The 144,179-nt window shown below is 38.7% G+C and overlaps 3 protein-coding genes and 1 pseudogene across 4 annotated transcripts in view; 2 read left to right on the top strand and 2 right to left on the bottom strand.

The window, feature by feature from the left end:
• pepd (peptidase D) overlaps positions 1-4,381 on the top strand; it is a 20,478-nt gene extending 16,097 nt beyond the window's left edge. The window contains exons 10-15 of the mRNA XM_085362423.1: positions 260-328; positions 1,011-1,088; positions 1,478-1,626; positions 2,003-2,187; positions 2,958-3,149; positions 3,917-4,381. Coding sequence (XP_085218549.1) covers positions 260-328; positions 1,011-1,088; positions 1,478-1,626; positions 2,003-2,187; positions 2,958-3,149; positions 3,917-4,045 — 802 coding nt within the window. The 3' untranslated portion in view covers positions 4,046-4,381. The remainder of the gene's footprint in view (positions 1-259; positions 329-1,010; positions 1,089-1,477; positions 1,627-2,002; positions 2,188-2,957; positions 3,150-3,916) is intronic.
• A 21,571-nt stretch (positions 4,382-25,952) lies between these two features.
• On the top strand, positions 25,953-52,703 carry LOC146639376 (xaa-Pro dipeptidase-like; annotated as a pseudogene).
• Positions 52,704-52,718: 15 nt separating this feature from the next.
• On the bottom strand, positions 52,719-97,813 carry thsd4 (thrombospondin type 1 domain containing 4). Of its 2 annotated transcripts, XM_085352148.1 has the most exons (17): positions 97,785-97,813; positions 97,473-97,542; positions 95,981-96,303; positions 94,333-94,765; positions 93,190-93,292; positions 89,371-89,507; positions 60,348-60,552; positions 57,655-57,830; positions 57,369-57,465; positions 57,004-57,195; positions 56,469-56,598; positions 55,840-56,044; positions 55,446-55,619; positions 54,576-54,749; positions 54,278-54,457; positions 53,032-53,176; positions 52,719-52,861 (listed from the first exon to the last, which is right to left on the bottom strand). In XM_085352148.1, exons 1-17 carry the CDS (start codon positions 97,811-97,813, stop codon positions 52,719-52,721), a joined length of 2,916 nt encoding a protein of 971 aa, XP_085208274.1. The 2 variants fall into 2 exon arrangements, with proteins under 2 accessions (XP_085208274.1, XP_085208281.1); XM_085352155.1 differs by lacking the exons at positions 89,371-89,507; positions 93,190-93,292; positions 94,333-94,765; ... (1 more) ...; positions 97,473-97,542; positions 97,785-97,813 and adding an exon at positions 73,698-73,769.
• Positions 97,814-103,181: 5,368 nt separating this feature from the next.
• Positions 103,182-141,120, bottom strand: lrrc49 (leucine rich repeat containing 49). The gene is made up of 18 exons (XM_085352136.1): positions 141,037-141,120; positions 140,846-140,911; positions 140,702-140,750; positions 140,047-140,247; positions 139,827-139,920; positions 139,088-139,291; positions 138,199-138,265; positions 135,092-135,235; positions 128,866-128,927; positions 125,009-125,156; positions 123,014-123,097; positions 121,542-121,717; positions 120,515-120,610; positions 110,697-110,931; positions 109,993-110,178; positions 109,298-109,407; positions 105,768-105,921; positions 103,182-103,397 (listed from the first exon to the last, which is right to left on the bottom strand). The coding sequence occupies exons 1-18, from the start codon at positions 141,118-141,120 to the stop codon at positions 103,182-103,184; spliced, it is 2,376 nt and encodes a 791-aa protein (XP_085208262.1).
• Between the last annotated feature and the right edge of the window lie 3,059 nt (positions 141,121-144,179).

Genomic DNA, 144,179 nt, shown 5'->3' with positions numbered 1-144,179 from the left:
TCATGTCTGAGTATTCACTACCCTTGGTGTCTTAGTAGCTTTCCATCATGCTCATTTGTGCTGGCCATTTAAGAGGAATAGTTTAACATCCTACACAGGTCTGCAGTGCTGTCGAGAGTCATAAAGCTGTTTGATGTGTTTGGCCATGTGATGATTAAAGAATGAGTGCTGAATGAATTCTTAAAAAGCATAGAGTCAGGAAAAGGGCAGAGGAAGCCTGTCAGGTAATTAGATTTTTTTTTTCCTTCTATCTTTGCAGTCTTTTCCAGCACTACTGCTATACTAAAGGAGGAATGCGCCACACCTCTTACACCTGTATTTGTGGAACGTGAGCATTGACAATTCATTACCTGTTTTATTTCTGGTATTAGAAATCAAATTGAGTCTGTTCTTCCTGGTGCCAAAAATGAATGAAAGAAAACCATTGCTGTAGTGCTTTTTTCCTTTAGAGTTTAATACCGGCAATCGTAGCATACTGATCATACAATCGAGCAGTTGACCCTGACACCATAGCCCTAGGCATTAGAGCACCAAATACTCTGTTCCTCTATTAAGTTGAGCGCTCCTAGGGGGAAAGAAAATACTTCAATTTTCGACAAAATTGCGATACATTGGAGGAAACTATGCTCCTGCAGTACCTTCAAGGGTATATGACACAGTTGAGCAGGCTCCATGCATCTCTTCTGTATCCCTGGTGATTTGTTGGCCAGAATAAACTATGCTCATTAAAAAAAACTGTATTAACATCCCCCCTTTAGCTGTGAGCGAGCAGCATCATTATGGATGAAAGATTTTGAAATGCTGTTAATCATGTTCTGGCCTTTTGGGTTAAAGGCCATGCATCATGAACATTGTAAAGATTAGTGGCCTGTAGATGAAAGCGTTTTTCCTGTTAAAACTAGGGGTTTAAAACAAGAGACTGGAATCCATTTGATGCTTTAAAGTATTCTCTGCTTTGAAGAATAATGTTATTTATGTTTTGTGACTGGTGCATTGTTTATTCCCACCAGTGGCAATAATTCCTCTGTTCTCCATTATGGTCATGCTGGCGCTCCTAATGACAAGACAATCGCAGATGGAGATATGTGGTGAGTACCGATGGGTTGTGTTTTTTTTTTTTTTTTTTAATGAGTGGGGGGGACTACAACCACCTCATTCTTCTGGATCTTAATTCAGAATGTAAGTAAGTAAGTAAAATTTTATTTATATAGCACATTTCTAGATAAAAGATCACAAAGTGCTTTACAAGGTATAAATGTGTACAGATTCTCCTAAATGAGCCATTTCCCAGCATGCAGTTTTTGTCAAATACCATCGCAAATGCCATCAAGGTTACTGTTCTTGTGACCTTTAGTGACTTTGCCATCTCTGTGCATCTCTTTTTATCGAAAAGCATGTGGGACACAAACATAAAACATGTTGGAAATAAATTCTTTAATAATTCTCTAATCATTTTTATTTGTTTTGTCTCCTGCAGTCTCTTTGATATGGGTGGAGAGTACTATTGCTACTCCTCGGACATCACCTGCTCCTTCCCAGCTAATGGCAAGTTCACTCCAGACCAAAGGGCCATCTACGAAGCCGTCCTGAAAGCCTCACGTGCGGTGATGGCTGCCCTCAGACCAGGTTATATTATTTTACCGAACTAAAATTAAAGTGAGCAAATGTCAAGAAAACTGAATCTGCTGTTCTTATTGAAACATAGCAGCATAGGGGTTAAAAACTAATTAATATGTTACAGATATAGAAATCTGTTTTTCTTAAGCACAAATCATAACTGATCACCATGAGGATACTTGTCTGTAAAGTCTTTTAACTGGTTACACGTGTAGTGTTTTAGGTAGTTACAAAAGTATTCTTTAGTATTCATTACAATTGGAGCTTTGAAAATAATATCCTTGTGAATTACAGTCCCTAAAAAATTAATAATCTTTTAAAATAACACGCATAGTTAAATTTTTAACTGCTTTGTTGTTCATTGACAAAAATGCTTGTTTTAAAGGTGTGAAGTGGACCGACATGCACCGTGTGGCTGACAGGGTTCACCTGGAAGAACTTGTAAAGATTGGCATCCTAATTGGCAGCGTGGAGGACATGATGAAGGTCCACCTGGGCTCTGTATTCATGCCCCATGGCCTTGGACATTTGCTGGGTATTGATGTGCACGATGTAGGAGGTTACCCTGAGGTGAGAACAGAACTCTTGTGTTCTGCAATTTCACACAACACAACAACTAGTCAGCAGTTATTTCTGTGACAGTAATAGTCTGAAGACAGTAGAGGACGAAAATATTTCTGTTACTGGAATATTGATGTGTCCTCAGTAATAAAGAGACCATTGGTGCAGAAGTGAGAGAGGAACTAAATTAGGCCAGGCTGCAAGGAACAAGTTCAGGATGAGGACAGGAGCGAGGGGAGGATGAAATGTCATCTGAACTTTGAGCACAGATAGTTTCACGCTGTGGTGGAGGAATTTGTAGTGATATTCAGTTTTGACATGTAAATAGAGAAGTTGGTTAACCCTCAGCATTTCCAGTAGAACTACTGAATGTTCCCCTGCTGACAGCAACAGTATGAGAATTAAACTTTGAGGGGGTGGGAATCACTGAATGCAGTGCTCAGTGTGTGGATACATGACAATGCTGTTAACTGACTTTGGTAAGTGTGACAGGAAAATATAAAAATGATGAATTAATAAACTTCCATGTTATATGGCTCTTATCTGTCTCTTCTTCTTGTTTGAGTAAAAAGCATTTTGATGATTTTTACATAAAGTCTTGCATGAAAAACCCTGAAATATTTTGACTTTGATGAGCAAACTGACAAAAAATATAATAGCATTTATTTATGGTATCAGATACAGTAGTTGGATAAACCTCAATTTAGTCAGTTTTGCACATATTTTAAAAGTACATTTATTTAAATAATTAAATAATACTACTGTCAACTGCTGTATAGGGTATCGAGCGAATTGACGAGCCTGGATTGAAGAGTCTTAGGATGGGCCGCCTGGTGCAGGAACGGATGGTTCTTACCGTGGAGCCTGGCATATACTTCATCAACCACCTGCTGAACCAGGCCCTGGCTAACCCTGCCCAGAGCTGCTTCATCAACAACCAAGTGCTGGCTCGCTTCCGTGGCTTCGGAGGGGTTAGTATGCTTGCACAGTTCTTTTTGTTGTTTATGTTAGACCAGGGTGGTAACAGAACAAAGGGCCAACTGATACTGAAATTAATTCAGCTTCTGCTTGGTTTACAGTCTGACAGGATTGGTATTCTTTCATGATTTGCTAAAGGCCAAATGTACAACTTTGAAGAAAAAAGCTATAAAGATTGAATAATGTCACTTTAAGCATGAAAATGTCAGCCAGTTTAAAATTTAAGGTGCTGCTATCTCTAAAATTGTGTCTGTAGAGTGTGCTTTTTCTTGTCCCACCATCTTTGACTTTTTATATGTAAATTAAACACTGCAAGATCTATTGAATGTTATGGTATTTTAGGTATTGTGTCATATTTTTGATCAGTTCAAAGTCACAATAGAACCTAGATTGTCATACAAGTATTTATAAAGTCTATTAACTGAAAAGTAATATCACAAATATGTTTAGGCTAATTAATGTTAGAGTAACAGATTTTCTGTCACGGCCATTTAATGACAAATCCTGAGAAATCAGCAAAATAAATGTGAGGATGTATTCCTCCAAAGAAAGTAGTATAGTAGCTCAGATCAACCTAAAATACATTTCAAATTGATAGTTTGAGTCTTAAACTAGGGTATTCCTACAAAATAATCAGCAAATGAAAATGTATATTTAAAAAACTTTCAGTAACTGGTCCAGCTCATTTCAAATCTTTGAATGCCTCCTGCTTTTGACTATTTTCATGTGTCACTAACCACTTTGTTCCTTCTTTCTGTAGGTTCGCATTGAAGATGACATCGCGGTCACAGCAGACGGCATAGAGCTGATGACTTGTGTACCTCGTACAGTTGAGGAGATTGAAGCTTTTATGGCTGACTCCACAAAACCTTTCAGTCCAGTTGTTTGAAGAAACTAAATTAACTTTCATTGAAGTTTTCTATATGATTACTGAGGAATATCAACATTAATCAGTAAAGCTCAACTTATTTCTTGACTCTCATATCTTAATCATGAAACAGATACGCAATCGAGATCAGCAGCATCACATAAAGCTTTTGTAAAGTTTAAAGTTCTGATGTACATTAGCCACTGTCAGTTTTACTTGACAAACTTTACAATAATACAGTATTACATTAAAATCTTTGTGCCTCCAAGGAAAATACATTTCTGATTTTAAAAAAATATTCTTATATGTTCCTCTTTCTAAACATTGCATTGAAATTGCCGTAAATAAATCTTTTAATTTCCAGCTGTGTAAAAGACTTGTTCATTTATTGGTCAGTTAAAAAAAATATTTGTAAATATACAAATTGTTACACTTGACAAAGAAATAGTGCAAAAAAGACTAATTAGTGTAAATTGAATGATGAGTACTTCAGTTACTCACCATTCGTAAAGTATTACTGCAAGTAGGACTGCACTGATTTATTTGCAAATAAGACGGCATTTCGAAATAGCACAGCAATAAACATTGTTTGTTTCATTAGTGCTGTATTGATGTAGCTGTGATGCAGTTCCTTGTAAAAATACATTTGTGCTCATAAATGGTGTGGTCTGTAAAACAGGTATTGTGAAATACATGTGTATATAAGGGTGCAACGATACACAAAATTCACGGTTCGATTCGATAGTTTGGTGTCACGGTTCGATATTTTCTCGATACAAAAAAAATTTCATGCCTTTTTAATTTGTCATTTGTTAAAATTATAAATATATATTTTAACTCAAAAGTACAGTTTTTAAATTTAATGTTGCTGAAACAAGAAAATAATAATTAAAAAATATATATATATCTGATCGAGAAATCACTCATCTTTGGAAAAGAGAGTTTATTACAGAGAAATGGTTCTTTCCAAAATAAAAGCTATACTATAGCTTCTTCTGGGCTATACTCTCAGCAGCATATTAAACATATCAGGTCCCCATAAGGAGAATCATGTGCTAACAGCTGTCTAAATGACTCGGGTAAAGTTTGTAACATGCATGCTTGTTGTTTTTGTCTGCTTCCACTTGTCTTTGCACTAGGATGATGTCGGCGTAAATGTGCAGTCATATTCGTTGTGTTCCCACTAGTGCTGTCAGCGTTAATCTCGTTAAAATGACATTAACGCCATAACGCGGCAAATCTCCCTTAACGAGTTACCGCGGATCGCCCTGTGCCTGGGGCTGGACGGGGTCAACACGTTGACGAGCTATTGCCGCTAACGCACTAGTTCCCACCAATGTAATTGAGCATTGCGTGGCACATTCGACATACTGTTTTACTTTTGTCCATGACGTGCTTACCATCAGGGTCATGCTTCACATAAAAACCAAAATAGTTCCAAACGCCAGATCTGAATGAGGGTGGGGGAGGCTCAATTTCAGGTAGTGTTGAGGCAATTGCCATGTTGCAAGTAGCTTAACTTCTGTCTCGCTAGCTTCCCCCCCCCCCACACACACACACACACACAAACGAGCACTCTGCGATCAGTGGATCTGCGCTCGACAGTGCAGCCTAGGCGGAGTAGTCGAACGCAGATCCACTGAGCTCTCAACACAGACAGCATCGTCAGAAGAAAAGTTGATAAAATAAATTAAAATTTTTGTATTGTTCATACATATGCGTACCGAACTGAAAGCACTGTATCAAACGGTTCAATACCGATACGATGAGTATTGTTGCACCCCCTATTTATATGTGTGTGTGTGTGTGTGTGTGTGTGTGTGTGTATGTATGTGTGTATGTGTATATATATATATATATATATATATATATATATAATAGCTTGAATTACTACAATAAATGTTGTTTTAATTGCATGATTTCTCACAAGCATAATACAACAGTGACACTGAACATGATGAAATCTGATCAATTAAAAGGGGTATACATCACTGTAGTATTTGGATACAGTGTTTAAGAGGATTATTGCACCAGAGTCAATTAAATGACAAACTACACTAAATGATCTCTAATGATCATTTTTAAGCTTTATTTATGTTTAGTGAATCCCTAAATTGTTAATTTCATAAAATTGTGAATGTCAGGAAGAGACCCCGGCGGATGGTGCTGACAAGGAGGGGGTCAAACTGCGGGCTGGCACTAGCTGGGGCTCACTACTGGAGCTACATGCGGAAGCAACATCAATGGAAACACTCTCCAGGGTGAGGAAGAGAGCATACCAACTTCTCCCGCTCCCAGAATGGCTATGCATGCTATCCTGTAATCTTCCTAGAGTTAGGGAAGGTAACTGTCTCTTGGAAGGGCCGCCCGTTCAGCAGCAGAAGCTCTATACAGGGGGCTTCTTCCCTTTGAGGGCATGAACCCTGCCAGCCCTCTGGCACCCCTCTGGGCCTTAGCAGTGGTGCTAGAGGGGCTTTGTGGCTCTCCATTTGAACCTCTGTAAGAGGCTGATTTGAGGCATCTGTCTTTAAAGACAGGATTGCTACTAGCTTTAACCAAGCAAAGGCTGCATATGCTATGTCCTCTTTGTATTTTGCATGCTTATTTGGACAGGACGAAGGATTTTTGGAAAAGTGACCAGCTTTTTATTACGTGGGCAGGCCTATCACTAAGCAGCAGCTCTCACACTGGTTTGTGGAGGCAATTGCTCTTGGGTATACGAGTTTGGGGCAGTAGACACCAGAGGGCCTGCGGGCTCACTTCAGCAGTGATCTGGGCCCTTTTTAGAGGGGTGTCAAGCCAGGACATCTGTATTGCAGTGAGCTGGTCTTCACCTCTCGCCTTAATGGGCTAGACATCTCCACTCCAAGTGTAGCCCAAGAAGTGCTGGGCACTGGGTCCTCACTTGGATACTGGCTATTGTTGTGACTGCATGAGATAAGCTTGTCTGGCAATACGGGAATTTCCATTTCCCATAGTGAGACATCAAAACAAATGCTAGGAATGAGAACTTTAGGTTACTTGTGTAGCCATGGTTCTCAAAGTAGCCTGAGTGAGATGTCTTACCAGACAGCCCTTCTTGTTGAGGCGAAGTGAGAAGAGGTGCTTATCTTGAATAACGGATACGTAATAGCGCAAGATATTTAAGCATGGGTGGTTTTGCCTGACATGATTGTTGCAATCCCCAGCCAATCTGGATTGGCAGAACAAGAGGAATGAGGAATATGCAAGGAGGCTCATCCCATAGTGAGATGTCTCACTCATGCTAATCTGAGAACCGGGATTATGCAAGTAACCTAAAGTTTGCATGTGGCGGACGACACCACTGTACTTTATGATTAATGCTATTAAATGCTGCAGTGCAGTGTTTGACAAATAGTATACAAGTCAACATTTCTAAAAATTAAAATACATTTCCACTGAAAATGTTAAAGACTTATTCAAATGAGACCTTGTGTTGTAAAGTGTCCCTAAAGCAGCTTCCATCTGTAGTTTTGCTAGTGGATAAAAAGCTGCTAAACATATACCTATTACTTTAATAGACTTCATTTCCAGAAAACATTCATCCACTTCCCCTTTGTTGTTTCGACTGTAAAACAACCAAAGTTATACTTATCTGACAAAATATGCACCACATACACCAATTACATCAAAAACACTTAAATGCAAGGCAAATGTCCTGCAGGACGATTTAAGCATTTGTTTAATCTAAGATCATTGGTTTAAATGTTCGGTAGAATTGATGCATTTCTGTGGAACGTTTACACAATTTTTTACAAGCAATTCAATCCTGAGCGTGTTGTGTGGCATGAATAAGCAATGTGTCACAGTGTGCATATTTTCCCTTTCGGTTACATTACTAATGTCAGATAAAAAAAAATACATACAGCTAACATTTAATTTCAGGCTTGATCCAGTGTTGTCAAAACATTGACTCATGACTTGTCAAACCTTGATTTTTCAAAATTAAATTGCACTTTTTTAGTTGCTGCTCAGTGAAGACAATTTGTCACAAAGTTAATGGAACTGATAATGTGGGTCACAGCATCACAACATAAATTATTTTGATAATAATGTGTGAACTTTTCACCCTCAGTGTAGTGTCAGAGGGAATATGGTGACAATGTGAATGTCCTTTTCTCATCAAGAACTGGAATAGCTGGACAGGGATAGCTCAGTAGGTAGAGTGGTCGCCCCATGATCGGAAGGTCGGGGGTTTGAATCCACTGAATGGGTACCCCCTGAGCAAGGTACTGTCCCTACACACTGCTCCCCGGGCGCCTGCTCAGTGGCTGCACACTGCTTCACTCAAATGCAGAGAAAAACAAGTAATTTCTCCACGGGGATCAATAAAGTATGCATTATTATTATGAATATTCAGAGACAGAAGTCAAGGGAAAATGTGCTGCAAAACCATTTGTAGCTGTGTCTCAGTTACTCTCAGCGACCAGAGTCTGAAAGAGAAGCAGCTTTCATGTTATATATTGTTATATACTGTGTGAAGTTTGCATATTTCCCTAATGCTTGGGTGGAGTTTTTGAAATGTGCAGAGTAAAGCTCTGTATTAATTCTGGTTAATGAATAGATAAAATGTGACTTGTAGTCTAAAGAGGTTGAAGTGGTCAGTAAGACAACAAGAAGGCTATAAATGTGTGTATGTTACATACACACTGCCCTGCCCAGGTTTAAACCATGATCTCTCTTACTGTGAGGCAACAGTACCAACCACTGAGCTACTGTGTTGCCATCTGTTTGACTACACCTTATTACGCCTACACTCCAGCATTAGTTTTTTGGGTTGTCCTAACTGTGACACAAATGTTCCCTTGGATGATGTAAATAAACACACATTTGATGAATACTTTTAGCTGTAATTCAAGAATACGTATATTACTACTGAGAAATTTCACAAAAATATCTAATAAGATAAAATTATACAATGACAATATTTTATATCTAAAAGTCAAAGGTAAAGTTTGAGCTTTATCTTTGAGCTTTCTTGGCATTTATCATGTTATGGAATAGAAACAGATTTAAACTATAACTTGACTGGTTGGTGAAGTCGTACAAAAGAAGGCTTAACTTTTTTTCCCCAAAACTATTTCATAACTGCCTCACTCTTAAAAACAAGAGTATGATCGTAGTGGCTTTTGCTCATAATTATGTGCTTTCCTTTACTTCAGGGAGAAATAGTTGATGGTAAGTCTGTGTCAGTGTTGGTCTTTACTGTCAGTTTGATATGAGTTTCCTGTGCAGTAAATGAGGATACGGCATGAACCGTGACATTTTACTACAACATTAGTGTATTCAGTTATTCGATAATGTTCTATTTATGTCATCATAACTAATATTAGATAAGCTCTCGAATCTTCTACAGTTGAGGGCACAAATTATTCCATCCATATTCTTGACTGCTTATCAAGTTCAGGGTCCCAGATGGGCTGGAATCTATCCAAGCTGTCACCGGGCGAAAGGCAAGGTACACCCGTGGACAAGTAACACCAACTGCAATACTAATGAAATCTCAGACCATAGTCATATCTGTACTCAGCCTTCATTCTGAAGTCAGCTACACCCCTCTTTGTGTAAAGCTTTGTGACTGTATCTTGCTTGTTTGGAACGCTACTGATAAAATCTCTCCACAGACAGATATATAAACACCTGTTTTAGTACTCAAAATTGTGTTTCCAAGTGCCTCTTGGCCTACTTTTTTTTTTAAACAGTGAGACGTATAGTCACACAATTTAACACACAAATATTTTATTTATTTGTGAAGTCTATTCTTTTTAATCCTTATAAGTCATTATCAGTGAAGACTCCAACCCCAGCATCTTTACAATCAAAAAATATGTTTAATGTATGTGTTTTTTAGGGGGCACAACAATCACATGTTCTGATAAATTAGGGTTAGGATTAGGGTTATCTCTAGGGGTGGGTTTCAATAATCAATTTTCCGATTCAAATCAATTTTAGCTTGAATAAAGCGATATTGATTCATTAAATCCTGAATCGATTTCTAAATATAAAGTATTTTGTCAGAAACGTCAGAATCTCAGGTTAAAGCTCACAAACAAACAAACTGTAAATGAGTTTAATTACACATGCTGCATTTGACTTTACAATGTTATATGTATCCAGGGTGTGGTAACATTTAAAGAAGTTCATGTGTTTTGAGGTGCCCAGGTGAATTATTCTGACTCTGGCACCATCTCATGGTAATGTTATGAATGGCATTGTGCTACAAATCAATGCTGAATGACTGGAGCAAAACACAAATAACAACAACAACAACATGAGGAAAACGAAATGTAATTTAGCTTCTTTAACAAATACTTTAATAAAAGTTTTGAAAACGGGACACTGTTTTTTTTTTTTAATAACATACCATTTATAAAGGGTTTACAGCTTTATTAAGGTTAATAAATCCATTACTAGTGCTTTGGAGAAGGAACATAATTTTGGAGTTGGGTCCTAATTAACATAATAGACCATCCTCATAGTCCTCATAGACCATCATTCACTGGTGAGGCATGCGCAAATAAGGAATTTTGTGTTTTTATTTGGTATACACAGCTGATTTCTGATTTTCTGATGAGCAATTAGGCATGACGAGCTTTAATTTTTAATAACTCGTAGGCTTGCAGCAATGTTAGCTCTCCATAATGCCAAGTCAAGATAATAACTGGATTTTTGTCCTGCAGCCTGTTTCCAGAGGGTAGAAAGGCAAAGCTCATCTTAATGTTTTAAAAAGATCGCTCCACCTAAAGTTGTTCTCATTGATAGCTTATAATGAATCAGATATGAAACAGTAAATTTATTATTTAGCAATAAATGCAAAATCACTATAAACTGTCTTTTATTTAGCCAAGTAGTCAGTGATTGTATTTTAAAACATTACATTTGTTTTTTTTTTATTGTAAGTTCTGAAGCATGTGAAACCTTGACAAGTATGTATGAAAATATGCAATAAGTGCTGTGTTTTACCAACAGAACCTACTGGGAAGGCACTGGCGCGCCATGAAGTGTGAGCTCATCATTATGCACAGCTTTGCGATCGTGTCAAGAGCCATAAAAGTGTTTGATGTGTTCAACCGTGTTTTGCTACAGGATTGACTGTTGATTTACATTTTTAAAAGAAGCAGGAATATATCCTTCAGGAGATTTATGTGTTCTCTGATCTCTGCTTTGCTAAATTCGTTTAATTTCCCCAAAACGCACAGCATTGTTATGGGTGGAGTGTTTTCAGATGTTGCTTCTAATAATGACTTAGCCTTTTGGAATAAAGGTCATGTGTAATGAATTCTTTCATTTTTTCTGGTCAGGGAGAGATTCAAAATGAGGAGCTGGTAAACACAGAGGGAAATTATCTAGGTTTTCCATCCGTCCGTCTATCCATCCACTTATCCAAATAAAGGTTGGGGGGCTAGTTTTTCTAGATAAAACTTTAAAAAGAAATGACACTAAAAAAAGCTGCAGTTCATTTGTTTTTGAACTGAAGTGCTTTATTTTATTCAAAATAGTTTGGCAAGCACTGAATTGCACCTCTTTCGAGAAGTCATGAAGCCATCCTGCTGATTCTCCAAGTGTGCAGTTGTTTTCGATATCAGACAACTTGGTCACACAAATTTTACACAGATAACAGCTATTAAAAACATGCTGCTATTCTTTAGTGCATCCAAATAGAAATTATATATAGATATAAACTCCCCAGAGTAACTTCATCTTTTGCTTTAAAAATGCTACAGTAACTACATGCAACTGATGCAAGTCTTCCATTTGTGAAATTACTTCAATTTCACAACCTGTTAATAAAATAAATAAATAAATAAAATAATAATACTTAACTGTATTTTATAACTGGAATGTGCACTAAATTACTTCCACATAAGCCACTTTGACCAGTTGCTTATCAGTAAGTTCCCTCTACTACAGCATATATGTTTGACTTTTCACACCTATAGAACATTACATATTACACCATCTCATTATGTATTAAAAAAAGCTATGCCAAAATGCAGAAGCATTGTGTGAAAAATTAATTACACTTCGTGATTCAGTTGCACTTCAGCATTTCAATCACATTGCGGTTTGGGCTTTGAATGAGCAACTGCAACACGCAGATTCTTTTCTTTTTTCAGCCATTCAGTTAGATTTGAGATGCTGTGAATGGAATCATTGTCCTATTGCATGACTAAGTTTGGGCCAGACTTTATCTATTACACAGACAGCCTCACATTTTATTAGATAATACAATTATTATATTATTATGACTGTGGAATCGATAGTATCAGATAGCATCTACACCAATCAGCCGTTGCATTAAAAGCTTAACCTCACAATCTATGGACCCAAAGGATCCCAAAGGATTAATGTCTTGGTGCAGCCACCACAAAACACCTTCAGAGGTTGCATGTACATGTCTTGATGGCTCAGACTTCTTTTGCTGACACAAGGTGGACATAAATACTATAATGCAGGGTTTTTAATGAGCTGGCTGATTGCTGCATTTTAGGTTTAACATTAACGCTTTCATGCATAGTGGTCACAACAGTGGACAGCTATTCAAAGGCTGTTTTCTTGTATTTGTGTCAGTGTTGATGGTATACTTGCACATAAACCATTACATTGGACACTGATGTGTCACTCCATACCCTGCAACCCACTGGTGGCAGTGTATGTTACTATAGATGTAGGATGTGTTTTATTGTAGTTGTTGTTATTTAACCCTTTCATGCGTGAATTTTACCAACCTTGATCAGATTTTTTTTCTTAAGTATTTTTGCTTTGATCTTTTTATGCCTAAAGATGAATAAAAATACTTAAGAAATCCTGATTGAGGTTGTCATAATTCATGCATAAAAGGGTTAATAATGGAATTATGGAAAGGTTTGGTTTCTTTGGGAAACCAAATTCTATTGTGAGAAAATCAGAAGACAACACTGAATCATATCTCGGGTGTTGCATTAGGAGGACCATCTTGCATAAAAGTCTGGCAAAGACAAATATGCAGAACTGCATGCTGTGGTGACCGCTCGCATTTAAGGGAGCAGCTAAAAGTAGTTTAATCTTTGTGTGATACAAATATCAGGATATCAGAGAATAAGTAAATGATGCAAGCAGCATGGTCAGTGTGGTGATTGTGTTTGCAGGCTTGTGCTCTTTGATACAGGACAGTTATAATTTAGACTTCAATTATGAATCCTTTTCTCTACTCCACCCTGAGCCACGTTGAGATATTTTGTCTTTCTGTCCTTTCAGACCTGTCTACTGGCTGGGCAATGACACCCTGAGGGTGTTCTCTGCCCTTTTTACCGAGAACTGATGGTGACTGTGCCAGGGGCTGAAAGCCAAAGATAGTGTGATGCCAAAGTCAGTAGTGGTGCTGCAGGGAGGAGAAAAGGCACAGAGGTACTGCAGATGTCCTCTTTAGACAGGTAGGTACTTTGTAATTTTGGTTTTATTCATTCTTTCTCGGGCCTTAAGCCAGCAGTGAGTTTGCTCTTGGTTGTGTCTGATCACCCAGAGTGCATTTGATTTGAGTGGATAAACACCTCACTTGGTGAAAGTCAAGTTGCAAGTTTCTCCAGTTCTCATAATCAACCATACTCTGTCACAAGTATGCAGACCAACCTGCACATTGTATAGGAATCACTTATCTGTATGATCAGAATCAGAATACTTTATTGATCCCTGGGGGAAATTATTTTTTGTTACAGTGCTCCATTATAAACCAACATTAAGACAAGACAGACAATACGCTAACTAAGAATAGTACAATATATACATATATATACATACATACATAAGTCACTCATAAATAAATAGCTGGAAAAGAAACATGTGTAGTTGTAGCAGTAAACAGTGTGTTAAGTGGATGCGATGATCTTGGGTTTTCCACCACGTGAATTTGAACAGACATCAGTTGCCATATTGAAGGTTATTTTTGATGTCACAAGTGGCCTGACAATGGGAAGCTCTTATATTTCTTTTGAACAAAGCTAGCTCATTAATCCTGTAACTGATTCTTGAATTGTACAGGAGTCTTTCTTCCACCGGGCTTTTGGAGTGACTGAGGCTCACTGCTTAGGAGCCATTGATGTGGACTCCATTCTTTTTGTTCCTAAACTGCCCGAGAGCTATGCTGCTTGGATTGGAAAGTGAGTCACACTGATCCTCAAAGAGCTGTGTACAAGGCCAACACCATCACCAGCTAGTCCATAGCAGTGAGCTGAACCTTCAATATTATTATTGCCAAATTTAATTTAATATTTGGTATCATTACCTAAATTGCCTCAGGGCTGTTTGACTACAGCACTGCTGCAGAATTGCAAGTTCACATAGAACAGTACATTTGTATTTATTTACTTAAATAACTACAAAATTATGTGAAATTGCAAATTTGATCGCTCCACTTTAAAAATTGTGAATGTGACACATTATGGATTAAATAAATGTTGCTCCACATCGATTGTTAACGTGTTTAAGATGATCAACATTATAATGTGATACTGACCATCTGACCATTTGCTTTTCCCTTATCTATAAACGTAAAAGAATCTTTTGTCATTTTATTATAAAAAAAAAATAATAATAACTATCACTCAAAAGTAATTTGGTAAGCACTTTATGTTCTGCACTATTTTTCTGCATTATTTTTTTCCTCCGAATTCTGTCCTCAAAACTGGACTTCAAAGTTATAACATAACCCATCAGTTTTGTTTTAAGAGAGCCTCTTAAAATCTCTTTGACTTCATGTGTGTCACAGTCTGGCGAGGGCAGACTGTATGAATTGAAAAAGGACCCAAAATGCAGACTCCAAGGAACAGGGAACAAAACTTGAATGTTAACAAAAAGCGAGCCGTTTAATATGGCTGGTAAAAAAGGTACAAACAAAGGGCAAGGCAAACTGAAGCAAAATTAACACAAACCTAAACTGGGAAATCTAAACAAACAATAAGAAAAACCTAGACAAGAAACTTGGAAGCATGGCATAGGAAACATGGCGTGGACAACAGACGACCTGACAATCACACACTGAAAACAGAGGACTTAAATACACAGGAGGTGATTAGGGGAAGTGGAGACACATGAGGAAACAGCTGGCACACATGAACATAATGACGTCACAGTGGGAGAGTAAAACTGAACATGATGAACACAGAACACCAGACCTCTTCACAATAAAACAGGAAACATAATGAGACATAGACATGACAACCCGAACTTGACAACGTAAGACACAGACATGAAACGCATGAAGAGCAGGGGAGATTTAACATGGTTGGAAACACGAGGGGAAAATAATAACTAGAAACACTTAGGCATAATAATACAAACTTGATAACATAAGACACGCAGCATGAAACACGAAGGGTGAGGGGAAGCTTAAATACAGGGGAAGAAAACACAAGGAGTCTAATAACCAAATGAACTTAGATAACCTAATGAACAAAATAAACTCAAACTTAAAACGCTGGGTCAAAAGACCCAGGACCATGACAATGTGTATAGTTTGCTAAGTGCACTTGTTTTTGTCGGTTTTATGTTTTTCATTTTTTGACACGATCTTTCCTAAAGAGCACTTGAGGGAGAAGTATGCTGTTGATGAGGTGTACTTCACCTGTAAGTCTGTCAGTGTTGGTTCTACAGTCCAGCCTCTCTGGTGTGGTCAAAGCATCTTACAACCTTAATTTGGGGCAAAGGTAAGAAACTCTTTGAACAACTTTTATCATATTTGACTTCTGCTTTTATACATCAGTTTTTATATCCATGTAACTATTTAAATTAAAGGTAATTTAGATAATGAATCAAAATTGGTGCCTAGAGCTGTTCAAGATGAATAGTGAGACTTGCTTTTAGAAGGACATTGATTAAACAGTCTAACCTTTCAGCTCCCCGGTACAAAGTCAGTATGATGTATAATTATACTGATGTGTGAAAAGTACAGTTAATGGTCGGGTGTATTCACAAATAGCAGGTGGCCTTGATGTGTTCTGCCTCCTGCATGCTCTACCCAGGCAGCATCTGAGCCTAAATTAAATGCACTATTTTCAGTTATGACAGCTCTGCTGATATATGCCATTTCTTGCTCTGTGCCACATGTGAGAAGTTATGCCTGGCTCATTTAAACTATAATAAAGAAGGGAGTTCCAAAGAGGAACAATATTCACCACATCAAAATGTATTAATCATAATCATAAAAAATGTGAAAGAGAATAGGAGTTAGCCTAAGGGCATGTGTGGCTTAAACTAGGGATAACTACAACACAATCAAACCAAAGCAAATGAAAGCAAACCAAAAAAAACAAAACAAAGCAAAACACATCTGGGTGCTTGAAAGGGATCAGTCAGAGAGAGGGAGAGTGTGAGAGAGACATCTTGGAAGGCCACGGGCTTGTATGGGCTCCCAAGCAGCTGAAATAATTTCCTCTATTAGAATGGAAGAGCTGTCAATTAAGACCTAAAAAATAAGGAGGTAACAGGCAGGCCCAAAAACCAAGACTGACACAAGGCCTGGGGCTGTCATAAAGGGCAACTTCAAAAAGTGTAATAATCTGATTCTCCTAACATTTTTCAGAAGTTTATGTGTTTAAAAATGCTGATGTTGTGTGGTGAGTGGTCTCAAACTAAATTTAGATTTTTGTACTGTGTACTTGGGCGATATCCCATCAGCAGCCTCCTTAAAGGACAAATTTTTGATAAACATCCTGTTGGGAGCTGGCAAAAAAGCGCTTACCAGGAGGTGGCTGGAGAAAGAGCCCCCAACAAAGAAAGATTGGATAGGAATAATGGAGGAAATATATAGAATGGAAAAACTTACTTTTTTTTTTAACCTCAAAATGGACCAATTTCATAAAAACTGGAGAAAGTGGGAGAGATTTGTTGAAGGTGGTAACGTGGGATGAGATATTCATGCAACTACTGGAAGATGGAAGGTCTACTAAGGACGTGGTCACGTTTTTTTTTTTTGTTTTTTTTTTTAAGGTAGTTTATAAAAGAGACTGGAAATACCCTTCCGAAAATGATCAGGGATGGACTGTAAAGTGCTGAGTGGACAGTAGTAAAAACCTAACGACATGGGACCTGATCTGCGGGTTTCACTGTGCCATTATGTTATTGTTAGTGCATAGTATCTTTATTTGTTTGGTTGTTTGTTTTTTTTGTTTTTTGTTTTTCTTTTGGGGGGGGGGGGGTGTTGTTTTTTTGTTTGTTTGTTTGTTTGTTTGTGTGTATTGCTAAATTAAAGTACCTTTTTATAAAAGAGCTTATGAGGTTCTCAGTGGCAGAATATAATCTGCAATAAGACGTTATTTTTTAGCAAAGCCAAAGGAAAATAAGAAGGTACAATCTGCACAGAAATGAAAATTTGTGAGATATATGATGAATTCTGATTTTACAAACTTTTCCCTTCCTATTTTTTTCTGTTTTCATATCAAATCTGAATGATACAGGGCTGGTGGTCCATAAAGATGACTGAGGCTCAAATTTTGTATCTCTATATGTAATCATGGGAAAAGAGGGATTTGTGTTTGGTCTAAACACACCATGAGGGTGAAGTGATGATCATGAGCTGTTTGTTTGGTTTTTTTACTGTTTTTGTTTTTTTCATGTGGATGACTGTCATAATTACAAAACTTTCAATAAAAAAAAAATGCTGATGTTGCTTTTGAAAAAGAATCCTCACTGTGCTACTTCTTCTACAGTAGGCATGAATGCATGCCTTGTTATGGCAGGTCCCGTTTCATTTATATCTTGTGAGAAAGTCATGTTATTGAAATTTTAAATGAACATGCATTTAAAAGTTTAAGATCACCTGTGATATTATAATAGGGACCTGTGCTGATATTTCTGTGGGATGATGTGAAATCCCAGAGGACAGTTCACAACCCAGTTTTTGGCTCCCCCAAATCACATGGAGCATCACAGCAACAATCCGTTTGGTGCAACAGTTCATTAGAATGCACAATGGTGAAAGATCTCAACCACCAATACTCTTAGGGGACTTTTATATTGAATTTTATTATTTAAATTTGTAACGTGGAATTTAATTTGCTTCATTTTGGCAGCCCAGTGGGAAAAATGCAATCAAGTTCAGGCTCTTTGTAATTGCATGTTTTGAGAGACTGGGAAAACGATTATGTCTATCAGTGTTGACAGCAGATTCCCAGGGGAGCTGTACTGGTGGATTGACAGCACCATAGCTATTCTGGAGGTGTTCATGTTGACAAATCATAAAATATATGCAGAGTACAATATAAGAGCATTGACGACCGAAAATTTGCCTATAAATTGGTAATAAATGATCACATAATTTTACAATTATTTCCATATTTAAACTTTGTCCTATTGATGATTTGTTCTTCAGATTATATTTCAGGTGATTTTACATCTTCGTACCTGCCTGGGTGTTAGATACCTTTATTAATCACAAGTTAAGACACAACTCATCTGCCAGTTTTTCCATGAAGTAATACCAGCTAAACACAGCAAGTAAAATTGGAAAAAGTAAACTGCATGACCCACAGCTGAGATCTAGAAAAGACAGAGTTGGTGGTGTTCAGCATTCATGTGACAGTGCTACATATAGACAAACCAAGAGGAGGACAATATTTCTTTCTTATCCAAAGCAGGTCATGAATATTTTAGGCAGTGCTCAGACTTGGGAGGTATTCATGCACACATACTTCAGGGCAATACCCTGCTTAAAATTCTGGCAATTTACCTTTAAATACTTGAATTTGTGATGTAAAAGTATTTGGTTTTCATCTTTATTATTTATTTTTGGGAGAGTGTTTTTAGTTTCCATATCTTTGGCTCTCTTAAATAATAGATGCAGTTCTACATCCATCAGGTTACATTTGCCTTCTTGGCTGCAAATAAGCTGTTGAAAGAATTCCGTGGACTTCAAAGTTCTTTCATCTTGCTTTAGTTGACTGATGTGTGTTTTACTCCTTAGATTTACAACTACTGCTAACATTAACGGTTTTTCATTCATAAACTATAACCCCAATGCCAGAAAAGTTGGAAAGCTGATCAGAATGTAAATAAAAACATACAACGAGTGAGACATTTTACTATTTCATTAAAAATACAAGTTCATCTTGAATTTGATTGCAGCAACATGTCTAAAAAAAGGTTGGGGTGGGGGGGGAAACAAAAGGCTGTAAAAGGCTGATACTTAAAAGAAACAGATGGAGTAAGATTTTGCTAACTAATTAGATTAATTGGCACCAGAAGAGTAACATAACGGAAGATAAAAAAGAGCATCTTGGGGATGGACTTGTTAGAGTTTCGCAGAGGTAAAGATGGGCAGAGGTTCATCGGTTTCCAAAATACTTCATCTCCAAATTGTGGAACAGTTTCAGAATTAAGTTCCTCAATGTAAAATTATGAAGACCATTGCACAGTACATCAACAGTACATTGCACAGGTCGGGTCTTAGACTCCACCTCTCTGGGAACTCCCAGGCCCTCCAAAGGGTGGAGGCCTATCTCCCCTCACCACACTCCCTGCCGGTGACCGATGCCCTCAGGGGTCGGTACATTGGTGGTTCTTGGTGTCCGGGGCTGGGCGCTCAGGTATGTACCAGCTCACTCCCGGTGGCTATTTGGCGGGGCCTGGTGCCTGTTGCTCGGTCAGGCCTCTTCCGGGGCGCGGGTGGCCCTCAGGCCTCCGGCCTCTGGGCCTGCGGCTTGGTTCACTCTGGCACAGCTGGCTGCCGGCAGAGCCGGCGGGCACGCCGGTGCAGCCCCCTCTAGCTTCTGCTCGGTGGCTACTGGGTGACCCCTCGTCTGGGGATCCTTAGCCCTTCCCATGAGGGTGGCACGGATGCCCCTCCGGTGGTCCTCCTTGGGCTCTCGCACTCTGGGGCCTCTGGATGTCTGGGGCCTGGATCTCCTCCATGCCTGCTTCATGCCCTGGGGGACAGGGCTATGGCTCTCTACATCCTCTTGCAGACCATTACATGTGGAAACCATTTGAATACAAGCGCGCTGATCCACACAGGTGTGCACACGGGTGTTCACTGTTCGTAGACTTAAATCACACCTTTCTTGGCTGCTACTTCAAAGCACATTGTGTGCTGTCTGTCCTGCGTGCTGCACAACAACATTGAATATTTAGTATTTACTGCTGTTTACACTTAGCTAGATTAATGCGATGGTGTTGTGTTTAGTATGTTGCTTTGGTTTTTTTTGCTTGTTTTCTATTCTTTCTCTCTCAACAGGTGTTTTTCTTTTCCTTCCTCTTTCTTTCTCCCTTTCCTATCCCTCACTCATGTCTGTCCCGTCTGTAACAACTGAAGATAAAATTAAATAAATAATAAAAACAAAGGTCGATCAAATGGACCAATACGGCAATGCCATGATGATCCATTTGGCAAAATAAATCCATTGGGTATCGTTGTTGGTCTTCAGACAACAATTCTGACGGCTAAAGAACCAAATGGGACAGGCAAAAAAAACCCCAAAAAAACCAGTACATTGCACAGTACTATTGCACAGTACATCAACAGTACATAATATCATCAACAGATTCAGCGAATCTGGAGAAATAACTGTGTGCAAGGGACAAGGCTGAAAATCAGAATCGAATGTCTTTGATCTTCAGTTCTTCAAGTGACAGACATGATTCTGTCATGGAAAACATCAAATCTCTTTCATTGCATTTATTATAAAAAATAATAATAATAAGCTGCTTAAAACGGCCTTTGATATGATTTCTCACACTATCTTTCTGAAAAGACTTGCATTCATTGGCATTAATCATACCCCCCTTGCCTGGTTCACCTCATATCATGCAGATCGCTCTCAGTTCATTAAACTCAAATCTTACTCTTCAGGTTCATTTTCTGTTTCTGCTGGTGTGCCCCAGGGTTCAGTATTGGGGCCTCTTTTATTCATTATTTACATGCTTCCACTTGGTCACATATTTTGGAAATACAACATTAACTTTCACTGTCACACAGATGACACTCACCTGTATATTTATTCCAAACCCAATTTCACCCTTCCACCCATCTCCCTTTCTGACTGTCTCATGGAGGTTAAATCATGGTTCTCCTCCAATTTTCTAAAACTCATTAGTAATAAAACTACTACTCATGAGCACAGCTTCCACACTAACCAAATCCCACAAGTTTTCCATTAATATTGACAACTCCTCCATCCTTCATTCCCCTCAGGTTAAGAGTCTGGGTGTCATCCTCGACAGTTTCGACATTTCAGTCTCATATTAATCACATCACCGATCCGCCTACTACCACTTAGATAACATCAATCGTCCCCAGCCTCCCAGCCCCATGCTGCTGCTATGCTTTTCCATAGCCTTGTCACTTCTCGGATTGATTATTGTAATTCTCTTCTCTTTGGTCTCCCTAACAGGTCCCTTCATGAACTGAAACTCCGGCAGAATTCTGCAGCCCAGATCATAATTTGCACACCCTCCAGAGAGCGCATCACCCCTGTTCTTCAACTGCTTCACTGGCTGCCTTTCAAAATATCACTGCTCACTTTCAAAAGTATCCGTGACCTGGCCCCTCCCTACTTATGTTATTTAGTCCACATTACTATTCCTTTTCATTCCTTTAGGTCTTTGTCCGCCACTTACCTTATTGTTCCCTCTGCCCAACTCACCACTGTGGGGCACAGAGCTTTCAGCCGTTCTGCCCCCTCAACTTTGAAATTCACTTCCTCCAGATTTCTGGAATATTGGCTCTCTTCCCTTATTTAAGTCAAAACTCAAAATCCATCTGCCTTCTTTAATACAACTGAAGTTAAGCTGCTAGAATGGATGAATGGATTTTAGATTTTGAGGATAAAGAGGGTTGGAATACAGTAAATACAAGAAATAATTTTAGCTTTATTAATAATAGTAACAGTACTAAAATATCACTTTATTATCTGTGTGCATTGAATTAGGAATCTATTAGGTGACATTTAGGCTGCTGGCAGAGGAGTAATAAAGTCTTTTGAGTTATATCATTCAGTGTGCTGCTGAGTGCTAGAGAGGCCACATAGGCACAATGGTTCCTTCTAAAATGACCTTTATTCTGCAGCCTGAAAGTAGCAGAAAATTTGTTCTTGTTAATTCTGCTGCACTGAACAGCAGATAGCTGATGTTGTGTCCTGAAACCAGCAGTTTTCCGCACACTGGTATGTACCAATCACTGAAAATAAGTGTGCAACTATTTGGTAATTTTTGCACTAATCACCCTCCTGCACGCTACTTTAAATTGGCTCCCAACTCATTTATATATATATATATATATATATATATATATATATATATATATATATATATATATATATATATATATATATATATATATAAAACCTTTGTTTAAGCCCTAATATCACATTTGTTTTTTTTAGTTTTCAAAAAAACAAATTAACCATACACACCAAAAACTTTTTTAATGCTGTATAAACTTTTGAGTGCATAACATGGCACTATAATACCTTATTTGTCTGTGTATTTTTTTTCTGCAGTGAGGACAGAATACAGATAGTGGGTGCATTTGCCTCACCATCTGCCTCCTTTGATGGAGTTAGTATGTTTAATTTCACCAACTAGCAAGATAACTATCAACATAATTATACTTTCGTAATGGATGTTTTTATTTTTATTTTTTAACTAATGTTGCAGAAAACTTGATATACTGATTCCTGCTGACTAATTAAATTTGAAATGTAATTCAGTTAACCAAGCTGTCTCGTGTTTGTTGATTATTACTTTAATTATTATTTTTATTATTTATACACTTTTTTAGCACCTTTCAAAAACAATGTTACAAAGTGCTTTGCAAGACAAGACATAATGAACAGCAGTAAAACATTTTCATTTTTATTTTTTTTAAATTAGCTTCCAAGTGGACAACAGTCTTTTAAACCCACTCATGAATGCAATGGTAGGTAATTAAAATGTATTACTGAAGAAGTCCACTTAAGATAAGAATAAAAAAGCTTTTGCCTAAGATTGTATTTAGTCAGACTCTCACGAACCTCTGCAGTTATAGCTGCACAGTTGGGTAATGGCGTGTTTGCTATCAAAAACAGTGACTTCTCTTATAGACGTCTCTTTTTTCCCCCTTCCTCTCAATTTATGAGTGGGTCGGTGTAGATGTAATGGACTTCGTGCTTGCCTGGTTGTCCTTGGCATTAAGGTTTGCACCCTCCAGATGAATTGACATTTTCTAAAATGAGGAGGAATGCTTTTCAGGCACACCTCCTGGGAAGCAGGGCTTGATTGAACCCTCTGCCCCCTCTTCTTACTCCAGCTTGCATGGCTATCTTTTCATGGGCTTTCTTTCCCTTTTACGTTAATTACTGCCTGTGTTTGGGGTGAGTGCCCTGTGTTATTTATGTTGTTCATTTGTGGGAAAAAAAAACTTTAATTCGCTTCATTAATAAGCTACAACATGCGCACACAAAAAAAAATATAATAGTATGAATCAGCAAGCACAGGAAAAATTTGATTTAGGTCTAAAACTTACATTAGTTGTGGACTGAAACATTTTCATCAGTTCTGCAGCAGTCGATTACAAAGTTTCCACTGGAATGACAAGATCTCATTTAAAAGCTGTGTGACACATGGTCCTTGCACCATTCCTCTTTTAGCAGTTTATATTAGGTTTATTTCAGTCTTTAGAGTACAAATATTGCACTAAGTGTTGGCATTTTTTTTTTTCAAACTATGTCTGTTGGGTGTGTGGAATCGGTGTCATTTTGAGCTTGAATACCACAATCAGCAGCTGCAAAATAGCTGCTGATTGTGTTATAATGTAATCCACAATGTGGTATATATGTAATCCTGCTGGGTAATTGACCGTGTCAAAGTATAAATGCTTGTTCTGTGCCATTTAATAACTCTGTTATATATCACTTAAAGTACACACAAAGATCAGCCACTTGGGACAGCTCTCTATTGAGGATACTTGAAGCAGAATAAACCACCAACATATTCTTATTTGTTATACATTACTTACATATTACATTTTTTTTGTGCATGTGAAAAGCTGTGCATAACTTCCCATTTGATGTGTCTGCTTACTAGAGAAGCTGTAAAAACTAATTGTGTCTGCAAGTTTCAAGATTGCATCTGAACCTGTCACAGACAAAAACAAGCACTTTTGCTTTGACACAAACTGTTGACTCCATAAATTATATCGCAACAATTTTTTCCTCAAAAGACAGGAATATGGGCCCCCTCTTAGAAAAAAGAAAGTTTTCTTTAAGTGTAAGAGTTGTTTTCTATTTATTGCATGGCTGTAGATTCACTGTAATGTGCATTGAGTTTACTGGTCAGAGAGACAGCTGGTTACTCCTCCTTCTGTTTGTAGCCGTCTCATATGGAGCTGGAGGTCCTGTGCTACACCAACAGGATTTCCAGCGAAGCCCACAAAATGGTTAGATCCTCCTGAGTTAAACAAACCATCCTTGAACATACCAAAATTTCAAAAAGAAAGGATTCAAGGTGTTAGGATCCTTGTGATAATATTTGACCAATAAACTTTAACACTAAAGCAATTCCTTACGTCTTTCTTTAATGTTCATTGGAAATCATTTTTAGGAAAAACAGAAACAAGTAATTTTCAAGCTTGATAACTGCATATAGTTCTGCCCCCCTAATTAAAAATAGGGGGGCAGAAAAATATGAAATAGAGAGGTAAATGGGAATATTACTATTATTTTTTACATTTTACATTAGAAAGATGTAAGGGCTGTGTTTAGTGACAAGACATGGAAGCACAAGCAAATGGATTTATTCCACATTAACCTATGTAGATGTTATGCAGACACTTTCACTGTATTGTTGTGTGTGTGTGTGTGTGTGTGTGTGTGTGTGTGTGTGTGTGTGTGTGTGTGTGTGTGTGTGTGTGTGTGTGTGTGTGTGTGTGTGTACGCACACAACAATACAGTGAATGTATATATGGAATTAGCTGCCTATGGCTTTTAGTCAAGCCAAGACATTAGAGCAAAACACAGAAAAGCAATTTAAAATGATATTTCGGTTTATTTGGCTCATGCTTATTTTTATTTTATTATAAAAGCTATTATTTTAGTTTGGCTGACTTTCAATACTCTGCCGTCAGAGTAGCTTTCCATGAGACTTGTTTTTGTTTACCATGTGAGAGGAACTATTACCTGTAATAATCTTCTTGAGGTAACAGGTAATGCAATTTCCAGAAGAAGGGAAGCATGTACAAGTAGAGTAATTTTTACAAAAGTGGAGTTGGTCTTATGCAGACAGCACAGTCTGAAAAAGATAGGTGACTCCAGGGTGGTGGAAATGATGCATGTAGCAAGGCAGCAGTGGATGGGGAGCAAGTGAAGGCAGAGGCAAGGATTAAATTGTAGATACTTAAAGATGAAGAATGATGCACAGAGTTCAGGGAGGAGCTGAGACAGGCTCTGGGTGGTAGGAAAGTGTCAACAGATGACATGGAAAGTATAGCTGAAGTGATGAGGGAAACATCCAAGAAGGTCTTTGGTGTATCATCTGGACAGAGGAAAGAGGGCAAGGAACTTGGTGGTGGAATGCAAAAGTACAGTAAAGCATTCATTGGAAGAGATTAGCAAAGAAAAAGTGGGATAGTCAGGGAGATGATGAAAGTAGACAGGAGCACTGGGAAGCTAAGCATACCAAAGGGGGAATGGAAAAGGAAGAGGCTATTAGTGAGTTGTATTTGAGCTGGACACTAAGTAAGGAGAAAAAGACTTGTATTGATTGGTTAGACAAAGAGATTTTGCTGGATGGTGCAGCCAGTCAGGGTGGTTAAGGACTGAGATGGAAATGTACTAATGAGTGAAAAGATGGAAGGAACACTTTAATAGCTGATTAATGAAGGAAACAGAGAGTAGGATGGATAAGAGAAAGCTGGTGAATCAGAAAGTGGACAGGGATTAGTAAGGCAGAAGTGAGGGCAACAATGAAGAGGATCAAGAGTGGAAAGACGGTTTGTCCTGTGGACATACTGTGCAGTGGAACAATGGTGATGAGAGGAGCTGTAGTAACTATGGATGAAGTGATGAGCCATACCATGAAGATATGAGGTATCAAGAGAATATCACAATGCCATTGTGCCTTTGTAAATACAGAGAAAGCACATGATCGGGTACCAGGAGAGGGACTGTAGTATTGTATTAGGAAGTCAGGAGTGGCAGAAAAGTATGTGAGGGTGGTGCAGGACATATGAGCACAGTGGTGAGGTGTGGAGTATTGCGACTGAGGTATTTCCTGTGCTTGACAATGTGGTGGTTAAAAAGTGAATGACTTCAACGAATTCTTAAAAAGCATGGAGTCAGGAAAAGGACAGCAAAAGTTCTTCTGCTAAAAATTATTTTTTCTTCTTTGCAGTCTCTTCCAACTCTACTGCTACACTAAAGGAGAAATGTGTCACAATTCGTATATGTGTGCTCTTCTTCCAGGAGAGGACAAGTGAACTTGAAACAAGGGAGCTCATATGACTCCTGTTTTAAAGTCACTACACTGGCTACCAATCAGATTTAGGTTCCATTTTAAAATTCTAGTTTTAACCTTTAGAGTACTACAGGGACAGGCCCCTCCCTGTATTGATGATTTGATTCGTACACATACCTCTTTTTATAACCTGAGGTCATCGAATCAAAACCTTTTAATGGTCCCCCACACTCGTTTTAGAATTCGAAAGGACCGATCTTTCCAAGCTGTTGCACTCAGACTGTGGAATGCACTATTTCTACGGTGTCTGGAGTCGGTGGAGACCTTCAAAAAGCAGCTAAAACCATTTTTATTTCAAAAAGCTTTTAATTAGACCAGGGTTTTTATGATGTATTTATAACTGTATTGTGTTTTCTTACCTTTCTTGTAAAGCACTTTGTGACACATGTCTGTGAAAGGTGCTATATAAATAAACTTTATTTACTTATTTACTTATGTGTATCTGTGCATCATGAGGATTTATTAATTGATCCATTACCTGATTTATTTCTAAGGACTTCATACAAACAAAGAAAGTACAGATGTACCTGCACTTAGATCAGTCAAATGCTTGCAATGATATAATTAATTATATCTGCTTTATGTCTGCACCAAATGTGGCACTCTAAGACAGACAAAAAGTTAGCCTTCAGTTTTTAGATGATGCCATGTTTGTTGAGATGCTTGAGCACAACTGGTGCAAAGTTTAGATTTCACTTTTGGACCATCTTTGTCAACAAAATACAGCCACACAAACGACTCCTCAAATATAAAATCTATTAATCTCGAGAAGATGTTTAGTAAATATAAATGTGAAATAAATTGGACCATTTTAGGTTAAGTTAGTTAAAAAGGTATTTTCAGTCTGATCCTCCTGGTGCAAAAATTAATGAACAAAGATCATTGATGTAGTGTTTTTGTCTTTGGGAGTCTAATGTCGGTGATTGTAGCATATTGATCAAACATTCGAGCAGCTAACCCTGAGACCATAGCCCTAGGCATTAGAGCACCACATACTTTGTTCCTTTGTTCTTTTAGAGCACAAAATGCTGAGTTTATGACATAGTTGAGCAGGCTCCATGCATCTCTTCTGTATCCCTGGTGACTTGTTGGCAAAACAAACCGTGCTCATTAAAAAAAATACATTAACATCCCCCCTTTAGCTGTGACCTAGCAGCATCATTATGGGTGAAAAATTGGGAGATGTTGTTAATCATGTTCTGGCCTTTTGTGTTAAAGGCCATGTATTGTGAACATTGTAAGGATTAGTTGCCCGTAGATGAAAGCATTTTTCCTGGTTAAACTAGGAGCTTAAAACAAGAGACTGGAATCTGTTTGATGCTTTAATGTATTCTCTTCTTTGAAGATTAATAGTTATTTATGTTTTATTACTAGTTGTCTTTTTAATGTATGCATTGTTTATTCCCACCAGTGTCATTAATCCGTCTGTCATCTATTAAGTCATCTTAGTGACTTCTGAAATCTATACACGTTTTTGCACTCAAGCATGTAAGATATGCAGTCTGTTTGACATGGGTGGAGAGTGCTATTGCTGTCCTCAGACATCACCTGCTCCTTCCTAGCTAACGGCAGGTTCAGAGGACCATCTATGAGGCCATCCTGAAATCTTCACATGCTGTAATGGCCGCGATCAGACCAGGCTATATTATTTTCTAATCAACTATGGAAATGGTCATGTAGAAAAACTTAAGGGTTACATGATAATATATTATAGAAATATGCTTTTGTTTTTAAGTACAAATCATAACTGTGATGTCTTTTTAAAATCTTTCAGTAGTTAGAAAAATATACAGTTGGAGTCTTGAAAATAATGTCCTTGTGAATTACACTGACAATTCAGTAAATTTTAAATAACATGCATAGTTACATTTTTAACACTTTTTCTGTTTATTGACAAAAATGTGTATTTCGAAGGTGTGAAGTGAACCGACATGCACGGCTTGGCTGACAGGGTTCACCTGGAAGAACTTGTAAAGATTGGCATCCTACATGGCAGCGTGAAGGACATGATGAAGGTCCACCTGGGCTCTGTAATCATGCCCCATGGCCTTGGACATTTGCTGGGTATTGATGTGGAGGATGTAGGAGGTTACCCTGAGGTTAGAACACAACTCATAAATTCTTAAGGTGGCCTACAATATAACAACTAGTCAGCAGTTATTTCCAGGACAGTCTTAGACTGGAGACAGTAGAGGATCAAAACGTTTCTGTTCCTGGAATATTGATGTGCCATCAATGATAAAGAGACCAATGGTGCAGACGTGAGAGAGGAGCAAAAAGAGGCAAAGCTGTGAAGAACAAGTTCAGGATGAGGGCAGCAGTGAGGGGAAGATAAAATGTTGTTTGAACTGTGAACATAAATAGTTTCATGCTGCAGTGGAGGGATTTGTACTGATATGCAGTAAATAAAGAAGACAGTTAACAGTATTTCCAGTAGAACTGCTAAATCTTCACAAGCTAAAATCAACAGTAAGAGAAACACACTTTTGGGGGGGGGGGGGGTCAGCTGAATGCAATCAGCATTCCTAATTATTTAAGACCATGTATGTGAGGAGCAGGGTTTTGAATTCAATTCTGGATGTAACAGGGAGCCAATGAAGGGAAGCCAATACAGGATAAATCTGCTCTCTCTTTCTAGTCCCTGTCAGTACTCTTGCTGCAGCATTTTGGATTAGCTGAAGGCTTTTCAGGGAGTTTTTAGGAATTCCTGATAATTACAGTAGTCCAGCCTAGAAGTAATAAATGCATGAACTAGTTTTTCATCATCACTCAGAGACAGGATATTTCTAATTTAAGAGATGTTGCGCAAATGGAAGAAAGCAGTCTTACATGTGTGTTTAATATGTGCATTGAAGGACATGTCTTGATCAAAAATGACTCCAAGGTTCCTCACAGGGTTACTGGAGGCCAAGGTAATGCCATCCAGAGTAAGAATCTGGTTATATACCATATTTCTAAGATTTTCAGGGCCGAGTAAAATACCAATAATTTACAATAATTTCCTTCTCTCACCCCAACTAGTTGCAGCATGGCCCCGCCCCTCCCTGAGCCTGATTCTACCTGTTAAAAAGGAGTTTTTCCTTTCCATTGTCGCCAAAGTGCTTGCTCATAGGAGGTCATATGATTGTTTTGGTTTTCTCTGTATCTATTATTGTAGGCTCTACTGTATAATAGAAAGCACCTTGAAGCGTCTGTTGTTGTGATTGGCGTTATATAAATAAAATTTAATTGAATTGGAAAAAAAAGAAACCGAGTGTGGAAATACCTTAAATCTGCGTTATTTCTGACAGCCGCCAGATCAATCCTTGAATGACAGATCATTCTTAAATGGTTTGACAAACAAACAAAAACCTTCTTCTGAAAATGAGCAAAACCACCCAGAGAAAAGCTTTGAATTCTTTCAGGAATCCTGGGGAACTGCTGCTAAAGACCAATATAAAAACTACAAGAAAGTCTGGTTTCTTTACTGTACTGTAGCTTAAAAAAGCCTCAATTTAGTCAGTGTACATTCACCACTACTGTTATTTACTGTTTAGGGCACTGAGTGAATTAACGAGCCTGGATCGAGGAATCTTCTGATGGGCCACCTGGTGCAAGAATGGATGGTTCTCATGGTGGAGGCTGGCACATACTTAATCAGCCACCTGCTGGACCAGGCTGGCTAACCCTGCCCAGAGCTCCTTCATCAACAATCAAGTGCTGGCTCACTTCTTTGGTTTTGGCGGGATTAGTATGCTTCTTTTTGTTTATGTTGGACCAATATGGTAACAGAACATAGGGCCAACTAATACAGAAATGAATTCAGCACAAAGTATGCACTTGATACTTGTACTGCAGTATGTCAGGATTGGTATTCTTTCATGATTTGCTAAAGGCCACATGTGCAACTTTGAAGAAAAAAGCTATAAAGACAGGATAATGTCACTTTAAGCATGAATACATCAGCGAGTTTAAAATTTAAAGCCCAACTATCTCTAAAATATGTCTATCAGGCCTGACTTTCCATGTCTTTTTACTTTGTCTTGTCTTTAAACACACACTTGCATATAATCACTTGCTTTGGGTGTGGACAAGTCAGACACTGTTGCATGTAGTGAATGAATTGAATAACTAACATTTTAACATATTTTTGATCAATTCAAAGTCATAACAGAACCTAGATTCTTATAGATTTTATAAACAACTTTATGAGCTGGAAATGATTATGGAGAATCACAAATTAGCTTTAACTAATGGTGTAAAACTAACTTATTTTTGTGTCAGAACCATGTTGGGAAATTTCAATTTCATATTGTGTTTTCATTGTCAATCTTGTGTGACTTTTTTGTGCGGTAAGTGGACTTGGTGATGTGAAGTGAAATGCCATGAGCCATGACATCACTATAAATAACATTAGGGCCTTCAGTTATTCTATTATTTGTAACTCATGTTAGTGAGAAGAATTAATATTAAACTAGTGCTCAGACCTTGCATAGTTGAGCTAGAAGTCAATCAACATATTTTTTTTTTACTTCATTCACCTATTAATTATATAAGTAAATAATGTAACCATTGTCAAGTTAGAATCAAAAATGCTATGCTCAAATTAAGCATCAATATTAACTAATAGGCGACCGTGACTCAGGGGGTTGGGAAGCGTATCTGTAACCGGATGGTCGCCGGTTCGATCCCCGGGCTCTCTGTCCTGGTCGTTGTGTCCTTGGGCAAGACACTTTACCCTCCCGCCTACTGGTGTGGGCCAGAGGGGCCGATGGCGCGATATGGCAGCCTCGCTTCTGTCAGTCTGCCCCAGGGCAGCTGTGGCTACAACCAAATTCAAATTTTATTTGTCACGTACACAGTCATACACAGTACGATATGTAGTGAAATGCTTGGACAACTGCTCGTGACCTAAAGAAAACAAAAAAGGAAAAGGCTATGAATAAGATAGGAAATAAATATGAAAAATTAAAAAGGGTAAATTTTACTAGGAAGGAATAAAATATAAATTAAGGTTAAAAATGAAATAACTGTACAACACAAATTAGAATGAAGGGTAAATTTAACTGGGAGAATAAGATAAAATATATAAATTAAAGTTGAAAATAAAATAACTGTACAACAAAATACACAATATAGAACTATATAAGAATGTATGAAGAAATATAAATAAATATATACACAATAACAGCAGCATATACACAATAACAGCAGCGTGATTTAAGTAATGAAGTGAAACAATGTCCAGAATGTCCAGTGTGTGTAAGAACTGTATGTGTGGGTCAGTACTGTGTGGTGGTGTGATTGAGAGACCGTATCGCCTGCGGGAAGAAGCTCCTCCTCAGTCTCTCTGTGTTGGTCTTCAGGGAGCGGAATCGCTTTCCTGACCTCAACAGAGAGAACAGTCTGTTGTTGGGATGGCTGAGGTCCTTCACGATCTTCCTGGCCTTGGTCCAGCACCGCCTGCTGTAGATTGAGTGCAGGTCAGGGAGCTCGGAGCGGATGGTGCGCTCAGCTGACCGCACAACCCTCTGTAGAGCTCGTCTGTCCTGCATGGTGCTGTTCCCGAACCAGGTTAAGATGTTTCCCGTCAGGATGCTCTCTATGGTGCACGAGTAAAAGTTCCTGAGCACCTTGGAGGGCAGTTGGAAGTCTCTCAAGCGTCTGAGGTGGTAGAGACGCTGTCGGGCCTTTTTCACCACGGTGTTGATGTGACAGGACCATGACAGGTCCTGCGTGATGTGAACTCCGAGGTATTTGAAGCTGTCCACTCTCTCCACTGGGCACTCGTTGATGACAGGGGTCTGGTAGTTCCTTTCCTGCTTAGTGCTGAAGTCCACTATCAGCTCCTTTGTCTTACTGACGTTTAGAAGGAGGTTGTTCCTCTGGCACCAGTTCTCCAGATTCCTAATCTCCTTCAGGTAGGCCGTCTCGTTGTTATCAGAGATCAGGCCCACCACGACGGTGTCGTCAGCAAACTTGATGATGGTGGTGGAGCTGGTAGTGGCCACACAGTCATATGTGTACAAAGAGTACAGCAGGGGGCTCAGAACACACCCCTGGGGGGCTCCAGTGCTGAGAGTGGTGGAGGCTGAGACATGTCCGCCCATCCTTACTGCCTGTGGTCTGCCAGTTAGGAAGTTGGAGATCCACAGACACATAGATGAGCTGAGTCCCAGATGCTCCAGCTTGGTGGTGAGTGTGGAGGGAATTATGGTGTTAAATGCAGAGCTGTAGTCTATGAAGAGCATTTTAACATAATTCCCCCTTCTAGTGTCCAAGTGAGTGAGTGATGTGTGGAGGAGATGAGAGATGGCATTGTCTGGGGAACGATTTGGACAGTAAGCAAACTGTAGTGGGTCCAGTGTGTCTGGTAGTGAAGAAATGATGAAGTCTCTGACCAGGCGTTCAAAGCACTTCATCACTACTGAGGTGAGGGCTACAGGGCGATAGTCATTGAGAGAGGCAGGGTGGGGTTTCTTCGGGACAGGAACAATGATGGACTCTTTGAAGCATGTGGGGATCACCGACTGAGATAGAGAGATGTTGAATATCTCAGTGAACACAGGAGCTAGCTGGTATGCGCAGTCTCTTAGGATACGACCTGGGATGCCGTCTGGTCCTGCTGCTTTCCTGGTGTTCACTCTCTTGAAGGCTCTCCTTACTTCATGCTCGGAGATGACGAGCACGTTTCCGGTGCTGGCAGTATCTTCCTGTCTGCAGCCGTTAGCGCCGCTAACACTAGCATTGTTGGAGACCTTAGCTGCAGCCTCGAAGCGAGCATAGAAAGTGTTCAGCTCGTCTGCCAGAGTCACGGCCGCGTTCGTCATACCGGTTGTTGGTGCTTTATAGTCCGTTATTGTCCTTAGTCCCCGCCACAGGCTCCTAGAGTCACTCTGTTGGAGTTGTGACTCTAGTTTCCTCCCGTAGCGCTGCTTCGCCTCTTTCACCGCCCTCCGCACGTTATATGACACGGCTTTGTACGGGTCCATGTCCCCCGTCATGAGTCCCGTGTTGTAGGCAGCGGTGCGGGATCTCAGAGCGTCGCGGATGGTTTTATCCACCCACGGCTTCTGGTTGGGAAACGTTGTGATAGTCTTTGTCTCCACGGTATCATCCGCTAGTTTCCCGATGAATCCCACAACCGCTTCCGTAAACACGTTGACATCATCATCGGAGCTGTTTCTGAACATGCCCCAGTCTGCGTCATCGAGTGCGTCCTGTAACGCGGCCACCGATTGATCCGTCCAGCGCGCGACCTTCCTCTGAACCGGAACTTCCTGTTTCAGCCTTTGTTTGTATTTTGGGATGAGGAAGATGGCGGCGTGATCAGATTTGCCAAAAGGAGGGCGGGATTGTGCCTTGTAGCCGTCCTTGACTGTAGTGTAGCAGTGGTCCAGTGTCCTTTCACCTCTGGTGGGGCAGGAGATGTGTTGATAAAAGTTCGGCGCTGCGCGTTTGAGGTTGGCGCTATTAAAGTCCCCCGTCACAATAAGCGCAGCGTCCCGGTGTTGTGTCTGGTGCTGTGTGAGTGCCTCATGCAGCTCGCATAAGGCGGTGACCGTGTCCGCTTGTGGTGGAATATAAACGGCACTTATAATGACCGATGTAAATTCCCGAGGTAGATAAAAAAACCGTAGCTTGCCTCCACCAGTGTATGAATGTGAGAGTGAATGAATAGTGGCATTGTAAAGCGCTTTGGGTGCCTTGAAAAGCGCTATATAAATCCAATCCATCATTATTATTATTATTATTAATAATAAATACAAATTCACTTTAAACTGCGGTGTGTTTTGGCCCAGTAGTCGATGACTGCAAAACACTTCATTTTTCTACTTTTTCCACTGTAAGTCATGAAGCATGTGAAACCTGTACTAAATGATTATGAAACGTGAATGAAGCAGTGGAGAATGGGAAAACAAACTATGTCTCTACATGGCTTTGCTATGGTGTCAACAGCCACAAAAGTGTTGGTGTGCTTGACCATGTGATGATAAAAGATTAAGTGTTGAATGAAAATTTTTAAAAGAAGCAGGAAGACTGATAGTTATCAATTTTCTCCGATTTGCTAAATTTGTTTAATCATTTTTTAGTACCTCTGTTGTATCCATGGAACATAAGGTTTTTAGCTGTCAGCGCACAGCATTGTTATGGATGGAGTGTTTTCAGATGTTGCTTCTAATTTCGATTTAACCTTTTGGTATAAAGGTCATGCGTAATGAATAGTTCCTGGGGGTTTTATTCCTGATCCAAACAAGCTTAAAAACAAGGACCTGAAAAGCACAGAAGAAATTATCTAGGTTTTATATCCATTCATTCATCCTTTCATCCATCGATTATCTTAGCCCCTTATCAAATTCAGGATGGGGGCTAGATTTTCTATTTTCTGCCATATTCACTTTTTACATGTTTTTATAGTTTTTTTTATTTATTGTTTTTGGTAAATAATAAACACTCAAACTATGCGTGAATATGGATAGAACATTTGTGGCCATAACTGTACAAATAGATAAATTACACAATTATTGAAACTATTATGTGTGTTAGATTATTAACTATCAAAGGTTTCAGTACAACTTAGTGAACAGTTCATACACAATGTACAATGTTTGTTAGTGTTTATGGCTGATCTGTTCCCTGACTGGCCCTTGTTCCAACAATAAGTTGCACCTTTGTCTTTTGTGTTTTTCTTTCGATACCCCTCTGCTCCACCTTTTCTTTTTTTTACATTTCTATAACACCAGGAGTCTATTCTTCAGGAAAAGTGGGTATCTTGCATACATAAAGGATAGGTGAGCAAAAGAGAGCAGGCAAATTGATAGTCACATATGATGCATGGATTCTGAGAGCTCCCTCAGCTCTCCTTTAGCTTTATTATAATATTGCTATTCAAGCCTTTTGCTTTCGAGACATGCTCTGGATTCTGAAATAGCTGGAATATTGATGTTATGTCAAATCAGGATACAGCCACATTCATCGGTTTAACAATTTATTTATTTTTTTGGACAAGTCTGCCTGTGTCTGGTAATTTAAACACGCAATTGTATTTTGCATTCTCTGATGTTCATGGATCAAAGCTGGTGCAGGTCTTTCTGACAACATTAATGAAAAGGTTGTTTTTACCTTTCTGGCTTTGCACCATTCCAAGAGACAAACTCTTGAGTTGAAAAATAAAGCCAACAGAAATGCCCCAAAGTGTTTTTCCTCTAGTGCCAACTTGAGTTAGATTTGTCTCTTTATTAATTTATTGTAATTTTGCCTCTACAGCAGATTTTAAATCAAACAACCAGGCTCCGATTAAAGTGTAGTGTTTCAGCCTTCCCTAATGGGTTCTAACAAATTACAAAGAATTACTGTTTATTAAAGTCTGAAATCAAGTGACAAAAGTATATATATTTTAAAAAACAAAACATTGTCACATTGTCCAGAAACTTATAGGCTTAACTGTAGATGCCAGTTATCTGTGAATTAAATGATGCCAGATAAATCTATCATCACTAAACATTCAGACCTTTCTAAACTATAGACACAATGTGTATTTTATTTATTGTCTATAAAAGTTAAATTTTCAGAGCAGGTCAAACTGGAAGCATGTGAAATATTAACTTTATTTTCTGAAACTAAGAATTGGAGAAGAGACACAAACTGCTGCATCAGATGGTGAATTTTCAAAAATCCAATAAAAAATGTATATGCAATGAGTGTGACCCCTCAAAACATTTTTTTTAAAAACATTTAAAAGTAAGGTTGAAGAGTTTATGGAATTTTAGCATTTCACAAAAAGGAAGCATGAAATTTCACATTGTCATTCTCTATCATTTTTGACACCTCACATCTATCTTTGGAACACTTCAGGGGTTCATAGAGAGTATAGGAGATGTAGCTACTGTAATAACTATCACTGGTTTTGGACTCTGCATTGTGAAGTGTCAGGACACCTGTCAATCAATGTGGCCCTGCCCCTAACTCAATTATCAAGGTGGATGAGTTATAAAATTGAAGACAAAAACTATCCATAGAGCACCAACTATTTCTAAACCAGGATTTAAATCTTTCTAATGCTGTAAAGTTGCATCTAGCTTCTAGTCCCACTCAGAGAAACTGCAGTTTTTAACACTCCCACATTGGCTTCAATTTTAAGATGCATTTTCCCCCTTGGGGTAATCCTAATTCGAAATCTATAAAGAACTTGAAAATACAGCAGTAAAATGCAGCCTTTTTGCAAATAACAGAAGAAATTAATGCTGCAGAAAATCGTTAGCTCAGCGGTGAAATAAACATTTTAATTTAAGTTTACTATTTTAACACTGAGTGTGCTCTCGCTGCTGTGTATTTCTAATTTGAGAACCGCAGAGCTCTGAAATGAGATTCATTTAAATATTAAAGGTTGCTGTCCCAGAGCCTAATAAAGAAAATGTGAAAATTGCTTTAGACTGTCAGCAAATCAAAGGGGAATTAATTTTATTGACTGAATCCTTGGTGATAAATAACCTGATCGATTTTCTATTGGTGTCTTTGCACATTGTTTTTTTTGTTGTTTTTTTTTGGGGGGGGGGGTCAGGAAAATAAAGTAACCTGTTTTTGGTAATTCAGTTATATAATGTATTTTCCTGATTTCTAGGCTATTACCATGAAGGGTGGTTGGGTTACTATTTACTACATTGTTGTGTCTACCTTGCTTATTAATGGAGGTGTCACTGTTCTCACAGACGTCCAAACTCATTCAACCCAGAATTACACCTAAACCTGCCAGCCATGAAATTCTATGAGAACATATATTATCCTTTTGAATCAGATATCAGGCAAGATCCAGTCAGACACCAAGATTTATATTTACAACCTCACCTACCTGCTTGTTGATGGGTCCATATCTTGTGTTTTCACTCTTCATGAAGGAAGGTCAGACTGAGTATCATCTTGCTCTACTGAACAAATCCTGTGGATTACCTCCAGCTACAACTAAAAACATGCTAGAGCTTCTATCTTTGCTGAGCAGAGTAATTACTCTGGATATAATAGTTATAATATTGATTGTGGAATGAAATAATAACATCACATAACATCTATACCAGTCAGCCAAAAGATTAATATCACTGCCAGGCGCAGTGAATAGCAGCGATCACTTCTTTACAGTGCAGTTTCTGCTGGGAAATCTTGAATTCTGGTATTCTTGTGGATGTTACCTTGACATAAACTAACCACTTAAAAAATGTTGTAGACTAACTCCAAGAACTCCCAAGTGGCATCTACATGCCCAGCAGTGCTTGAGGAAAACAATAAAGAGCCCGGGGCACTGATGATGCAAACTCCCTGGATCCCAATCCGATCAAGCATCCGTGTTATGCACCAAAACAAGCCCAATCCTTGGAGGCCCAGGCCCACAACTCAAAGGACCCAAAGGATCCACTGGCAACATCCTGGTGCCAGAGAGATATGTCACTCTCAGAGGTCCCCTGTCCATGCCTCAGTGGGTCAGAGCTGTTTAGTTGACCTCAAGGGAGATCTACACAAGATCAGGCAGGTGGTTTTAATCCATCTACTAGATTAGCAGATTGGATCATCAGGACATTTACCAGTGACCAGGTAAGTCAGACATTAGCTGAGAAGATAAGAATTAAAATCCATTCAGAAGTCAAGGAGGTTCACAAACAGTTCAATTCAGAACAAATTAATTCATTTCACTGAAATCTGACAAACTCTAGAAGGACTAGCAGTTCTTGTGAATTTTGGAGGGACAAACAGATGGATGACTGGCCGTTGCAGAACCTCATCAGTCCTTTGGCAGGATGACCAAAAAAACAAAACAACCAGAAAAAAATATTCTATTGACATCCAGAGATATAATTACAATGAATTCTTTTTGGACACAAGAGTCAGGTAAAGAGCATCAGATGTCTGTGTTTTCTCAGACTTATCTGCTGGCTGGTTATTGTCATGTCGATGATAACTGCGCCACTCAGAGGTTATTTTATTAGAGTGCACAACGATCTCACCTATTCAAAGTCATGGTTTGAAAATTTCCTTATGACTCATAATCACCATACTATACTCTGAAACAAAATTGTAGGCCAGCCTGCACACTTTGCATTTTGTTTTGACCAGAAATATTTTGGAATATTAAAGGTTCATTTTTATTTTCACTTGACATACAGTGTAAAGAAAAAAGCATTTTATATTTCTTATATTATGCAATAAATACAAGAAATGTCTGTCATGATCTTTAAAGCCCAGCTGTTCTAGTGTGACCTTCTTTTCTGTGCCATTACTGAACCTTAATGTTAATATCTTAATAACTTAAGACATATCTTAAAGGATATCAGTGCCTTAATAAGCCTTTTTAACACTTGCGCCGCATCCTTGAACTTTTCTAGACATTACCCTACATTCCACCAGAGACATTATAAGAGAAAGAAATGGCACTCAAAGAATCCAAAGTTGAATTCTGTTGTGGTAGACAGATAACTTCCAGCTGAAGAAAGCTTTCCCCAACAATTATTTTTCCCAAAACATTATTTTGGGGAAACTGAGACAATATTTTAAGCAGTTTTTGTCAGATTTTACTGGTGAATATATACATCAGTTTTTATATCCTGGTGACTACTAAAATTAAAGTTAAACTTAGATAACTATGGCCTTATTAGTAGGGCTGCCAAGTGACTAGATCTGCTTCTAGCACACTGACGACTATCAAAAAAAACAGGAAGCATGAGACAAAAGCAGACTTGACACAGAGACGTGGACATGACAGGTTTAACACCAAGCACATAACGTAAAACTGAACAGACTAAACCTTCTCTAGGGATAAGACACCAGGCATACGAGGGAGGCACAGAGACAAAGAAGACACTGAACAGAGGGAGCACAGAATCAAAACCTAAGAGCTAAACTCTTAATGGGAATAAAACAGAAACACCAGGTAACAAAAACAGCAATACTAGAGAATCAGAACAAAACCCATAATACAGAATAACACCAGAGCTTAAAACATTAGGTCTCCGACCCAGGACTATGAAGAGAATTTTGATTAAATTGTCTTTAACCTGCTAGCTCCGTACTACCTGTATGCTCTACCAGATTCTAAACTACATTTCCTTTGGTGAGAATGTGGTTGAAACAAGTCATCCTATCCTTTGATGGAGGACAACTTCAAAAATTCTCCCAATCTGATTGGCCCAACATTATCCAGAGTTCATGTTGGAAAACAGTAATAGTGTTTGTAAATATGAAAGTGGTCATTTCAATTGTACCTCTTTGTAACAAAAAAAATTATCTGTGGCACCAGATATAGTGTTTGTACTACAATCTTCTAGAAGTTGTGATTGTATGAATCATTAGTGTAAGTCCTGTTCCATGTGCATCTCTTCAATAAAACACGTTTTTTAAAATTTGAATGAACATTCATGAAAAGTCATAAACTTTGATTTATTGGTGAATATATTTTATGGAAGTATGTAAAACCTCAACAGGAGTACATAATGTAGAGATGACATGTGGACAGTGCTTTGGGGTTACCCAGCTAAGAAGCTAGTTTTTAAAAAGATGAAAGTATTTTACATTATAAAGTCCATATTTTCTGAACATAGGGAACAGATGCATTAACTCTACAAACACTTGACTGGTCAGAATTTGATAAGAAATAATGTTTGCTTGTAAAGCAGCCCTTCTTTGGGTATCTGGTTTCTCCAGTTCTCCCCCCGTCTCACTAAAGATTCCACCCTTTTGTAAGAATGTGTAATTATGGACTGATCTACACAGACTGTGTTAGTCATTACGCAAATATAAATTGCTGCATTGTTAGTAGATCGCTCTCAAACATTTTCACTCCCATTACCTCTTTTTTGTGATGTGGTGTGAGAACAAATGTAAACCACTGATTCCTGTAAACATTTGAACGCTCTTGATGGGGACACGATGACTTGTTTGCATGTTTGCATTCTTGTTCTGCAGTGACGTCAAAATACAAATAGAGGGAGCATCTGCCATGAGAACTCCTTTGATGGGATTAGTTAGTATGTTTAATTGGCATCAAATTGCATAAACATAATTATAATTTGTTTGCTGATTTTGTTTTTCTATTTATATTTAAGGATGCAGCAAACTCTTAGATGTACTGAGTATTGATGATTAACATAATTTCATATATAATTAAATTAAGCAAGCATTTTTACTTTTGTTTTATTTGTTGATTAATAATGATGTTACTGTTGTTTTCTTTGCACTAGTATTTGTTCTTTTGTTAACTGTATGTGCTAACAATTTTAAATCAACCCAATCTGACCCTAAACCCTTTTGGAAAAAAAGTCTGAGATGGTTGTTTTATTAAACGAAATGTAACCCTTTGTACCATATTGCATTTTTAAGTATAATGTGATCCTTTGTTGTTTTTCTGTTATTATTTTTTTGTACTAGCTTCTTAGTAAACAACACTCTTATACACCCAGTCATTGTGGAATGGTAAGTAATTAAAATGTATTACTAAGAAAGCCCATTTGCGATAAGAGCAAAATGGTTTTTGCCTAAGAGGTTGATCAGTCGGATTCTTGCAAACCTTGGCAATTACAGGAGCCCGGTCAGGTAATTATGTGTCTGCCATCATAATAAGAAATAGGAGCTTCTCTTTTGGTTGTTGTTGTCCTTTTTCCCCCCTCTTAGAATAAGAACTACATAATGGACTCTGTGCTCACCTGGTTGTCCTTGGCATTATTGGACTCTCCAGATGAATTGATGTTTCCTGCCTGTGATGAGGAGAAATGCTTTTCAGGCACAGCTCATGTGGAGCGAGGCTTGACTGAACCCTCTGATCCCTCTTCCTGCAGGGTTTTTTTTTGTTGTTGTTGTTGTTGGTAGGCTTTAATTAGTTAAATGTTTCTTATGAGTGCCTTGTACTAGTTGTGTGGTTTATTTGTGTAGAAATCTTGAATCACAAGTGAACACAGAAACAAATAAGAACAATATGGAATGATAGCAGTTGAAAAAAGCAAAGTTTTGATTTAAGCAAAAAATACTGGTACATTTTATAGTGGATTGAAATATTTCCAGCTCCCCACCAATCAATATGTATTTACTGGGATGCCAAGAACGACATGACAATATCTGTCTTTTCTGGCTATATCAGTGCATGCATGAATTAAAGCAGTCCTTATTTGACTTGACTTTCAACTAGTCCCGTTTTATACAACTTCAATGCAAATGAAGTTACCACACTTTCAATGAAGCATATTTTATGTAAATGCATCTACTGTATGTATGTATAGATAAGTTGATAGATAGATATATTACTAATACCATATTACTAATATTTTAACTACATTCAAATAAATAATAATTGCCGTGGTTATAGGTGTGGTACAGTATTATGTAATGTTTGGCCTGTAATGTCTGTGATAGATCAGGAACTGCCAAGAATACATGAAACAGAGAACTGGTCAGGGATTTGATCTAGATTCAGAAAATGGTTGTGGTCATGTTGGACTCATTAGCAGACATATAACAGACACAGGCTTATAACATTTAGTCAGAGGCTTGAAATAGAAAATAAAAAAAGGATGATAAGGTTAATTATTTCAGTTTGATTTGTTCATGTTTTTAATATTGCTATGTCAGAGCGGCTTTCCATCATGCTCACTTAATTGCATGATTACATGGAGGAACCATTAAACATCTTACACAGCTTGATCCACGAAGGTGTTTGATGGGCTTGACAGTGTGATGATTAAAGACTGTGTGCAGAATGAATTCTTAAAAAGCAGGGAGTCAGAAAAAGGGCAACAGAAGCTGATTAGTGTTTTCTCTTCTTTCTTTGCAATCTGTTACAGCACTACTGACACAACTCATAACCCTGCCTCTGTACAATGTAATGGTTTATCAGTTAGTTCATTGCCTGTTTTATTTCGGTTGACATCAGAAAGGTGTGCAATCAAATTAAAACTGACTGAAGTTATACTTACATTTTGCAGTGGAAGTATGTACATTATCTGTACATACCTGCTATCCCTATTTGTCTTACTGAATTATAAATAAAATGTCAGTATTTGCAGCATATTACATTTTAACTCCAAGTTGACGAGTTGTACCTTTTTAATTTACAAATTAATTCCAGCAATTGTAGCATATCAACTAGTCTCCAAGACTACAGCTCAATGTTAGAGCACCTTATACATACATTTTCTGTTTCACTGGGCACTCTTGTGGAAAAAAAAAAAATACTTTTTAGCATAATGCAGAATATATTACAAGTCTCTTTGTTACTCCTACCTTTAGAGAGCACTGTGTTGTTGTTTCCAGGTGAGTTGTGGTCAAAACTAAATCTTTATCACTACAACACTATATTAACATCCTCCCTTTAACAGGGTACCTGGATGAAAAAGCATCAAGATGAAAAATTGTGAGACGGTGCTAATCATGCTCTGCCATTACTATTTAAGTCCATGCATATGTACATTCTAGGGATTAGTGGTCAATATTTGTAAATGATTTCCCTGTTTAGAATAATAGCTTGAAACATGAGATTGGAATACATTTGCTGCTTTAGATTATTCTCTCATTTTGAAGAAAAATAGTTTTATATTGTTATTTCTCTTTTTAATTTATTTATTCCCACTAGGGGCAATAATTTTCTATCATATGGCCATCAAGGCTCTCCCCACTGACAAGACAATTACAGGTGGAGATATGGTAGTACTTTTCAATGATTTTCAGCACTCCAGGCTTCCTGCTTTAAACTTAAACATGATAAAGATTCTCCTAAATGAGGAACTATTTTATTACTGCCAGACATTCCAACCAGCAGTCTTTTTAAAATACCCTTCAGCAAATCCCTTCAAGCGCTATTGTTACTGTTCTTGTGCTGTTAAGTCCCTTTGCCATCTATTTACATTTCTTGCCCTTAAAATAAAGTCTGCTTAATGACCTGATGTTTTGTGCCCAGCAGTCTGTTTGAGATTGTGGAGAGTACTACTGCTACCCCTCTGTTATCATCTGCTCCTTCCCAACCAACAGCAAGTTCAACCCTGACCTGAGGACCATCTAAGACCCCATCCTGAAATCCTTAGACACTGTAATCACTGCTGTCAAGTCATATTCTTATCGGTTTTACTAAGGACACTTCATTTAACAACCAGATTTAAGGAAATGTCATTAAAAGTGAATCTTTTGTCCTTCCCTAGAGGGGCCAAAATTAGTCTTTATAGTTCCAGGATTATATTTTCAGGATTTAAGTACAGTTAAATATGTATTATTTTGTATTCACAAAAGTTGGAGTGATCTGAAAAGTAACGTCTTTGCAAATTACAGTCCTAAGTAACATGTAAAGCTGCCTGTAGCATGGAGGACATGATCAAGGTCACCATACTGGGTCTGTATTCGTGCCTTGTGCCGTCCGACACTTGCTGGGGATGTGTATGATGTATGAGGTTACATGTGAACAGAATTCTTAAATTCTGAGATTGCCCACATCACAACAAGTAGTCAGTAGTTGTTTCTGTAGCATTCTCGAGACAGTAGAGAATGAAAACGTTTCTGTTCCTGGAATATTGATGCGACATCAATAATAAAGAGCCCAATGGTGCAGAAGTGAGAGGGGAACAAAAAGAGGCCAAGCTGCAAGGAACAAGTTCAGGATGAGGGCAGGAGCGAGGGGAAGATGAAATGTTGTCTGAGCTATGAATCCAAAAGATTTCATGCTGTGTTGGAGGATTTGTACACAACACCTCCCATTTGACAAGTAAAGATAGAAAAACAGCTACTCCAGTGGAGCTGCATCAATGTTCACCAACATTTTATGAAAACTGTGAAACGAATAATATTATTTCACCTATTTTTAGGGGCATCAAGCATATTGAACTGGCACTGTTTTGATGGGCCACCTGGTGCAGGATCAGAGGGTTATCAGCATAGCAGAGCCTGGCATATACTTCAGACATCAACTACCTGCTGGATTAGGCCCCGCTAACCCTTCCCTGAACTGCTTCATCAGCAACCAAGTGCTGGCTCACTTCTGCAGCTTTGTAGGGGTTTGTGTACAGTTGTTCCTAAAACCCTTTATGAGCTATTCATACTTGTGTAATTCTCTGTCTGGCATGTTATCAAAGTGAAGGAGAGAAAAACACTTCAGACATTTCAGTCTGGGGGTCTGTCATTTTTCAATTAAATAAATTATCAAAACCCACAACCTGCATTTTCTTGTAAAGTATCCCTAAAGCAGCTTCCAAGCCGTTTTGCTGATGGCTAAACCGAAATGTCAGATATACAGAACTGTGTATAATTGAATCCATCACAGAAAGCACTGATCAATATCCTCTTTGTCATTCTGAAACTGAAATTAAATTTATTTGACAAAATGTCAGACACCATGCTAAGTAGGACACATCTGACATTAAATTGCAAGCTTGATTATTGAATTTCCAGGATGTCAGAGTCCAAGACAAGTTGATAGTTCAGAATTAATTTGCAACCATTACAACTGTAACTCAACCACTTCAAAGTTAAGTCAATATTAGCTTGGAAACAGTGAGTTCAAGTATTTTCTGTTGTTTAACAGCTTATATGACCTTCATTTTATATTTCTTTCATTTTAGAACAATCACACCAACAGTTGTTACCTTCTCGCCAGGTTCTTGCCCATTCCAGCTTTGTGCAGATCTGCAATGCCCTTTGACAGCTTTTTGGTGTTGCCCACAATGATGGAGAGGTTAGAATGTTAGAGGTTAGAACTAATTCAACAGAATCAGAAAACTTTATTAATCCTCTAGGAAATTATTGTCTATGTATTTACAGTTGTGTTTTATATACATAACGAGTTGGCAGGTCCACGGGAGCCAGACTTCTGGCTGGGTTGTAGGGCATCCCACAGTTATACATGTTATAATGTTTTGCTGATTTAAAAAACAATATTCTGAAATATCCTGAAATCCAGCTGTGTGTACTGTTTCAACATTGGATGTTTCAGGTTGGTGGAAAACACAAGTATTAATATTAATTAAAATCATCTTTCTTGGGATACAGTTTTTATGATTCAATCAATGGATTCACTTATCTACTCATTCCCTCCCTGTTAGCACAAACACTGCTAAACACTAAGCTATCCCCCCTCAACACATTATTTCCCAGCATCTTTATTTAGGTTTCTGTCTACACAGTGAAGTTAACATAAGATTTAACACAGAAACCCAGACAAGTGGACTAAACCATCTGCTGAGCCATTATAGGAAGAGGAAATAGGTTTCCTTATATTGAGACTGGCATTCTGTTTAGGCCATCTCTTTTATGGTCCACATATTTCTCATTTTCTTTCTCCTATTTTCTTTCTCACACACTTTTTGACAATTATGACTGCTTTACCACTAATCATGTTGGTTGGCCCCATCTAATATTGTAGGATATTTACTTTATACTTTAAAGCCATTTGGGACATTTGGATCTTTTACTTGCCTATTAATATCCTTCAAAATGTGAATCAGCAGTACTGCAGTGACTGAACATGACTGCTAAGGAGCCACTGACGGGGCCTCTTGCAAATCCATCCTTTTGGTTTAAAAAAAACTGCATGAGAGCTGTACAATATGGATGAAAGTAAGTCACACTAATCCCCCAAGAGCTGTGTGCACAGCCAGTAGTCATCATCAGCTAGTCCACAGATGTCAGCTGCGAACTAGCTCAAAGGCAAAGTCTTTATGTTATCACCCAAATAATCTCATGACACGTTTGACTACACATGCTGTAAATTTAGTTCATCTCCTCACACGGATCCTTTATCCCCCCATACTATCACATGACCTCTTTTAAAAACAAGAATATGAAACTAAGCTCTTTCTGTAGTTTATTGCACTTTTATCAGTTGTGTTTGCATCTGTTGACAGGATCGTTCCTGAAGACCACTTCAACATGAAAAAGGCCATTTATGAGGTGGAGCGTGATGCAAGTCTGTGTTGGTTTTGGTCTTTACTGCAGGTCTGATGTGACCTTTTTTTCTGTGCAGTAATTGAACCTTGATGATATGACATGAGCCATGACATTTCTACAAAGGACAACAAGGGTGGCTGTGGCAGGAAGTAGAGGAGGTCATCAACATTTGGACAGGCTTCTCTAGCGCACATATTGATGTACCTTACTTGAATCCTAAATTAACCCCAAACTATGTATAGGTGTGTGTGAGTATGCATGATATATAGATAGCAGCTACAGGAAAATAGTCACGAAGACTCACAAAATACAATATGAATTTCAACTAAATTCTAGGTGAGTAGCCAGACCTTCCATCCATTTTAATCCATTTACTTCATTTCAATTACAAAAGTGAAATTTAAAAATTAATTGCTTTTAGCCAAATATATTTAGCACAGCATTTCATTTAAATTATACACAAAGCTGCAGCCTTTCAGCACTCAGGTGGCATTGCTGCCTGGAAAAGACCTTAAAACCATTTTGCTCCAATCCCAGTGAAATCTCAGATCACACGCTGCAATTCAGCCCTCATTTTTTCTAGTCGTATAGCCATATCTTTGTGCAATTTTAGCAGAACTGAACTGACAAATTCATAAAATGCCAACTCAAAACACTAAGCTACCAGCGCCTCCAGGACAACTTTTGCCAGAATAACGTACACACTTCTGCAGACAAACTCACAAGTTGAAAATAGTACCAACTATGCTGTCAAAGCTGGCAATAATATATCTTTGTTGAAAATGTTTCATGATTTTTTTTTTAATAAAGCTGTCAGTGTACGCTGAGCATTGCCTCGATTAACTTGTAACTACTTTCTATTCTTGAATTCTGTCATTTTTAACAAGTAAGAATCCAAATATTTGGTTTCCCATCAGAAACCTTCCTAATAGCTACTAAAACACGGAATACCTTAAATGAATCAAGATACTAGGATCCCATAAGGCTGCAAATTGTTTAAGTGGTATTGATTTGAACTTGACACAAGTGCTCAGAGCAGAGCAGTTAACACAATTGCCTTTGACCAATAAGCTGTAACATTAGAGCAATATATTTGCAATACTGTCTCACGAAATTTCAGTTATGACCTCTTCTGGAGCTGTGCAATAATAAACAGTAAATCAGTTAGTGCCTGAGGGCTTACTCATTGACTTTCTCAACTTTTTGAAAACTCTGCTCAGGCTCCTCAGGGTTTGTACTTTTTGAGTTCCTTGAAATGTTTTATGTTTACTCTAAAAAATCTTAACCACACATGAGATAAGGACTTCACTTGGCAGGCCACAGTTCTCCCCGAGCCCCACATTGCATCTGAATGTTAAAGTCTCGTGTGGCAGGGGCTTCACTCCAGGAGCAGGGAATCCACTTTGAGGTAAGGCAAATCAGGCTGACACTGGCGCCATCACATGGTGATGTTAGGAATGACATCGTAAAAAGTCTGTTGAAGCAACATACACTATAGCCTTCATCAACAGGATGAGGATATTATGCTAAATATTTTTTAACAAAGCATTTGAGTCCAGGGCACAGCTTTCTGATAAGACATTTAAGGCCGTTCATACATACTATTAATAAGTAATAAATCATTTCCTAATGTTTTCAGAAGTGTAACTTTATTATCTTTATGAGAGTAAACGAATGGACTGTTTAATCACGTGTGTAATAAGACAAATCCTGAAAAAACAGAGACTAATATCACTTAAAATGGGGCACTTTATGCTCTATAATAGTACAGCTCAAAGACAAAATTATATTCAATGTAAAAAAATTCTTTGCAAACATTTATTGCTTTAGGTTTGGAAGATTTTTATTAATTTTATGTTGAAATTCACTTAATTCAGATGTAGTGTTTTGATAGAAACATGCCTTTTTGATTGTACTGAGTGATGATACTGCTATTAAATCCACTAATGAATGGGGTTGTGCTTCTAAGTTTCTAATAATCCCTTAGCAGTGAGAATTTTGTTGTTGTACTGAACATATTAAAAAGCTCACTACAAAAACAAGGAGGATTTTCCATTGTAATAATGTTGGCATCAATAGGTTACAACTGAACTATAATGTAACAGTAAATTGTTTAACAACTAATAGCAAATACACCACCTTATAAACTCATTATAGACTGTGATTTGTTCAAATCTAGTATTATGATTGCATTTTCCCCCAACAAAAGAAGAAGCATGTGAAGGCTAGACAAACAGAGTATTAAAATTGATAATAAGCGGTGTATTTTACCAATGGAAACTAATGAGAAGACAATAAAACACCACATGTTGCTGTCAAGAGCCATAAAAGTGTTTGATGTGCCTGACCGTGTGATGATAAAAGATTGAGTAGTGAATTAATTTTTAAAAAGAATGGAGGCGGAAGAGGACAGTATAAATCCTTTATAAAAAAAAGAAATGTATTCTCTGATCTCTCCTTTGATAAATTATTATTATTTATTTTTAGCTTTTTTTCTACCTTTCAGCTTGTCAGAAAGCTGGAACACTACTGGAGGGATTTGTCGTAATCAAATATCTGTGGGACATAAGGTTTTTAACTGTCAGCACACAGCATTGTCATGGAAGAAGTGTTTTCAGATGTTGCTTCTAGTCATAGTTTGGTCTTAGAATGAAGGCCACAAGTAATGAATATTTCTTGGAGTGTTTTTCTCGGTCATGGAGAGCTTAAAAAACAGAGGCATAGTTGTTGGATTCTTTTTTCTTTTCTTTTTTTTACTAAAATCTAAGAAAGACTTAAACACTTAAAGGACTGCAATCCATATGATTATGGACTGAAATACTTTATTTAATTGTTTTAATCCCAGAACACATTGTCACTTAGTGATGTGGAAAATTATTCAGATATTTATTCAGATTTCAGACAAATGCTGACTCGACCTCAGTAATGAAATGATCTGGGCAGGGCTACTGTGACCTTGCAGAACACATTTTTACTGGGAACTCAAGTATTAATACGCCAGTTATAGCAAAATTTCACACAGTTTCATGTGCCAGTTAAACTGTTCAAAAGAAAAGTTGTCTTGCATCAACGTGGCATATTTGTGTCCAAACAAACAAAACATCATTTTTTAACTGCTTATTAGCTAAAAATTGATTTGAAAGAGTCCTGCAAATCACATTTTCTTAATAAATGCCACTCTTTTTTAGAGGCATACAATTCTAAAAATGCAATATGCAACTTAATGGAAATCATAACTTTTGTTTAAAAAAATAATTTGGACAATATTTTGATTTACAACAAAACTGTAGTTAAATTAAATAGTTAATTATAACTACTACTGTGCCATTTACAGTTAATATCTGTGTGTATGTGTATTAAATATCTGTAAATTTATATGTTAATGGAGTTATACAACCAAATACATGTAACAAATTGTAAGAAAGGATTTATGATAGGGTGGGGCATGAACAAAAAGAAAAAGTGGGTATTATTTACTGAAGGAGCCGGGATTAAAAGAAAGTATAAATAAAAAATAAGTATTATATTTTCTATATATATTGTTGTATTATTTTAAAATGTTCAAAATAAAGTCATACACTATATTACAGTAATGTACAGTCTGGTAAAATTGTATTACGTATTTGTTTGTCTTATCAAATTTTTATACCTGAGGTCATTATTATCTTGTCAACTGTATTTGTCAGCAGCTCCCCTATGATACTATGCACTGGTTAAGCAAAGATTTAATCCCTGCATCATGGTCTATATATGAAATAATTGAATTTTAGTTTTTTTTTCCAAAGAAGTTAAATGGGTTTCTGCTCTTTATTTAAGAAGTTTGTAGTCTGACACGCAGCACTTGGTTAAGAATTCACCCGGAAGAGATTGTGGAGACCATTATTCTGTATGGCAGTTTGGAGGATATAATGAAGTTTCACCGTGGGCTCTGTATTCATGCCTCATAGTCTAAGACACCTACTGACCGCCAATGTGCAAGACGTAGGAGGTTACCCTGAGGTTAGAACAGAACACAGTTCTATGGTTGTCTGCATCACAACATGTAGTCAGTAAATATTCCTCTAATAGCCAATGTTTCAAGACAGTAGAGGATGAAAGCACTTTTCTGTTCCTGGAATTTTGATGTGTCATCAATAATAGAGAAAAGATTGGTGCAGAAGTGAGAGGGCAATAAAAAGGGGTCAAGCTGCAGGAAGAAGTTCATGATGAGGGCAGGAGTGAGGGGAAGATTAGATGTTGTTTGAGCTCTGAATACAGATGGTTTCATTCTGTGGTGATTTTTGCACACTTCCACAATTTCGACAGCTAAATACAGAAACGCTGTCGCTCCACTGGAGTTACTGAATGCGTACTAGCAGAAGAAAAATGCTGTGAACCAGGGCTAAGTCAGTGGATATATTAATGGCTCATATTGTGAGCAATAATTTGCTTCACTAATTTTATTTACAGTAATACAATAAATACAGATTAGATGGCAGAGTGAAATGTCATTAGTTTAAACCTGTTAATCTTTTCAATCGACCAGAAACAAAACAAAAACACTTTTGCAAGTTCAATGCTTATGCTTAAGCTCAATGTTTTAAAGTGTTAATATCTTCATAGGAAAGACTATAAGTAATTAGTGCATTGCTCCTTCTCCATCACTCCAGGGATCTACCACAATTTCTGTGCTGTGCTGATTATATTTGTTGGGAGTGCTGAGCTCAGGGTCTACATGCCAAACTCTAACTGCTGCAAAAAAAGAATGCACAATGTGATGTGAAACTGATTCACAAGGAAAAGCTGCTGAAAAGTCTACTGCCTATTAGAGAAAATTTCCTCAAGAAAATTAACATCGGAACAGCTGGGATCTAAAATAAAGCAAATACAGATGTTTTATTAGTTGCAGTCATATATTGAATACTTAATTCAGTTGTTTCATGATTGAATTAAGATTTAAAAGAAATCATGCCATCATGTTGACACTTCAAAATAGTTATTTCTCTGATAGAGGAAAATATCTGCAAAATATCTGGATACAGTACTTATGAATCAGAGGTAAGTTAATCTTTCTTGGAGGGAAACAATAATAGCATTTACAACAAGAGCCGAGCATTTCAGAGGTACTGTGTGCACTTTTGTACAAAACTGAAAATGGCTGTTTTATGGTAGAAAAAGATTGGTCACTAATAAGGATTTACTATAAATGCAAACCAGATGTATGTATCACCATATCAAGAACTGTAAAACATTGAAATGATTTCTCTTTAGAGTCAAATGTAAATAATATATTATAGATAATTCAGTATATTTTTTTCATAGGAATTACACAGTGTGGAATGATCATATCCCACTAGAAATAAAGAAATATGTACAGTTAGTTTCAACTCTCCAAAAATGCAAAAGTTTTCTGATTATCTGCTTCTGTCATCCAGCAGGCTGTGAAATGCCTACACCGAGTTCAAAGTTGTGACTAGTTTAAAGGCAACAAAAGTTTTATCACCACAGCTAAAAAGAGGCCACGGGTGGTTCATGTAACAACAGGGAACCACACAAATAAATAAAGAGGGAGATTTTTCTTTCTCTTCAGTTACTGGCAGAGTGTTGGGCTGTCCAAGAAGCCTGAAAACCATTTTTTTTTATCATTCACATTGTCATACATACATTTATACATACATATTACATAGGCTGCTTTTGGACCTCGTAGCTGTGTAGGGAGAAAAAGACATGGTTTGCCAGAAAACAGTCAAATATATGCAATTGGCAGCAGGGAAGGTGCACAGTATTTGTTTTTCAGGAAAAGGTGGTGATCTGCTACTGTCGGCAGTTTGGTGAGGTTATATATCTTTGGTCAGCAGTGGATGCGAAATAACTGACAACATGTGCGATTACATTAACTGCCATAAATCTGAGTTCTGCTGTGTAACCATATATGGTCCATGTTACACAGTCAGCTCGTGCTCTCCTCTTCATAAGTAATCCACAAGCGTCATTGTCGGTAAACAGTACCTGCAAACTGTTCCCACTGAAGCAAAGAAGAGGGATTCTTTGAATAAGACACAGATCAAATCCTTTAAGTGTTTTAGATTCTCCACTTTGATACTGATGCCTCTCACCACAGCTGACATCTGCAGTGAGTGGATTCTTGGCACACACCATTTTTCCCTCATAACAGCTGTCTTCAAATAAACCAACAAAAATGTCCCTTCTTCACTTTCCACAGTTGGCAAAAACAACAAGTGCCTATTTTAGGCAAGGTCCAGCCAGTCTATTCTTCCCAGCTGCCACAGGACCAGAGGGCCTCCAGGAGGTACTGACTCTGGACTACCATGGAGCGGAGTGACCCTGGTAGAGAGCGCTAGCTTTGTCGGCGATAGGTCGACTGTTTGTGGGCCACCCGGGAACATGAAGCACAGCATGTTGTCTTGTAGTAATCATACACGCAGAGGCGAGCCTGGACCACCACATTGCAGTTGAAGTATTTGTCTCTGCAGTTTTCATCTGAATACAAAATAAGAGTTGATAATATAATTCAATAAAGATATGGCAGTGGAGCCACAGAGTTTCAGGGAAACTGGGAGGACATTCCCTTTATTATGCTCACAATGTGTTGATGCTAAAAATCATCAATAAATATTCATTCAGGTCAATCGTATAAAACATTGACTGACCTATCAGAGGTATGCAGGGCTCTGGGTTGCAGTCCTCCTTCTCTTCTGGTTTCAACTGCACATCGCAGCCCTCTCTGGACAGCATGTCATCAGACAGACAGCGCACCTCTCTCACACGGAAACCTCCTTCACATGTTTTGGAGCACTTGAAGAGCAAGAGTCAGTGACAGTAATCATTCTCATATGCTTGCCCTAAAGTCAGTGAGAATATCACAGCGAATATTCTAAACATTACGATCAAAATTTGATCAACTATTTCAATTAAATTTCTAATAGGGAAAATGGGATAATCTGGTTTTGAGGTGTCAGATGTAAAAAGGTGATGCTAGGCACCAATCCGAGTTTAGTGGGCTGCTTGGGTACTGTCAGTTAAATCTGACCAGTCAGAATCCTGAAAAGAAAGGTTCAAGGGAAATTGTGCTATTGATGTCCTTTAATTAGTATTAATTAAACTTTACATTTATTTAATGTCAAAAACACCAGGACACATTTTAGAGGGTTTAAATAAAACTGTTACATATTAAACGGTAACAAAAATGGTACATAGCAAATAAAGATTTATAACCTACTTATTTATAAGTATTTATAAGTAGGTTATAAATCTTATTATAAAATAAGATACCTATAAATATAGGTTATAAATCTTATTTATAACCTATATTTATAACCTACTTATTACCTATTAATCAGGAGACTCATCAGCTAGCTCTCACAGATAGTTAGCTCTCGGAATGGGAAAGGGGCTAAAACCTGCAATCTTTTTAATGAACAGCAGGGAGCGACTCCTCTGCTTTAAAAAGACAGATAGTATAAAAGCCAAGAAAAAATAATTTATAATATATAATATATATAAACTCAAAATCCTGACGAGTTTGCAATCTCACGGGCAAGTTTCAAGAAATTTTAATAAGGCTTGACATTCATTACTATTTAGAGTAAAATAAATGACATAAATAGGATTGGCTTTAGAGCAGGGCTATGTGTGATTGGCAAGTCGCTGCTATTGGCTATGAAGTCTCCACAGAGACAGATCTACCAGTTGTGATATGCGGTTAAAAAAGTACCTAAGGGTTCAAAACAAAGTGCCCACAAACCAATGAGTGACATCACTGTGCCTACACCACTTTTATGTACAACTCAAACAACCATCTACGATAGATTTAAAGTGATTTCTTATCAGTCGTTTTAAGCACTGTGAGGATTCTAAGCATCTAAACTGTGATAGAGGGTTTTATATCTTACTCACAGCACTCCAGTCAGTGTGGTACCACTTTGCTCCACAGGCCTTGAGGCTACAGCTCTGCTGCCTGAGAGGTTTGTCCAGGGATGAGCACTCATATGGTGGCATGACAGTGAATCCTTCATTTGACTTCATCAAACACACCACTGACCTCTGCTGGGTGCCGGTGCCACACTCTGCAGAGCACTATGTTCAGTTAAACACAAAATCAGGAAAGAAAAACCCATGTGACATATTAATGTAAAGTCCTACATATCTGACAACTTCCCCGTACGTACAATGTAACCTCCAGTTGTGTTCATACCTGGCTCCAGGGTCCTGTGAACCACTCAATTCGATTCTCACACGGACCGTTGTTGCAGACCTGAGAGTCTGCGGGCCGTTCGCTGCCACATCCTTCCAGAGGGAGACTGCTGATTTGGTTGGTCAGGCAGAGAACTCCCCGTGTCCGTACACCCATACCACATTCAGCTGAGCACTGTGGAGCAAAACGTATTAGAGTTTAGGTCAAATTTTTGCACAAAGTAGAAACATAGGGTGAAAAATACATTAAAGAGAACGCACACAAGTCAAATGTGTGCAAAGGTGGTATGAGTTTGTGAGGAGGAAATAGAGAACCTAACTGTGCCCACTTTGAAACTTCATATCTTAGCTGGCTTTGTAGTTCGTATGTTTCAAATCAAGAGGAATCTAGGCAATCCTGCAAAATTAAAGTCATTCACTTTCTTCTTTTAGTCCTATTGTATTGCCGTAAAGTTAAATGGTATCATCACTGTAAAACAAAAAACACGTGCTTCTGTTGGATTCTCATGTCATCCACCGAGGTCTTCCTTTCCCTGCAAGAACTTAATATTTGTTCATGGCTAATCTGTTCTGCTGCTTACAAAAGTCATGCAATGTAACCTGAAAGCAGGAACAGCCTAAAGCACAGCCTATGATTGCGTGGCAACCACTGTCTTTATTGATTTTATTTTCTCATAGTTTTCCTCATAGGCATGAAACTTTCTACCTGACCTTAGTTGTATGTTTCCCTGCCAAAATCATCAAAAGGTATCTATATCAGCTGGCCATCAAGAATAGCTACTTGAGTGATGAAGACAGACCTTCTGTATACAAAGACTAGCTCTGTTATTAGAAATGAATGAAAGTTACTGTGTCTCCTGCTGACACTTACCCTGTTGCCCCACTCAGTGTAGAACCAGCTCTTGGCACAAGCTCCCATATCACAGTTCTCCACATCATTGGGCCGCAGATTCATGTTGCACTCCTCATCAGGAACAAAGTCGCCCACATTGCTGACACAGTGTACCTCTCGTGACCTCTGACCCAGCCCACATGGCACAGAGCACTATGAAGATACATACTACATGGATAGTGTTGTACTATGGAGGTATGTATAGCTAAGGAGACTGTACCATTTTCTTTTCATGAGTGTGCTTATTTGCTCAATTTAGATATAAGATATAAGAGTAGAGAACAGGAGTACAGATTCAAGATAACTTTCATAACTTCAGGGTCAGTTCAGAAAAGTCTTGTAAGTTAAATTAAGTCTGACTGCTGCCACTCACAGAAGTCCACTCTGAGCGAATCTGCCACTCACTGCAGATCTTTAGCTGGCAGGTACTGGCAGTTTCAGGCCGCTCCAGGTGTCGACAGCGGCTCGTGTGGACATTGAGGGTGCGGTTGGCGTAAACCTGGCGACACAAGACCTGCCGATGCTGCATGCCCAGACCGCAGGTTTTGCTGCACTCTGACCATTCTCCAATATCCCAGCTATTAAATAAAATGAAAAGCATTAGTGTCCAAAATGCGACATTCATTTGTTGTATTTTCTGTGATTTGTTCCTTTAGGGACAGAAACTGTACAAAATTAAGAGGATGTAAAAAACTTGGTTCACCTGAAAATCATCCATTTCTATATTTTAAAACAACAGTTTAAAAAAAATTGTATGAATATTTCCACATGGATGGTAAAATTTAAAATACATTCTTCCTCGTCATCTCTCAGTGTGATCTGAAATGCCTGGATAGAAAATTTGCTTAAAGGATCGAACCTTGGGGTGATATTTACAGCTTATATTAAGGCTTCATTGCGTACATGCATACTATTAAGTCAACTTGCATGTAGAATAAAAAACACTTTTTAAATTTAGACGTCTGCAATTTGCACTCTAGAAACAGAGGATAAATTTCTCACAATGCTGGGCAGGGCTGCAAGTTGCAGGCCTCTTCCTGTGGACTTGGTCGGCTGCTGCTGTCACACAAAGAGTCCGATACCTGGACCTGAGTCAGCCGGTTGACACAGTGAAAGATGGAATATCTGAAACCTAAAAAGTAGAAATTTAGGCACTAACTCCTGAAACTAATTTTGATTGTTGTATATACCGCATGGGAAAATCTTTTGTGCAATTAAAAGTTCAGTAAAGTCATATTTTACTCAATGTCATAAAGACCAAATGATTAATGTTTTAGCAATGCAACTTTTGAGTTTTGACTTTAGGTATAGTTTAACATGCACATGGAGACACATAATTTTTACATAATTGATAACTGGATGTAACATAATTTTAATGCCATATAAATGCAGACTTGCATCACAAACAGATATATATACACATCAAAAAAAAAACTGTAAAACCTCAAGCAAACTTTTTTCACCGTTTTGTTATTTTATTACTCTCTCTGTAACTAAAAAGAAAAAAAAAAGCTCAACATAAACTTCTTTAACTGACCTTTACCACAGGAAGCACTGCACTCTGTAGCACCAGTCAGTTTCCAGTTGTATTCTCTCTCATGTCTGGGTGGCTGTACGGAGGGTACCTGGTTTTCAGTGGGAGGAGGCAAATATCTTCCACTGCCAGCTGGATTAAAGTTTTCCTGATGATTCTGCTGGTCGTATCCATCCTGTCCATTCACAGCATTCCCTAAGATGTGAAGTGTCATCAATTTGATATACTCTATGGATAGATATAGCTAGCTATATATAGGCCTGCAACGAACACGCACTTATTAATTTATCTAAAAGTTATTTTCTCCACTGGTTGTTTGCTTGGTCGTTTGTACACAGTAGGAGGGGCCAAAAGTGGGTCTTATTTACCTTCCGGCCTGCGGCTTGGTTGCTGAGGGCTCACGAGCTTCTCAGATGGGAGAATGTACTCATAGTGAACACCAGGATTTGGCTGCTGGAAGATCATCTGAGTGAAAGTAGATGAGACTTAGACAACAATTTCAAAACAGAACTGTAAGCCTTTCAACATTTGCACTTTCAAAATTTTACGCCGTTTCTCAGGTCAGCAAAAACAAAACAAACAAACAAAAAAAAAAAAAACAAGGAGACCCACCACCGTAACTTTCTTGGGGTTCAAGCTGATTTTTTTACTCACATAAACGTCCAGAATCTCATTTGTGGGGCCTTCAGCGAGAAAGGATTCCCCAGCTGTGCTACTGATTTCATTGGGTCGGCGGTAGGTGAACATGGTCCCTGCACCCTCATACTTTCCTGGCCGGTCAATTGCCCAGTTTCCATTAATGATTGATCGCCCTGATCGGCTTCGCAAAGCTGGTAGACACAGAGAGACTGACAATCAAGACTGACAAACACATGAGAAAAACATGTAACCAAAAAGCTCTTCTATATAATTATTGTTTAATGTAAAACTATTTGGCATAATGGGATCTGTATTCTTTTTAAAAGTGGCTCAAACCCAAAAAGGTAATTACAGTAGCTAACTGAATAAAAGCTCTCACATGCACTTTCAGAGCAATGTCTTTTTCAAATGTGACAATCTGTTTGTGCTGGCAAATCTTTCATGCAAATCCTGTAACAAAATCTCCCAAGAGGTTTTTCCACTGATTTCATGGATTAAATACAAAAGGGCCATTAGAAAGACATTAGAAGTGTAACATTAGACAGGCTTGTAAAAGAGTGTTTGGACAACTAAAAGCACTATTAGAGATGCAGAGCGTAGAACAAAGGCCTATTGAAGGGAAAATCAGGGACGTGATGAGGATATAGTTGATGGCTCCTGCCTGATTCTAGTCTCGTTTGCATTTTAAAACATATGTTGCTCCCTGGAACTGTGTAATCTTTTTATAAATTCAATGCATAACACCTTCAGATCATTCCTCTTTATTTTACCTTTATAAATGTGCCACAGATTTTTAAACTGAAAACATATCCACTTAGAGAACACACGTTTTTTTTCTTGCTATGTGTGAATGAAGAATGAAGAGTTTGTAAATGCTGTATAAGGTGCAGCAAAGTTTTTCATATAAATACTAGTATTTTTTGTCTGTACATAACTCTGTGTACTTGTGTATATAAATGGTCAGTTCAAATTAAAGAAAGCTGAGCATACTTGGCATCTAAGCAGCTGGGGTTTGAAAGACAGCCACTGAATTCGTCGTCTTAATGTTTCCAGTTTTTTATTTTTTTTATTGGGTGGTGAAATTCCGCACTTTAATTAAAAAAGATTGTGAGTCCTGAAGGGTAAGATCCTCTGATGAAAGCATGTTTATGCACTTTCCTCAGGGAAAGCAGTTGCGGGTGGGTGGATGGGGGGTGGTGGGGTGGACTAGGACTGCTCTCCTCTTCCTCTAAACCCAATGCTGAGTCAGGGCAAGGTTCTCATTAAACAATGTCTGACATTCCAACAGCCATTTCTGAATAAATAAGCCTCTACTGTCCCACTGTTGCACCTCAGTAAAAAGTGTGGGTCACTCAAAGGCTCCACTAAACAACATTAAGACACAGTGGGTGGCGATATAGGCATAAGGCCAAAGAAATCCTAAAAAGCAAAATGCTGTTTAATAAAACAAATGTAACAAAACAGCTCCTACCTGCTCAGGCTTATTTAGTGCTAATGTAACAAACATTTCTCACATTCATCATTTAATGATTTCTTTTCATGACTTTCTTTTCACTGGTGTCATACATGTAACACTACGCATGGCAGATGGCGGTTTTCTGACGTATGTTCTGAGCTGCTGAAAGCAGAACTCTGCAGCAAACTGTGACTAATGAAACTGTAAACCAGGATGGAAACTAAAATGCTCTATTTGCTGCGAGACAGCTAAATTAGCAGTTACCAACGACAAGCACTCTTAGAGGCCTCTTATTTAAAGTATATGGCCAACATTCAAGCATTTCTATACTGTTCACACAGTTTTAGCAACTAATACCTAAAACCTCTTTTCTCAAGCAAACTAGCAGATGTCAAAATATTATTATAGTATGACTGATGTGCTGCTAAGAAACGATCTCTGTTATTTTTTTCCCAAACATAATTCATTTAGCTGTCACATATGCAATGAAATATAATGTGATGTGAACGGAAACATTTTTATATTTGGCATCTGCGTTTAAATAAAGAATATGCCCAGCACAGCATGGCAGAGAGTAAAGACTGAGTAGGAGTAAGCACTATGGAGGAAGGTGGGGCTTTTAGATTACAGGTCATTCAGGGCCACTGTAGTCAAAAGAACATTTAAATTACTGTAGAAAGAAATAACACTCTCTTTGGCTCTATTAGGAGAGCACACGTCTCCACAATTCCACAAAGCCACAGGAGGAGATACCAGCTGTAAGACTGTACAGAACATCAGGCTTCAGTGACAACAGGTATGGCCCCGAAAGAACATGAAAGGAAGATGGAGTCGAGGGGAGTTACAACGCGACTTCAGGCACAACTGTGGTCAGGCTAATGCAGCTTAAAACACAGAGTGTATTAGTTGATATAGAGCATAGCTGAGATCCACTGAAGATTATGACTGATCTTGACTGCCTGAACGAATGCTGAACTAATAAAGAGTAACAAAAAAGTGGGAAAAAGGGTGTAATTTTAATTTAGGTGCTTTAAATTACTTGTTAGTGCTCATAATCAAAACAGTGAAATGCTAAAGCAGTTCTGTTGGCTAAAATGCTAAACTTAACTTATACATTCACCCAGCCGCAATACAGCAGCTAGAATAAAATTAAGGAAACCAGCCATGAGCAAGAAGACAAAACTGCACTAACTGGCTATTCTTCGTCAGTACAGCCACAGCACAGTATCCTGTGAGTATGTTTACCACCCACCTAGGTAGTTTCTGCTCTTCACCATCTCAGTAACATTGATCTTGGTGGCTCCTTCTGGGATCTCCACTATCTTGTGATAGCCGATCTTGGATAAACTATGTTTGAACACTCCTGAAACCAGCCTACAGGTTGAGTTGTCACCTCCACACACGCCACACTTGTCCACCACCCTTCCTGATCCGAGATACTCATCGCATCCTAGACTCTGCGGGACAGAGAGAGAAGTAATGAGGTAATGAGATATAGTGATAATCTTTACTTAGTGAAAGAGAAGTAAAGTGTGCTAATCATAAAACATTTTTAGTGAAAAAAATAGGAATAACAGAGATTATGCAGAATAAACACAGATCATATAGATCAAAAAATCTGCTAAATAAACACAATGAAGTCATTTACTTAACTATAACATAAGAAAGGCTAATTAGCATGATCATCGTTACTTTCCAGAAGGCATCGTTTTGGAATGACAGCCTCTGAATTGATGGCAAATTTCCTCTCGACAGTATGAGGTTTCTTCATCACACTGGTGGCAATAAATTACAGGATACTTGGTCACAGTAAAAATAGAACAGTTAACATCAGCAATCCATAAATTGAGTCAAAGCAGCAGTAAAAGTCTGTCGCTGTTAAACAGGTGGCCCAGAAGTCAAAACTGGTTGCAGTGCGCTACCGTACAGTCAGACATGCTAAGCTTTAGCATGTCTGACAAGCTTAAGTCCAGTACAACCACATTTACCAACATAACGGTAGGGAAAGAAATTGTGACACGAAAGAGCCACCTTCAAAACTCTAAATCAGATTACAACTTTCACCAGGCGTTAATGTAAATTCACAGATGCAGCTGATGCATTCCACTTGGTGTAACCCCAGCATACTCCACTCAGCATAAAAAACTGTTAAATATAACCCTCAACGAAGAAGACCAATACTGGTCGATTTCACCATTTCACATATGTTCCTGTAGTGAAATGATCTAAACAAAAATAAAGGAAGTATATAAGAAAAAAATAGGATCATCCCCATGGATTTTGCAGAAATAGATCACCATAAATCAGTTGCAGAACAGTGAAAATACAGAAACACAGTGGAAAATGGAGAAACAGGTGGAGAAGGGTATAAGAAAGTGATGAAAAGAGAGAGAACGGAGAGGTGGAAGAAGAAATAGTGGCCATGGGTGGACTAAGGGGGTGAACTCAAAATGAAATTCTTGCTCTCTCCCACCCATAGCAGGCCAGTCAGCTCTTGGCCAAAGCATCAGCTGGGCCAAAGCAAACATGAAATGCCTTCTTCAACACAGGAAATAAGTGATGGGAGAAAAGAACAGCAAACTAAGAGTGATGAAATTTTTTTAAATAAAACTCCCAAAAGCTTTGGTGGTCAGCATGGAATTATGTTGGAAACTCTGTATGAAAATCACTAAACATAACAGAATAACATTCAGAGAAGCACCGTTGCACTTTATGATCTCACTTTACAGATCGACGAATACAGAGCAATTCAAAAGCTACAATCTGGCTGTAACGAAATGCATAATATATGGTAAAACGCATCTGAGGACATTTAAACTGGCTACAGCACAGCATATCTACCATGGAAAACAAATTAAAATGGAGTCAAGTAGGGCTGTCTGTTTAAATGACTACCAATGAATGAATATCTCCTCTGCATCTCCATTTTCATCGTAAATCCCTTCAAACTAAAACAACACCATTATAGAAGCGAGGCAGCATTTGCCTGAAAAAGGGAAAAAAGTTCCTCTCATAAAACAGATGCTGACATGGTGAGAGGTTATCTGTGGACGTTTGGATGGGAAAATGTTTAAACCAAAACACGTTAATGTAGGAGTGGAGAATTTATGTGACTGTGGATGTAAAAACAACCAGGATTTTCATTCTTCTGATATGAGGAAGGGCCAAGAGATTCTACACTCTGTACACATATTAGAAAGGTAAGGAATTTCTCGATATCGATATCTCGATTAAAATCAAGGTTTTTTTGGTCTTGTAAGTTGTACAAAGCACTAACATTGCTCTGCATACTTTTCTGACAAACATGAGTCCATCAAAATGATGTGAAGACGGTGACATTTTAATACATCTTTAACATCTATATATCACTAGCTGCTACAAGTTAAACTCAAACAGAAATCTCAGTGTGGCTGTTAAAAAAAAAGAGACAACTTTTAAACCTCACCCTAGTTTCTGAGAACACGTCAATGTTTTTTTCGCCTTCTCTCTGTGGGTGGTTTGTGCCATCTGTTGAGGAAAACCACCCTGTTTTTAGTGGAACTGTAACAGGATTTTGAAAATGTCGCTAAAGCCCACCTTCATCTGGAAATGGTTACATGTGTCAGGACAGTGGAGTCGACCTTAAGTTAACTCATGAACACTGAAAACAGCATCATCTTAAAGCAGATCCTGATGATATTTTCCCACGCAATGCAGCTGGGTTAAAGTCATCACATTGCAGAGTTTTCTGTAACAAACTGAATTCTACACAGTTTTGCCAAAGGCACTTGTCAGACATTTAGAATTAGACACAGATCCTGAGAAGTGAGCCTGAGAAGTTAGTCTCTTTCTTATTGAACAGCAAGTCTATCCTTAGTGGCCTATATTTCAATGTACTTCTCGCTGCAGCTTTAATATTTGAATACTGAAAAACAGTAGAGCAGAGACCTCAGGACCCACTGCTTAGTATTGTGGTCATGACTGAAAATCCTAAAATGATTTAATATAAATAAATAATAAAACACTAATGACGTCATGTAAATGCAGAGACATTAACCTCTTGAACCCAATAATCTATTGTACTCCTTTGCTTTAATGCTTTATTGCATAGCCAATACATGTCTTCTTCTTACGGCCACTCATATATGACACTGTTTGTTCATTAAAAGTAGTATTATTGTTCATATTCCAGCTTTATAACTTTGCTGTCATCAGATGATTATTTATGTTTTTAATAGGTCAAGACAATATATATAATTCTATTTTAGATTTGTTATTAAGTCGATTTTGTAGTAGAAGTATGTAAAATAGAAACGTTACAGTGTGTAAAATCTCACCACTAGATGTCAGTAGACTGCAGATTGCAGTCACCTAAGTTCTGTTTTCCCCTCTCAATTAAAGTGCATAATCCTAGCTATGGTGGCGTCTGTAGAGCTCTGTTTATCTGTATTGAGGGAAGGCTTTCGATCTGCTGTCAGCTGTCAATGTGTGTTCACGTCTATTTACTTTGGACAGACGGTTCAAATTCTTTAAGGAGTCCAATGCTCTTCAATTACACCTTTACCTTTACCTAGAACGTTTCTACCTATCTAGTCACATACATAAAGAGCCATTAGGCAGAACAATTCAATTAAATTCAGTTTTAATTATATAGTGCCAAATTACAACAACAACTGCCCTGAGGCACTGTATACTGTAAGGTTAACACTCTATTAACAGGGAAAGCTCAGTAGGTAGGGTGGAAGCCCCATGATCAGAAGGTCGGTGGTCCGAATCCACTGAATGGCTACCCTGAGATACCCCTGAGCAAGGTACCGTCCCTACACATTGCTGCCCACTGCTTCACTGAGTGAATGGGTTAAATGCAGAGAGGAAGTATACCTTCTTTCTTTCTATAATAATACAACAGTGATGCCCATCTCAGGCGCTGATGGTGGGCAACGTGGCACAAACCAGCACCCCTACCATTGTATTTTTAATGGATTCATTCCAAGTTAATGAGAATGGATCAATTAATGCATCATTTTGTTGGAAGCCATAATTAACAATGTACATTTATGAGTACAATATACTTTTTTATTAAACAAACCCAAAAATGGCTTCCTGTGACTTAAAGTATTTCTTAAACAATTTTTATATTAATTATCTTATAATTATTGACCTAAAAAATTATCAATTTTAAACATCAACCACGTGATAACAGTGACTGTAGACCACCATAATCAGCTGCTTTTTCTAATATTCCAGTTTATCTAAACTCCCGTCAGTATACAGTACTGTATAGAGAGTATACGAGGCCAACAAGGGAGTGTGTCCTGATCTATAGTTTAGAGCAGGACATTACTAGATATATATTATTTTTGGATCTTTTTTGTACACTGTTTTAATTAACCTAACAACCAGATGACTAAAAAACTGGTGACAGACTAGACTTAAAAAGGTATACATCTATGTCTGTAACTGACTAATCCATATATATTTGCAGAATTTGAGAACCAAAATGAACATTTTGTAAAAAAACAAAAAAACAACAAAAAAACAAAACAAAAAAACCCACAGCAGCCATTAGTGTAGATTAAAAATTCTCATTTTTGAACTACAGCAATAAAATTATTTTATGAAGTTAAATGTCAATTTAAAATAATTACAGATAGAACAAATGTCCTGCTATATCCGCCAGTAAGCTGCTAAACATTCTAGTCTACAATTTGGCACCACGGTGATAATTTGCAGTGGATTTATCACCACACAGTGCTGTATCTTTGTTTCAACAACAACTTCCTAGAAATTAGGATGATAACAAGAAAAGAAAACCAGTAAATGGATTTGAATTATCTACAGTTTTGGCACAGAAAACCAAAATACAAAGTGAGCAAATCTGTACACTGTACTGCAGAGACACGTTGTGCACTGTTAATGTAAAATAATGATTATTGAAGTTATAAAGTGTTTAAAAGAGTCAATATGCAAATCTGATGTCACATGTGCTCATATACACTACTCTTTATTGTTATTGTAACTAAAACCTTTATCAAAACATTGCAACTAAATTCTTATAAGTCTCTTAATGAGTTTAACATTATATTAAAAGGATATAAAGGGACAATACAGTAAATGATTAACACAGTGCCCATGATCAGTTTGTTGCAATTTTGCTCTTACAGAGGCCACGCAGCTGTAAGGGCAATACATGTTTAGAGGGAGCGAATGAATAAAATATCAGATTTGCGAAGAATGCAAAGAAATGATATTTTCTTCCTAATAGCAGCTGGCATAATTTTACAATTACCTTGCAATAATATCCATGCTGGAGGCCTGGTTTGTGGCTACACATTATGAATAAAAAGTTAATGCTCTGAATGATATCATCCTGAAATTAACAACAGTGCTAGATGTAGCTCATCTGTACTGTAGTAAATCAAGTTAGAAATGTCATGGGGGTGGGGGTGGGGGTGGGCACGTTTTACAGCATCCAGAGGATGGTCGGTGTACTCCAACCCACCTCTGGCGCTGGTGCCCTACTCTCAATTTTGTTTGTGTCCACGTGCGCCTGTTCGTCTGTGTCTATATGTCAGGTTGGGTCTTAGACTCAACCTCTCTGGGTACATCTCAGGCCCTCTAAAGTACGAAGGCCTATCTCCCCTCACCACACTCCCTGCCGGTGGCTGATGCCCTCAGACGTTGGTGTGTTGGTGGTCTTTGTCGTCTGGGGCTGTACCGGCTCACTCCTGGTGGCCGATTGGCGGGGCCGGGCGCCTGTGGCCCGGCTGGGCTCCTTCCGGGGGGTGGGGTGCCCTCAGGCCTCTGGCCTCTGGGCCTGAAGCTCGGTCCTCTCTGGCACAGCTGGCTGCCGGCAGAGCCCGCGGGCACGCCACTGCAACCCCCTCTGGTCTCTGCTCCATAGCTGCGGGATGACCTCTCCTTTGGGGCTCTACTCAGCTCTTCCCAGGAGGGTGGCACGGTTCCCCCCCCCCCTTTGGTGGTCCTCCTCGGGTCCTTGTACTCTGGGGCCTCTGGATATCTGGGGCCTGGATCTCCTCCATACCTGCTTCATACCCTGGTGGACGGGGCTATGGCTCCCCACACTCCCTAGCAGATCGTTACATGGAGAAACCTTTGGAATACAAGCATGCTGATCCACACAGATGTGCACACAGGTGTACACACGGGTGTTCACTGATGCGGACTACACCTTTCTTGGCTGCTGCCTCAAAGCACATTGTGCGCTGTCTATCGTGCGTGCTGCACAATATCGTTTATTATTTAGTATCTACTGTTATCTACTGCTAGCTAGTTTATTGTGATGGTGCTGTTTTTTTTATTATGTTGCTCTTTGTTTGCCTTCTCTTCTGTTTTTTTTCTCCACACAGGTGATCCAGGTGTTTTGTTTGTTTGTGGGTTTTTTTTGGTTTCTTTCTTCCCCCCTTCTCACCGTCTCTTCTCCCCTTTGGTTTTCTTTCTCTCCCTCTCTTTCTTTCATTCTTTCTCCCTGTCCTATCCCCCAGTCATGTCTGTCCCGTTTGTAGCAACCGAAATTAAAATAAATTCATAATTATAATAAAGGTCAATCAAATGGACCAATATGGCAAGGCCATGATGATCCACTTGGTAAAATAAATCCGCTTGGCATCTTTCTTGGCCTTAAGACATCAATTCTGATGGCTAAAGATCCAAACGGGACACAAAAAAAAAGAAAAAAGAAAAAAGAAAAGGAAAAGAAATGTCATGGAAAACAGGCACTCCTTGGCAGAGGAACCTCTCAAAGCAGAAAAACACTGTAACTGCTGCAGAAACTAAATCTTTTGTGAGGTTTCGCCAGGCAGGGTTATTTGTGTTTTTGCACTTTGAAAGTTTGCCACATATTAACAGGGATAACAGCTCTTTGTGACACATGTCTGGAGCCTGACAACACATTTAAAGCAATTTAATCCTTGGTTGAAATGATGCTTACTTCTCAACATCATGATTTACTCACATGAAATAAATTCTTGACATTAACAGGCTTATAGAAGGCAGTGGCCTACATCTTATTTCTTACAAACTACCCGAACTACAAAGCTCCAAGCTTGGGAAAACAAAGGCACCAGTTTCTGCACATTGTCAGATGGTGTTTAGGGTGCTGAGACAGAATCATCTGCAGCTGACAGACACATCCAGTCCTGGGGTGACAGACTGACTTACAGCAGCACATGCTTGCGGCTAGACCACCGAGCTACACTGCAACGTAGCATCCAGATGTGGGCAGCTGCACTATACCAACTAGGATCTAGGAGACTACATGAGGTCCATTGATGTGTTTTCAGTTTTAGGCTCAACATAACACAGTGATTTACATGTTATGCATTGCCAATATAAATTTGCATATTTCAGCTTCAAAGACTTGTTTATTTGTTATGTCCAGATATAAGTAAATTCTGTCCAACTGTCTTACACAGATAGCATGGACACAGCTACTGCAAGTATGATATTTATGTCATTCCTATAGCTTTCTTCTTTCTGTTTAATGATATGAATGCAGTAAAGCATTTTGACTTCAACAGTACATAAAAGGGTCGGCAGAAAGCACAGACAGCTGGCAGCAAGTTATAAGAAAAGAAAGCGAAAAAACCTTAAAGTGAGTAAAACTGCAGTTCCTTGAAATAGCAGTTGAGACTGGTTTCAAAAGCTAGCATTAAAATAATGATATGACAAATAATTTGTCACACTGTGTAGTCAGGCGGTACAAGACCCCTGTGCTCTGTTTTAGTGAGTAAAATTCTAGTGTTTTATTTGTTTTATTTGTACGATACACACGCCTGTAGGACACACCCACAGTCGATATATGTACTGTGTTATTGTTTTAAGCTATAGTGTTAGCTGATAACGGAGAACTCCACTTGAAAATATGCTTCCTCCAGGCTTGAAAAAAAACCCATAAAACAAATAAAAAGAAATCAGAGCATCAAACAATGACGGTCATAAGCCAGAGGGTGACATAGTGGCTGTATCACATTGTTCTGCGGTTGGTTTTTTTTTTATGGCAATTTGAGTTTAAAATGACAACTCTCAGGTCTGACTTTCTTACCCTGAATAACTCACATCTTGCTGGGCCAAACTCTGCAGAGAAAAAAAAATGTAATGGAGGCGGTTATGAATAAAAGGAAGTTTTCTCAGTCTGGAGAGGCTGCGGTGGTTAAGCCCCCCCAAGTCTTAATCCACATGAATCCACACTGGATCCCCACCATAACCTTTTAACCTGTGTTTTGGCAGTTTTTCCCTCAGAAAAGCAAAATAACAATACTGTGAGCCATGAACTGCTGTCTCCTTTTCTCTATTTTCATTATACCAAATATACCAAAGCAATATTACTAACACTTGTGTAAACAAAACTGACACAAAAGTGGAGGTTTTAACTCTTTAACTGACAATGAATTAGACATCGTGCTTTCCACCAAGACGCTTCTCACAATAAAACTACTCTTACATAAAACTGCATCCTGTGATGGAATTAGTCCAGTACTGTAAAACATATTTATGAGCATAAGGTTAAAGGAGCCTGTTTGGTGCACATGTTGGGCATTTCTACAGATTCACACATAGAAAGGTTGTAAAATTCTTTGGAAAATGGCCAATGAAGTGATCATGACTTGGTCAGCTGTGACGCTCAAGTTCATCTGGAAATTCAATACAGCCCCGACTTGGCTTCCAGGTTGAGAATACAGAGGCAGTATCATCCCAACGACAAAGAATTTACAGTGGAAGTAATTTCAAGACGTGATGTTGTGTCTGGAAATGACATTATGGATATTGTACAAACATTTCTAGGACCAAAAAACAAAAAATCTGTAAAGATTGATATCAAATATGGTTGGAGGTTTGGTTTGGATTTAAATAAAATACACAAAGCGCACATCAGACCATAGTAGCATCTGTCCCCCACATGTTAAGATGCTATGGAACTTTAATTGGCTTTAATGAGGAAAGGCCTGCGACACTGCTTTTATCTCAGTCAGCACTTCAAACACATCTGTATCTGTGGAGTTAACATTACTATTGAGCTCTCGCATGACAATCTTAAACATAAACTGACATGACCGAATGATTTAGTCTTTCCTGTGTAAACAATTTAGTTTAACAACAGAGAAAGAAAATCCTCCTTCACTGTTTTGCAGATCACATTAACCTTTATGCTAATTTCTATATTTAATAATAGACTTTTCTGGAAGTAAATCAACAATATGACCAAAACTTGCAGATTTATTTTAGTTTTGGAAATCTGGTTTATAAAAAAAGAGATGACTTTTCTCTAAGCCAGTCCTCTAAACAATGTTTGCCTTGTTTTTATTTTTGAGTTTGTCCACATGTCTGTGTCCTTGGGGTTGTAGTATTTCAGACAAGAATTTAAAGAGACTGAAGGATAGTCTTTTCTGTGTCCTTTAAAACCCCAAAACAAAAAGCTGTTATTGTTCAGCTTATTACCAGCAGAGCCTTAGTTAAGGAGGACAGGGGATTTTAATTGCATTAAAATATAAAGCAGCAAGTTACAGTTAAAAAAAAAGACCCACTCTGATACCTCATACACTGTTTACTATTTCTCCCTGCGGTGACAGCTAGTGCTGGATGATAGCATATTCATTAAAAACCAAAGTTACAAAAGGCTGAGTAAACAGACTTCCAGCAAACACTCTTTATCACACAGCTTTGCACAAAAACAAAAACCTGCAAAGGTCACCTTATAAGGGAAAGCTAGAGTCTTTTAACACAATATAATGTGTCCAGCTATCAAGCTTATGCAGTATTTAAGAGTTCGTTTACAAGTTTCTCCTTTAAAAAAACAAAAAACACTGAACAGCCCGTCTTTAAGCTTAATTAAACATTAAGTGTACATGGTAGAAAAGAAACAAACTGAGATTGTCCACTGACTCTAACCCTAATTATTTCAAGATAACAATCATATTCAGTTCTGTTTAATTCAATTACATTTATATAAGCACCAAAACACAACAGTTGCCTCAAGGTATTTTATATTGTAAGGTAAAGACCCTACAGAGAAAACTCCAACAATTAGCCCCTAAGAGCAAACACTTGGCAACAGTGGGAAGGAAAAACTCATTTTTAACAGGAAGAAACCAGGCTCAGGGAGAGGCAGCCATCTGCCATGACAAGTTGGGGTTGAGGACTCGTGCAATCAATGTGTTTTCATTATAGTTACACCAGTCACCTAGAAAGTGCATGTTCTTAGCAAGTGGTCAATTGCCACTAATAAATATATATATATATATATATATATATATATATATATATATATATATATATATATATATATCGCAAGTTCGATTCCTGCCTGGGGCGTCTGTATCCAGTAAGGGTCCTAAGGCTAGACCCCCTATGCTAAGCGAGCCTACCGCAGATATGAGTGAGACAGATAAATATGAAGGCATGCCGGCTCGGACGTCGCCCGGATCAACAAGGTCCGCGTCAGGTGTTGAGGAACCAGGGCACCCTGACGAAAAGTGGGCTACTGGAACAAGAAGGCATCGGTGGGCAATACATTGGGAAGATGGCCCCAACTGACCGAGTGCTCAGTGAATACCTCAGGCAGCAGAAACCCAAGAAAGAGGGAGACGAGGAACCATCATGGAAGGACAGGCCCCTGCACGGTATGTAGTGTACCACCGGCAGATAGAGGAGGTGGCTGATATCCAGAAATCCTACCAGTGGCTGGACAAAGCTGGACTGAAAGACAGCACAGAGGCACTAATCATGGCAGCACAAGAACAAGCTCTGAGTACAAGATCCATAGAGGCTGGGGTCTATCACACCAGGCAAGACCCCAGGTGCAGGCTGTGTAAAGATGCCCCAGAGACAATCCAGCACATAACAGCAGGGTGCAAGATGCTAGCAGGCAAGGCATACATGGAACGCCATAACCAAGTGGCCGGCATAGTGTACAGGAACATCTGTGCCGAGTATAACCTGGAAGTCCCGAGGTCAAAATGGGAGATGCCCCCAAGGGTGGTGGAGAATGACCGAGCTAAGATCCTGTGGGACTTCCAGATACAGACGGACAAAATGGTGGTGGCTAACCAACCGGACATAGTGGTGGTAGACAAACAGAAGAAGACGGCTGTAGTGATCGATGTAGCGGTTCCGAATGACAGCAATATCAGGAAGAAGGAACACGAGAAGCTGGAGAAATACCAAGGGCTCAGAGAAGAGCTCGAGAGGATGTGGAGGGTGAAGGTAATGGTGGTCCCCGTGGTAATCGGAGCACTAGGTGCGGTGACTCCCAAGCTAGGCGAGTGGCTCCAGCAGATCCCGGGAATAACATCGGAGATCTCTGTCCAGAAGAGCGCAGTCCTGGGAACAGCTAAGATACTGCGCAGGACCCTCAAGCTCCCAGGCCTCTGGTAGAGGACCCGAGATATATATCTCTCTATAGATAGCTATATATCTCTCTATAGATAGCTATATAGCTATCTATAGAGAGATATAGCTATCACTTCATCAATATCTCAATACTTGCAGATTTGATCAGTTTAGAACTTTTTCTCAGATTTTGCTTCTATCTCGAATATGCTGGTTTGAAGCCATAAATAGAAACCAAAGCTCTAGTGGGTTTTTTTTATGATAATCACTCAGCCTTCCACTCTCCAAAACACAGTATGTTTTGAAATCAATAACAAAAAAAGTTCAACCAAAATGGGCTGACAAGCTGGAATTAAAGTATTTACTGTAACATTGGATAAGCAGTAAGGACAAAACACCTGTGGTTTAAAAAAATACAAATTGCATTGCATTTCTGTTTCTGCTGATAAAATAAACAAATAAGCAACTTACCAAAATGTTATTTTTGAATTTACAAGGTTCCACACTTGATTTCAGGCTACTGCATGAAAGCACATCTGTAACCTTTTATGTACAGAGAGAGTGGCAAGATGTTTGATCCCAACAGTAAAAAAGAAGCCTCATCCAAACCACAAAATGCCCTCACAGACTATAGAGCAAAGGGCACAGTTACTTCACTAAAGGCATCCATGCTTGTAAAACACTCAGAAATAGAAGTGTGATCAATCTACAGCCATTAAAACGTATAGAGTTTCTCCTGACTTCACAGCCCTGATTTAGAAGAACTGCTTTGGAAAGAGAATCACAGACTCTGAACAGCTCCTGCTGAGAACATCCACAAAAAGACAGAGACTAATCACAGGGGCTGAACAAACTAAATACTGCCAGAATTTTGCAGTGTGTGCCAGTAAAACGTATGTGATATAAACCACAATACTGCTGTAACCATAATATTCTGTTTGGGGGCCTCTGAGACTTCAGGTGGCCTTTAAGAACTCAAAAACTGAATATGAGCTGATTGCTCTGTTGTCTCCATCTGTCAATTACTGTCCCAGTTTTAACAAAAATCAGCCTCAAAACATTCATTACGCATTATATATGCTTCACAGTGGGTGCTTAATGTAGCCAGTATATTTGGGGGTTTCCTCAGCAATACATTTATCAGCCAGTTTTATCAGGATGAAACTGACAATTGTTTTGCAATTATCTGTGAATGGCTTTGTGGCAAGTAAAATCATTGTATTCTACTGTTTTGTCAACATATCTGGTTTACAAAAAAGTCAAAATAAAACTATCTAAAGGAAAACTAAATATATGAATTGAGTTGATTTTAAATGTCGTGTTTGCAAGTAGAGCAGTGGGGTCAGTCTAATATCATATAGATATTCACAGAAAATACAGGCAAATAGTAGATATAACAGAGTTATTCCTGCACGAGGCAGTGTCAGCTGTCTTTATCCTGTAGTTATTGAGAATGTAAATTAACATCAAAGGGGTTTTCATCAATTCAGCCACGTCTTACCAACTGTTTATGTACTGATATATTATAATGTTTATTTAAGCTTGATAGGCATGTAGTTTAAAGTCATATAAAATTTGGAAAGACATCCTCATCAAGCCTGTTGGCACATCATGAGTTTACATTAACACCCGCAGGCATCTCACACTGGCCTCATTAATTCCAGGCAAATACAGGTGATGTAAAACCAGATGAGCTGATGCACAAGTGGTGACAGGCTAATGCAGGATGACAGTCTATCCTTAATAGAGCTTTAAGTACATCTTTATAGTCCCAAGACAGGCCTGACTCACTGAGTCTTCCACTAGGAGGGAAATCCAACTCCACAAGCAGCCAGTGAATGTGCTGTGGAAAAATAAACAGCCCAGAGAGCAAGCAGAGCCACAGTGAGAACAGCAATACTGTAAATACTTCCACTCAGTAGTTGGACCACAAGATCATGGGGCTATAATGACAGTTCAAGTTATGGAGTGACACTGCCCAGTACTAATTGCAACCACAGGACACTAGATGGAAAGAAGTACCAGGCTTACTTGCAACTAACTCTATAGATTTGGATGTTTTACTCAGACCTCTAATCAATAAAGTAAATAGCATTTCTCATGGTGACAGGCATGAAGCCACATATCAGCAACATATCAGCAACTGTAAAGAGTACAAAACAAACTGAAAAAGATGAAGAAATCCCCCTTCTGTCATGGCCAGAGTATTGGTATCAATGAAAATCGCCCCTCTCTACCAGGTTCCCCCAGGACTCAGAGGTGAGGCAGATCCTACCTGTGACCGCAGCTTCCCCTGCACACGCATGTGGAGGCAGACGAGCAGCAGAAGAGCCAGTCCTGACAGCATTCTCTCATGTGGGCACGGAAATGTTCAAGCGGTCACTGAGGCGTCCACACGGGTCCAGTGGCTGCTCCCGTCAGCCTCTTCTATACCGCTGTAGCTCAGAGAATGCCAAAAGAACCCTCTCACTATTGAACTGATCTCTATGAGCTCCCCTTGTAAACTGAGCTGGGGGAGGTGCAGCTGGGGGAGGTAAGGGGGACCAGGTTTTTTTTGTTTTTTTTTTAGAGGAGGGAGGGTGAGCGGTAGAGAATGAACTGGAGGGAGAGAGAAAAGAGATGAAAAGCAGGCAGAGTGTAAGAGTGTGGCAGCTACAACTACAGTAAATTGGAAGTTAGAGAGTAAGTTTTGAAGACTTTTTTTCAGTTTGGCAAAAAGAGAGGAAGGAAATTCTTGAGGGTCTAAAATGAAAGTGTAAGATAACCCGCAGGGTTATGTGCTACGACAGGTAGGCATGAAATCTTCAAAAGATGCCAAAAAAAGTCAATTACAGAATTACACACTTAAGTAGAAGTTCACCTTCATGCTTGTTGCTAATACTACAATGACACAATGCAGAAAAAACTTCACCTACAAGTGAAAAAGACCCCATATGAAAAACACATTTTGTTCGCGAACAACCATTCAAAAACAATAAGATTCTTGTGTCCTATTGGAGCCACATTGCAGCGCTGGAAGGATAACTGCTGCAGCCAAGAAGACCTGACTCATCATATGGTTTTCCTATATTGCACCACCATTGTTTCCACAACATTAAATCCTAATTCACCAGGACATTTTGAGGTAAGGAAGACACTCTTCATCATACTATGTGACAGTTGGTTTTCACATAATATAATATACACAGCACAAGCACATTGGGGCCGTTGTGGCTGGACCTATCGGAGCACAAAGAGACCCTTGCAAACACAGGCCAGAAATAAGCTTAAGATAATTGAAAACTTTTCTATTTTGAAAAGGCACATGGAAACCATGGAAACATGCTGCTGCAAATGGCTTATTGACTATAAGGTTATACCTCTGATGAGCAAACAAAGGTCAGACATTCTGTTTAATAACAGAAAGAAAAACTAAACTGATAAAGCCCTTAAATCTTGTGCCCAAAGTTCAGCAAGTTATTTCAAGACTATGTTTTAATATCTAACATATTTTTATTTATGTTGTATTGTGAAAGTGTGTGGAGACTGTAGGTATGAGTTGTAATTACTACAAACGACCAGTCACTCACTGATTCTTTGTTTTCAAAGATTTTGACAGTGATGTGTATTTGTGAGCCTTGTGATGAATACCATGTGACTACTTTGAAAACATGATATGTTTGCAAGAAACGGAATCAGACATTTATTCAAACAATCGTATCATTGTGTAACACAGCATTTTTTTCCTCAATAGAAAAAAAATTGAATTTAGTTCACAGTAAGGTATCACGCACATACCAACATTCAAAATTACATTATGACTGCTGCACATGACTTGTATTTTGTCCACTCACATCAAATGTTTAATTGCACAACAATTAAAACTACAGACTCTGCAATTTATGCCACTCCTTTTTGGGAAAAACCATGACACCTTAAGCTGAGGTGCGATTCTGCCTCACAACTGTTTAGTGTAAGGTGGTCATATTCAGATTCAGTCACAGCTGACTTAAGGCAGTTTCTGTCTCTTTTTTTGTTTCCGAAAATGGTTAGAATTACTTTAACGGGGGGGAGGGGGGGGGGGTGGCTATGTAAATAGTAAAACTCAGTGACGTGAACATTTTCAACAGCCATTAGGTGTGCGCTTTCCATTCTGTCAGCCAGTTTCTTGTCCACATTATGCCGTGTGTTCTTTTTCTTTTGGTTTTCAGAACAAAGCACTCCAACATGCAGCTGTAGCCAAAAGCCCCTTCTCCTTCTGCTCCACTGTACAACAGTTTTGCTTCCTGTAAATTTCCACCAGGGGCAAGAAGAGAAAGAGCATTGTAATATGTTTAGTTATTCTCTACACTGATCACTTGGACTAGTGACATGCTTTCCTCAGAAGTGAAAGTCTTTTAAAAGCCTTTCAGTGCTTGATAGGAAAGAAATTTAACCAAATACATATATGTAACTTGTTTTAAAAGACTACTACAATCTCAGGAAATAGGAACAGGATAAAAAAAACTACACAGGTTTACACAGAAGAACTGAAAATGTTTATTTAATAAACTGAATAACCGGACACCAAGACTCGCTTTGTCTTGATACAACTAACTGCAAATTTGAAATGCTTTCAACAGCAGCTCATGCCTAATCTGCTTCCAGTAAAACTATTAGCTACTATGAAGCTTGGAACCTAAAATTTATGTGTGCAGTCACATGTTTTAAGTGAGCTGAACAGCGTGCCAAATATTTGCTTGGTAATGATATGTATTTTGGCAGTATTCTTAATAAATCACACCCTTCCACCACCTTCTTTTTAATATGCTGTTAAACTGTTTCACAGAGCTAGGCACTGAGTGCAAGGAGGACCAAGAAACAAATATCTGCACACCTGCATCTGGCTTCGATTGTGTTGGAAGTATGTCAGCAAACACACACATGCACAAACACACACACACACACATACACGCACACAAAGTATTGTATTGAACCACTCTAACTGTAAACACAGCTACTACTTCCCTAACCTTCCCCTTTAGTTAAAACTTATCTTCTCCTTAAAACTGATCGATTTTCAGATTTGCTTTTTTTCACCATGGGCCACACACATACAGTACATACCATGAACCAGCATGTACATCTTGCACAGTAAGCAACCAAGTGACAATAATCTCTCCAGTCAAGCACAGCTGCAGACACATAGGATGGGAATGGCCCCTTTCAGCAGCACATCTGTCATGATGAACATACAGACATCATCTTCTTCTCCCTTGATGTTTCTCTTTCATTACGGAGGCATAGCCCAGAGGTTGGACAGAGCCAGACTGATTCTCCAGTATATCCCAGGATCCTTCCCTCTACAAGTGGGTCAGCTCTGAAGCAAGCTTGGCTTAAGGCGACTGATTCCTCCAGTTTCCAGCCCACACACGCCAGAGTCATGCTCTACTGCAGGTGGGCTCAACATTACTGTATACTGTCAGAGTCCAACAGACATATGCTCATATAACCCTGTATTCAGCTTCTGTTCTTATTCTCTGTCATGTTTTTAATTTCTTGCCATTTGCTGTTTGGGTGGTATTTAAATCTAAAGTTAAGTCGCCAAAACTTGACAGCAAACATTTTTAGCAAGTGTGTCGTCAGGGACTGTCTACCTGACAGCTGTAATATCTTTGTTACTACTCTTTTACACTTACATCATTCTTTCCTTGTGTTACTTTAGAGTAGAAAGAAGAATACCTGCAGAAATTCAACCCCTCCAATGATCTTTATAGACCTCTTGTAAACACTTTACACTGATTTTAATTTGGTCAGTAAAAGTCAAGAAAAGGCAGAAAGTAGGAAGGAGAGAAAACATCATCATTTTGGTGCATCTGGGATACATATTAGTCAGCAAGGCCAGACATGTAGGTCCCATGATTGTTCCCTTCAAGCAATGTGTTTGACTGAAGAAGGCAGGTTTGGAGTGGAGGAAGGCAAGTTAATGAATAAAGCAGGCTGAGAAGGGAGTTAGGATGGGAGGGGCAAGGTGTGGCTGAAGTAAGCTGCTGCTTCTATTTGTCCTTGGCCTGTGATGGACAGACTCTGCAGCTGAAGTTATATTCCTGCCACGAGCTGTGCAAAGCCAAGTGTAAAAGTCTTCACTAAACACTATAGCAGCCATTGTCAAACATTAGTCCCTCATCGTTGCCTGTGCTGTTTGAATTAGCATAATGGACTACGTGTCCTCCTACGTGGCTATCACTGTAGCTTGATGCTATACTGTACATCTACTGTAAATGTCAGAGGTAGTACCTGCATTCATGTTATAGGTTCATCTTCTTTTGACTTGCTCAACTCCACCCACTTTTATAGTTTATAGTTATAGTTTATTTATTTATATAGCACATTTTATTACAACAGGAGCGTTGACCAAAGTGCTGTACAAAAATACAACACACCTAATAAAATAACTGTACAAGAATACAACACACCTAATAAAATAACTTAGAGTATTGAGATAGCAAAACACCAAATATGAATTAACAAATAACTCTCATGCTGTAATAAAAGCCAGTAAGTACAAATGTGTTTTAAGATAAGATTTAAAAAGATTGACAGTAGGAGCCTGTCTGATGTGTAGGGGTAAATTATTCCACAGCTTAGGCGCTATGACTGCAAATGCTTTTGTGTAATGAAATAAGATTTGATGTGATAGAGTCAAAGTTTACTTTGATTCTTATAGGACTAACCTAATGACATGTTGCCATACTAGATGACAATATCAAATTGTAGTAAATAATATTTCTGCAGATATATAATAATTTGAATTCAGTGGGTCAGTAAAGTCAGTAGGGGGGTGGGGTGGGGGTTGGTTCCCTGTATTTTCTTATGGAGCAATGGGAAGCCTCTGCATGAGCAATCACATTCCAAACAAATACCTTTTTGCTTTGATAATATCAATACCTTTATCTGAGACAGATGAAGATAAAACAGAAGCTGCAGACGGAGGAATGTAATGTGGGAATGATGTATTTTCATAGTTCTTAATTAGACCCTCCCTGTTTACATCATTCAAATGCAACAGCCCAAAGTCTCTAACGAAGGATTCCGTAAACAAACTTCACAACGATATCATTTTTTAAACCAGACTTTAAAATACAAAGCCTGAGGAGATATTAAATCAAAGCTCTTCACAATATGTTCACATAAACTACCTTTCTAAGGGCTCCCACACACTGTGAGATTTCATGCAACATCGATGATTTAATGCATGCTTAGTGTACTATAATAATACCTAGTGAATCACACACTACAATAACAGTGACAGTTTGTCTTCCTGCTGTGTTCTCATCAGTACAGTCACGACAACAGCTGCTGTCAAACATAAAAACAAAGTTCTGCTGCCGCAACTACACTAGACTTCTTTACTTCTTTACTTTAATGGCAAACATGTTTTTTTTTCATATTTTGTTTGTTGTGGGTTTTTTGCTTTTCACAATTGAATTGATTGTTCAGTCTTTCACATGAGTATCTTCATTTTTTGGCTCTGTCATAATTTTTTCCCAGATAATCTTTGGTGTCAGTGTCTTTAAACAACTTTGAACCTCTCTCACTAACCTGGTGATTATGATGTACCATGTATGATGGACCACAGTTGTGAAACCACAGCCAAAGATATTACTATAATTCTTTTATTGTCTTGTCTTTTGTATGAGGCAGCTCAAAACTGCACAGTGTTTATCCTGCTTAAGTGATAAGTGAAGAAAGCGTATAAGAGTTTTTGATAGCTAATGTCAAAGTCAAATGAGTTTATACATCTGCTGGCGGTGTTTAATTAATAAAGCTGTTAGAATTAGACGTCATCAGATAAATCGTATTCACGGTGGAGTTTGACCCTGAACAGCAAGAACCTGGAAGAGAGCACAGAAAACCCATACATACCTATTCACACCTGCAGTTCTTAACTTATTTTAAAATAAGTCCTCCTGACCACATATTGAGTGCTTGAGATCACTGACATTCCAAACAAACCGATGAGGCATTAAATGTCCTCAACTGTCTCTTCATTTGACAGCCACCCAGACAGCAGCAAATTACTGTCAACAGCCGTCTCTCTGAAGAAGACCTCTGTGACTCTTGAGTGCTAAAAATACAGTTTTGTATCCATATAGTATAGCCTCATAAACCTGTATGGGAGACCGGGAGATATTAGGAGTCATTGCTCCATTTGTAGTTCAACAGGTTGTTTATCATCCATCTAATGTACCATACATTAGCTAAAGCCCACTCATTGCTGTTAATCTGTTGTATCAGCCAATTATCCCCCTACCTCCAACAGCCTTGTTTTCCAGCTATTCCATTCCTATACAGAAACTCCAAAACTATTCAAAGCTATTTAGAAACGTTAGTTTCTATCTGGTGTCCTCCTTAACCAAACATGTTGAGCCCACAGCTTAGTTAGTGGAAGGCAAAGTGCCAAACTGTGAAAAAAAAAAAGCATCACAGGCTGAAAAATGAGACCAATATTAAATCTACAGCTCAGTAGATACAGAGAAACAATGTGGTTCTATAAAACCAATTATGTAAGTATTTAGTATATAAATGATAATTTCCTCATAAAAGTCAACGTTTTCCTTAGTTTTTGGTTGCTTATCATGTAAAGTTATTTATCTACCAATATCTAGGGAAGGTATTTTAAGAGGAAAAGTGCTTGTACAAATAGTTTATTTCTGCTGACACCCATATTTAATGTGCCAGCCCAGATGTTGTTTAGCTGAGCTGTGAGAATATGATCAGGAAATGGAAGTTCAAACACTTTTGCTCTTCCTGTGGTCATATAGCCCCATGTGGAGGCTAAAGACTCAGACAACACAGCAACAAAAGTCTACAGCTAGTCCAGCAGCTCTTACAGTAACCTTATAGCACTGACACTGATGGTTACTATGTTCAGCTACTCAGTTTAATGTGTTAATATGCCAACTTCTCTTAATTTGAAGTAAACAAAAAGCCCTCGATTAGCATTCATTTACATTTGATCATGAACTAATGGACAAATTGAAATGTCCTGTAAAAGTTAAGGAAACCTATTATATAATAAAATTGCCCACAGTGGGCATTAATGAGTATACCAAATTTAATGCCAATCAAAGCAACAGTTGTCTGAATATGATGGCAAAACATAAAAGAATCACGAACCACAAAATTATTAGTCACTCTAGGTATCAGCCATGTAATTAATGTAATTCAATAACTGCCAAGACATTTTCTTATTTAAAAACCAAACAAACCTGACCCCACAAATGGAAAACCAAGCTAAGGTTATCAAGATTCTATCTGAAAATGTCATTGCAACTCCTCACTTAACCAAAAGTAAAATACAGGAAATACATCAAATGGAGATCCCATCAAATGCAGACACTTTTCTTTCTCACAGCTTGATTGAGGCCCAAGGTTAAATACCCCCAATCTCCTGAGGAAAGACTTTATGAGCTGTAGCAGAAACCAGCAGAGACCAGGAGAGACGTGATGGAGCAGAACAAGTGTCTGACCCCGAACCTGAAGTGCTGAAGCCTGCTGAAGCTCCACAGGTCACACAGAGGCAGTAACCAGGCCGATGTGGGCCAGTTAGAGTCGGTGGGGGGCAGCAGGGGCCCATTAAGATCCAGGAAGCTGAGGCCTGACTAAGACATTAATCTGTCATCTCCCTCACATCTTTATATTCATTTGTCTTAACTGTCATCCAACTGGAATTTCTATATCCAAGACCCCTGACAGCGACAAGTGCCATAACAAGTGTCTCAGTAACTCTGGTAGGTCCAGTGCTGTGGCTGTATACATGAACCTGACGTTCCATTCCCTGTATAATAGAGCAAGAACCTGTGTCTCAGGAATTTTGTAAGAAATTTGTGTCTTGTTTTCTGTACATTTTATGCTACATTTTGTTTAAAAAATTGAAAATGCAGAGTTAAAAATGGAATTACAAGCACATTTCAAGAGCTTTGTGTCTGTGTTAGGAGAGACACCTAATATAAAGCCTTGACAACAAAGGCAAGATGGACCACTATACACCATAACGAACTGAAATACACAAAGAAGTAAACGCAGGCCCAACCACACCAAAGAACCAAACAAAACAAAAAAAACATGGATACAAAAACTCAGAACTGGTTCAAAGTCCCAGGAACTTGACAGAAGCATCAAAAAGCAACACACCATGCCACAATCTAAAGAAACAGCTGACAAGCATAATTCACACCTATCAGTCTGCAAAGGGTTTGGGACTCCAGTGAACTACACTGAGAGCCATTATCTACACATGGTTAAAACTTCAACAATGGTGAATCTTCCCAGCAGTGGCCGACCTATCAGAATGATTCCAAGAGCACATCAGCGACTCATCTATGAGGTCACAATAGAACCCAGAACAACATCTAAACAACTGGAGGCCTCTCAGCTCTCAGTTAAGGTCATTAAGGTAATTCTGTTTTCTACCAGAAAATCCTGGATGATAGTGTCCAGCCATGGGTTCATGCCCTGAAGCTCAAGCAGTGATTATAAAGACACTAGGAAGTCCACTACTGAATGAAAGAAAATTCAGGGTCCAAGTGATTATCCATAATCATATCCAATTGTGATGCTTTGAAAAGACATTTAAAAACTTAATGTGCTTTTTTCAAGTTTTATATTAAACACTTTAACCTCCATGCCAGGTCATACACCATGCTGAAGTATCAGAAGAGCTAAAAGTAAGAATTTCATATCATATCTTTTGACGTATGTCTATTAGCTGAAGACAGGCTCTGTAACCATGCAGTGAGTGATGACGGGGAACACCCTATGAGTGTGCAGCTGGGGCTTGTACTGACAGAGATGGGATTGAGGTATCTCTGCCAGTCTGTGCCAGGTTGGCAGCATTGCAGAGCTCTCATCCCCTTTTTAACAAGTCTGTCTGTCCACTACAGTTGGGGATGCATAAAACAGATGCAGCTGTCAGAGTAAAGAAGTGAGGAGTGGCCTTGGCTGTTGTTTGATGAGTTTTGGCCTGAGCCATGCTCTGGGATCTGGATGCTGGGAAACATGCCAGTCAGGGAGGAAGGCCATTGCTAAGACCTCACCATTGCACCGGGTTGGATATCCCATAATTCTGTCATCTTCATTAGGAAAGAACAATTCATCAAAACCTGTACTGGAATCTGCCTGGTCAACCTTTCAGTTCTTATCAGCAAACATTAATCCTAAGAGAGACCAAATCAAAAATATTTTAAAGACCAATACGAGACATAATCAATTTATTGTCCACACAGATCAAGAAAATTTAAACTTCAGCTTTCAGAACTGGATTTCCTGATTTAGATGGTTCCTGCCTAACTGTGTTGAACGGCAGGGAGTAGTGCAAATCCACTACTGCCTCTGTAATAGTTTAGAAAAGATAGATTTTCTTTCCTCAGGTGGGCCCACCACCATCAGAAGAAAAGTGTGTGGTCAGTGATCGCCCTTTAAAAATATACACACCCTTCTCAAATGCACTTCCTCAGTATAAAAAGGAGAGAACTCACAGCTGCACTGAATTCTCAACATAAAGGGATCTTTCTTTCACTGTTCATCTGAAATGAGTAACTACATTCATAGGACCTGGACTTTCCCATGTGCACATGGCACATACAGCTCATTGGAAATATTAAATGTTTCGGCTTTTAAAAGATAAAGGTGATCGTACAAAAACTTATCAGTCAGGATATTAAATGTCCTTAACAAGTCAAAAATTCTGATCATAGAGACATAGTCTTATAATTTTACCAAAATTGTTAACCGGTTTCTTAAACTATTATATATGTCACATGTAAAGTGTTAAACAGTCTAACCTAATCCCTATGGAACCAAAAGAACCTTTTGATTACATGTCCATAGCCATTTATGTGTTAATGTCCTGAACAATGACTAACTGTTTAGCTTGACTTTTCTGTGTGGAGTTAGCATGTTCTCCTCATGCATGAGGACTCCTGGAGCCCAGCTTCCTCCCACAGTCTAAAGACACGCACGTTAGGTTCACTGGTGAACCTGAACTAGCTGTAGGAGTCAATGAGAGCATGAATGGTGGTCTGTGTTTCTCATTTATCTTCTCTTTCCCATCGTTTGTATTTTGTCCTTTTTCTTTAATGGTCTCATTTTTTTTCTCCTTCTCTTACCCCTCACCCCAGAGTGATCACAGTAGATAGCTGACGCATCATCCAATTTAAAAGAGGTTATTTCTCACTACTGTCACCTGATGCTCGATCATACGTTATCATCTGATTGTTGGGGTTTTCTTACTAATATTGTGGGGGGCTCTAGGAATGTTGACCTATCCAGGATGAATGAGACGAGAACTGGAACTTAGGCTAAGTAAATTGCTGGATGGATACTGTAAAAACAAATGGAAAGCAAGGGCAAGAACAAGAAAGTAATCCTGAAATCTGCCAAGCACTTTACCATACAGAACAAATGATCCATGTGAAGCCACCAACCAAAGGGTCCAATCTCTGGGGCATGTTACCCACAATAATAGACTGACCACTAAACCCACGAGCGGCATGCGTTAAGCCTGTAACCAAGCACATTTCCAAAATGTTATGCCATTTTAAGTGCACATGCAGCAAGAAATTTCAATATAGTCAGTGAATTGAGAATAAAATACCATAAATTTGTCCAATCAGAAGAAAATAAATCATAATCAATTAGGTGTTTGTCCATCAGGTTAAAAAATATGTGACCAAGTCCAAAGGTCAGAGGAAGAGAAAGAACAGAGGAGGGCAGTTATATGCATAATATCAAAGATGTCATGGACCACAGTAACTATGAACTGTGTGGTAAAAGGCCATGTTTTCTCTGTAATCAGTAACAGATCATCACCACAGCAAGCGCATAACTTTTATGGTTTGAATATGGAGAGATAAAATAACAAACTCATTGAGAGACATTTCCTCCTAACCCAAAAATATAGTCCAAATGTTATGAATTAATTTTTCATTATTATGATTAAGTGTCAAAAATTTGCTTGTGGTCACGGTTGCAAACCACAATGAGACCAATATGAATTCCACAGCTAAAATTACGTCCAGACACTAGTGCAAAGGTTTGTGGGGTTTGTTTTTAAAAAAAAGAAGAAGAAGAAAAAAAAGAAAAACAGCTCAAGATTTAAAGAGATATTAAAGAACTGTGAGGTAGTGGTTGTAACATGGGACTGTAACAATGATTTAAACTCATGACTTTGTTCCCTTGCTCTTCCTGACCGCTCATCTCTGTTGTTACATGTCAGGGGTGGGCAGCCTTTTCCTCCTGCCAGCCATGAGGACTTAGATAAAGCAAAAAAGCCATAAACTGGATGAATCAAAATGTAGGTAAAGGTTACACTGAAACTGTTATTAACGTTACAATAACCCAAATGCTATTTTGACAGTTAAATTGCCCTACATCTTGCCAACTATCTCATGCACTACTGAACAGGTCACATATAAAACACATTGCACTGGAATCAAACTACCAGCAGCAGAGTCGCTGCAGTAATCTCCCTAGAGATTGCTCAGTATAATGTTGCCTTGAGCATAATGCTAGGGGTTATTTTGATCCTTTTTCAGTATGTGTGAGATGGTCTAGTTCCAGCACAATGATGCACACATATTCACACACAGCTTAAAAAGAGAATTTCCAACAGAGGGAAGGTTCACTCAGTCAGAAAATAGACTATAAGCCTAATAATAATTAATTTTAAAAAAATCACCTGAGGCAATAATTTGCGCTCCTCATTCTACAAAACGAAGAGCTTGATGTATAAAACACCATGTATCATTTGAGAAATGTTATATTAATTTATCTTGTCAGGTGTAAGAGAACGTGTTGGGGTAGTCAATCAATACTGTAAAAAAAAAATAAAACTGCCCAAGTTATCCAGTAACAATCCATATACAACAACGTATGCAAGTACTTTTAATCAAGCATCATATTTAATTAAATGTGTTCTTCTTATCAAGCTTTATTCTATTAGAATTTAAAGGAAAATAATGTACTTAGTAGGGCATGACAATTATCTAACAGCTCCAGTTACAAGTACAATTATTTATACAATAAAAGTAAGAAAAATTCATAAAATGTAATGATTGGATATAAATTAAACAACTACATGAGTTAAACTAAAAATAATTAATCTATTAGTTATCTGAAAAAAATGGGATAACTGTTTGAGCCCTTGTTTAAAGGAAAACATAGTTTTAGATTTGTCACTTTTCATATTTAGTTTAATTTTTAAAAAAGTAAAAAAATTGATACATTATCTAAAAGATCCATAAAAATGATCCTACAGTCCTGTATGAAACATTTGCTCCAACTCAACTAAATACAACAACAATATTCGGCTTTCACTTTATCTCACGATTAACAATAATTTATTGATCTAATCATTGGTGTAATATGCATGAACCTTGGACTTTTAGTGATATTTACCGATGCCTCCCCCTTAATGAACCCATTTTTAATGCAGGACTTGAGAGTATTTATAGTGCTTCAGGAAACACTCTGAACCCCTCTCTCATCTGTGGTATCATTTGCTAAAATGATGAATGCTTTAAATATTTACTTTGGAAACATGATACACAAACACTAACTATAAACAGCAAACGTTACACATAACAATTTTTTCCTTCTCGAGAATAGCACACAGTTGGACAAATACCTTTTTTCTCTGGTAATGTGCTTTGGACGTGTTGAAAAATGTACAACAGTAGTATGTGCTATGTACAGACGGGCTCTGACCTGCTGGATCGACTAAGTTTGAATAACTGGTGAAAAATTATTGTATGATTTGGCTCTCATCCAAATACAGAAGCATCAGAGTCTCTGGCAGAGCTCTAGGAGTATATCCGTAACACTTCTCTGTGCCTTGGGGACAGTTTAACAGTTTGTGCAGTAGCTTTGTGTGAGATATCTTCTGATTAATTTGGTGTCAGAGTCTTTTTCTTCACAGAAATGTAACAAGTATTAAGTTTACTTTATATTAATTTAGTCTAGTCTAGCAAATAGCCAACGAAAACTGTTTGAGACAAAAGAAAGTACGCAGATTTTGATGAGACAAAGAGAACACGGAAAACTGCAATTAAAGAAACACAGAGCTTTAAGTGGTGCTATAACAACCATCCAAACACAGACCAAACTCAATTTGTTAGAGCCAACATTTCCCATATGAGCTAAAAAATAATAATAATATCCATCTTGGCCTGCCATTGTTGTTGTCTTTTTGGCCTTCCCATATGGAAAAGAAATAGAAATGACTTATGCCAAACATTTGGGGTTTTTTTATGTCTTATAACATTTACTTGTCTCTTTCAAAAATCTCTAATGTAATTATCAGAATTAAGTATTTAAAAAAAAGGTTTGTGTTTTTCTATTCCATGTGGATTACCATGGAGAAGCAACTGAAAACAGCAATGAATGTATGAAACATGTCGTAAAATACAATCTGGTATTTAACTCTAAAGCGCTCCTGTTGTAACTTTCAATCATGCAGCTTCAATCTCCAAAAAAACTCAGCAAAGTGGCAATAATGTTATGTATTTCAGAGGTAACACATTACCCACTATCACACCAGCACGATTGACATTTCCTCTCCAATAAAATGCCAGAAATAGTATACATTATAATGCGTTTTAACAGGAAACAATGCATGGATATCCAAAATAGATATAGAGTGAATGGCAATAAAAATATCATTATTATCATCACCAATCTGGGTTTTAGGCCAGTTACTGGTCAGGTATGGAAATGTTACTTCCATACTTGACCTGACCTTGCAGTACTCTCTGCTCATCTATAGAGCATAGTAGTTGGTTGGCTCCTGGGTCCAACTGGGCTTTTAAAAGCAGAGCAGCAGCAGAGCAAACTAAATCACTGAGTAATTTGGTATTTTGATCTGTTGCTCGCGTTAAAAAATAGATGAGTAGAAAGTTTTAAAATTTTATGTTGAGTGGGACTTAATATCCTGAGCAAACCACTGAATATCAATAGCTATGATACGTGACTCTAGAAGACAAGGATCAAGTTAGAGGATCACATTTATGTCAGCAGGACTAATCCTGTGGGGATCAATACAATCTCCATCAGAAAAAGTCTTATTATTGAAATACTTGACACCACTAATACATTTGACTTCACAAACATTGTGCTACTGATTTGATTTTTAATGTATTCTACTTAGGGCGACCGTGGCTCAGGGGGTTGGGAATCGCATCTGTAACCGGAAGGTCGCCGGTTCGATCCGTGGACTCTCTGTCCTGGTCATTGTGTCCTTGGGCAAGACACTTTACCCTACTTGCCTACTGGTGTTAGCCAGAGGGGCCAATGGCGCGATATGGCAGCCTCACTTCTGTCAGTCTGCCCCAGGGCAGCTGTGGCTACAACTGTAGCTGCCTCCACCAGTGTATGAATGTGAGAGTGAATGAATAGTGGTATTGTAAAGCGCTTTGGGTGCCTAGAAAAGCGCTATATAAATCCAATCCATTATTATTAAAGGTTTTTAGGTTAGTTTTTTTTTTTTATCAATTAGTTATTGCAGCATTTTGACAAGCTACAGGGTATCATGTGGGTCAAGCAGAGTGCATCAAACCAGCTGACTATCAGCTGATCCAAAGAGGTACCAATGATGACTGACACTTCAAACAGTCTGTTCAAGCAGCCAACTTCCCCGCGATTCCTTCCTGCTCCATGCTGTTGCTGTTGCTACTTATGATTGGATCTGCTGCTTTTCCCCTCTACCTGCCCTGCCTCTTTCTACTGTGGTCTTTTTTTATCAATATAGTTGCAATGATATCTCTTGTTTCAGAGATTATGTATATTCCATATGTCAGGTATATATCTTCAAGGTCCTGTAACCTCCAGGAGGGGAGGGAAAACCTTCAGCGTCAACTGCAAACATTTATAAATTCCCACAATAATATGAAATTCCAATCATGACTCTGATTAAATTAAATTATCCAGATGTTTTCACATTATATCTTGGCTTGTAGCTGGGGGGATGTCCTGTTCAGAAGCCTGGACCAGCTGAGAAAATCTCAGTGGAGAAAGAGATGCAGAACAAAATCTCCTTTTCCGAAAAAACTTCTTATGAGTTTCAGTTTTTAAATAATAAGCCAGAACATGAGAAACTGGAACATAAATGGGCATTTGCAGATTAATCATTTTTTGATTCAGACACGCAAAACAATTTATTTTTGATGATTCAACAGTACCCATGTGAAGGATAACAATGCCGATGAATAGTGTGCGTTAGCAGTGAAATGTGAGATCAGAAGGCTTTCTGTCTTGATTAAATCTTAATGTCGCAAAGACTGTTGCTGGATTACAGTTCATGGGAAAGACACTGGGTTAAAAGAGTAAGGTCAGCACAACCAATTGCAATTGAGCCGTGTTTTAAACACATTTCTTGGAGTTAAACCCTGATCAAACAACAGTCACAGTGAATCCAGCACAATGAATACATACCTAACTATAAGCCCACACAGCAACAGCGTCCTGTTTCCAGTAGGGTAATTTTTTTATTTTTGCTGCTTTGCGTCACAGATACTGTACAGTCATGATTCTTATGCTGTGCTGCCCTCTGGTGCTCAAAGCCATCTTTACACCAGTGCTACCGCCTAAGTGTGTAAAGGTTTACTTATATTATAAATGTTTTACACTCCATCTGTACATTTGAATCACTGCTGCTTTACCCAAAAAAGAGGTCATGAAGAGAAAGTGAAGCTCCACTCTAAGGTCATGAAGGATGCAGCAGAAATGCAGCATGAAAACATACAGAGCTTGATGATGACATATTATGTTTGATACAAGTGAGAACAGTTAGAACAAAATGTTGCCCATCTCAGCAAAGCCCTGCAGGATCTTGTAAATAGATGTAATCATGTAGCATGTAGCATTACAATAAATAATACAAAATCCTTCTCTTTTCTACAGTATGTCAGAAAAAGGGTCAGTGTGTGGCCTACCGTACACTTTCCTGCCACACAGAGAGAAGTTTCATTCTGTCCACATGGCGTCCCGTTGATCACCCTTTCTGACTGTCGCACGTAGAACCTGAACCCTATGGCCCGGCAGTTGAGTTCACACTGCTGCTCAATAGGAACTGTAAACAGATTTAGGTATCATGATATAAAGACATATTTCAAGATATGAAAATATGCTGGTTTCACAATACACACAAACAAAAGTAAATTTAAAAAAAACATCAACACATCACTGATGAATGTGCTGACATCCATCTTTAAATATGTGTAAAAAGTTTTGACACTCTCATTGTGTGAATGAAATAAACGTAGATTTTACCATTAAATTTATTATTTTGTAACTACATGAAATCCAGCTGGATTTAAAGACTGAATCCACATTGAAATAAATTGCATATGCATATATGATACATGGGGAGTAACTGTACTTTGATCATATATTTAAATTTGCTAATCTTTTCAAGCACATATCCTTTTGGACACTTTCCAGGCACCATCCTGACCAGGCATATTAAACTACTGTTTTTGCCTTTTATGGTCATATTCACCAAGTTTTTTAAATCATAAGAGTTGTTATGGTCATTACAATATAATGTTTAAGCGCATCATTTACCAAAACATTAGAGTTCTGTGAAAAAAACAAGTGTTACAGTTTTACCCTGTGGCTGTATTCTGAAAAGAACTAAAACAGCACTGGACTGGCCTTGGCTGCTGTTTTAAAACTAAAAGGACAAATTCTCTCTCTTTAAAATGTTAAACATGTTCTACAAAAAAAGATCTTTAATATTGACAAAGGATTATGTTTGATGCAATAAAAGCTGCAAAGTCTAACCTCTGCTTTCCTTTATTCGTGTGCTTTACCAATTAGATATGCTACAAGCCCAAAAGCCAGGCATTTCTTAAACAGATGTACAAGAGTATGTTTAAGCACTGCTCAAGATGGGTGTCAAATGACCCAGACTTAACCTCGTATGTGTACCTGAGGTTATTTAATCTTTATATCTGTCTTATCCATCAGTTAAGGCCACAGCACACAGACAAGATCTCACAATACACATCTGTTTGACAGGATATTAACTCTGGAGGCTGGTATTTCCATTAGCTCAGACAAATGACAGATAGTCAGTTGTTTTGACTGTTGCCTGGATACTTCAGGTGAGTACGTTAAATGAGTTCGTACGTATGAACATTCATCAGTAAGCCTACGGACAGGTGGCATACCGTAGTCCTTACATCAAGCTACACATCAGTTTAAATACGTCATGGGTCAGGCAGCTGAAGGTGTAACACAGTGTGAACATGCAGTTAACTGTGAAATGTGTGACCTCAGGGTTAGGTGAAGCTACTGACTTTGAGCGGCATTTATTACTTCTTCAACAACACTTTACAGGTATTTAGTCATCTCTGTGTTTTAAACTGAGGTTTAGGTTTGCTTTTTTTTCTTTTTTTTTGCCTGTCCCGTTTGGATCTTTAGCCATCAGAATTGTTGTCTGAAGGCCAAGAAAGATGCCAAGCGGCTTTACTTTACCATTTGGATCATCATGGCCTTGCCATATTGGTCCATATGATTGACCTTTATTGTAATTATGTATTTATTTGATTAGATTTTTGGTTGTTACAGACGGGACAGACATGACTGGCGGATAGGACAGGGAGAAAAAAATGAAAGAAAGAGAGGGAGAGAAAAAAAATAGAGGGGAGAAGAAATGGTGAGAAAGGGGGGGAAGAAAAGAAATGGCCAGCACCTCCTCCCAGCCCCTCAGCCCTGACGGTTCACAGAACAGGGGTGAGTGGAGACCCCAAACCTCCCTCCGCCCGCTCATATGTAGTGTTGCTGGGTGTTGTTCTAAAGTGCATTTAAAACACAGGAGGGCATGGTGCTTCCTGCCAGAGAGCAGCAGGCTCCTCCCGAAAACCCTCAGTGCATTTAAAATTGAGGGTAGGGCACCAGCACCAGAGGTGGGTTTGAATACACAGACCATCCTGTGGATGCTGTATAACGTGTCCACCCCCAAGGCCCTATATGTATGTGTTATGAGAGTATGAGTAATGCAGATGTCTAGGTTGTGGATGGTGTAACACAGTGTGAACATGCAGTTAACTGTGAAATGTATGACCTCAGGGGGTTAGGTGAAGCTACTGACTTTGAGCAGCATTTATTACTTCTTCAACAACACTTTACAGGTATTCAGTCATTTGTGTATGTGACATACATACACAAAAGAAGCAAAAAATAATCCTAATATTGACAGCGCTAAACCCCTGCTTTAGTTTTTACGGGGATTAATTGAGTACTGTCAGTCTCAAAGTCTGAAACGTTTGTCTCTGTCAAGAGATTTCATGGCTCAAGCCTTTTGACTTAATCATGTCGCCCTCAGGATGAACTGTTAGCAGCCTCTCAGCTTTTCATCAAGTGGCATCATTAACTCAAAATTTTTAATAGTAAAAAGTCAGACTTAGGATTAGAATATTTTTTATCTACCTGCAAATTAGGAGAGTGCAAGGGCAAGACCATTACAGTGACGGTAGCCCAAATCAATACTGACTGCAAAATTGACATATGTGAGGAAATTTTTCCCTTTTTGCTCAGTTAAAGACAGTAGAGACACAGTGTCCTTGTTATATGCTATCTGTTATTCTGGGGTAAATATGCATTTAATTCTAAAATAAAGTTAGTATTAATTAAATTTTTGTAGCTCTGGCTCTATATACCACTACAATAGATTTTAAAATCAAATCAGTTATATGACAATGAAGCCATGAGCTTTGAGCTTTATTTCAAGGGGTTTAACAAAAACTCTGCATTAACTGTTTAAGAATTTTATACACATTTTCAGAGGCTAAAAAACTAACTGGACAGGTGACTAACAAACAGTTTCGTGGCCAGGTGAGGCTTTTTTCATTTTATTTTATCGCAAATGTAGGAAACATAATGTCTGACATTGATCCAAAGTTTTCAATTAGTGTTTTATAGGATTCCACTGTAATTTTAAATATGAGGCCCACACAGATGCCAGTGCAAGTGAAGGTGCCATCATGAGATTGAAAGAGCAAAATAAGCCTCAGAGAGAGAACAAAAAACTGTAGGACTAGCCAGATCAAAAATCTGGTATATTGTTAAAAAGAAGGAGTGCTTTGGCCAACTCAGTACTAAAGAACACAATGACCATTATTTTCATGGTTAAGAAAAATTATTTTACAACTAGTCAATTAGTCGATACTGCAAGAGTTTCTCAAGGTAAATAAATGGGATCAGTCACCTGATCTCAATCCAACAGAGTATGCTTTTCAGTTATGAAATATAAAAAAGTAGCAACTGAGGGCAGCTGCAGAAAAGGCCTGGCAAAGAATCTCCAGAAGGGAAACACAGCATTTCATGATGTCCATGGGCTCTAGACCTCAGGTGGTCACTGACTAAAAAGGATTTTCATCCAAGTATTAAAAACAATATATACAATCCTTACAGACAGTCATCTCGTTCTCGTCTCTAACAAAAACTAATATGTCAGGATGTACAATCCTAACATATTAGTTTCCTGCTTATATGTTTTGCATTTTAAAGAGAAAAAAAGTCATACTGCTTGTATATACAATCCTTACAGGTAATACAAAGTTATGTGACAACTCTGAATTAAAGCAGAAACTCTACATTTTGATCATATATCGACTGTCTGATTGACTGTCAACTATGGTGGTGTACAGAGGCAAAACTACAAGAAATTTTGTCTTTGTCCCGCAGATTATGAACCTAACCATATATACAGTTTATGTATGCTCACACTGCTCATAAATGTAACCTACCCTCATTAAAAGGTTCCCACTCGTACAGTCTGCCCATGAAAGGCTGGTTGTTGTAAGATGAACACTGGACAGCCCGGATGTGCCTGCTGGATGGGGGACAGGCCTGTGGAAGGACCAGTGAAATACAAACATGCATTTATTTTCCATGAAAACACCAAGTCCGACAGGTAAATCCCTTTGTAACTACAACCGCGTCTCACTGTCACGCTCTGTAGCCACTGATTTACTGATTGCTACAGTGAGCCTTCACTGTTTTAACTGTTTCCACTCCTCCACTTGTAGCGCTGTCTTTTTAACAAAAGCACTTAGATTCCAAGCATATATGAAGGCTCCAGAGTGAAACCCAACCTCCTTTAAGTCTCCATACATTATATCATTTGTCTAAACAAGACTGGTCTGCTTTACTTTACTTGAATATCTGTCATCACACAACATAGAGATAATGTGCAGAACCAGAGGTTGTTTCAATTCATTTTAATGCACAGAATCAATTCAATAACCTAGAAGATTATCCACATACTCATGCATTTAAGCTGGTGTTAAACTCATGAAGGTGCTGTATGAGTTATTAAGATTATGGGTTTTTCCCTAGTAATTTAAATAAGGTTTAATGTTTGATTCAAACACACAGACAAGTGCAGCTCTCTGGTGAGCTCTGCTATAAAACATCCACTCATAAGTTCAGTATCTCAATCAAAAACTTTACAAAAATAGATTCTGAGATGGTTTTGAAGATTGGTTTCAAGTTTGAGCGGTGGCCATGTGGCTCTGGAAAAGTATAAACTATTCACACCCAAAGCTAATGAGTCCACTACAGTGCAATAAATAGCATAGGCTTTCTAGTTTCTAATTAATATTAGGTGTTCTTGTTCAATTCTTCAACTCAGTCATTGACAATTTGACTAATAAACTCTAAACACATTTGAACCAGGTCTAATTATCCAAATTAAACTGTTATGGTAGTAGAGGACACATCTACTACATGTCTAAACAGTATAGGGCTTCAAAGTTAAAACTAATGGTTTATAATTTGAATGCTAGCTTTTCCTTTGCACACACAAACAAAAGGAGCATTAAAAATAATGAAATCCAGATTACTAACAAACCAGTCTGAGAATACAAACAAAACGCAGACTTGCATACATTACTGTTGCAGATCCTGTAGCGAGCATGCTCCCCAGCACAGAAGGAAGAAGGCAGAGGGTTGTAAGGTCTCACTTGATGCTGCTTAGGATTGGACATGTGGCTGCCTGTATGGTGCTCCTGTTGGACCTCAGCCTTGTTGGCTGAACTAGGCTGGTAAAGGGGAGCCCAGACTTGGTTATTTCTGGGATGCTGTGTCCTGGCATTAATGTCGGGTCTGCTGTAGAGATGGAGATTGCTGGAAGCATTAGGGTTGTTTAACCTGTGGCTACCATGGCCTCTAGCTGTGGGGTGGTGGGAATTAGCTGCAGCAGAGCGTCTGTGTCTGTGTGGGCGAGGGATCTTAGAGCCCTGGCCTGTATCCGTCTGCAGTGAAGTAACATAGGGCGCCCTTCCATAGCCATACTTCCCTGGGATAATGTTTGTTACCCTCCTGAAAACACAAACATATTAACACTTAGTGTGCAAGTGTAGTTATCACTTCATCTCTAGGCTACACATGTCCCTATCGAATACCACAGAACTGAATCCAGTCTGCTACCGTATTTCTACCGACAATGTTTTAAACTTGAATCAATATCTTTTTTTATTGGAAAGGTTTAGGTTTAGCGAAATGCCATCCTTTATTGAAGAAAATGTCAAGGCCCGTCTTCTGAACTACAACTTTTGTGATGCACCAGGATCTCATGGGCAGAATTCTGGGAGCTTTTGTTGTTATTTGGCTCCTTCGATTCCAACTCAAACAACCCCCCATTACTCAGCTGTCAGTGCTATTTGTTTAAAGGCAACCACAACAGGAAGGAGGTCACAAAGCTGCCAAGCACAAGCCGGGCTTTTGATTCCAACCATAAAAGACTAGTTTCCACTGCAGGGCAGTCAGATGTGCCCACAATGATGGCTCCAAACAGTCACTTTTAGGCTGCGCTGCTCAGCATGCAGCACAGCCATACATGACTCACTGAAAAAGCACAGAAGCTGAAATACTTTTATTTAAAAAAGGCTCATTGTGCCTTATAACACATCAACATAGTCGCATAAAATGCATAGATATAGAAATATGAATTGCAATATTTGTTCAAATGTTAAACATTTTGTAATTTTCAGATAAAAAGTTTAGTAGTTTAAGTAGTCGCAGGGTCATGAATTCTGACAGTAACCTGGTCATAAGTCATAGCAGACTGCCCTTTTAACTAGTGTGTGGTTGTGGAAAAGGGGGTAGGGGAGGTTGTATACAGAAGACACAGAGGGGAAAGGATGATGTTCATTTCGTATAATGGTCTTGACCGATAACGTTGCCAAACAGTTATGAGTTGACTGAAATTAAGTAAAACATCCTCATTCACTCCAACATATTTACATAGTGTGTCTAACCATCAGTGTCACAGAGTATGTCACAGTCAAGCAAGATGAAATATGGAAAATAATTTTTGACATTGTACTTTTTGTCAGGATAGCTCAACCTGTGCCAGATGCTACATTAGTCATCTTCCACCATGACACGCTATATGGACTAAAAGCAGTAATTGCTGGGCCCAACTTCTTTTCATTTGCAATGCCCCTGTCTGTTGGGTCAGATTGCTATTGTGCTGGCAATCCTACAATTAATCCCATGTCTCTGTGCAGAATAATATCTGCTAAAAGTGTGTACCTGCGCCCACCAGGCCTGTTCTCCTTCTCTTTTCTCAGCTCTCCACGGCTGCTGCTGTTGTAGGGTCTGACTGTGCTGCGGTGCAGAGGAACTGTAGGCCGAAGAGCTGAAACTATATGGCCTGGTTGATGAGGCTGAACACCAGCCCCTCTGGAGGGGTACTGAGATGGAGCGTACACGGGTAGGCACGGCCTAGTCTGTTCTTGTACTCCTTTTCCACAGGTCCGGGAGCAAGCTGACCAGGGACCCCAGACACCCCAAGATCCCTGAATTTCTCCATGCTCTGCCCTAACTTCCTCGTGGTGCTCTGCCCTCTGAGGAACCTGCATGGAAATGAAACATCAATTAAGGGCATCACAAAGTGCAAAGAAGTGGAAAAGTGCTGCAAGATCTGAATGTCAAAGATTTGTGGAAAGCCTCAGCAAGACTTTAATCTTTAAAGATAATGGCTTTGAATAAAAGCTTACATTGGGGACCTCATCACATCACCACAACTATCCTGCCTCTCTGCCCCCCACCAGTGCTCATGAAATAGACCTCTGTTCATGGGAATAAAGGCCTGATTTGGCTGATTAGTGGGTGTCTGTTTGTGGTCTATCCCCTATTGGCTACCTGTGCTTCTCACTATTGACTGTGTCGCTGTGCCAGGGACATATTAGCAGCGATCACTCTCTGCTCTCTGTTTGAGGAATTTGCCAGCAGGAGTCCTTTTCCAAGCTGCCTTTATCCGCAAAGTTGCGTGGAAATCCTGTCTTTAAGGAGTGCTTTGTCGCCTTTCACAACAACCTCTCTGGGCAAACACATGGCTGTAGTAAAAGCTCAGCTGCCTTTGACTTTTAGTGGATGGAAAGAGAATACAAAAGCAGTAGGGAGAGTTGGCAGGGAGCTTCTTCTGCTGTCAGTCAGCCTGTGCAGCTATTCAGGGAAGCCCTGGACCACCCCTCCGCCTCTTCTGCAGCTTCGGCTTTTGTAACCCAAAGCCACTGTCATCTCTGGGTCACCCAAAGGTCACACAGCTGGACCCCCAGTAGAAACACACGGAGGCAATTCACACACACACCCTTCTTTCTGACAGTTCTGTTGGTCAGCCATCTTCCATTACTTGTGTCTCTGCGGGGGTCAAGAGGTGGATTGCTGACAACTAAAATCAGCCCTCTTTGTTTGGCTAAGGCCGACAGATGTTTTCACTTTCCGTCTCTACAAGTACAGATTATCACCGTGGTCAGGTTACCCCTGGGAATACTCTTATTCACTGTTTTGGGTGGCATTTGGCTGTGCTGGTGAGAAACAATCATGCATGCCATCTTTGGAGATGAGCATTCCTGTCTCTTTTTCCAACCAAGCAATTAGACTAAAAGATAAAACACCAAAAAGAAAAATTCCAGGAAACATTTGATGGAGGTCTACCATCATGAGAATTAGGACATCAAGAAAATCACACATGTTAGAACACTGACATATTTTTTCTAGTAGCTCCATCTCCCATGCTCACCTTTCTGTGGTCTGTTGTGTGCTGGCTGCCCAGGGGATCTGACCAAAGTAACAATAGCAGCATAGACAGTCTGTAGGAACCAGAGAGAAGTAATTACTGGTCATATTTACAGCTTTACTCCAACTGGTTTATTGGCTTACAATATAAATCATGATTTGCTGATACTACTATTGAAATATTGCTGAAATACTGACATACTGTTATTCAGCTTCTATTAAGGATAATCAGAGAATGAGTCAGTCTCACAAAAAATGGGAACACAGACATAAATCTGAGGTTAACCACAAATGAATGCACCCGATATTAACTTACCTGACAGTCCAGACACAGCCTCCTTTCATACTTCCTGGTTTCTTAAAGCTGTACACTTAAATGTAAAAAGAGAAGTTGACATTAGCATGCACCTGAGTGGTGGTGACATTTTCAGCTCTGATGTGAGGCTACAGTCCAGAAGCTTCAGAGAGTTGGATTCTGTCTAATCACGGTCCATCTACAGAACAGACTCAGTTTACCTTTTTAGCTTGGCATATATTCAAAGGAAACGTTGATTCTATCAAAACTGGTACCTTTTTTTCCTACCACTTCACTCTAGAATCCATTTGAAAAAGACTTTTACCCACCTGACCCTGTGATGACCTCTTAACTTCTGGAATCTAAAAACTGCATCACCGCTGACAGCAGGTTTGAGTTGCGGTCAGAGAAAAGCTTTCACCTGTCACCCCTTACCCTATAACCTAGGCCTTCTTTGCACATTTCCTACATGAATTTTATTGACACAAATGAAATGGTCAAAAAGACCTGAGAACTGCCACTTAGCAAACACCGGGAAAACACTGAAAGGTGAATGGGGGTGGTAGATAATTAGTTGTGCTGAATATCATAGAGTTTAACCTCAGAGCACACTTTTGGATAGAATAATGCTTTTTGAAGGTCGCCCAGCAGACAGTAACGTTTGATTAATTACTGCGATTCTTCCCTCAGAACGCAGGACGCCACTTCCCGTAATACACATTCACTTTACTTGCTGTGAGGATTCATTTATTATAGTTAAAGAAAAATAACAAGAAATGATAACAGTATGACAGAAAGGCCTATAGCATCATCTCCACCTACCTGTACTTTTAGTTACTGACGCGTGTATGGTGAAGTTATTTGCTGCCTCACTGTAAGCTCTAAGTAGTAGGTCCTATCAACGCGCAATCCTCATGGTCGAAACATTAATCCAGGTAGAAATGCAGGGCTTCCCTCTAGAAACCTGCTGCTGAGCCATGTAAATCAGTTAATCCGTACCAGAGTTGTGAAACAAATCCAGGCAGAGTGTAAACTCCAGACTCTAATCATCACGGTGACTCCGGTGGTTCTACTTTTACGCACAAAGCCACTGAATGACAGAAAGCTGGAAACTGACACAACCCACAGAATGCGCCCTCTGCTGCGCCCCCTGCCGCTATGACTACGTTGTCTGACTGTGTGTGTTTGTGTCTCGTGTAAATATTGAGGTGTGCGCCTCCTTTCCAATTCCGCGAAAGGTGGTGGTGAGCTTGGATGTATTTATGTGTAAAGTGAGAGGGAAGTGGGGGATTTATGTTCCTCTCCAAAGTCTTTTCGACACTCCTCTCGCCGTGAGCTGCAGGTCCTTAATCAAGTCAAAGCTACTCCCATGTCTCTGACAGAGGTCACAAAAAGGATCTAAGTGCTGAAAAACTGAAATGCTAGTGTATTAGCTGCATTTAGCTTTTGTTCTCTAACACTGCATACATACAACGCCGCAAGGACGCCAGTAACTCATATTTGTGAGGGTTATTTTGAAATACAACTTTCAAAATATTGCTCGAGTCTTTGTAAAACTTGCAATAGTTTTAATCAGCAGCAATTAAAAACAAACTCAATATATAAAATAACAAAACAGCAAAGTTAAAGGGCAGTTTTATCAAAATAATGTTTCCCCTTCTTGCCACAAATAAAATACAGCCAGGACTTATTAGATAATCTAGTTCATGCCTCTGTAACATGATCATTTTTTATCTAACTTCTACAAAATGACATAGAGTCATTGAAGAAACTGTTCTGAAAGAAATGCAATTTGCACAGTTTTGTTTGCATGGATTTATTGTTTGGTCATCCAATAAACCAACTCATAGTGCTATATGTACAGCTTCACCTATACTGTTTCAATACTGGGAAAATGCAGAAAACCACAAAACAGTGAATTTAAACTATAATTCACAAGAATTGTCTTGATTTTTTCCAGGATGTCTCAAAGGAGCAGACTTCATTAAGTGGGATTGGTACTCAGATGCAGCCAAAGCAAATATACAAAAACTGGATAAAAGACTTTTTAGCTAAATGAAAACTGGAGGCATTTTTATATGAGGTAGATCACATGTGGAGTAACATTTGGCTTCAGGCTTGAATCACAGACATTTGCTGTTTTATTTTTGCAGAGTAAAAAAGCTCAGTGTATTGTTCTTTTCAGTCTGTTTATTTAGTTTGAAAAACAGAGCTATGCATAGCAGAGTGGTTTATACCACAGCAGCTTATTATAGCCATCCTTCATAAACATGCAGCCTTTATTATAGAGTATAGCCAACATAATCTACAAATATTGTGAAATCAGTATACCAATATGTCTGTGCAGCCTAAGTCTGTGCATAGAGATCCATCACCAGTGGCACGACTAGTGGCACTAGGTACCACTGCACTGCAGTATGTCTCTTTGCAGTATGGGGAGTAAAGTAAAGGGAGCTTGCCCCCACTGACTTTTCTCACTAGTGCATAGATGCTGAGACTGCTCAGGCATTTAACCTTGAAGTTTTTAAACCTTTCTTAGACAAACAATACTGTTTCAGATGATTGGCTGACAGTCTGTCTAGACAAGATTTAAAGACAGTGGACACTACTGTCTCACACAAGGTGAACATGTACACTGTCTCTGGACAACACTCAAAAAAATTTCATGAATGTGTCTAAAGGGAGCAGTAGAATGACAAGCTATAGTAAAGCACCATCTCCCTTTATTTATTTACATTTTTTTTAAGGGTTAATGTAAGTTGATCTTCGGGGGAAATTTATTTTGCAATCTACATCTAACTCATAATTCTGAAATGCAATTGATTAACTAACAAGTCAAACCACTGTTTCAGATCATTATTTTTTGCAGCACATGGCTCACAATAAACAATACACTTGGTTCATTCCAGCAGAAACTAATAGTTGGTTCTGTGAGGTGGAACGAATTGGCAGCCGGCTCTCCAGACTGCAGAAAAATCTATCAGAGTTGAGCATATCAACACTGCAGCTTCTAAACCAGCTCTTAGGATTTTAGCTTGTCATTCACCCAAACAGAGATTATACAGATAATATTGCATGGGTTTAGTCAACTATTTTATAATAAGTACAATAATGAATTCACTCTCATTTTACTCCCCCTTTTGGGTTTACTGTGACCTTCTACGTGTGTCTACATTATAATTACACCATTACACTCATAAACAGACAACTGTAAGCTTTAAACCACAGCTGAATCAATCAAGCCTGTAGCGTGGAGGTTTAAAGTTGTCTGAGAAATCAGAGGTACACAAAGATGGAAAGAAAGTTAGTCCATTATTTGCATTCTGAAAATGAGATTGTCTTCACAGCCTTGCAGAAATCCTCACACTAGTTTGCCTCTCATTATCCAAGCTCTTCTTGGCTGATGGCCACTGTGCATTGGCAGCTGAGACGTACAGTGCTGCTGTTGTGACAGAAAAAAAGTGCATTGATTTACTGTGAGCAAGGATCCAAGTGCTCAGTTTTCAGGCGTAGATAAAAGCTATTTTGATGATCTACTGTAGCCAGTGCTAACTGAGATAAATTGAAAACCTTATGCTTTAGTCACCCACTTTAAGTATTACAGCTATAGATTACTATCATGTAACCAGACTAATCCTTGCTGCAAACTCAGCAACTCTAATTGAAAAAAGAACTATATATATTTTAATATTCAGACATAATAAAATTGCATTTAATACACATTGCACATTTAATACAAATGTCAGTGTAACGTCCTATGATAAACAAATATGTATTTAATTTGTGCCGCAGATTGATTGACAGTTATTTCTCACCAAGACATATGGAGCACATATTCATGTGTGTAGCTTTCTAGACTGGATGGAGCTCAGGAAATACTAAACTGTCTGGACTTCTCTCCAGCGATGAGACATTGCTCTCATTTTGTGGCTCTGCATCTGTTTGCTGTCACTAGTCACAAAGTTCTGTCAGTCCTTTGGGACTAGACTTTTCTTGCAGTGTTGACACCTGTAGTCTCACAAACTGACAAAATATAACAACAGTGCATTGCTGATAGGCAGCAATGTTGTGCATCAGACGTGTTCAAAGTAAACAAGTTGTCGCTTTCTGATAGCAGACATTTGCACTGAGAGCTTTCCTGTCAAAGCAGAACAATGAGCCTTCATATGAAATCATCATGGGACAGTTGCCCCAAAAACAACACATTATACCGTGTTTCTTTTTATACAACAACTGCGATGTTCTGGTTCTTAGATTTAACTGCTCTATCAGAACAGATGCTGAACTATACTCTGTAGCATGGGCAGAAGATTGTTGTGGGAGAAAAGTAAATATGAATGTCACTCACATTACTTTTTTTTACCAGGAAATAGCCACCGGGCACGGATGTTCTTGCCTTCTTCAAGTCAAATGCCCCAAGAAAGGCACTGATCTCCAGTGAGGTGGATGACATATGACAACACGACCCATCAGCTTGTGTGGGGCTGTTTGACACTCGTGGTGTTACTCCTCTGGCTTGGTGCCATTCCCTGCTGACTGTCAGATTAAATAAGGGTTAAGCATTTTTTGTAGGGTTAAAGAGCAGGTGGTGGGAAACAGGTGAAGCCTCTACACCTTCGGGGACATTCCAGTCTTAGTTCACACTACCTTCCTAGTTTTTGGACCTCCTAGCATGAATGTAGAGCCTCCGCCTTCTGAAATACCAATGGCTTGTGACTGACTTTCAAAGTGAGAATGGCATATTTTAAGAAATGATCTAACTGGATGACCTAGCCCCTTCACTGCAGTAGAAACATTTATCAGAAAAATAATTAGGCATACTATGCAGACAATCTCAGTGTTAATGCAGAATTGTTTAATACTAAGCACAATACAGAAAATCAGTGGTAAACAAAGAAAAGACCTTGTCCTTGTTTGTGCCCTTGCATTTATGCCCCGCAGGAAGAAATGAGAGAGCAATGGATGAGACAGGCTTTAAGACAGAAAAATCATTCTAGTCTCAAGAAAAGAGACACTGGTCATTTTCAGCTGATGATATTAATGGTGTAGAAGGGTCATTCAGATGGATTTTAAAGTGCAGACAATGCTCCCTAGGGGCAACAATGCACATTGAGTCACTAAGTCTCTTTAACATTCTTCAAGTATTATTTACCTTCAAGCTCTGAAGACTCAAACTGTGGGTTTTTAGTGAAAAATCTACATTCAGACAATTTCTTCAGACACCTATAAAATAGTCTACGTACATTTCAAGCAGAAGCTTCCAACAGACTAAGGAAATACACCCTTGTGTTTCCAAATGCATTAAAACTGATAAAGTGATTATGTGTTATCCATTTTGAAATTAAAGGACGAAGATGCCCAAGAAAGCTCTGTCCACGTGTGCATGTATGTTGCCTAACAGTGAACCTTTGGTCCTTTTCACTTGGTCTCAGAGAGCTTTGCCAGGCTGGCTTGGCGGAAGGTCGCTTGGTCCCTCATCTCCAAGACACAGTCTCTCACCATCTCTGCAAACATGGAAGGCCAGAGCTTGTGTAAAGCCTCGCCCTTCAGGTTGGTGTCTGATGCACTTTGGACCAACTCCTGTAGGTACTGCTCTACCATAGTAGCACGCTCTGACGACTCCACACTGCCCTCCTGTGAAAGGAAAGAGAGCTCATTGTTGTTGATTCTGTTTTTCTATGGCATGGGAACATGTGAAACCATTGAGATTGTCTATTTTCTCTATGAACTGCTCACAATGGGCTGAAAAATATAATAAGTACACAAACTTCAGATAATAACACACAGACAGTAATAATCCTACATGTCTTTATTAAACACACCCATAATACAATCATAGTGCAAAAGTGAAACCTTAGATTCTTAGTTCACAAGGAAAATTTGCACTATTCGGATCGGATCAATTCTAATGATCTCTGGTGCAAAAAGCTTTCTTGACACTTTCTACTGCTGCAACACCCAACATCTACTAAGCTTTGTTTCAAGGACAGCTAACGACATATTATCCTGTAAGACACGTTAATAAAAGATGGGAAGTCTAGAAAAACAAAGCAGCTTATAAATGACAAAAAGTTGTTTTGTTTTTTCCTTTAAAGTTATCAAAATTTACCTGGCCTTGTGCGAAAAAAGCTATTGCTCAAAAAACTGTTTGGCTCAAAAAACGAATTCAAAAACAAATTTAAGGTTTTGGAGTGCCTGAATCACAGTCCACACTTAAATCCTACTGACACACTTTGACATGAACTTAAACAGGCCACTCATGCTTGAAAACCCTTCAATGTGGTTGAATTGAAACAATTCTGCAAAGACGAGTTGGCAAAAATTCCTCCACAGTTTTTTTTTCACATGGAGGTAGGTAGGTTTGGATAACTTTTTTCCCCTCAATAAATGAAATCATCTCGTAAAAGTGCACTTTATATTTTCTGGAATCATCTTTGTCTAACATTAAAATGTGCATAATGATCTGAAACATGTAATTGTGACAAATTTTCAAAAAAGGAAAAAATCACTAAGAGGGCAAATTCTTTTTCACAGCACTGTGGTTGAGCAGACAACTAATATGCCGAAGGCTATGCTTCTCTCTGCTGTGCCCTGTGTTTGAGTCTACTTCAGAGTATTTCCTGCAAGCCACTCTCACTCTCTCTCTTCATTTTACGGTCTACCCTACACTGTGTGTAATAAAGATCTTTCTTCATTGAGCATGCCATGCTTCACTGTTGGAGATGTTAAGATGATAGTTTACTCCCATTCCTCTATTCCACTAAGCTGTTTCTTGAGTCAACATTCAAATGATTTCCATACTTATTTAAACATACGTATAGACTGTGAACAGAACAACATAATTTGCATGTTTGCGTTACAAATTCTAATACATTTGGTTTGTTCATTTTTCTATCTTATAAATACATTTGTTTTTCAAACAGAAATGATAGGAGTGTCTTAGATTAGTGGAAACAGAGGTCTTACATATCGCAGTACGCTTTTGTTAAACATACAACTAAATTATAAAGTCAATGCTGGCGTTGATGTTATAATGAAATTGGGTAAAAAGCCTTTATCTAACTTTAAAAGAGAGGTGAAAGAGGTGACCTGAACATGGGGCAGAAAAGCAAGAGTACTGTCATGCCAAAACAGGTACTGGTGCCTGATCTGCACAAACATGTCAGATGCTCCACTCTGTCCTCAGTAAAAGGAGGTTAAATTGCACCCAAATAAAGCAGGATGAAACTGCATTAGTGCAAGTGCCAGTTACTAAGAGGCTACAGTAGCTAGAGGCTTAGGCTTCTCCAATGTGCTGTTATCCCAAGTTCACTGTATTTATTGTTGCTGAATTTAAGAGAAAATAGAAATTTGAGTAATATTAAGTAATCCCAAGTGGAACCATGTTAACTATATCTGGTTGAGGAAAGTAATTTTAAGATTTCAGAAATTGCTGTTTTTTCTTCGGCTTATAATGTGTGTTTTATAAGCTATGCCATCCAATGCAAAGTTTCTGCAAAGCAACACTGGTGGTATTAGTTGCACTTGTTAGTGAAACCTTTAGCAATGATGATGATAAAACAGCATGCACAATATCTTTTATTGCTATAATAGTTGAAAACCAACTTTCAGTCCATCTCACCCATACTGCTCACTCCTGCTTTATCTGACTTAATCAATGCCATAACTGTTGCAACAGAGGCCTGCTTTGTTCTCTGAATATAAATGACTGCAGATCAAGAAACAAGTTTCACAGTACAGTAGTCCTGCATGAATTAGAAAGGACTGATTCTGTCAGTCCTTTGGGACTAGACTTTTCTTGCAGTGTTGACACCTGTAGTCTCACAAACTGACAAAATATAACAACAACTCAAATACTGATTCCTGTTCGATGGTGCATTAATGACCTGTGTGTTATTTGTATGAATGACACCAGAAGCTGACTCCTGTTCAAGTCATTGTTTGTATTTTCTCTTAACCTCTTTTGAAGATGAAGTACAGTCAGCACTATAAATAAGAACTAACCTCAGGGCTCTCTGCACTGCAGTCTCTGCTTGGATAGTTAAACAACGCTCTGCTCAGGCCTTCTCCCAGGAGTTTCCCATTATCACGCAGCTCCTCTGGACTGAGTCCTGCCCGCCGGCCACGCCCCTCCAACAGGAACTGCAACTGCCGCTTCCTTCAGGGTGAAGAAAGACAAGAAAGAAGAGTAAGTCAGATATAGACTGAAAAAACACAAAGACACCTGGGGAGAAACAGTGGCTGCAAGTGAGTGGCACCACTATAATAAAGGCATGTTTTTGTATCCATCAAATGGCACTATCTCAACTTAATACTGTGAAAACAGTTTCTTGAGAAATAAGGGAAAGGGCTCACTTAAGAAGTCGTCAGAAATGACAGCATTTAAACAAACACTGACAGTTCAGAAAGGTCAGTAACACTCAGATACTTTGAACAAAAAAACACCATAATGGATTAAATCCAAGAAAACAGGCAAACAATATGTAAAATGTTAATAGTCTTTTTGAACTATTTCCATGAATATTTTAATGTCTTTAACACAGAGAAGTACAATACACTTATTAAAGCAGTACAGCGCTCTAACATAAACTACATCAAATGTTGCTGTCTATCAAAAGTAAATGTCATGTGATACACTACTGCACCAACATGTACCACAGGTCAGTGCCAGGATGCTGAAACTGTCTTTTCAGAGGAAGCTGGAGGCAAACATTCCTTTTAAGATAAGACAGTTTGTAGAGTGTGTGAATGCATGTGTATGCCAAAACACATCAGTGTGTGTCATTCACACATTATAATGACTAACACAATAATACAGATACGTGGAAGTTAGATCTGATAAAAAATTTAAAAAAAAACTTGAAACAACACCTTGGGTTTGATATATGATCCCACAGTTTCAGCCTGAATTTTACAAACACAATGCAGATGGCATCTGTTTAATGCTGAGGAATTTAGTTGTATTTTGTCCATCAGAGACCTTAAGCAATATAGCAAGCATGCCCAGTTACAGCATTAGTTTCCCTTTGATGTCTTCACCACTCAGACTGAAGTTAAAGAACCCTGACAGGTGTGGGTGGGGGAGGTAACTTAACTTAACCTAACTGATTAAAGGTAGATAGATCAATAAATGGGCCATTCTCTCTCTCAGCTTGTTCACAGTGCATCAGTTCTTTATTACTATATTTTATACTTTATATTACTATACTCTATACTTTATTACGATATTCTATTATCTTTATTACTTATCCAGATAAATGACATTATAACTCTCTTTTTCAAGAAATGGCCACGAGGATATTACAACCATTATAAACGCATACAAACACAAATACAACTGTCACACACTACAAATGAGTGAAAATGAACAGTTGTTGAAAGCAGAGAATACACACTACTGAATCTTGCACATGTAACTTTATACTGAGAGGAAGTATGAAATATGCTTAATGCAGGTATAACACATGTTATATGAGAAGGAGAAGCAAGGGACAGAGAGAGGACATTAGCATTTTATAAATGATTTTATAAATGAAAAAAATATATATTATTGATTGGTGATAGCAATCTCTGTTCTGGTCCATTAAAGGACTATTCACATCTATTACAGGAAAGACAAGAAGCACAGATTTTGTATGAAATTAAGGCAATTAAATGATTAGATAAGTAAGCGATGACTATAGACTGACTCAATGCCAAATTTTAGAGGAGCTCGTGTGCACAGAAAAATCAGATAGCTAATATATGCAATATAAACAGCATCACATGTGTTTCCAGTGTCAGCTCCTTATGATGCAAAACAAAGTGTGATAAACTGAAAGTGTTTATTATAATGAGATCATAAATTCCATAGTGTAGGATGATGTGGGTTTTTTGGGTTTTTTTACTAGAACGCCTGTGGCGCACAGATAAACGCAGTCTGAATGCATACCTTTGCCACGGCTACAAATGCTGCATGAATTGAGTCCCTGGATCCAGAGGCATATCTGACTACATAAAAAAATTATGTACAATAATTTTTAGTATTTCTATTAGCTATTTATTTTTTGCAAAATGTGATGCACATGATTTTTTTGCCATATCTTGCAGGTCAAATCAGTCCATAACTTTTAAAATCATTTTGCAAAGAAACCCATCAAAACATCTTACTGATAAAGGCACTGATGCAGAGTTATGCAGCCATCCATAACTCTGCATCGAGGAGACGCTGCAGTGACAGAATCCCAGTGGGGACAAATCCTGAAATGCGCAGAATGCCTAAACTTACTGACCATGCAGGAACTTAATTCCTCACTAGTGTTTAAGGTAACTCTTCTAAACAAAATAGGCATAACAAGAGCTCAGCATTAATTTACCATCTTTTAATACTGTTTGCTCACTCATAATCCCTGTTTCCAGTAATTTCTTTTTTATTATTATTCATGCTGGGAAACTAAAACCACATTTTATGTGAGAAACAATCTACAGCAGTTTTCAGATTTTTTTAAAATAAGTGAGTCAGATGGATACAAATTATTCAAGATCCTGCATGCGGATAACAGTGAGTAAGATTTCTGCACTGATATGAAATTAATCTTTGGCCTTGGGCTGTTGTGTGTTATATATTCATAACAGACTCCATGAAGCAGAGGTGAGATACAAAGGATACAAAGGCAGTTGAAATTGAGTTCTAGGTTGTTTAAAATAAATTTGTTTACATTTTATTCAACGTGCATTAGTGTGCCCATCTCCTGATGGCTGTTTCCAGCAGGATAGTGTCACAAAGCTCAAATCGTGTCAAACTGGTTTCTTGAAGATGACAATGAGCTCACTGTACTCAAATAACTTACACAGTCACCAGATCTCAATCCAGTAGAACCAGATCCAGTAGAGATTTTCAATCTTTTTCAATCTTTTTTTTTTCAATCTTTTTCAATAAATGTTTCCTGTCAATATAACTAAAATCTATGAGGAATGTTTCCTTTGTGATCTGTGCAATCAAAAATTAAGGCAGTTCTGATGCCAACATGGGGTAAAACCTGTTACAGGCAAGAGGTATTCAATTATCTGGGAAGTATATAATCCTTAATTTATTTATTATCCAGGTAGATATCACTGAGTTCAAAAAATGTCTTTACAAGAAATCTGGCCAAAGTAGTCTTGTGCGTGACAAGCAGATTTATTTTCCTTGTTAGGATGTTTTTTAATTGACCCTGAGAGACAGACCTCAAGAGTTTTTTGGCTGGGGAGAGAAAGGAATGTTTGTGTCTAAATGCCAAGTACCCACCCTTATCCTGAGACACATAGTCTAATTCCCCTGGCTCCTCAGTGCCAGGCTCTGTCTCACTGTTACTCACACTCATATACCCACAAAACGCTATGCACAGGCATGTACACACATGTACAGAAGCCTACATCTGACACACATTTAAGGATCCACACATTTCTGACATACTTAAACAAACAATCTACATGGTCCAAGACACAGCACACACCTGCCATTAATCTGTAGTTAATGCTATGTTATGGTTAAACATCTGGAATCAAGTTCTCACCTGGACTCCTCAAGCAGCAGAAGGAGCCGGCAACGTGGAGTTTCGGTGGCTGCTATATGGCCCAGTGTTCCAAATACACGTTCTGCAGCGATAACGTCGTTCATGGTCACCTAAGGTGAATACACAAAGCACATACATACACACAGCACAATATATTTCAGTGACAAGCTTTTTCATGTATTTCCCAATACGAAATGAAGATTTACAACTTTATTCATGGCTTCGGCTTAGCAAAAAGGTTTGATACCATTTAACAGATGCAAGATAGGATAAGACATGAAAGTGGCAGCTAACACAGAGACAAGACCTTTGATAAAGGTCATTTATCAAATCAAGTCTAAAATGGGATCTAATGTAGAGGCAATATCCTCAGGTACAGCATTCCAGGAGACACAGACCTATAATTTATAATTGTATCTATGAAGCACCTTGAGGCGACTTTTGTTGTGATTTGGCGCTATATAAATAAAATTGAATTGAATTGAATTGAATTCATTTAGGGCTGGCAACAGTAAATTAATGGTTTGACATGTTTTAATTAATTAATTGCCCCTCTGTGAATCGCCACCTTATCATGGTGGAGGGATGCATGTGTCCGAGGGATTCCATGGACCATGTTGTCAGGGGGCTTTTGCCAAAATATCTCACTATCTATAAGCACCAGGAATGTGTTAACAGACCAAGCTAATCCTCACCTCCTGGCCATTTATCCTCTGCAGGTTGAAGTGGTGAAGACGATAGATGACAAAGGAGCGCCAAAGAGTCAAACTGACCACTGGGTTGCCGTCTGGGTGTATGGTCAGCTGGTCTAGGCGCCTCACCTGAGCCAGGGCTGCCAGCTGCGGCAGACGGCTGATGTTGGTTTCCAGGAATATCATATGCTACCGAAAAGAAACAAAAGTTGGTACGTGTTAAAGCAATAAGTAGTTGTTTATATCAATAACTCACTAAATTCAACTAGGACTTAAAAGATTGGCCTTTGGCAAAAAGGGTTTAAAAGATATATACAATATATTAAAATATTAAATGATGTGATTTTTTTATACTGCCTTAATTTACACTGCCTCAACAATATACCTGTGAGGCAGCTATAAGTATAAATTATGAGCCCTACCACTGACTATTAAATTTATTTGTCTATTGTATATTGGGTTAATGTGGCGCTCTACAAGATACATTACTAAAGGTTCAGGGACAATAACTATGTACTATGATCTGGCAAATAGCCACTAGCCAAGACCGTCTTTTGGTGTCATGTCATGGAACTTTGGTGAGTAAGGTAAATAAAAAATGCATTGAGCGTATTCCTTCCTTCCTTCCTTCCTTCCGTATTCCTTCCTGATTAATTAATTAATTAAGTCATCACAGCTGCACAGCTAATAATATAACATGGCCTCACCGACAGATTTGGGAACTTGACTCTTATTCGTGGCAGTGTTGGTACTATGGCATCAAAGTTGATGTAGCGGAAGGTTATTACAGTGACAGCACCAGCAGTCTGAACACCCCAGCCCCTCTCCAGGGCCTCCAGGGCTCCAAGTCCAAATAAACGCAGGGTGTCTCCATCCAGCTCTGCCAGGTGACTGTCAGACAAGGACAAGCTTTGAACACTGCCACTCCCTGCCTCCACAAGCCTGCAAATTACATACAAACACACACGAAAACACTCCTTAAGTTAATTTTCTGATACTAAATGCGCAAATTGTGGGGGGTTTTTTGTGAAACTTGAAGAATGTCTTCATGAAAAAAGTGTATGCTACATTTGCTTGAAAATTCAGGCATTGTTGCTAAGAGAAGTGGAACACAAGAGAACACTCACTGGTCTAGTCAATGTCCTGTTTGTGCTGCCCAATTACTTTCTATACTCCTAGACAACAGTTGAAGTGCCCTTCTCTGATAAGAGAGTCGTGAGAGTAGAGAATCTTGGCGAGTCTCAAGGAGACATAATCTCCGTCTGGGTCTGCTGACACTCAAGGGACTTTTCAGCATAGCAGGGCATCAGATGGCTACTGGCTCCACCCTTCAACAGTGATCATCCTGACTTCAGGCCGCCAATAGACAAATCACCCCTATTCATGTTTCATATCCTCTTGACAACATGCAACAGAAAGCCAAAGTACTTTTAAGATTAATCCCTTGATTACTGAAGTCTAATCCAAGATTACACAGAGACCAAACTTTAGAAAGTGTGAGTTTGAGTTGTGACCTTAGATAGGTTTTAAATAGATAGTCAGGGGCACAAAATATAATGTGAACAAAAAGAGTATATTTAGTTTTCCATAATGAGGCTGCAGAGGTGTGGACTCGAGTCACATGACTTGGACTCGAGTCAGACTCGAGTCATTAATTTTATGACTTTAGACTTGACTTGAAAAAATGTTCTAAGACTTGTGACTTGACTTGGACTTTTACACCAATGACTTGGGACTTGAATTGGACTTGAACCGGTTTACTTGAAAAGACTTGATATTTTACCCCAAATATAAAATTTAACATGCATATTATATAGAGATTGAAAATGTGACGTCATTCACGGGTAGAACCGCAAAGGATTCTGGGAACTCGTGGCAAGCGGTACTAGCGCACGCAGGCTTTCAATTAAAATCAGTTATACAGCGATAAAAAGAAACACAAAAATGTCAAGAAGCCGTTGTATTATTAACTGCAATAGCCGGTCGCATGACAGCCACGGGAAGCCGACGGGTAAAGAGATCGGTTGTTATCGGATTATGTCGTTGAAGAGAAATTGTTCAATCCATGTTTCCGAAGTAACAAGGACGCGAAGGATGGCCTGGATTGCAGCCATTCAAAGATCAAATATAACGTCCCAGAACACTCCAGCTCACAGGTTAGTCTGCTCCAAGCAGTGTTGGGGAGTAACGGAATACATGTACCGCCGTTACGTATTTAAAATACAAAATATGAGTAACTGTATTCCGTTACAGTTACCGTTTAAAAAGGTGGTATTCAGAATACAGTTACTTTGTTGAAATAAATGGATTACACTGCGGTACTTTCCTGTTTCATATTGTCGCGGGTCAGGACTGTTTGGGTTTTGTTTGACAGCTACGTTCTGTTGTTCCAGGCGGCAGCGTTACGGTTGCCATGGTTACAGGGCGACGCTCTCTCTCTCTGCGACTGTGTGTTTCCTGGGTGAGAGAGCGCCTTTTCGTTGTTGTTGTCGTTGTTGTTGTGCTAAGCTAACAGGCAGAATGCTACAAGCATAGCTCTAAAGAATGTAGCATCATGGGCAGTGTAGTCCGTGCTGCAGGGAGAATGGACTGCCATACACGTTATGGGTCTGTGAGCGCGAGGAGGGAGAAAAAGGGGAGTGGAAAGGTACGAGTTGTCATCGAGGAAAAACGGGAGCTGGAAGCATGTAAATATAATAATAACCACTTCAGCCAAGAAGAGTGCCTGACGAGCCCAGTTGTAAGTAAGCTATTAAGACTCGACTGTACACCGTGTTCGTGTTTTCCTCCGAAAACAATAAGTTCTGTTGGAGCAGTCTTTCAACGCCTCTCTCTGTCTCTCGCAAGAAAAGTTGACCCAGACAACAAAGTAAAGCTAGTTTTCGGCTACAAGCCGACAGGGACCCCGCCGCATTAGTCAGAGGTCCCTTTACTACAGCTCGGAGTCGCGGACCTTCAGTAATAATAATAAATCACACAGCAATAGTACATTCACGTTGTTGTAAAAAGCATGATAATATATTAAGTAATCCAAAGTATTCAGAATACGTTACTGTCATTGAGTAACGTAACGGAATACGTTACAGAATACATTTTGGGGCATGTATTCTGTATTCTGTAATGGAATACATTTTAAAAGTAACCTTCCCAACACTGGCTCCAAGCATTTACACGAAGGTCAGTGTTTTTTAGTAGTTAATACGTCATTTTTCTTAACATAATTAGTGATATAGGTTACAAGCAAGTCTGGCGCTGAACAGAAATTGTCGCGCTATGCTCCTTTATTTATTGTGCATAAATAGTGAATTGTCCTGACACGATATTGCGTTTCGCTTCTGTTATTATGGTACATTGACAAAAACATATACTTTTATTCACAGGATAAAACAGGTTTTTTGTATCACTAATTGCCCAGTACGATTACAGCATACAATATTATTGTCACTGCTACATTTCTGTGATGGGTACCAGAAATTATTTCCACTACTAATTAATTACCGTTGAGCTCAAAGGTCCTATTAATAAACGGTTAAGGAATGTGTATTTATGACGACAATTTGTGAGACTGGTAAACTTATGATACGTACGATGGTCTTTCGTTCTACACGGTGCATTTCAAGGTCCTGTACCCATCCGTCGGTAAACTGTACCTGGGCTTGTTGCAGTGACCTGAAGTTACTAAACTTCATGAGTGTATGCACTCACTCCAAGAACCGTATGATTATAAATATGCATATAAATATGCTACGATGAGATAGCTGACTTCATCTAACTAGCAAATGTTGTCCAGGCTACGTTGGTGATACAGTTTTTTTTAATGTGTATGATATTTTTGTCATGCGATTTTAAAACTGGTCCTACAACCGCATCCAAGAATAACATGCAGCTTATCTCAGAACTGTCGGTGAAAATTATTCTTGGAGCTAGGTTTAATTGAGCTGCATTTTAAAGAGGTGCAATTTCACAATTTGTGTATATTTTCTAAGTTCACTATTTTGTCATGTGTTGAGAAAAACACAGATTTAAAAATTACATGGTCTAATATTTACATTTAGCATAACTGCAACATTATTTTTTCGTTTTTTTTTTTTTTAAGACTCGAAAGGACTTGAAATTCAAAATTTCAGACTTGTGACTTGACTCGGACTTTTACACCAGTGACTTGAGACTCAACTCTGACTTGCCTGACATTACTTGAGACTTGACTTGAGACTTGCAAAACAATGACTTGGTCCCACCTCTGTGAGGCTGTCTCATATATACGGCTTGTTTAAAAAGTCACCATTTTTGGAGAGTGGCCCTCAAACAAAAGCTTTTTCTATAGCCCCGAGTAGGTGCAGTTTCCTCTCCTAGGTTGAAAAAAGGTTGCCATAGATTTTTAAAAACCAAACAAGTACTGTCAATGAATAATTGAACTAAATCAGTAACATGCCTTTTTAAAATGAGCAGTTTGCTACAGGAAGTGTTGTGTCTCAACTAGATTGACAAGCTTGACCAAGTAAAGGAAATGCAAACAAAAACAGGTTTGCACATTTTTGTGTGTATTAGTGTGTAATTTCATACTTTCAAAATCTGTAACGTGTTTACTCTTTGGACAGAAATATTGGTATTAGTATTTTATTTTTTTGTGAATCTGCAGTTTGTTGTCTCAATCTATTAACCACTGGTCTAAAAGCTGTTAAAACTAATAAACAGTAAGCAAATTGGAAGAAATTAAAATCATAAAGTCCATGTGTTGTCTACAAATTTCATACTTACAGAATTCATATGCTGATTAATTAACTGTGTAGCCACACAAATAAGATGAAAAAAATGAGACAGAACTACTACATGTTCCACTAATTATATTAAAAAGTGAAGACAGTGAGAATGATTATATAAGATTATCAGAGTGTCATAGTGAAACCTTATAGTTATCAATATAACATGTTCAGCCTGCTAGGGGAATAAGTGACACAACTGACTGACAATGTGCTTCTCATCAGGTGATGGATTGATCTTGGTGATGGATTTATTTTTGTGTTAATGTACAGTCGTAAATAAATACAGTAGTCTACATAAGACTTCTGTGAGTTAAACACAGTTTAATTAGTGTTAAAAATAAGCTCACTTGCTTCAAATTATGCTTTCCAGTAATCACAACAAATCAGGCACTGTGTCATTTCAGGCCGGAAATATATATATATATATATATATATATATATATATATATATATATATATATATATATATATATATATATATATATATAAAAAACACCCAGCACGCCCCTGCGGGCGGTTTATCCTTCAAGCTCGGGTCCTCTACCAGAGGCCTGGGAGCTTGAGGGTCCTGCGCAGTATCTTAGCTGTTCCCAGGACTGCGCTCTTCTGGACAGAGATCTCCGATGTTGTTCCCGGGATCTGCTGGAGCCACTCGCCTAGCTTGGGAGTCACCGCACCTAGTGCTCCGATTACCACGGGGACCACTGTTACCTTCACCCTCCACATCCTCTCGAGCTCTTCTCTGAGCCCTTGGTATTTCTCCAGCTTCTCGTGTTCCTTCTTCCTGATATTGCTGTCATTCGGAACCGCTACATCGATCACTACGGCCGTCTTCTTCTGTTTGTCTACCACCACTATGTCCGGTTGGTTAGCCACCACCATTTTGTCCGTCTGTATCTGGAAGTCCCACAGGATCTTAGCTCGGTCATTCTCCACCACCCTTGGGGGCATCTCCCATTTTGACCTCGGGACTTCTAGGTTATACTCGGCACAGATGTTCCTGTACACTATGCCGGCCACTTGGTTATGGCGTTCCATGTATGCCTTGCCTGCTAGCATCTTGCACCCTGCTGTTATGTGCTGGATTGTCTCTGGGGCATCTTTACACAGCCTGCACCTGGGGTCTTGCCTGGTGTGATAGACCCCAGCCTCTATGGATCTTGTACTCAGAGCTTGTTCTTGTGCTGCCATGATTAGTGCCTCTGTGCTGTCTTTCAGTCCAGCTTTGTCCAGCCACTGGTAGGATTTCTGGATATCAGCCACCTCCTCTATCTGCCGGTGGTACATACCGTGCAGGGGCCTGTCCTTCCATGATGGTTCCTCGTCTCCCTCCTCTTTCTTGGGTTTCTGCTGCCTGAGGTATTCACTGAGCACTCGGTCAGTTGGGGCCATCTTCCCAATGTATTCTTGGATGTTCCTTGTCTCATCCTGGACTGTGGTGCTGACACTCACCAGTCCCCGGCCCCCTTCCTTCCGCTTAGCGTACAGCCTCAGGGTGCTGGACTTGGGGTGAAACCCTCCATGCATGGTCAGGAGCTTTCTTGTCTTTATGTCAGTGGCTTCTATCTCCTCCTTTGGCCAGCCTATTACCCCAGCAGGGTACCTGATCACGGGCAGGGCGTATGTGTTGATGGCCCGGATCTTGTTCTTACCATTCAGCTGACTCCTCAGGACTTGCCTGACCCTCTGCAGGTACTTGGTGGTTGCAGCCTTTCTAGCGGCCTCTTCATGGTTCCCATTTGCCTGCGGGATCCCCAGGTACTTGTAACTGTCCTCTATGTCTGCAATGTTGCCTTCTGGTAGTTCAATCCCCTCAGTTCTGACTACCTTCCCTCTCTTTGTTACCATCCGACTACACTTCTCCAGTCCGAACGACATTCCAATGTCATTGCTGTATAGCCTGGTAGTGTGGATCAGTGAATCGATGTCTCGTTCACTCTTGGCATACAGCTTGATGTCATCCATGTACAGGAGGTGGCTGACAACTGCTCCGTTCCGTAGTCGGTATCCGTAGCCAGTCTTGTTAATGATCTCACTGAGGGGGTTCAGGCCTATGCAGAACAGCAGTGGGGACAGAGCATCTCCTTGGTAGATCCCATATATATATATATATATATATATATATATATATATAAATTCTTGCAGTTGGAAGTAACATTTTCAAGCTATACTGTTCCAGGCTGAACTAAATTAATCATGTAATACAACCTGAACCTCTCACAATGCACCACTCACTGATGAGGAGTGTCCCCCTCAATCATTATGTTTTTACCTAGACATATTACTCCAACATAGCGAATGTGATCCACCACTCACTCTGTGGCTTGTTAGTCAAATGTCAAGGGACGGTCATGGTGTGGGGGATTCCACAGATGTATTAAAGAAACTGATATGTGTAACAGTCAGCCTTTCTGTCATTTTTTCCCCAGTGGCCAAAAATTGAACTTACACTCAAAAGAAAAACCCTGAAAGTTTAAAAAGCATTTTCTTAAGTACAGCGATTACATCGTATTCAGTCATGTGAAAAACTAGGAACACCCCATCATGTAATAGCTTGCAGAACAACCTTCAAGCCTGGACATTGACTTGGCCATTCAAATACCTTGATTGTTTCCTTTTCAGCCATTCTGTTGTACATTTGATGCTGTGACATGGCCTCACATAAAATACACTGGCATACAGAGGAGTTCATAGTTGACTCAGTGGCTACATGGTACCCATGTTTTGCAGCTGTAAAAGGAACACAAATCTGCACTACTATGAATGACAGCTGGTCTGTGAATGTACTGATATTGTGTTTACTTTTTGCCAAATGTGGTGTTGTGCGGTATGGCAAAACAACGCCACTTTGTTCATGTTTGTCAAAAAGACACTGTTCCAGAATTCTTATGGCTGCTATGTTCTTTTCAGAGAAAATAGATTTTTGCTTGGTAACCTTTTCAAACAAGCCACAATTTTTCAGTCTTTTTATAATTGTACTGTCATGAACTTTAACATTTAACATTCATACTTGCTAGGAAGGCCACTACTAGGAAAACTGTGGAATTCCGTTAACATGCACTTGAATGCTACAAACCAGAAATCTGCCACAAACTCTACACTTATAAAGGTGGTCACACATGCTGATGATCAGTTAATTAGATGCATTTGATTAGTAGTATCTTCTTGCAACTTATCCTCCTAGTTCCTAAGAATGTTCTTAGTTTTGTACAAGACTGCACAGACTGCTGTGCAAATGTTTTTTTGTATTGTTTTTTTTTCCACAACTGTATAAAAACAGTACAAAAACAGTACAAAAGGTCAGAATTATGCTTTTTATATTAGTACATATACCAACCTTACAAACATGGATGCCAACATGTACAAAGGGTTCAAATAATTCTTGCAACAAGTGCAGTAGAAGGAGTGCATCCATTTTTTTACATTTTTATTTTAAAAACATGTGTGGACATTGATAGATGACTATTTCAGATGACAAGATCTCTAAATCAAAATCTCACTGACTGCAAGCATATATGTTAGATAAAGTAGTAGCAAAGAAGTTTTAAAACCGTAAAATTCAAGTGGGTCGTGTTTCAAGTGCACACATGGACAAAAACATGGAACTAGACGGGGAGACGCCAGACTCTGAAAGGCAGTTTAATATATTTAAGGAACATGCCACGCCTCCAAGATGCAAGAATGCCAAAGGCTATAAATCAGAAGGAGTTGAAGAACAGTGCAGGAGATGGAGTGTAGTATGTAGATAAGTCACATCAAGAATGAGAGTAACTTCTAAACACCTGGCAGCATGCCATCAACACAATCTGCACTGTCACATACTGTTCAGCACAGCTGAAGGCTCCAGGTGGCCCTGAATCCCCTTATGACATGAACCCATGTACACATGCTGAGAGAAGAAGAGAGCAAGGCGGGGAAGACGGAGTGAAGAATCTATCACAATTATACAGCTCCTGCTCGCTCAATGAATTATAGGGAACAACATTTCATTTAATTAGCGCTATTTAACATAATCCAAAAGAGGTTTTAAAAGGGACATCTGTCATCTCTTAACAACTGAATCCCACCACAGAAACAGCTTGTACAAATGCCTAAATATTGTGAGGTAGTGACACATATGAAACTTTGAACCGAGCTGTTATTTTAACACGCCACTCCATCATTTCCATCTTGTAAAAAGTGAATGCAATTTATTAAGATGCAGGCTTACTGGGTACTTAGTGTTGCACAGAACAGTCCTGTTTCTGTAAAGTATTCCTACAGCTTGCACTGGTTTAAAACGTCTTAAGTTCTTCCTTCACTCATATAGCCCACTAAATCTTTTTCTCACCATTGTTCCGGTATCTAACTGATTTATGTGCCTCAAAAAAACAAACACCTGTTCAGGATCTCTCAATTTCATCAATGTATAAACACTACAAAGCCCCTTCCATCTCTTCCCAACTCAATTGCTGAATTTCTGGGTAATAACTCTTCTATTGCCATGCAACCCTTATTGCATCTGTCAGGGGTAATGAGGTTAATTAAATCTAAGATTTCACAAAAACGAATACAATCAAGCCTACATAACAGCCATAATTTGGCAATGATACAAACTATTGTCCCATAAATTTTAGGAGCACGATGATACTATCAAGCTAAAAGTGGCATCAACATTTGTTTCATTCGTTCCTTTCATTGGAAAGGGGTGATTTATCTCTGTATTTAAAGAAAGAACCAGAGATGACATTATGTATCCATGCACTCTATGGGGGAGGATGTTGTAATTTTCTTCAGGGTGTAGTACTTCAACAGCTCTTCGAGGTAATCAGGACCACACTGTGTAGGCATTACAACATTCTGTACACCCACCCAGTGGTGAACAAAACAAGTTTTATTGTTTCCTAATTCTCATATTTCCAAGCATTTTGATTTTTTACCCCTTGACCCTTTCATACATGTTGCTTCTCTTTCGTGTTAGTAGTGGTGCCATGGTTTGTAAATTCCCTTTGTATTTTGTCACACAGTACAAGCCAAAGTAATTCAAGTCTTAGCTGATAAGACTATGGCAGACTTCGCATCACTATGACCTGTTAAGCCACGTTAGTAAAGTTATAATAGACCAGTAAAAGAAAACCACTGGCACTGAAGATTTTGCTTTAGGGCCATTTTCATATCCTGGTGCAGGAAGAAAGGGCCCTCTTTGAAACATGTAATAATAGTCCTTAACACAGCGCACACATTCATCTCAACCCTCCCACTTATAATTCATCCAGACTTGTATCAGTCTTGATAGGAAAGAATATAAGGGCATTACTTCCACATTATACTGAGTCCACACTACTGATTTAAACTTTTTGCAATGTCATGTTGTAAATATTTGAAAGAAAAGAACTGTTTTCAGACATCTACATGTGCATCTGCTCATCTTACCAGAGTTCAGAGAGCTGAGGAGTAACCAAAGGCAACATGCCTGAAGTAAATAAAGGGGTAACTGTGCTGTAAAATAATATTTTAAGGTATGTTTCACACACCAGCTGTTGCAGTATCTGAATATATTACCAGAATGATCCCTACATGTTCTGTCTAGGCCATTCTGCCATCTGTTAATAAGTTAAAATGGTACAGCAGCTGCTAAAACACTGCATTTAAATGTGACAAACAGTACTTTGTTAATAGATGTTTCAAGGGGGCAGGAGTCAAATTATGTGAGATTTTTTTCAGTGCCTGTGATCACTTTAAATATTTAAGTAAAATATATCATTGTGGCATTTTTGTCTTACTTGGGGTCTCGTGGGCTGTTTGGACGGCTGTTGGTCTGGAGTCTGATTTCTGTTCCCCCAGATGGCCGCTCTGGTCCTGAACCTGGGCTTACCCGCCTGATGAAAAATAAACAAAAATTTTCAACAACGGACAAAAACAATTCTTTCTAAAATCCTATAAGATAAAAAATAATAAGTAATAAAAGATAAGTAATAGTGATAATAAGCCGGAATCACAAAAACAATCATTGTTATATTGTCTCATCTTTCTACTTAAAAATATCTGCACACAGGATGAACTGTGACAATTATATGCAACACAAAAGTTTACACAGCAATGTATACAGTTCCCTCACTGTTGCATTTTTCACTTTTCTCTCCTCCCACCTACACACACGATGCTAATTTACTTCTATCAGTTACCAAAAAGACTACATTTTTCATTCATGATCACTAATTTAAGTATTAACTGCTCTGCTCAACTTCATTGAATTGTTTTTCATTGATTTGTTTTGTGTACAGTCAGGAAGAACTGCCATATTTAATTTTTTCTTAAATAACTCATGAATGATGGAAATGTTTTTAGTTTTGCATGTACTTGTTTATCAACCATAGAACTAGTTAAATGAAAATACATTTTTTGACTCAGTTACGGTGGTAGATGAATTATGAGCATAATTACTTTGGTAATTATGTAATTACCAAAGTAATTACAATTATTCCTGAGGGAGGCATGAATCGCTGTGCCAAAATTCTGGCTCAAAAGGAAAATTAAAAAGTTGGCTAAAGGCAACACTGTATGTATCCATGAGTTACTTCATTCAAAACCAAGTTGGTAGATCGATCAACTGGAAACCAATCTCCATTGTGAAAAGCTAAAAAGGTAGTAAAAACAGTTAAAAATAAACCATGACTGAAACCACAATTCTAACTAGACCAGGAACATGTAGTATAACATAGTTTGCTCATAACGTCAGTATCTTAACCAGTCACTGTCTAATTTTTACTTCTAAAATCCATCTTAATTTTCTGTACATGCTGTGTGTACCTCGGTTCATCAGGGGAAGGTTCCTGTGTAAGGCCATTGGTCTGGGCGGGGCTGTGAGCCGGGCTGTTCTCTGGACTGACTTCTTCTTTAGCGCCATTTGTGGATGGGAGCTCCAGGCAGGCCCTGACACCCTCCCACTGCTGTGCAGCATTACGGATTGCTAGACGCCGCTTCTCCTTGATGAACAGAACACACACACAAACATACACAGAACAAAGAAGGTTTCAAGTGTCAAATCTCCTGAGCAGGACAGAGCTAGCATGCTAATAGAACCTCTGTGTGTTTTCATCAGGTCACAGAAAATCACATCCTTCTTGCCTTCCTCATATATATATTTTACTGGGATACATTGTTAAAGAAAGCATATACAATAAAGTACAATAAAGTAAGACATTTTACTAAAGCAGATATAGAACTCAATTTATATTAGATTTGAAATTATATAGTGATTTCTTAGTCCAATTCATTTGCTTCTTTTGTCACACTACAGCATTATGATTTAACAGTGTTTGCCTTTTACACCAGAAAAATGTGACATCCCACCCTGCAAGAGAGAAGATTTCTGCCTCTCTGTTCTATTTCAATTACTCTTACTTGGACAGCTGGAGTTGCAATATACTCAGCTAAGGAATGTGCCACTCCTTGAAGCAGGGATGAGTATCAGTTCATGGTAAGTCCTTGGCCTTTGTGAACCCTTGGCTGTGGCATTCACTATAAAATTTTCTCAACACCAGGGATTAAAGAGAGTTAGGTAACTGAGAGACAACGAGTTTCGGCATAGGGTCCATCTAACAGTTAAAGCAGCAGGAGCTTTGGCACACACACACAAACATATTTACCGCAAAACAGATGCATGTGCAAAGCAGAACATCTTAGATCATTTAAAGCTATAAAGTGTCATTTATAGACTCCTTTACAAATACAGTACCCCTGTGAACTCTGTACAATACTCCAGATTCCATCTAAAAGGGTTTTTGTATCATACAGAAGAAAAGAGAATGCATTAAAAGAAATTCACATCTATGAAGCATCCAAAATATGTACACTATTAATGAGCTTCATCAGTCCCAAGAGACATATGTCAAAAGAAAAAAATAAACTCATAAATAAAAATCCTTATCATGACCTAAATATTTTAGAGCCTTCTCATTAAATATGTTTTGAAGGGCAGACTGATGTCTGATGAGCTGCTTTTTTTCTTTAAATGCACATTTAAGCCTGAACCTGAATCTCATAATTATGAGTAATTCAAAAGATGAATAAACTACAAATCAGATATCATCACCTATATGTGGCATTTTAAGAATGTTAAAACCTTACTGCTTATTATTGTCCTTCTACATACTAACTATATAAAGGGTAATTATGAGTTTATTCACTTCTTAACAGACTGTTGTGTTGCTGTCGTCTACAACGTGCATTTGCATCCTGCCAGCTAAAGACAGCAAGAGTGAATCTTGTCAAACTGGTACCTTATGAATGGTCTGCTTGTGACTCTCCTTCTTCTTTTCCTCCTCTTTTCGAGCCTGTACACCTGCCATGCGCCGATCCTCGTCCTGAAAAAGAAAGCCGGTGCAATCAGAGTGTCGCTCCATTCAAGAGTTCTGAATTATTCAAGAGAGAGGGGAACCACAAAAGACCCTGTCAGGACAACTGTTCTCTACACTAGAAATGGACCATTATGGAGGCTGGTAGATAGTCTCACATAAACCGGCTGCATCACTGGATTATCTGTCTGATTTTCAGTCTCAGATAAACTGAGCCCAGCTGTTGGGGAAAGCCAAAACTCCCAGAATGCAATGCAGCCAACACAGTCTGAGTGTGCCAGCAAAGAGCAGGGGGATATTCAGCTGTCTATGGCGAGCTAGTAATGACGCAAAATGATGCTCAATTCTGATAAAGACAGGCAAAATGCTGTCAGCTGGTAGAGACAGTTAAGAATCCAAACCCATATAACAATCCTTAAAATTAATTTTATAATAAAAACAACATATAATATCAAAATTAAAAAGCTGTTTTAACCTGATGAATAACTTCTTGACTGCAAAGGATGCTATTGTTCAGTGTCAATACATTCTTTGTTTGTGCACTTGCCAAAACAATGAATGTTTGGACAACAGCTCTCGGTTATGAGGCTGTTAAGATTTTCAATAACGTTCCCAGTTAAAATTTGAATGTTAAACATATTCAGGTATTTTTCTGAAACATAATAGTTGACTATTAATGCTCTAGTCTAGCGGATGTGTGTTATCTGAATTTTATTCTCATTTTCCGTTTTTGATTCATAAAGAACCGTCTACCCACCAGTCACCCAGGCATGGGCTTTCACAGCATAGAGGTAGTATGGTTCCCTGGAGACATATATTCCAAATCAGTTATAATATGCTTAAAGAAATAGAAACCCCAATGCTAGACAAACATTTCTGTCATTAAGTCAATGCTGTGTGTCTCCCTAAAGTAAACTCTGAAAATGTAACTGATTTGTATCAGGAATTGGCAGCTGAAATGTGGTGGAGGTGCTTTTATTGGACCACAATAATCCTGAAATTTGCTAATCCTGAAACCTCTTATGATTCAAGTAAAAACATTTTGAAATCTGAGTTACATGTTTTGTTTTTTGGGGGTTTGGTTTTACTTCATATCAGCACTATGTTTTGAGGGCAAGGTGTGTGGTACTTACAGATTCCTTTAAAGTGCAAGCTCAGACCTGGGTGCTCTCTGCCTGACAGCTTCTAAAAGCACGCTGACATTTCATGATAGCACATTTCTGGCAAACTGTACGACAAAAATGATTTCATGTTTTCTGAGAATAATCACTGTTTTGCTACATACACTGTGTGTAAAATATATGTAAATGTGTAGCTTAGAGTCATAACTTAGTCACTGAACCACTTTGCTTTTAGCATAAAACAGAGCATAATGAATGCAGTACCACAGTCAGACTCCAGAATATAGCACTGTAAAGTTGTTCATACAACTTGGTGATACAGAGTGACAGTGAATGGGAAACTATGTGGGTTCAAAATAAATTTTAAGTGTGAAATCATAAAAACGTTTATTTCAAGAATGAGTCGCTCTCAAGAATCAACATGTAGGAACATCAGAGGGACAAAAAGTTTGGACCATTAGCTTAACATGCAAGTGTAATGAGAATATGGCATAGGTTTATTAAATATCAACCACAGCAAAGTCATAAGCTGTGAAGGTTTAATCGCTTTAAGGCAGCTCTTTGCTTCTAAAAGTATTTGTGAATATTTCTTCCCTATTTTTAATAAGCAAAATATAGCAAAACAAACAGTGTAACACAGTGTTCTCTGATTGTAGCCGTGCAATTTGTTGTAAGAAGAAAATAAAAATATCTGAAAGGACAACAAAATATCTTAACAGTCACAGCTGAACTGGTTAACTGGTGGCTGATGTCCTGTTTATCACTTTTAAACACACACAGTCGAACACGTCAGTCTTACTGTGATGCGCTTCATGTCCAGCTGTCTGAGATGAAGCACACAGCGCAGGACGGCCTGCTTGTACCATGTCTCCAGGGCTACAGGATTCCCATCCAGCGTGAGCTCAGAAAGGGAGCACGACTCTCCAAGGCAGGCTAGCTGGTCAAAACTAGAAACAAAGGATGAATGTTTTAAACACACTCGTGAATTTCAGTGGGGGGGGTACTTTTCCAGTACAAAGACTGGCTACGCTAAATGCTTTACGGTCAGTAGCAAATACTGGGAAGTCATGCAGACACTTGAATTCCTGCACTCTGCCTGAGTGCCATTTAACTCAACGTAAGTTAGTCATATCCAAGTTTGATTCTCATAAAGCAAAGAACTCTTATCAATTATAATTTGTTGTATTACACATTACAGAAAACATTGCAATCTACAACTACTGATCAGCACCTTAGCTAAGGAGTTAGACAATCCTTACCCTATGTTTTATGTTCTCTGTTACTGGTTGTCGAAATCAGATAGGCCACTGTTCAGTGTGGAATATGCTGCTAAAAAGTGGCTGTCTCTGTATGTTTATATGCTTTTATACATCAGTCTCTAATTTTTTGGTTCCCTCTCTGGTTCCCTCCCTTTTTTAAATGCATGTGTAAAAAATTAAATTATTATGGCTTTAGCTCTCACAAAATTTCACCAGGATTTTTCCCCAGAGTCAGAACAACATTAGGCAAAAAAGCTTTCAAATATAAGCTACAGATGGACCTGAAATTGTACAGCTGGGAATTTGGGTACTCTTGGTCAATGGACTGCTCTCAAAGCTCTACTGTAATTTATTTGAAATTTGATCTATTTTTACCTTATTGCATGTAATTTGAATTTGTATGACAACTGTGCATGTGTTTTATACAATGTCCCCTGCCCTCAGGTCACTTTTGAAAAAAATTGACAATTTTAAATGAGACTTTGAGTAAATGATATTAAAAATATATATATATAAATACATTTTGCAGAACCTGAATCATCCACCAGACAATCTCACTATCTTCGTTTTATTCCTGACACATTTTGTCTTGCTTCGTATTGACAGAATGGAGCCGGGCTAACACATGCCATGTTAAGCTGGTAATTCAGCAGGCACTCTGGCAGCCTGACATTACTCAGGGGGCAATGAAGAGAGACAAATCTGCTACACTGTTGATATCACCCTATGGCAAAAGGAAACATGAAAAAGCAAAGTCACGCCATGCACAGCAGGGGATATTCTATCATTGCTAATTTATGATAATAACCTTGATGAATCATTTGCCTGGAACCACTCAAAGTCCTAGTACACTGTGCCTGTTCCTAGCCAGAGGTTTAACTACCGTAATTGTCGGGCTATAAGCCGCTACTTTTTGCACAAGCTTTGAACCCTGCGGCTTTTAGTCAGGTGCGGCTTTTCTATGGATTTTCCATGATTTTTGTCATATCGTAAGACGATTTGTTTTGTTTGTTCCGCTGTTGTACGGCACTACGTTGCCTGGCGGAAGGATCGGGGTTCAAGAGTGGTATGTTAGTCACATGTCCGTCCGCCAGGCAACGTAGTGCCGTACGAAGTAGCGCGAAAAACAAACTTCAAAGTAGCGCTACGCATTCAGCAGGAGGCGTGGATGAGGAGCGGCGATAAACTTGCGAAAAGCAAGTTATGCCCAACTCCACCGGTGGATTCTGACAGCGTGGAAAAGTGCGAAAACATCCACGATCACCAACGGATTTTGAAGGGCTGGACTGCTGCATGATGGAGAGGAGGACACCGCCACGGCCCTTCTGAGGGTGTTCGACTCTGACACTGACAACGAGGATTTCTTTGGTTTTGAAAGTGACAACGAAGGAGAGAAGCGGAGAGTGGATGACGAAGCCATCCTGAGCCTGTTCGTTTCCGACATTGGAGAAGAGGACTTTGGTGGTTTTAGAGCGCAGGAAGAAGAGAAAGATGGTGAATGACTGACTTTTCTTCTTGTTAAAGCCGTGTCACTGCACCTGATCCTAAAAGGTAGTCCGAATCTATTTTTCTGGTGTGCTGTAGGTTACTGTTATGTACTACATGTGCAAATATGTACCCATAACTTGTTTTTCAAAATATTAATAAAAGTGATGTCTCCAAACAGCCATCTCTTTCCTGACAATTCCCTTTGTGCATATTCTCTTACATATGATAAGTCAACATTGAAACACCTGCGGCTTTTAGTCAGGTGCGGCTAATGTATGTACAAAACAGGATTTTCCCCTGATTTTAGCTTGTGCGGCTAATATTCAGGTGCGCTTTGTAGTCCGGGAAATACGGTAAATGCTAAACACCATGCTGGAGATACCAGGGGTCTTCCAATCTCAAACACTTGCAGTAGCTTAGACCCTTTCTGTTACGGAATATTAATTCCTACCATAAAAATATAAAAGAGATAATAAACATAATAAAGAGGTGCTTGAGTGCATCTAACACATTCTGCCTAATTGGTGTATTCATAATAAGGAATAATAATAACATTAATGATGAAGACCAAAACCTTTACAAAAACAGAACTTCTAATTCTTGCACCATCCACCAGTTTCTGATTGCTACTAATGGTCCAATAAAAAGTGAATATCAAAACTATTTTTAAGATGTGAGTACAGAGTGCGGTGTGAATGAAAACTGTAGCTTCAGGCTTTATCTATACTAGCACTACCCTGCACATATTCTTCAATGACTTATTGGTAATTATTAGTTCTGCTTTGATCCTATTTTCATAGGGTGTCTTGTTTTGTTTTGTTTTGTTTTGTTTTAAAAATCAATATCAATGTAAGCTCAAATGAATATTTCAGTCTTAATATTATTTCATGAGAGATGTTTGATCCAAGATCCTGAACTGGGTAAACTGACTCCATCAAGGTGATGAGTGTGCTCTGTCTCTTTACCTAGCAACAGAGCACAGCTGTTCTCCTATCAGCACTAAAGAGTTCAAAAAGGTGCACACACGCTAACCAGCCTTCTATACTGCCACTACATGAGTACATTAAAGACGATACATTAAAATACCCTATCATGGAGCAGGATAAATGATACATATATGTTTCGCATAATCAAAATTTACTTATATTTTTATTCACATATTATATTTGGAACTAGATGTCACTGTAAAATCAGAAGTTTAAGAATATAGGATTTTATTCCTTGCGACTATGTCATGATTCTCACAATGTGTGAAGCATGGAGACACAAGAACAGCAAAGCTGGTTTGGACTGTCAGCTCAGATCTATCAGAGCACAAGGTGACTATGGTCAAGGGAGCCAATGATCCCACAGAAATTATCCTCCACTAGGCAAAAATAAAGCAAATGGCCTCATTTAGTGCCAAGATGATGCTGTGTTAAGTTTATTCTATGAGGTTTTTATTGCTGGGCTCAGAAATGAAGAAGAAAAGAAAAGAAAGGAGGACAGATACTGGAAAAAAGTGTGTAAAGCTGTCTGACAGTTAGCACTAAGACAAAAAAAAATCATACCTCTCATTCATCCTACATGCCCTTACCTAGGTATATTTTCCATTAATTCATCCAACCTCCAAATCTGTCATCAATAATTATCTTCTCACAACCTGCTTCTTTGTTGCCCAAATAACTTTAAACATTCTCACACCCATTTCTTAGGTAACAGATGATTAAATACTAACAATAAAGAGCACATCGAGGATTTGTTATTTTCTAGGTTGCAGAAATTGCCCACTACAGCAAATCTGTGAGTGTGTCTGGCTGTGGGTGTGTATTCTCTGCCCAAAGCCATGGGAGGGGACGTGGCACTGTCCGGCCACCATCCCTATTTCTATCCTGCGGGGAGGAGGGAGTTAAGCGGTACAAGCTCTTACCTGGTGATGTTGTTGCAGCTGAGAAAGAGGCGCTGCAACAAGGGCAGGCGGTCCACCTCAGTCTATAAAGAGAAAGAGGGAGAGGGAAGACAGAGAGATGGAGGGATGTGAAGATGAGAAGGTGCTCAGGAAGAGGGCACTGCATCGTCACTGTCGTCAAGGCTCTGTATCCCTCTCCATTCCCTCAGTCACCTTGCAGCTCTCAGCTCCAGCATGCAGCATCCCCATCCACCCTGCGCATGCACACACACATACACACACACACACACATATAGCATGCTGCCTTGTCTGCACATGGAGAGGAGGGGCAACAGAGAGAGAGAGAGAGGAAGAGAGCGAGAATAGATAGAATATGAGGAGGAAAGGGGGGAGGGGAGAGTGGAGAATGTGCTGCGCTAATGCAGAGATCCCCTGCTGCAGGAAGCTAACTTGAAATGCTCAGTGGAAAGCATAGTGATATAAAACAAGCAGCTTACTAAGGTAGTGCACCTCATCATGCAATAGCTGGAGAAAATTCAGTGGAAACTGACAGGGATGTGGAGAGTTTTACCATCAGGCAGGCTCAGCATCAAAAATCGATGCACAATTTACTGAGGGGGTGGGGGAAAAGCAGCAGCTGGGCAGCTGGCACGCTGAATTGGACACACAGGGACAAGTGCAATGTCATAATCACGTAAACTATTTGGATGACAGCATGGGGTAAATCACATTCTCTAGTATCAAGGTCTGGGCTTTCTTTATGTGTGTCGCTGGACAATGTTGGCTATACTGGAAGCAAAGAGGACACTCCCATCAGCAGTCTGACTGGGCTGCGTCACTATCCACCCACACTGCAGCCAATGCCTCACAAACCTCCTTCAGTTTCCTGCTAGGCTCTGTTCTATTATGAGGTTAGACTGGTGTTCAGGTCATGCTAGCACCCCTGCAGAAGAACAGTGCAGCCAGGTTTCGTCATTTAGAAATCCACAAAATTCCCTCCCACACAAGCATATAGATATAACACAGTTATGCAACACTGCGTTATCAACTGCATATAAGACCAACAAGCTGAGTACAGTATATTTACTACAGATAGAGTAGTAGGCTATGCAACATCAGCAGTAGTGCTAGAGATACTGATAACTGTGAAAGATTTCTACAGAAAAAACTGGGGAGGAGGTTTTTCCTGCTGACAATAGGCTGGGTTAACCTTAGATAGGTCATCAGTCCATCACATGACCAACACAAAACTCACAAGGCCAATGCCAAAGATCATCTGTAGGAAGCTGGAGTACCGAGAGAAAATCCATACAGACACAGTGCTAACAATGGTAACCACTGCATCACTGTGCCGTTCCTCCCCTACAATTATACACATCAAAACTCAGTTAAAAGAAACATTTAATATTTACAACTTGGCTTTTTTAAGCTAGTAACAACCTACACATAATTTTTAAGTTCTGCATGAGATTTTAGCAAGATGTTTTAGCTTGTTTAACACATTAATTTACATTAGTTTACACTATGCCTCCTTATCTAGACTTCTGCGTCATGATAACCAAAAATGTTGAATTAGAAATACGTGCATGAAATAGTGGTGAGACAAGGAGTTAGTAAACACTAAATCAGGGTTGTAAACTCAAATTTCTAATTGGCACATAAGGTGGGTCCTGTGCGGTATATGTAATACAGTTTTTCTCAGTCGCTTTGGTGCGTTTCTCAGATCAGAATTGAAATTCTCATAACTATTAGTTCAACCTCCACAACACTCAGTCATTTGTGCACATCATAGTAGCAATTTCTCCTCTCTCTGAACAAACTGCAAATGATTTTGGACATGAATCAGTTGCTTCCATACATTTCCCTGCTGCTTTCTGACATTTCCATTTGCTTATGTCATGTCAGTCAAAAGTAATCATACCTATGGATGCTGAATAGTCGTTCCCAATAAAACTAATAGTCATACATCCATTGCTTGAGTCATCACACACAAAATTGTTGAACTAGTTATCACATGCCAAATATTGGCCATCTGTCAAGCAAATCCTATACCTTTCTGTATCATTGTTCCTGGAAATGTCTCCGAAATTGAACAATTGATCTCGGGTGAATTACAGCTGTCACTCATGAAGATGAAGAGGCATGTGAAAGTTTAGTTGTAACCAATGACAAACAACTTGTTCACTGTCAATTATGGATGAATCCTGTGAATCCCCAATTGGCAAGCATATATAAACTGCGCAGGAGCTAGTGTGTACCATTTCTACACTTCTGTGACACAAAATGGAAGGTCAGCACCGTGGAAGAGGGGTGAGGATGCGGGGAGGAAGGGGAAGGGGAAGAGGGAGAAGAGGCAGATATAGGCGGATTCCTAATGAAATAAGGGCTACAATTGTGGACCATGTTGTCAATCACGGCCTCACCATGGAGGAGGCTGGTCGAAGGGTGCAACCCAATATTGGAAGAACTACTGTCAGTTCAATCATTCAAACATTCCGTAGGGAAAACAGGTATGCAAACAGTAATACACTGTACTGTACTGTGCCATCTCAGACACATCACATGTTACTGTACTGTATTTGCAATTTCACAAAAAGTTCACTCTGCACCACATAGGATTGTAAGACAACCTCGCGGAGGCGGAAGAGGGCCCCTTTTTACCCCACAGCAAGAAGAAGCCATTTGTGCAATGGTCATTGCAAACAATGCAATAAAGCTGAGAGACATACAAAGCGCTGTCATAGAGAATTACACGGTATTTGGCAATATTGAATCTGTTCCAATTTCAACAATTGACAGAGTACTCAAGAAAAATGAAATCCACATGAGCAAATGGCCCTGCTAGCAGCCATGGATGCAGCATGTGACGACATCACAGCAGGGTCCTGCAGAGGATGGATTCGCCACTCCAGGAGATACTTTCCTCGCTGCATTGCGAGGGATAACATCTGTTGTGATGTAGATGAAAATATGTGGCCAGACAGACAGGAACGTCTGGATGTGCCAGAATGATTTACTGTACTGTTACATGTGCTGTTTATTGTTCACATTAGTGCACAGCTCTACCAAATGGGTGATTTTATGTTTACATGTATTCTACAGTGCACAAGTGACTGTAGCATATTTTTCTTTTGCACAATTCTGTAGGATTACAAACACTTCTACACAATGGAAATGTGAAACGTACGTATTCAGTGTCTCAGTTACTCACAAGACTCCCATAACATCTACAGTGACTTTACTGCACATTTCAGATGGCTGTACAGGTAGGCCATAGTGCTGTCGTCAGCATTTTCAGGTGTCACCAGTTGTTTTTGCAATGGGAAACACTGAAATTATAAACTGTCATAGTGGAAACATGACAATGCCATTTGACTATCTTGTTCATAAAGATGGTGTCAAGACTTTTCATTTTGATGGCACTGACAGTTTCATTGACATGGATACTTGCTTTTGAGGTATGGATAATCAATTCTGTGCATGTGACGTGCTTTTGCAGGCTATCCACTAGGTTTTGCAGTTTGCACTAATTGTTTTGGGAAATGCACTAACTGCTGTGCAAATGTTAATGGTGTTCTGAGAAACGCACCAAAGCGACTGAGAAAAACTGTAAATAATCATTTATACTTTATTGATCCCCGTGGGATCCACCTTGCATAGGGGTACCTCAGGGTAGACGTTCAGTGGATTTGAACCCCTGACTTTCCGATCATGGGGCCAGCAACATCTAACAACACATACGAGAGCTATTGCTCAAAGGAGATAATTCAATGGAACTGAGATAGATAGATAGATAGATAGATAGATAGATAGATAGATAGATAGATAGATAGATAGATAGATAGATAAGCAGGGTTTATTTATTTCTTTCTTCTATGACAAATGCAAGTCATGCTATGCAGTGCTCAACCAACTCAACTCAACCATCAATCACATTTACAGTCTCTGTCTATGCCTGCTTTTGTATGGATGCTAGTGAACTAGTAGCCACTCCTGGCTGTCTGAAACTAAATATAGCAGCCCTGTCTCAGACAGAATGATGTCATCACTGAGCTGATGAGCTGCATAACAATCGCCCACCAATGTGGTCCTTTTTTAGGAAGTCTCATAAGAGATCAGCTTACAGGATCTCTTATGAGGCTGGGTAGAGCGGTGTGTGTGTGTATTCTTGTTTGCCTGTATGCCTGCGGGTGTGTATTTATGTATCTGTGTGCCCGTGCCTTCACCTCTTTATCCCAGCTCCACCCTCTCTTTACTGACAGCTTGCGTGTCTTCATTTTCACACTCATACTCAGCTCTGGCTGAGGCATTATTCAATAAACACAGAAAAACCTCTCATCACCGCTGTCTCATCTGCATGCAATACCAACACACCACAAAAGAGCAAGAAAGCTGCTCATGTAAACACAGGTACATGTGGCTGCTGGGAGGGTTTCTAAGACCGTAAGCTGGTGGGTTTTGTGGAAGTTCCTTCAATAGCACAGGCTTGAGATGTGATTTCATCTGCTTTATGCGACTGCGCATTATAACTGCAGATGCTGTGACATGGGGCACACTCCTGTGTTGTTCTTGCATGACCTTTGAGACACTTCACATGTCAGCCAAAACATTTTGTGGTCCTCACTTGGCTTTTAAGTTGTAGAAGTTAAGAGTTTCTCCCTGCAACAACATAACATAACACACAGTTTCCATGTTCCCAGGCCATACTGGAAAAACATAGAAATTACTAAGTTGCTGTTACTGTTTACTGACCTGTTTTGGGAAACACTTCAAGCTATTTACTCAGGAACATCCAAAAATCCTCTTTCCCATAAACCGTGTCAATATATAAAACTCACCTAATTAATTACTCTACAGTAAAACTACCAAAGAGCAATATAGAGTTTCTACATTTTTCTATGTAGTCTTTTGGCTCACAGACAAACCCTTCTGTTAATGCATAAAGTCAGTCTGCCAGTGCCATGCCTTTTTTTCTTAGACTGCTTTATCACTGCTCAAGCTGACTGCACTTTTCTTTCAAACAAATCATCATTCCCACAGCCAAAAATATAAAATGGATCCCTTAGTGACATGCAGCGAATTTCATAATGGAAAGGAACACCTAAGAGGAAGGATGGATGACTGGGTGCAAAGTAATCAAGTTTAAGAGTTGCTTTCAAAGAAAGACAGTGTCAGTGTTTTTTTCAGGTTAAGAATTTCACTTTTTATCTGCTTTCCCTTTCATGACAGAGAGAAAACCTGAGCACCTGGAACGTGGTTATTTAGTTTGTACAAGGTATAAGCACTTGGCAGCAAGCAGCAATAATGACAGAGACCAAGAAACTGCTGAGGGGTAGCATTTTTCCTCTCCTGTGTATCAAATAAAATACAACATCCGATAATTAGGACTGGAAGTGTTTTGTGATCAGAAATTGCAGGCAGACGGCAGGCTGAGTGACGGGAAGGGCTTTCAACTGATTCAAAATGTTGAAATCCGTTTTTATTTTCTATCTTAAAAAGCATGAAAGGGCTTAGGGGATTTGCATACAAATGAAGGGGCCTGTTTTGGCATGCACTGTTGTGTTTATCAGATTAAAACTATAGAAACCAAAGGGAGTAAGTTTCCGTGTTTAGAATATCCAGTTTCTCTTTCAGCGTGCCAGAAAGTCGGTGGGAGGTTGTGGGTAATGAGTTATGTCTCCCTAGGTAACACCAACAGTGATATACTCCACCACCACTTTCTCACAAAGGTTCCATTAATGTTATTTTTATTTTTGTTATTTTGTGGCTGTAAAAACTGATATGTTGATCCATAGCAAAGGTAACAGTAACCATCCAAGGGACCTGGTCCACAAGTGGTAATTTGAACATGAAAGATAAAGTACAATTGCTATTGCTTTCATCTTCAGAGGCACATTTTCTGAACAGTAATAAGAAAAAAAATAATTGGTAGCTGCAGGAACTTCAAAGAACCACAGGGTAGCTGTAGTGTTGGGATATAGCTGTGTGCTGCATCACACTAGGGTCTACAAGTCGGATATAGCTAAGTTAAATCAATGCACAATGTAAGATCTAAGCGTGCAAACATTTTTGTATTTGTACTTTCAAACTGATGGAAATAAGGGAACTGAATAAGCGAACAGAAAGAAAGGCCAAAAAGCAGGAAGTGCTTTTGCTTTTTGTTTTTTAACATGAAGGAAAAGGACAGTACGCATGCAAAACACTTACATACAAAAATCTATAATTAGTTGGAAAAGAGTTCCCTCACCACAACAGAGATGCAGTTCTGCCCTAGGTTCAGTTCAGTCAAAGAGTCAAGACCCTGCAAGTTTTCCATTTTGGAGATGTTGTTTCCTGCTAGGTTCAACACTCTTAATTCACTCAGATGAGACACATTTTCTATCCTGCAGATCTAAAGGAAAGCACAGTATGACAAAATTAGTTAAAAACAAAACTAAAATGCATGTAAAAGAGCAATCATATCATATATTACCCAATTCTATGCAGTGAGGCACAGATTAAGGCTGGATTAGCAGAGTATAACATACTTGAATTGTATATTTGAATTTCTTTCTCTAAAATGACACACATGCTGTCTGGCTAACCAAATCATGAAAACAAAAGAAATAACTAAGAGTCAGTCAATGGTGGAATCTTACCCCACCTTCTCCATCACACTGCTTGGAGAAAAACATTTATAAACCTCTGTAAGAGTGACATTTTTAATACTTCACACAAATTCCCAGTGGCTGTTATCAAGATGGTGATGTATTTGCCTATTCCTACTGTGCACACTATAAACTATACTACACTATAAGAAAAGGCGGACAATGCTTTACGAGTTGATGATTCTGTGAAAACACAAAATCCAAACATAACTGCTGTTTAAATGGTAAACAGAACAGATGGATTGAAAATCTATATTGAATATGAGACTAAAAAAGTTCTTGTCTAGGATATCTTTTCAGATGGTCTGAAATATCAGTGTTTATAAATGTAAAAGCTAAAGAGACATTTATTTAGTAATATAAAGCAGAAACACTGCAGTATGATCTTAGTCAGCACCACAGCATAAATTGCATCTGATTTATATCTTGTTTTAGAATAGAATAGAATAGAATTCAACTTTATTGTCATTGCACATGCACAGGTACAGGGCAACGAAATGCAGTTTTGGGAGCTTAGATAGGTGTTCATTAAAATAGGAATAAATAGATTATGAATTTTGGCCCGAAATACAGTCTGCACACTGTAAGTGTTCATCAATTTAAACAATCGAGCCACCATGATAAATGTTGCTGAGAATCATTAAACAAAGGGGCAAGTGTAGACTTTTTACCTATATCTCACTTTGGGAATTGATAAAACTAATTGTTCTGTAACACGCATTTTAAAATCAAAGGACATAACCTTTACAACGGACAGACACATGGATATGAATTCATAAACTCTGTATCTCTGTACACACTGAAATAGATTTTGGATAGCCCCATTCTAAAATATATGAGAATCTTAAGTTACAGACTATGAATTTGGTGATTTCCAGTGAAGAAGGTCAGGACCCGGAGTTTGGCAAGAGGCTTCTGTCTCACAGGTAAAGGCCTGTTCTTCTACACTTGGTATGTTTATTTCAAATGACATAGGAAAAATAAGTATGTGTCACAAGTATCGTTGGTCACGGATATTCTTGTGGGGAAATCCTGTCTAAACTTCACCTCGTCCCAGAGTGATGTGCCAACCAAACATGGCAGACAGAGTCAAACTTAATCAACATCATCATTTGTAGGAGCGAGAGTTCTACATGACTTTAGCCAACTTCTCTAAGAGAGTGATATTTTTTGTCTCTCAATTCAGTGACCCCACAGGGCATTCTCAGCTATTTCTTGAGAACATTTAAGTCAAACTGTTCAAGTGGAAAACATCACAGCCTAAGTAAAGAATTGGTTATTCAACAATCTCAGTTCACATTGTAACCCCAAGACTTGGTCACTGAGACTGAGTGGGTTGAAGGCCGACTCCCAGAGAGAATATCTCATTCTGAATAGCTCCAGCAAACTGGAAAAGAAACCTCTCGCTGGTACAGCAATAAATGGGTAAAATGGCTGAGTTTTAGATGTTTGTGAGCTTCCCAGCTCAAGGATGGGGGGAAGAAAGGATAACAGTGATGCAAAGCTTGTGGTCAAAAGGGGGGGGGGAAGACAAGCAGCTGGTGTTCTGTGGCCAAAAGTCACTTAACAACAACTATAATTCATCCACTTCATAATCTTGAATTATCATTATGCAGCAATTCAGAATACATTTGGGTGGTCAGATCTCTTGTGAGTTTGGAAAATGTGTTAAAAATATGACTGAACAGTTATTGAGCTGCACAAAACAGAAGGTTTTAAGTTCAGTGTTTGAAAGACAAACTGGCCCTGTGAGAATGATAGATTTATCATCTGCTTTACAATAGGTGTCTGCCAGAGTACGAGCCTAAATATAATGTGCTTGCATTACAAATAAGAGCAAAAGAGCTAAAGAAGTTTCATTATTAATTCAACTGCAAGATTATAAAAACTGCTAAAATTAACCATATATATGTAGTTAGTAAGCACAAGTCAACACTGTTGAGGCAACAGAGAAATCTCTGTCAGGAAAAATAACGTAAAACTAACAATCATTGAATGGCAACTGTAATGCTTGCTCGTGTAAAGAGCAACCGACCTCAGAAAGAGAGCAAGTCTTACCAGAGCTCTGGAGTAGCTCTCTGAGGAGGCGTGTAGGCGGCATTCTGGCAAAACACTAATTTGACCAAGGGAAGCCTTTCTATGTTGTCTTCCTTTTCCATTAGTTGTTAAAATTCTCATTTGACATAATTTTATTTCTCAGGCTTTTAATATCATTAAGCAGGCTCTATTCTCAAGGAACAAAACAGTATAATAATAGATAATAATAGAATGAGACAATTTAGGAACACTATAATCTACAAGAGTTCAAAACATTACCCAGTGCTGAAAACATAAAAAAAACAGTTCCATCTGTTCGATAAATTATGCGATGGCCACTGAGAAAATTAATGTGGGAGTAGGTATTAGACAACAGCTTGTGGGTTCTGATGGTTTTCAGTGCTTTCTTCTCTTAGAGTGCTGTGAACTATGTGAAAAGCTGAAGTTAAGTGCCCAAAACAACGAGCCAGATTTCTGGCTTTAAAAACAAACCTCAGTATTAAAGTGAATTAACTGCTCCTAATACATGGTTTAGAACATGGAAGAGTCAATCCACTCATACTGAACTTTGAAGCCTACAACCATGATCAGCCTTTACACCACTGGCAACTAAATTAACACTGTTTAATATACATGTCCTGTAGGAGGGATGACGGTAAAGGAACAGCACCTGATTGTCATGCAAATCCAACATATTCAGTTTAGACAAGCTGTCCAGGCAGCAGATTTCATGAATTCTGCAAAGTACAAGGAAAAATGTGACACATAATGGGAAAACACAACATGAAACAGAATTTGTCTGTAGAGTGGCAACAGTTACGTAACACGTATTATGTTAATTCTGGCTTAATGAAAAACCAACAGGAAAATTTAAAAAGGTTGCAGTTTTTGAGGGAACAGCAGCAGTACAGGTAATATCCAGTAATATATTGTTCAGAGCTCTCCATGTGGATGGAGATCATATAACACTGAACAATAATTTGCTGTGGTCTTTTGAAAATGCCAACAAATAAAGTAGAGGAATTTCTTACTGTTCAGTTACTATGACCTCAGATACTGATTTGCAAAGACAAATGTCATGTTTGAAAGAAAGTGGAAGAAATGCCAGAGTTCACCTGTAAGATCTTTATGTCAAAAAGATGTGACTTTGATCCTGAACCTGCTGACCTTTTGAAACAAAAATGTCACTAAGATGATTGCTTTTCAAATGGAACTGGGTTTAATCATTTCTGATGCTGACCATGTAGCCGTACCTAGTTAATTCAAATGTATTAAATGCTAAATGTAAACAACATTTTCATTTCATGGCAGCACTGTTGAACCCCTTTTAACTATTAATAAATGCTGCAACTTTCATTGCATATTGACCATATTATTAGAGATGTTTAACAAAAGAACAATAAAGCTACTCAAGTGGTTATCTTGCATTAGCACAACTGAACTGCACATTGTCAAAGTCGATTATGTTTTTATCATACTAAAAATAAGCTTCATAATATCTATAATTGTACTATCTGTGCTGTCTTTGTTTGTTTACACTTCCTGTCATGGCAACTAACCTGTTCTTCCCCAGTATGAGGATCTTGAGAGACCTCAGAACTTCAATGCCAGCCATGTCACTGATGTGATTGTCATGCAAATTCAGTAAAACCAGCTGCTGCAAATGTGACAAATTTTGGATCTTTGTAATTAGATTGTGCTGAAGGTTGAGAAACTGCAGTTCTTTTACAAAGTCCAACTGTGGGCATTCCTCCAGAGATTGTCTAAAGTATTGGGGGGAAAACATATCACAAGATTTAGACTTTAAATAAAATCTATACATTTTTGTAACAGAATTAATGAAACAAATATTGTCAGCTCAGGTTAATGATTCAAATAACTAGATCAGTTTTTCAATATACATATTAACTAAGTGATTTCTGCTCAGTCTGTCAGTAGAATATTTAGTCAGAATTACTGCCATTTTATCTGGAGATACTGGTTAGTTATTTAAAGAGACTCTGCTGCTCCCTTGTGGCAATCTTAAGCCTTTGCCATTTTAGTTAGTCTCATGGTTCCTACAGCAAATGATGACTGTGAAGGTCAGAATGAGTTAATAAAATTCAGTGGCATAAGCATGTCAGAAGAATATGAATGCCTTTGCAGGTAAAAGATTCAAAGAACAGCTGATACATGTGACATGTTAAAGATAGTTCCAGCTTACAGTGACTTTAAGCTAGACAGCAATGTACTACAACTCTGTACTACAACACATACACTTTACAGACAATATAGAATACATAGGCAGATAAAGGGTACCTTTCCAAGTCAATTCGTTGAAAACTGGATGTGAAAGGCAATTGAGTGGAGAGAAAACCAGGCACAGCACTGTAATTACGTCCAGGAAAATCACCTGAAATAGATATCACAAACTGAAATCAGGGTACACTTAAAAGCAAAGTGCACAACATAAAATATGTCTACAAAACTGTGCATGCAAAGGTTATCTTAATTCTATCATTTTTTAATTGAATAGTACCTGCAGGTTTTGCATTTTTTAAGGCATGGCCAAAAGTTTCCCCCGTACACTGGGTTTGTCTCCTTGCTGTGTGTCTTGCTTTGTATGCAGCATTTGAAACGGCAGCTCCACTGAGCAGCACTTTTTGATTATATGTACATTTGTCACTTGCAAATAGTTCCTGTACAACTCTTTTCTGGATGCCTGCATGTAAACTGTTTTCTACGAAAGATAAAATATAGTAAATAAGTGCAAAGAAAACATTTTTACACAGCAGTTGCATGTCAGTGGTTCTAAAACTGCGGAGCAGGCCCCACTGATTAGACTTTAAGCCACTGCAAGTGGGCTGTGGACAACCAGAGAAATGTGTGATGTAAACTTTGGTTAAATTAATATGACTCTGAAGGGAAAATGCACAAAACAGATTTTTCCTGAGACTATTATGATGACTTTTATTTCTCTATAATCCAAAATAGATACTTACTATTGTTGATGATTTATTTTAAAACTGTAGCATGCCAGATGACCTTTATTGTCTTCTGAAGCAGGGCATCTCCAGAGAAAGTTTGAGAACCACAGCCATGCCCAGTAATTAATATATGCAAATATGCTGCTGAATCACACAAAATCCTCTTGGGTGGTGAGTACTTGAATGAGTTAAGTGGGTCAAACCTACCTAGGTCAGAGTGGTTAAATGTTTCTTTTACATGATCTTGAGATTCACTCTGAAAAAAGATAAAGAGACCAACCTCTAAACGCCTTGAAAACTATAAGCACTACATAGCCATTACTATTCCAGTGTGCTCTTTTAATGACTCACCATCGCTTGTGCTCTCGCTGGCACGAGAGATTTCACAGTCGTGAGGTGCAACTTGCAGCTGTTGATCTACAGAAATATTGAACAGTGTTTATCTAATAAGACACAGGCAAATATGCTCAGACATAACCGTGTATCGACACTTTAAGTAGTGTTTGGAAAGCGTCCGTAAAATTATTAAAAACGGTATTTACCATAGGGGTGAGAAACATCCATTTTTCGCTTGTGTTCTGTTTATGAGAGCGGATGATTTTACCCTCGGCCAAATCCTGCTCCATCTAGCTAACGTTTATTGAAGATGGCAGTTAAAGCACACCTGACAAAACAAAACAAAAGAAAACTCGTATTATTTATGAATGATTAAAATAAATATGTGAATTCAACTGCTACAGCTAAGTTATAGCCTAGATTCGTTTCTCGTACAGAATAGCTCTTCACCTCTGCAGCTACAAACTTCCCCGAGGGCAACACTGTTACCACGGCAACGACGGGCGTTGCTTGGTTACACTCACTTCCGGTGTCGCTAATAAGCACTGTGCAAGGAAATGAGAACACGTTTCCCGCTTCGGTGGTGTTTAATTAAGTCAACGTGGGTTTTTCTAAGTAATAAGACTTAATAATAATCGGGAATTTACATGGGTCTCCTTACCCTTTTTCAAAAACTGATCCTGAATATTTCTTATTTAATATTACTGCTAGTGAGTCAAGATACATAGCCTATAGAAAACATCTACTGTGCTCTGGTGTCAGAGTGCATCCTGCCTGATTGATGCTTTTGTGTCTTGTGGGGTTTTTTTTGTTTGTTTGTTTGAGAAATAGCCTGCTGAAATATGTGCATGACAAGGAAAAACAATTCATATTACTTTATCAACTCCCGGTTTTTAACTGCTCATATCTGTTTCAGGAAGAATTCTGCCCTCTTTCAAGTCTTTCCATATATTTAAAACATGCCATTCCTAAGTTTGGGAATAATTTTAGGAATAAATATGATGTAGACTATGTTAGAAAAATCTATACTAACACAATAAGGGCAGGCAAAATTACCTAGAATTGTCTAGAAAAGTAGCAACATCTAACAACTTGCTTACTATTTAGACTTTGAGGGAAAACTTCCTAATGGCAGACCTCCTTCTCCTTCTCCCTTCTAAATCCTTCTTAGCTATTATTCTGCTTTCATGCACATAGAATTACAGCAGAAGTTGTGCTGCTTCTGAATTTGATCGCAATAAATTCTTTATCAAAATATGTGTCAGGAATAATCACAGTTTGCCACAAAAGGTTCAGCTGTGTTCATGTATTCATATTTTTGTCTTTTAAAAAAAGCCCAGTTGTTGAAGAAAAAAGACCCGGCCATCATTTAGTGTTATGTAAGTGTTTTTGTCATTCTCCTGTTTAAACATATGTTTAAAATGTTGCCAAATTATTAAACATAAAAATTATAAATACAATTTTTAACTTAAAATCATATATCCTGATCTAGATACTTAAAGTTGGTAAAAAATAAATAAATAAATAAATAAAAATAAATCCCTTAAAAATAGCAAACAATGGATTCCCTATCAAATTGTCATTTTTGAAAGAATACATAATATATATAAAGAACCAAGACTCTGTAACAGCTGACCGCATCAGTTCAGTTTAGCTGACTGTGGACTCTTTAAAAAACTGCTAAAACCTTTTCTATTTAATCATTCCTTCTGTCGACATTCTTTTGTCATTTCAGTTGTACAGTGCTTTGACTGTGAAAAACAATATCTAAATAAACTTTACTTACTTATTAAGTAATCAAAATACAATCAAGTACTGTAACTATAACCTGGTCTCACATCTTGCAAATCTAATTCAGGCTAATTATGTTTACTTTTTTTTGTGTTTGGGTTATATAATTGTGATTACATGTAATCCATTACTAAACACCCCTTAATTTGTTTATCTTTTAATAGAATATATTATTGCCTTGTAAGCTATTATTTCATACCATGTTTACATCAGGGTTATGTCACAAGTTAATTTGTTTTTGGTCAAATTATCATGAAACAGTAGAACTGGGGTACTGAAAGTAGTATCCCAAAGCAGCAGCACTGGCTCTCTAAGCTGCTGTAATTAGTCTTTCACTTTATAAGCTGCATCTGACAAAGTACATAAATAACAGAGAGTGGGCAGTACGAGGGTCACTTGGGGCTATCCGTGTTTACAGAGTATTGAGTCTTGTTTCCATTTTACATCACACTGAAGATCATTCTCAGTTAAACAGGTCAGGGATAGCATTCAGCCAATCAAATATCCCCTCTCAGAAGACACCTATCTCAAAGTTAATGCAGAAGAAAAAAGCACTGCTTTGACATAGAGGTAGACCAAGCAAAAACTATTAACCTTTGCCCTGGTCAGTCACACCAACTTTTGAGACTGAGGTAGAGTCAGTGTTTTCAAGCCAGCCAACCAACAGAAGAAAGTTAGATAGGTCGAAAGAATATGAGCAGCAGTATCTTCCGCATATCCTAATTGTAGTGTAATGTGTAATATGTAACACAACTAAACAACATTTGCATATAAAACACATTAGCTGTGTATTGTATGCACTTCTCCCATCAAATTTCTGAATACAATTAAACCAAAGTATTTCAAAACCCTGTAATTACTTCGACCTGCACCTGTGAAAATATTGAGGGGTTTTTTTTCACTACTTTATTGCACTCCATATAATTGATGCAGTGCTGACAAAAAATAAAATTAAACACACATTAACACTCGTAGCAGACCTTCTGCACTGTTTTTCTCTGTAAGTATAAGAAAAGGCACAGGTGCAACACATAGCACTAATTATGTTCTATTTAGCTGTGTCGCTAAGTCATAGCTGCAATTTTGGAATTTCTCAGAATGCTGATTCATCCACAGCATTAGCTTCCTGTGCCCTCTTAACATTTTATCTGTGCAGCTACCTGAATTTGAATGACAGTTAGTTAGTTAAAAGTATGTGGTGTATGTAACACAGGCCTAATAGATCTAAACTAGTTTATAGACATAGCCATACTTTATATGGCTGCTACAGAAAGTACACAACATGTATGAGTACTAAGCTGAAAACAAAAAAAACAAAAAAAGGGAACTGAATTAAAAACACAAATTGCTATACTGAGTTGATGACTGTAGAATCAGAATAAGAAAATACACTGGCCCTGTTCCCAAACTGCTTTTTTAGTGTCTACTTGACCATTGTCAAGTAGAGATGGAAAAATACTATTTCAAATGTATTATTATTGAGAGGGATTATTATTGATTGGTGTATTTTGGAGAGCATATGTACAGTTTTTTCTCTTAAAGACAACGAACTAGATGA

The sequence above is a fragment of the Diplotaxodon limnothrissa genome, linkage group LG1, assembly GCF_057381915.1.
Source record: "Diplotaxodon limnothrissa isolate DT_005_m linkage group LG1, D_limnothrissa_male_GT1.1, whole genome shotgun sequence".
Taxonomy (NCBI): domain Eukaryota; kingdom Metazoa; phylum Chordata; class Actinopteri; order Cichliformes; family Cichlidae; genus Diplotaxodon; species Diplotaxodon limnothrissa.
The sequence above is the reverse complement of the archived record's forward strand: the minus strand, read 5'-3'. Positions and strand labels throughout refer to the sequence as shown.

Excerpts from the sequence above, each read along its gene's own strand:
- lrrc49 (XM_085352136.1), bottom strand. The coding sequence starts at position 141,120 with ATGGAGCAGGATTTGGCCGAGGGTAAAATCATCCGCTCTCATAAACAG. Across the intron at positions 135,236-138,198 it reads TGGATTTGCATGACAATCAG|ATCTGCAGGATAGAAAATGT; the intron begins GTGCTGTTCCTT and ends GCTTTCCTTTAG. Across the intron at positions 110,179-110,696 it reads TCAAGTTCCCAAATCTGTCG|CATATGATATTCCTGGAAAC; the intron begins GTGAGGCCATGT and ends TCTTTTCGGTAG.
- thsd4 (XM_085352148.1), bottom strand. The coding sequence starts at position 97,813 with ATGAAAGGAGGCTGTGTCTGGACTGTCAG. Across the intron at positions 54,750-55,445 it reads ACACTGAGTGGGGCAACAGG|TGCTCAGCTGAATGTGGTAT; the intron begins GTAAGTGTCAGC and ends TTTGCTCCACAG. Across the intron at positions 54,458-54,575 it reads TCACAGGACCCTGGAGCCAG|TGCTCTGCAGAGTGTGGCAC; the intron begins GTATGAACACAA and ends AACTGAACATAG.